Genomic DNA, 144,179 nt, shown 5'->3' with positions numbered 1-144,179 from the left:
CTGGAGGAAGAGTGCCTCATCTTCTGCCATAGGACTCTCCAACCACATGCCTTCAAGGTGGATTTCACCAGTTTCCTCATTTCCCCTCCCCCCCAACCTATCCCAGTTCCAACCTTCCAACTTTAAACACATGACCTTAGCCAAAAGGCCGAGACTTGAAAGTGGAGTCGCAGGTGGATAGGATAGTGAAGAAGGCGTTTAGTATGCTTTCCTTTATTGGTCAGATATTGAGTACAGGAGTTGGGAGGTCGTGTTGTGGCTGTACAGGAGTTGGGAGGTCATGTTGGAATATTGCATGCAATTCTGGTCTCCTTCCTATTGGAAAGATGTTGTGAAACTTGAAAGGGCTCAGAAAAGACTTACAAGGATGTTGCCAGGTTTGGACGTTTTGAGCTATAGGGAGAGGCTAAGCAGGCTGGGGCTGTTTTCCCTGGAGCGTCGGAGGCTGAGGGGTGACCTTATAGAGGTTTACAAAATTATGAGGGGCCTGGATAGGATAAATAGACAAAGTCTTTTCCCTGGGCTCAGGGAGTCCAGAACTAGAGGACATAGGTTCAGGGTGAGAGGGAAAAGATATAAAAGAGACCTAAGGGGCAACCTTTTCATGCTGATGGTGGTACGTGTATGCAATGGGCTGCCAGAGGATATGGTGGAGACTGGTACAATTGCAACATTTAAGAGGCATTTGGATGGGTATATGAATAAGAAGGGTTTGGAGGGATATGGGTCAGGTGCTGGCAGGTGGGACTAGATTGGGTTGGGATATCTGGTTGGCATGGACGGGTTGGACTGAAGGATCTGTTTCCATGCTGTACATCTCTATGACTCTATAACTTGGCACTGCCCTCCTGTCCTATCCTGTCCTGTCCATCTTCCTTCCAACCCATCTGCTCCATCCTCCTCTCTGACCTACCACCATTACCCCCACCTCCATCCACCTATCGTACTCTCAGCTACATTCCCACCCTTAGCCACACCCCCTCCCATTTATCTCACCACCCCATTGTCTCACAGCCTCATTCCTGATGAATCGCTTTTGCCCCGAAACATCAAACCTCCTGCTCCTCGAATGCTGCCTGACCTGCTGTACTTTTCCAACAACCCACTCTCAACTCCTTCACAGAAGTGCCAGGGGAATGTTGAATTGGATCAGAGAGGATCTCAGTTTAATATTTCACTTTCTAGGGAGCACCTCCAGTAGGCTGAATTACACACTCTCATTTCTAGAGTGTGACTTGTTCAATAAAATTCCGATTCATTCCGATGCACCCGCAATATTACTTAGTTGTGGTGATAATTGTTGTCTAATCTCTAGACGCTAAACTAATAATCAAAACAACTTTTATGCTGATACTGACAGCTGCTATGTATTTCTAAGTTGCTGTTACTTTCACAGTCTGTTTATCCTGTAACTATTGAAGCTTTTCCATTTGCCTTACGGTCAGAAAGTGTGCATTAATGCATTTGGCCACTGGAGGTCAATCTTCTCTGTCTCATGCTCACACTCATGATCTTGACTTAACAGCGATTCGATGTGGCCAGATGTACTTCCATCTTTAGTTAAAGGCATCACTTACTGGGCCCTATAGACTAAATGATCTCTGTTTTAGTTATAGCATTGCAGAGTCACACTGTGCAGATTTAGCTCATCAAACCTGCTCAGCACCTTTTGAAGGAACAATTCAGTTTGTCCCAGTCCCCTCCCCTTTCCCTATTGTGTTGAAGCTTTTTTGTTCTTTCCAGTACATCCCTAGTTCAAACCTCACAATGGAATCTATATTTTCATAGAATGAACTTCAGGTTTTACACCAACAGCCTGCATTTATATGCCACCTCTAAATTAGTAGAAATCTCCCAATTTAAACATGGGAGTGTTAGAGCCATTGAACCGTAGAAATAATGCAGCACAGAAGGAAACCATTTGGCCCACCTTGTCCATGCCAAAGATGTGTAGGTTCGGTGGATTGGCTATTCTAAATTGCCCGTATGTCCAGAGGTGTGTGGACTAGGTGGATTAGCCACAGGAAGCATATGGTTACATGGATAGGGTGACATGCTCTTGGGAGGGTCGGTGTGGACTCGATGGGCTGACTGGCCTGTTTCCATATTATAGGGACACCCTGGTTCTATGCGAAGCCAATGACTCCTTTTTTTAATCCCATCTTCCTGTACACGTCGTATAGCCCTGCAGCTTATGGCACTTAGATTGTAGATACAATTTTTTGAGTGTATGGTCTCTGTCTCCAGCCAACTCAGGCAATGAATTCCAGACACCCACCATCCTCTGCATAGAAATATTTTTACTCACATCCTCGTTCCCGATGATATTTTCCACTTACTTGTTTTCACATAAGAGTCACAAGAGGAAGATGACAGCTGGATGAAGGTTGGGAAGAAATGTCAAAGTCTAGGGGGAGGCAGCGAAAGACACAAACAATGGCAGCGGCCATGCAAGGTGGCACATTCGCCCATTAATGAGGGGGCAGCAGTGACTTTGGAATGAGCTGGGGTTTATGGCAAGTGCAAGGTGAGAGGTCATTGGGGCAGTTGAGTCTAGAAATGACAAAGATATGGGTGAGGCTTTCAGCAACACCCACATGAGATGACATTGAATGGAGATGGTTCATTGAAGTCAGTGACCTTGGTACTGAACAAGATACATGGTAACAGACTTAATTCATTGATTGTCCATCCCTAATTACCCCAGAGAAGGTGGTGATGAACCACCTTCTTGATCCATTACTGTCCTGGGACCGTAGGTAGAGCAAACCTCTGTTAGGTTAGGGACCAATAGTCCCAATGTGCTTCCTTCTATAAAGGACATGAGTGAACCAGATCTGCTTTTAAGACAATCAATGTATGTTAGCTGGTGGAATTTAGATTAGATTAGATTACATTACAGTGTGGAAACAGGCCCTTCGGCCCAACAAGTCCACACCGACCCGCCGAAGCGCAACGCACCCATACCCCTACATTTACCCCTTACCTAACACTACGGGCAATTTAGTATGGCCAATTCACCTGACCTGCACATCATTGGACTGTGGGAGGAAACCGGAGCACCCGGAGGAAACCCACGCAGACACGGGGAGAACGTGCAAACTCCACACAGTCAGTCACCTGAGGCAGGAATTGAACCCGGGTCTCTGGCGCTGTGAGGCAGCAGTGCTAACCACTGTGCCACCGTGCCGCCCATAAATTTAATAGGTTGGAAGCAAAGGTTGGGTGACACAATGGCTCAGTGGTTAGCGCTACAGCCTCGCAGTATCAGGAATCCAGCCTTGGGTGATTGTCTGTGTGGAGTTTGCACATTCTCCCCGTGTCTGTGTGTGTGGGTTTCCTCCTACAGTCCAAAGATGTGCAGGTTAGGTGAACTGACCATGGTAAATTGCCCATAGTGTTAGATGCATTAGTCAGAGGGAAGTAGGTCTGGGTGAATTAATCTTTGGAGGGTCGGTGTGGATTTGTTGGGCCAAACGGCCTGTCTCTACACTGTAGGGAATCTAATTAAAGGCTAGTAGGAGATATAGTAGTTGAACACTGGGCCACATTCAAAGGAAATATGCTTTTGGCCAAACAAGGTATATCCCCTCAAAAGAGAAAGATAGGACAAATAAATCCAGAGTTTCCTGGATGATGAAAGATATAGAAATTAAGTTAAAAATGAACAATCTGCTTATGGCAGGTGTTAGGTCATCAATACATTTGAGAAAAAAGTTGAATTCAGGAGGGGGATCATAAAGCAAATACAACACAAAAGAAGGATTTTGATAAAAGATGGATTGACCATGCAGTGACAATGCTGTCACTTTAACAAGATCCTTTTGTCCTTGGATTTTTTAGAAGAGAGGTTGTAAAGGCAAGGGTGCTGAAATGTGTCAGAAAGCGCCTACTTTACGTTTAAAATCTCACAACACCAGGTTGTAGTCCAACAAGTTTATTTGGAAGTATTAGCTTTCGGAGGGGTTTTACCTTTTGTCAAGGGGTGTGTTTCTGGGATGTTATGGGAATTGGAACAGCTCCTTAGTTAGGTTGCAACATCGGTTGAGTTTTCAAATAGTTAATTTATTCTAAATTCTGTTTTCTTTTGTTTATGTTTCGGCTGTCGTGTTTAAATAAATTTTGTTTTGCTTAAAGCCGAGTAGTTTAACCAGCTGCATCACACCTGGAATATCCACTTCACATCTACTTTAAAATAAGAAAAAGTTAGGGTCTGGGCTATCTTCTTGAAATATTTTGATGTAGTCTGGTCTATCACAGATTGGGGGCTCTTGGTGGGATTTATTCGATAGTTCCAATTTAGGATAAGGGTTGTTGGACTCAAAGGTGGCAATTGGTAGGTGTTAGTGTCTTTTGTTCCTGCTGTTGAATTTGGTTGGTTTAGCAATGCTTGGTGTGGTAATGGCTCTTTAAGCCATTGAGAGTTTTCTGGGGGTGGGAGAAGTAACTTTGGGGTCTTTATGAAAGGTGGTAAAGGGGTATAAGTTGTGAGAGGTTGTGTGTGTGGGAGCATATGTGTGAGCATATGAGAGAGGGTCTACGTGAGTATGTGTGTGTGTAGGTGTGTCTGTCTGTGTGTATGTATAGTGCAATGGGGTCACCTGTAGTGTGACATTAAACCCAGGGTCCCAGTTGAGGCCATCCCCATGGATACCGAACTTAGCTGTCAGCCTCTGCTCGGCCACTTTTCGTTGTTGCTTGTCTCGAAGTCTGCCTTGGAGGACAGTCACCCGAAGGTCCGAGGTTGAATGTTCCGGACCGCTGAAGTGTTCTCCGACTGGGAGGGAACACTCCTGTCTGTTGATTGGTGTGCGGTGTTCATTCAACTGTTGCCATAGCCTATGCTTGGTCTCGCCCAATGTACCATGCCCCAGGGCATCCTTGCCTGTACCGTATGAGATAGACAACGTTGGCTGAGTCACCTCAACCGGGACCTTGGGTTCATGTCACACTACAGGTGACCCCATTGCACTATACACACACAGACAGACACAGACACACGCACACAGACAGACAGGAACACGCACAAGCACACACTCCTACAGACCATAGACTCATGCAGACCCTCTCTCATATGCTCACATATACATTCCTACACACACCTTCTCACAGATTTATACCTCTTTAGACTCACACCTGCACACATACACACACTCTCTCAGACACTCATAAACCACCCCCCCCCCCCCCCCCCACCCCCCACTAAACATGCACACATATACATATACATTTTTGGGGTGAATTTGTACTTGCAGAACTACATTTTATTTTGCTCAAAAAATGCATTAATCCATGTAAGATTCTGTAAAAACAAGTTTTTAGATTAGAATCAGCTAATGCTTCCAAATAAACCTGTTGGACTATAACCTGGTGTGATTTTTAACTTTTACACCCCAGTCCACAAATCATGATTATTCTGGAGGAGTTGAAAAATTAGAACATAGAACATAGAACAATACAGCGCAGAACAGATCCTTCGGCCCTCGATGTCACGCCGACCTGTGAACTATTCTCAGCTCATCCCCCTACACTATCCCAAAATCATCCATGAGCTTATCTAAGGATTGTTTAAATCTCCCTAATGTGGCTGAGTTGACTACATTGGCAGGTAGGGCATTCCATGCCCTTACCACTCTCTGTGTAAAGAACTTGCCTCTGACATCTGTCTTAAATCTATCACCCCTCAATTTGGAGTTATGCCCTCTCGTACAAGCTGACATCATCATCCCAGGAAAACTTCTTTCTCTGTCTACTCTATCACTTCCTGAAGTAGTGACAGCTCGTGTAGAAGAGCAGAGAGTTAAAATAGCAAGATTAGCAGCTGAAATGACTGAGATCATTCATAAATCAAAGGTTGGCTTCCAAAATCAAGTTCAATCCATTAAGGATAGGAATTTGGGAAAAGAGAAGGGTAGGTCTCAGTGAAAATCATAGAGGTAGCTTACTACAGAGTAAAAAGGAACACTGTCAAGGGAAAGAGAAGTTGAAAAGTTCAGGTGTTTTCACTGCAATAAAGTGGACCACATGAAATCACAGTGTTGATAAGTTCGAAAAAGCACTGGGAAAACAGGATAAGCCAGTGAATTTTATTGAAGTGGTAAAGGAAAGCACAATGGAGGCTAAACACCTGCACCAGAATGTACAATCTGGTCGAAGGTTGGTTAAGGAGGAAGTGCCAGATCATCTTAAACCATTTACATGCGAAAGTATAGTTTACGTGTGTAGGCCAGGAGCAGCAGGCAGTTTGGAGCGATATGGGATCATCTCAATCTTTGATATTGAGAGATGAGGAGATATGTAAATCAGAAGGACTATTGGCAGAAAAAGTACTAGTACATGGAAGTTATGGTAATCCAAGAAGTGTTCAATTATGTCGAGTGAGGTTAGAGCGTCTAGTGAAGAGTGGAGAGGTGGTGGGAGGAGGACTGGAAGAACTCTCGGCTCCAGGAATGCAATTGACCTTGGTAACAATATCGCTGGATCAAAGGTAGGAGTGCTGCCTACTCTGGTTGAAAAGCCAGTGGAAAATCAGGTATTGCAGGAAGCATATCCTAGGATTTTTCCTGTTTGTGTGGTAATGAGATCACTAAATCACCGGTTGAGACAGATGGAGAAATCAAAGAATCCAGATAAGGAAGTTGAAGTAGAATTATCAGAAAGGGTGTTTTAATGAAATGGTTGAAACAAACCAGGAACAGATAGAGGACAATGTGGATACTTTTAGCTCAGAGGACTAAACTGAGTTACAACAGAAAGATGAAAAACTGAAGCAATTGTATCACAAAGCATACAAGGAAGAAGAATCGGAGTTTATCCATGAGTGCTACTATAGAACATAGAACATAGAAGAATACAGCACAGTACAGGCCCTTCGGCCCTCGATGTTGCACCGATCCAAGCCCACCTAACCTACACTAGCCCACTATCCTCCATATGCCTATCCAATGCCTGCTTAAATGCCCATAATGAGGGAGAGTCCACCACTGCTACTGGCAGGGCATTCCATGAACTCACGACTCGCTGAGTAAAGAATCTACTCCTAACATCTGTTCTATACCTACCCCCCCTTAATTTAAAGCTATGCCCCCTTGTAATAGCTGACTCCATACGTGGAAAAAGATTCTCACTGTCGACCCTATCTAAACCCCTAATCATCTTGTACACCTCTATTAAGTCACCCCTAAACCTTCTTTTCTCCAATGAAAACAACCCCAAGTGCCTCAGCCTTTCCTCTATGTTAAAAATGATGTCTTAATCAGGAAATGAAGAGCATCACATGTTCAGGCAGATGAGAAATGGGCAGAGGTTCATCAAGTCATATTACCAGAGGGTTATAGAAAGGTGGTGTTGCAGGTCGCACATGCATTTCCAGTAGGATGTCATTTAGGAGTGAGAAAAACTCAAGCTAAAATACAAAAACATTTTTACTAGCCTGGACTGCGCAAGGATGTAGTGGAATGTTTCCATACCTTTTGGGTAATTGGAAAACCGCAGGTAATAATAAAACCCCACACCTTTTCCTTCATTGCAAGAATGTATTCACTGTTTACAAGAATCTTAATTGATTGCGTAGGACTCCTTCTATAAACAAAAAGTGGGAATCAGTATTTGTTAACAATAATAGATGGACTCACCAGATTTCCAGAGGCCATTCCATTACGCAATATCACAGCTAAAAAGATTATAGAAGAGTTACTCAAATGTTTCAGTAGATACAGACTACCAAAGAGATACAATCAGATCAAGGGTCTAATATTATAACAGAATTATTCAAGGAAGTTATGGACAGCTTAGAAATAAAATGATTTAAATCTACTGCATACCATCCAGGATTGCAGGGAGTACGAGAAAAGTAACATCAGACATTAATGAGAGACAAGACTATCTAGATGATTGGGATAAAAGAATTGCGCTTGTATATTTTGCCGTTGGAGATGTGCCAAATGAATCTACCAAATTCAATCCACTTGAGTTAATTTTTGGCTATGAAGTAAGAAGACTACTAAAATTTATTAAGGAGAAATTGGTGAGTAAGAATTCAGTGACTACATATTTGGATTATGTGTTAAATTTGAGGAAATGGTAGAATAGAATGGGGAGATGGCGAGACAGCATTTAGATAAAATCGTAGCATATGATGAAATAGGAAGTAGACAAGGCATCAAAACTTGCAAATTTGCATTTAGAGACAAAATGTTATTTGCAGTCTTAGTTGAACTTTTTAAAAACAAGGTTTAGTGGACCTTATCAAGTTGACAGGAAATTGAGTGAGGTCAATTATTTGATAAGGACTCTGGACAGAAAGAAACCTCACAGAGTATGTCATGTGAATATGCTCACAAGGTATTTTAATAGGGAAGGAAAGCAAAAGGAGAACATGTTACTGGTTGCAACACAGAGTGAAGAACCAAGTTCAGAGGATCCTGAATTGGACATTCCTTAAATTAAATTGGACAATGAGGAAGTTGCCAAAAATTGGGATAGATTTATGAGTTACCATCCCAGAGGAAAATCAAAATGGCCTGAAAGAGTTATTGCTGTCGCATGGGGAAATATGTGGGAATAAGTTGGGAAATACTCATCTAATTATGCACTGTGTAGGAAACTGTCACTCCAAGTGACTTATCCCACGGCAGCACTATTAATGCTGCCGTGCTTCAAAACAGAGGAATCATTTTAAAAATTAAGTCAGAAAATTGTCTTTTGTAACCAAGTCACCAATATGGTTGGGATTAGATTAGATTCCCTACAGTGTGGAAACAGGCCCTTCAGCCCAACCAGTCCACATCAACCCTCTGAAGAGCAACTCACACAGACCAATTTCCCTTTGACTATTGCAGCTAACACTATGGGAATTTAGTATGGCCAATTCACCTGACCTGCACATCTTTGGACTGTGAGAGGAAACCGGAGCACTCAGAGGAAACCCATGCAGAGAACGTGCAAACTCCACACAGACAGTTGCCCGAGGCTGGAATCGAACCTGCGACCCTGGTGCTGTAAGGCAGCAGTGCTAGCCACCGTGCCACCTATTATTTTGCTTTCAACACAGGGCAGCCTGCTGCTGCCTTTGTAACCATTAGCAATGCTTGAAGTATGGCCTGTTGCTAGGCATCGGCCTCCAATTAAATTCCCCCCCCCCACCTTCACACCCCTCAGCCTTTGGAATCCTGAAGAATCTGGATCTGAAAAATACCGGTTAGAATAAGCCCCAGCTCCACTTGGAGGGTAGCTCTGGTTTGCTCCCAGGTTTGCTTCTAGCACTAAAATATAACAATCCTTTTACCTGCAACGCAGGGGTGATCAATGGGTGATTCTTTGACTGTGACATTCGCAGCACACATGGTGGTTGAACCCAGGCTAACACACGCCAAATGTAGCTGGAGGGGTAGCTCGAGTGCATCCTCCTCCCCTATCCTGCCTCCAGGAAAATGTGCAGAGGGCAGGAGAGAGCTCAGAAACAGGCACACACACTAGCATCACCATCTTTAGTGTGCATCTGCCTCCAGTATCCATCCACACCGAGGCCCTGAAGTCAGGGTGGAGCTCTCTGGGCCGCCTCATGCTTCTCAAAAGGGTGAATAGAGGAGTGGAGTGGGAGGGGATTTATAGTGGGGAGACATTTATCCTTGGAGATATATGTTTTCACAGCTCTCTTTTGTACCAAGTGTTAAACCAAGCTGCCCTTTCGGGTGAATCAGAAAGATGCCGGGATACATTTGGAAGAGAATTGGGTATTCTCTATGGTATCTTGGCCAGAATTTATCCCTTGGTTAAATCATGATGATTATCACATTGTCATTTGCTGTGTGCAAATTGGCTGCTATTTTAACTGCAACACCGTAGGTAGAACACTTCAGAAGTCTTTGTGGGATGTCCAGAGGTTACGAAAGTTGCAACGCCTTTTCTTCAAACATTGCTTCAACTGTAGACAGGTAAAAGACCGGAAGTGGCCCATGCTCTTGAAACAGCTAGCACATGTAACTTTATAGATTTCAGTCTTCCATCATTATACTCAATCACTGTTGCTTTCTGTCAGCCTTTACCACTTCCCATTGAGGAGTACAGCTCCTTCTTGAACTGCCCACACTTTTAGATGCATGATTTAGAATAATGAAGCAACTTGAATTTATCTTAAACCTTTCGCAACACTAGCACATGCTGAAACACTTTAAAAAACAGCGGGGTACTTTTTTACAGTCTAGTCAGATGTATAATGTGGGAAATGAGACAATCAATTTGTGCATTACAAATTCCTACAGACGGCGCTGTGATAATAATCGTCTGCTATCGGTATTGGTTAGGTAAATAAACACCCAGGCCTCTGCTGTTAACTCTTCAATAGAACTGTATGTCAAGGTCTTCAGAGTGGAGTTTAAATCCACAACATTCTGATTCAGACCAGAGGGTGCTTTCCCCCAAGCTATTTCAAATATTCACTGAAATGAGTAAAATCAGGTGTCGAGTGGTTTTCATTGCACCACCAGTAATCTACAGTAATTATCAGTTATAGTCATAGCATTTGTAATTTCTAGATTGTATCAAAAATATCCACAATAAAAAGGAACCTTGGAGATCATCACTAAAAAACCTCAAAGCAATCTCGAGATCAAAAACTGGAGACAACAGAAGAAAAAGATTATGTTTTCGGTATTTGGAGTTGTGAGTTTTGTGGACAATAATAAGGTCATGGGAGCAAGTGCTGGAGCAAAACAAAAATGAGGAAATAATAAGTGAAGCAAGTTAGCAATAATTCTTCACAATAGGTCTGAATATTTGTCTTCATTTTTTAATGTACAATTCCATGGGATTTTGAGTGTCATAGGCTATCACTTATTGCCCATTCCCCAATGCCCTTGAGAAGGTGGTTGTGAGTCAACGTGGTCGATGTGGTGAAGGTATTCTTGCAATATCATTACAGCTTTTCTGTATTTGTTGGGTGCAATTCTTTGGATTGTCAGCTCATTTCCAGGGGTAGTGAACACTCAACTGTATAACGGTGAGTTTGGAAACACGTCAGCCAGACTGGCCAGAAGAATCCTTTTTGAGTGTTTTTTTTTACCAACTTGGCTTCTAGCACTTATAACATAATGGTTCTTTTACCTGCAATGCAGGGGTGGCCAATGAGTGATTGTTCAACAGTGACTTCCACAGCACACTGGGGTTCGAACCTAGACAGTACAGACAAACCACAGTTCAGTAGCACACCTTCTCTGACTTTCCCATGCTATTAGGTTTGCAGTTGGTTTTTCATACTTTTTTTTTGTATACACCTGAAAGGGTAAAATACAAACTCTGTCCGCAGGTGGTGGCTTTCTACTGAGAGAGAAGATAGTCAGATTCTCACTACATCTCCTAATTACAACTCTCTCTCTCTCTCTCTCTCTCTCTCTCTCTCTCTCTCTCTCTCTCTCTCTCTTCCCACCCCCCTCAACCCCGTCTCTCTCCCTCCTCTCTCTCCCTCCTCTCTCCCTCCGCCCTCTTCACCTCCTCTCTCTCCCCCTCCCTCTCGCCTTCTCGCACTCTCCCACTCACCCATTCTCCCCCCTACCCCTCTTCCTCTCTCTTCCCCCTTTCTCTGCCCGCCACTCTGTCTCCCCACCACTCACTCTCCCCTCACTCTCCTCCCATTCTCTTATTCCCCCCAACCACTCTCATGTCCACTCTCTCCCCCTCCACTCCTCCGGTCTCTCCCCCCCTCCCTCTCCCCCCTCCCCTCCTCCTCTCTCTCCCTCTCTCTCTCCGTCCCCCTCTCCCCCTCCCTGTCTCTCTCTCTCCCCCTCTCCCTCTTTCTGTCTCCCTGTTTCTCCGTCTCCCTGTCTCTCTGTCTCCCTCTCTCTCTCCTTCCCTTTTTGTCTACCCCTCTCTCTGTCTCACCCTCACTCTGTTTCACCCTCCCCTTCTCTCTCCCCCCTTGTTCTCTCTCTGTCTCTGTCTCCCTCTCTTTCTTTCTAACTCCCTCTCTCTCTTTATGTCTCCCCCGTCCCTCTCCCTCTCTCTACCCTCCTCTCTCCCCTCCCACCCGCTCTCTCCCAGCCCTCCTCCCCCCACCCCCTACCACTTCTTCCCTGCCTCTCTACCCCCTCTCTCTCTACCCCGTCTCTTCCCTGTCTCTCTCTCTCTCTCTTCCCCCCCCTCCCTTCTCTCTCTCCTCCCTCCCTCTGTCCTCCCTGTCTCCGCCCCTCTCTCCCTCTCTTCCCCTCTCTCTTCACCCTGACGAATGCCATCACCCCCGTCACTCACCCCTTACTCACCCCTCTCTCACCATCCACTCCCCACCTCTCTTTTACCTCACTCCCCCTTCACTCCCTACTCTCGCTGCCCCTCTCTCCCCATCTCTTCCCATCCCTCCCCCACTCTCTCTCCCCCTACTCTCTCTCCCCCTACTCTCCCCCATTCATTTTACCCCTACATCCCTCTACCCCTTTCCACCTCTCTCCCCCTCTCTCTACCCCCTCACCTTCTCTCTCCCCACCTCTCTCTCCCCCCCTTTCCCTACCTCTCTCCACTCCGCTCTCCACCCCTCTCTCTCACCCTCTCTCTCTCATTCCCTCTCTCCCCCTCCCCTCTTTCCCTCTCTCTTTCCTTCTCTTTCCGTCTCTCTCTGTCTCCCTCCCCCTCTTTTTCCCTCTCTCTCTTTCACTCTCCCCCTCTCTCCACCCCCTCTCTCCCCCCCCACCTCTCTTTCCCTCTCCCTCTCCCCCACCTCTCTCTCACATTCTCTGTCTCTCTCTGTCCTCCCCTCTCCCTCTCTAACCAACAGCCCCCACCCCCCCAGCCCCCACCTCCCTCTCTGCCGTCAGCTTTGCAGAGGGTGCAGAAGAGGTTTACCAGGGTACTGCATTGATTAGAGGGTATGAAGTATAAGGAGAGGTGAGAAAATCGCAAGTTGTTTACCCTGGACTGACAGAGGCTGAGGGGAGACTTGATCGAAATATATAAAATTGTGAGATGCTGAGAGAAGGTTGGTGGTCACAATTTTTTTTACCAGAGTTCAAATGTCTAATGGTAGAGAGCATACATTTAAGGTGAGAGGGAGAAAGTTCCTTTTTTCTACACGGACCAGTGAAACATACTGCCAGGGGTGGTATTGGAGGCAGATACGATAGGGATCTTTAAGGGATGTTTTGATAAACACATGAATATGCAAGGAATGGAGGGGATATGGGACAAGGGCAGGCAGAAGGAATTAGGTTAATATGTTGTCATGTACAGCACAACATCATGGGCTAAAGGGCCCGTTTTTGTGTTGTACCGTTCTATGTTCCAATTAAATGCTCAGTGCATTGGAAGGTGGAAAGCATAAGTTCAGTATTAAGGAACATGGAGGAGCCCAGCGCCAATTTAGCACAGCAACTTGCAGAGCTCTCGAGGACATATTTTCCACTCTGGAACCTATGGCTGACACCCTCACTGCATTTATAAACCCAACCAGAATGTAGCTTCTGATGGCCAATGTCTTAACTATCATTGCAAGGATTCTATGAAAGGATCAACCAATCATGGCTAACTAAGAAACTTAAGGGTAGCTCTTAGTTGAAAGAAGAAACACATTGAGTCATAGAGTCAGAGAGATGTGCAGCTCAGAAACAGACCCTTCAGGCCAACCCGTCCATGCCGACCAGATATCCCAACCCAATCTAGTCCCACCTGCCAGCACCCGGCCCATATATCTCCAAATCCTTCCTATTCATATACCCATCCAAATGCCTCTTAAATATTGCAATTGTACCAGCCTCCACCCCTTCCTCTATTAGCTCATTCCATATACCCTCTGTGTGGAAAAGTTGCCCCGTAGGTCTCTTTTATATCTTTCCCCTCTCACCCTAAACCTATGCCCTCTAGTTCTGGACTCCCCTACCCCAGGGAAAAAACTTTGTCTATTTGTCCTTTCCATGCGCCTCATAATTTTGTAAACCTCTATAAGGTCACCCCTCAGCCTCCGAAGCTCCAGGGAAAACAGCCCCAGTGGAAATATATAAAACACAATGAAAGCCAAACAAAATGATGATAAAGAGGGAGAAGATAAACTTTGGCAGCTTCTTTAAAATTAATAAAAAGGAAGCAACACTGAATATAGGTTTCCTGGGAAAACAAGGCCAGGCCAATAATCATGAGGAACTCTGGATTGGCTGAAGAGTCGACAAAATATTTTCCATTAGACTTCACAGCAGAAGATATTAGTAGAGTTCCAAAATTAATAAATAATAAAGCAGCAAAAGGAAATAAGTGTAATAACAATCATTAGAGAAAAAGTAGGACTGATACTAATGGGACTAAATGTGAATTCAATAAGAACCTACGTTTTTGTTCATAATGTATTGGCATGGATAGAGGATTGGTTAACTAACAGAAGACAGACATTTGGGCTAAGAAGGGAATTTTCAGGATTGAAACCTTAGTTAGTGGAGAACCATAGTGTTGGGGTCATGATTATGAATCTCTGATCACTAAGTTTACAGATGACACAAAAATAGGGTGAAAAGACCAATGCTGAGGATGGATTTGTTCTCATTGGAATTTCGAAGAATGAGGCATGGATTTATTGAAATATATAATACTCCTAAAGGATTAGGCAGGTGGACACAGGCAGGTTGCTTCCCCTTGTGAAAGACTCCTAGAATCCATTTGGCCCACTGGGTTCACGTTGACCTTCTGAACAGCTTTGCAACCCTGCATTTTCCATTTCTAATCCAGCTAACCGCGACACCAATGGCCAACCCACTTAACCTGCACACCTTTGGATTGTGGGAGGAAACCAGAGCATCAGGGGAAACCCACACAGTCACAGGGAGAATGTGCAACCTCCACACAATGAGCTGACCTCTGAGCCGACATGGCACCTCTCCTGAAACTAGGTATAATCTCAGAATAGGAGGTCACCCATTTAAGATAGAGATGAGAATAAAGTTCTTCTCTCAGATGGTAGTGAATCTGTGGAATTTGTTATTATATGGGGCTGTAGATACTGGATAATTCATGTTGAGGTATGATGTTGACAGATTTTGTATCAGGAAGCAAATCAAGCATTATGAGGATATGGCAGCAAAGTGGCATTGAAGGTTCACACTTCAGCCATGGTCTGGTTGCTTGGCAGAGCAGATGCAATAGGCCAAATGGCCTACTTCTGCTTGGACATTTTATATGGTCTTGTGATATTATTGGGTGACATCAAATAGGGATAGGCTTCATGGACTACGGAAGACAGTCTGGGACTACCTGAGCTGCTGGTGGTGCACGAGGTAGTCTTGTAAAGCTTCATTTGAGGCTTCCACACTTCGATCCTCAAAGGTCAGGTGCTGGTGGAGCTGGGCATTTCAATGCTAAGGTTTCAGGGAGGGTAGCAGAACTTGCAAGAGAAAAGAGAGACAAGTGGTCAGGCCAATGGCGACAAATAGGGTTCAATGATTGAGAGTGATAGCAGGGTTTAACGAGTGCATTACTCATTTGGTGGAATTGATGTTTTGGCAATCTTGTAGGAGCAATGTCAGTCTTCTTGCACAAGGGCCAATATGCTTCCCAAGTAGGGATGAAGAAATTTGATGTTGGGCAATCCTCTGCTCATCAGGCCTCTCTCTGCCCTGTTATGGGCTGTCTTCTCACACAATGAGAGATAGGGATGGAATGAGGGAGACTACAGTGAGTGGCATACTCTCAATGCTGCTGTATAGTGGGAAAAGTGGAGAGTTATAGTGAAGGGCTCAGGCGGCAGAGCAGATGGCATATGACGTTAGTGATATGGGAGACTAAGGGGGGGCAGAGTAGGTGAAGAAAGATGTTATGGGCAATACTCAGAGTGGTGGGACATAGAACGTGGTAGGAAGTGTGTGGAGTGGCAGAGATCGTGAGCCTGTAAAGTAGCAGACAGACGTGTGGCACTTATCCAGGCAGAGTCCTGAAGGCCATTGACCTACTTTCTGCAATGCTGACCAGTCCTCTCTACCATATCAGTGGCACTGACCTCAGATTAGGTTGGCATCATCCAGAGTCATGGCCTCCTCTGGTGATCCTCCAACTAGAAGACTGCCCTGTTCTGCACCACCCCGTCTGCCAGCATGTCCATGTCCCTGTCAGTGATTTGTGATGCTATTTTCCCTTTCCCTGACATCTTATGGACAGATCTTTCAAAGCGCAGCGTAGCTTTAGAAAGCCTGTGCATATCCACTGCAGCATTTTGAAGTTGGTGAAGACACAATAGATGCCAGTCTTTTGGTAGATATCTGCTGAGTGGTGAGTTGTTGTGGGAAGACCACATGGTAAGTTGGGGCAAAAGGCAGACCTGAGAGACACCATTGGGAGCAGGATAAGCAATTAATGTGGCTAGTTTGGTAAAATACTGCAAGGACACTTGTCAGGTATTCTGGTGATAAATGCTCCAAAATACTTGTTGCAACTCAGACTTAGCCAAAAGAAAATCCATGAAATTCAGCCCATAATTCCCTCTCAAGGGACCTGACACTCAGAAAGACTGGTGCCACTGAAAGCTGTATCCCTCTGTGTTGATGCCTTCCCTCTGGCAACCTCTCCGCATCCCAACCCCCACAAAACTCTTTCATTCCCTTTCTGCCACCACTCGCCAGTACCTGGGACGATGCTCACTCTCAGGGTCTGGGTGGTTGCATTACTACCAGCAACGACTGTCCTCCCAGTGGTGCTACTACCTCCACTTTCTTCCTAAAGAATTGTTCATGGAATGTTTGCATGGCTGACTAGGACAGTATTTATGGTCCCTTTTCTAATTGCCCAGAGGGTAGTTAGGAGTTAACCACATTACTGTCTGTCTAAAGTCACATAGACATCAGGTCCAGTTAAGATGGCAGAATTCCTTCCCAAAAGGGCATTAGTGAATTAGGTGGATTTTTATGACAATTACCAATGACTTCATCGTTATCATTAGACTTTTATTGAATTCATTTTGTTTTCTATCTACCATAATGGGATTTGAACCTATGACCCCAGAAGATTAGCCTAGGGCTCTAAATTAACAATCCAGTAACATCACAGTACCATAGAGAACAGCTTCCTGTTGTCTTTCTGGGGTATAGCTCTTTTTGCAAAGTAAAGAGCTGTCGGGAAACCCCCATTTTCTTTCATGGTGTTGTTTGGCATTCTGTTTCTTGCCAATGTTCTCCACATAGTGATGTGACACTAGCAGCATCTTTGCATCGTTACACATGCTGCAGAAGTAAATCCCCTTACATTACAAGGACAGGCGGGGCATTGGATTTCCATTGCTCTGGATGGGATCCATGAAGTTAAGGAAAGGTGTGTCTGTGACCTGTCAAGTGCCTGATTGACACAAGATGCAGTGGCGGTGGCTGAGTGGTCACCCCTCTGCCTTGCTGTGCCAGAGAACGTGGTTCAATTCCAGCCTTGAGCAATTGTCTGCATGGATTTTACATGTGCTCCCCTACCTGTATGAGTTTCCTCCCAAGTCCAAAGCTGTGTAAATTAGATTGATTTGACATTAAACATTGCCCTGTAGTATCCACGGATGTGCAGATTAGGTGGATTAGCCATGGTAAATGTGGGGTTACGGGGATTGGGTTGTGGGCTAGGTTTGGGTGGGATGCTCTTCTGAGGGTCAATGCAGATTAGATGGGCCAAATGACCTCTTTCTGCACTGTCGGGGGTTCTATGATTCCTGAAAGGAGGCGATGCCAGGATTTTGCTTGTTATTGTGTTGGCAGCTGAAATTCCCAACATTGCCACAAGATTCCATCCTATAATATCACCATCCCTGGAAGGTTTATTGTGATCACATCCCTGGTGGTTGTAATCTAGTGCTGCAGACTAAAATTCTGGAGCCATGAGTTCAAATCCCATCAAGGCAAATGGTGAAATTTAATAAAAGAAAATCTGGAAATAAATATCTACTGACAACCATGAAACTATTGTCAATTGTTGTAAAACTCCATCTGGTTCTCTAATGTCTATTAGGGAAGGAAATCTGCCATCCTTATCTGGTCTGGCCTACATGAGACTCCAAACCCACAGCAAAATGGTTGACTTATAACAGTCCTGTGGCCAATTAGGAATGGGTTAACTTATCATTGGTGGCTCAGTTGTCTCAGAGCACCAGGGACCCAGTTTTGATTTCACCCTCAGGTTGCTGTCTGTGAGGAGTGTGCATTTTCTCCCAGTGTTTGTGTGGGTTTCGTTTGGGTGCTGCGGTTTCCTCCCATAGTCCAACGACCTGCAGGTTAGGTGGATTGGGCCACGCTAAAATGTCTCAGGGAGGTGCAGGCTGTGTGGATTAGACACGGGAAATGCTGGGCTTACAGGGATAGGATGGTTGGGGGGGGGGGGGGGGGGGGGGGGAGGGAAGTGGTGGGACTGGGTGGGATGGTCTCCCGAGGGTCAGTGCGGACTTGATGGGCTGAATAGTCTGTTTTCATGCTGTAGGAATTTTATGAATCAGTGATGTCCACATCCCATGAGTGAAGGAAAGAAAGTTGAAGTTCAATCAGTAATTTGTTTCTTTCATTTATTTATCTTGCTTTTGTACTTTATCCCTCAATTTAAAATGCAATGGATCCTAAAGGAAAAAACAGTATAAGTAGCAAACGAGACATACTCGCCCAACTTATCCTGCATAATTCAAATTATCAGCATCAGTCTATTTTCAAGTGTTACCACATTTCTTTTCCTTTATTTTTTTCCCCGGTGCAGCTGCATAAATTTCTTCACTAGAGTCATTAAAATTCTAACTGATTAAAGACTTAACAGCCGTTGAGGTTTGTTCAATACATTCGTACAAGTTGCGTGACCCTTTGATCTTTTACTTATAAATTCTGTGTCCGATATATTCTCTCTCACCAGCTGCCTGAGGAAGAAGCAGCGGTTCTGAAAGCTTCTGAAGTAAACCTATTGGACTATAACCCAGTGTCGTGTGACTTTTGACATGAAAAAAATATATAGGAGGGAGAAAATGCCAGAAGAACTTTGGCATTAAGTTAGTTTAGGAGACATCGGAGTCTTTCCCCAGGAATAAACCCACAAAGTAACTTTTGACACTTGCCACGATCCTGTGATCATGTAAAAAGTGATTGATCAGCAGCAATTTGTGCAAGATGGAGACAGGGGATTCCTCACAGCTATCATTTCAGCAGAGTCAGTAAGTGACTGAGAAAGTCCACTCGGGCTAAAACAGAAATTCATTTCAAAAGTGGCGCAATGTCATGGGTGGAGGTGGTAACAATTTTATTCACAGAAGGGAGATGTTGCTTAGTTCTGCGAACAAACAACTGACTGTAAGAATAGCAGAAATAAAAGCAGAAAATACTGAGAATGTTCCGCAGATTGAACAAGGCCCCAGGAGGGAGGGAAGGGAAATTAGTTTGGGCAGAAACTTGAACTCTTTGTGTAATACATGCTGAGGTTTGAATCAGGCAGGAGGGTGCTGGTGAGTGGTGGGCTGGGGGGGGTGGAGGGGGAGGGAGAGGGCAAGGTGACTTTTCTCACTTTCCATCTTCACTTGATCACATTTGTGGCGGGAAGGTGCCCAGTGTCTGCCAGACTTTGCCAACAGTTAAGGCTGACCACGCCCGGCCTGGCTGCTTCAGATCTCTCGGCCTGGGATTCCTGGCCTCAGCACAGACCCTTGGCCTCTCGGCCTGGTGTGGTTTTGTCTTGGCCAGGCATGGCGATCTCCCAGTCATCCAGTGTGTTGATCTTTGGGTGGTATATGGTGGTGTCTCAGCCTGGCATGGTCTCAATGTGGACCTCCAGTCTCGGGGAGGCTAGATGACAACATGCACTAGGTCAGAAGACCATTTCTCTGTCCTTTTTTTTCCTCCATTTTATGATTTATTCCTAAATCTGCAATGCTGGACACTTCTTTTATCTTCTCTATTTTTCCATGAACCGTAACTGGAAGAGCGGTATCGAGGGACTTTTGAACCTTAGATGGCGCCATAAGTGACAATTTGCACACTTTTCACAATCCTCATTTGAGTACTTGTGACAAGAAAGCTAATTGTAATTCTAATTCATACTTGATCTCACCCTCCGCAACATTATCTCAGCGGTGGGCAGAAGACACCCCAGACAGGTCGAGAAATCTCTGACAGGTTTCACGTACCATGGAGCACAGATGTCTTAATCACATTTTAATAAAGTGCTTGTCTTGTACTGCAAAGACATCCTCTTTCTAGGTAGAAAGGAGCATCAGGAAGGCAGAAGAACAGAGATGAAATTCCTGCACCATCTCCAAACTGACATCTAGCGGGGAGAAACTGCCTCTTGACATGACTAAGAGGTAGGTCTTCAGAAGGTGGCTGATAATGGAGAGTAGATAGGGTGAAGCTGATCAGAAGCCCTACTCCAGCACCCATGGATAAATGTTTGTATGTATAAAAATAATTTAATTTAATAATCAACCAACTTGCATCGACCAATGAAACTAGAAGGGATGGATTAAAAATGCTGGCCCAGCCATCGATGAATTTTTCAAAAGGCATCGAGAAAGATCGACTCTGGTCCTGTTCAATCTCCTGTAGGTACTGAGGGGTCCGTCTGTCACAACCTCTTCCTGAGGAGACTGCTCAGCAGCCACCGTGACTTGCTGCTTCTCCTGGTATATCTGTGTGGTCTCACTTTCTCCTCGACCTTAGTTGCAATAGGCCCACATTGATGCTAATCCACTGTTGTGGTTGGATCCATTGGTCATGTTTCTGATGAACCTGTGTGGGGAATATCAGAAACAAAAAAGCATTTTTGGAATGTAAGTGCTCAGTGTTCACATCATTCACAAATTATAATCCTCCTGACAGTGGACATGGAAGAGTCAGATGAGTGATCCGTGAGATGCTTGAATGTAGACCTTTTGACACAGTGTTCCTTCTTCTGATGTATGCAGCATAAGTTAAGACACACAAACGCAGTAGGAGATTGTTAACCCATTTCGGTTACTGAAACTTTACCTTCTCCGCTCCTGTGTTCACCAAGGAGGGCAATGGCCTCGTGGTATAACCGCTGGACTGTTAATCCAGAGACCTAGGTAATGTTATGGGGACCCCACCATGGCAGATGATGGAATTTGAATTCAATAAAAATTGGCAATTTAAGGTTCGAATGACAACTGTGAAATTGTTGTCGATTGTTGGAAAAACCCCATCCAGTTCGCTTAAGCCTTAATAGAAGAAAATAGCCATCCTTAACTGGTCTGTTCTGGGCTACATGTGACTCCAGATCCACAGAAATATGGTTGACTCTTAACCACCCTCTGGGCGCAATAAATGCTGGCCTGGCCACTGAGACCCTTGTTCCATGAATGAATAACAAACCCAAAGATGCACATAATAGCATGCTGTGGAATATGTGTGGTTCAAAGTGAGAGGAAATCATCTCTTTGCTCATAAACTGCTTGATGGCAATGTTCCCTCTAAATTACACAGACACACATCCACTTCAAGAATTCCTAGAAGTCCACATGCGGAACAGTCCCATTTGCCAGCAGTTGGCCCATATCCCTCTAAATCCTTCCTATTCATATACCCATCCAGATGCCTTTTAAATGTTGTAATTGTACCAGCGTCCACCACTTCCTGTGGCAGCTCATTCCATACATGCACCAGCCTCTCTGTGGAAAAATCACCCCTTAGGTCCTTTTCAAATCTTTCTCCCTGCACTCTAAACCTATGCCCTCTAGTTCTGGACTCCCCCACCCCAGGGAAAAGACTTTGTCTATTTTTCCTATCCATGCCCCTCATGATTTTATAAACTTTCATAAGGTCACCCCTCAGCCTCCGACGCTCCAGGGAAGAAAGCCCTAGCCTGTTCAACTTTTCCCTATATCTCAAATCCTCCAACCCCAGCAACATGCTTGTAAATCTTTTCTGAATCCGTTCAAGTTTCAAAATACCCTTCCGACAGGAAGGAGACCAGAATTGCACGCAATATTCCAAAAGTGGCCTAACCAATGTCCTGTGCAGCTGCAACATGACCTCCCAACTCCTGTACTCAATACTCTGACCAAAAAGGGAAAGCATACCATATGCCTTCTTCACTATCCTATCTACCTGCGACTCCACTTTCAAGGAGCTATGAACCTGCACTCCAAGTTCTCTTTGTTCAAGAGAACCCCGGATCTTACCATTAAATGTATAAGTCCTGCTAAGATTTGCTTTTCCAAAATGCAGCACCTTGCATTTATTAAATTAAACTCCATCTGCCACTCCTCAGCCCATTGGCCCATTTGATCAAGATCCTGTTGTAATCTGAGATAACCTTCTTTGATGTCCACTACACCTCCAATTTTGGTGTCACCTGCAAACTTAGTCACTACATCTCCTATGTTCACATCCAAATCATTTATATAAATGATGAAAATTAGTGGACCCAGCACTAATCCTTGTGGCACTCCACTGGTCACAGGCCTCCAGTCTGAAAAATAACCCTCTATCACCACCCTCAGTCTTCTACTTTCGAAATATTTCTGTGTCCAAATCGTTAGTTCTCCATGTATTCCGTGAAATCTAACCTTGCTAACTAGTCCCCCATGGGGAACCTTCTCAAATGCCTTACTGAAATCCATATAGATCACATTTACCATTCTGCCCTCATCAATCCTCTTTGTTACTTCTTCAAAAAACTCAATCAAATTCATGAGACATGATTTCCCACACACAAAGCCATGCTGACTATCCCTAATCAGACCTTGCCTTTCCAAATACATGTACATCCTGTCCCTTAGGATTCCCTCCAACCACTTGCCCTCCACTGACATCAGGCTCACTGGTCTATAGTGACCTGGCTTGTCCTTACCATCTTTCTTAAATAATGGCACCACGTTAGCCAACCTCTTGCAGCATCTCACCCGTGACAATTGAAGATACAAATATCTCAGTAAAAGGCCCAGTAATCACTTCTCTAGCTTCCTACAGAGTTCTAGGGGACATCTAATCAGGTCCTGGGATTTATCCACCTTTAAGCATTTCAAGATATTCAGCAGTTCCTCCTCTGTATTATGGACATTTTTCAAGGTGTCACTATCTATTTCCCTACGTTTGTATCTTCCATGTCCTTCTCCCCAGTGAACACTGATGCAAAATGCTCATGTAGTATCTCCCCCATCTCCTGCGGCTCCACACAAAGGCTGCTTTGCTGATCTTTGAGGGGCCCTATTCTCTCCCTAGTTCCCTTTTGTCCTTTAATGAATTTATAAAAACCCTTTGGATTCTCCTTAGTCCTATTTGCCAAAGCTACCTCATGTCCTGTTTTTGCTCTCATGATTTCCCCTGTTAAGTATACTCCTACTGCCTTTAGACTCTTCTAAGGATTCACTTGATCCTGGGAATCGCTTTAGGACTTGTTGCCTGCAGGTGACACTTCCACTTCTAATCACCTCTGATTACTTCAGCTTGACAGAGATGATTTATGTCAAAGCGTGTGATGCTAGAAAAACACAGCTGGTCAGGCAGCATCTGAGGAGCAGGAGAATCAGCGTTTCAAGCATAAGCATTTCATCAGGAATGAGGCTAGTAGCCTAAGAGGTCTGAGAGATGGGAGGAGTGGGTGGGGCTGGCGGGAAGGTATCTAGGAATGTGATAGGGAGGTTAGGGTGGGGGTGAAGGTGATAGGTCAGAGAAGAGGGTGGAGCAGGTAGGTGGGAAGGAAGATGGAGAGGTAGTACAGTTCAAGAGGGTGGTGCCGAGTTGGAGGATTGGATCTGTGATAAGATGGAGGGAGGGGAAATGAGGAAACTGATGAAATCTACATTGATCCCATGTGGTTGCAGGGTCCCAAGGTAGAAGATGAGGCATTCCTCCTCCAGGCATAGGGTAGTAAGGGTTTGGCAGTGAAGGAGGCCCAGGATGTGCCCAGAGTGGGAGAGGGAGTTAAAGTGTTCAACCACGGACGGTGGGATTGTTTGATACATGTGTCCCGGAGATGTTCTCTCAAACAATGAACCTGATCGGGAGCAATGGACATTGGGGAGACAGAGTGTATCTACTGTTCCCGATGTGATCTCCTGTACATCGGGGAGACAGGATGCCAACTTGTGGATCATTCGGAGAACATCTCTGGGACACCCGGATCAAACACCCTCACTGCCCCGTGGTTGAACACTTTAGCTCCCTCTCCCACTCTGCCAAGGATATGCAGGTCTTGGGCTTCCTCCATCACCAAATCTAATCACTCAAAGTCTGGAGCAAGAATACCTCATCTTCCATCTTGGGACCCTCCAACCACACGGGATCAATGTTGATTTCACCAGTTTCCCCTTCTCCCCTCCCCTCACCTTATCCCAGATCCAACTCGACACCGCTTTTTGAACAGTCTTATTGTCCATCTTCCTTCCCACTTGTCCACTCCAACCTCTTCTCCGACCTATCACCTTCACCTCTATCTTCAGCTACTTATCACATTCCCAGCTGCCTTCCTCCCAGCCCCGCACCGCTCCCCCCTCCCCCCCGCCACTTCCCATTTATCTCTCAGCCCTATTAGGCCACAAGCCTCATTCTTGATGAAGGGCTTGCTCAAAACGTCAATTCTCTTGCTCCTTGGATGCTGCCTGACCGGCTGTGCCTTTCTCGCATCACACTCTTCAACTCTGATCTCCAGCATATACAGTCCTCACTTTCTCCCAGAGATGATTTATGATCATTTTGTGACAACGATGACCTGGTGACGACTGGTTTTGTCTTGGATTTATCTTCAATATTGTGGATTAGGGAATGGAATGGACTGCCTGGGAATGTGTTGGAGGCAGGTTCAACTGAAGTATTCAAGAGGGCATTGAATGTTTTGTTTGGTGTCCAGGAATATGGGTAAAAGCAGGAGTTTGGCAGTAGTTAATAGAGCAGACACAATGGGCTGATTGGTCTCCTTATGGACCATAATAATTCTGTGATTAATGCCTGCAGATGGATCCCTCACCTCTCAAATGTCAGGTCGAATCTCAGATGGCAACTAAACAGACTACAGATGGTAGGTTTAAGACCTGGAAAAATGGTGCACTGAGAACAACCTAGTTCTCAATGCCAGTAAAACCACGGAACTCATTATTGACTTTTGGTGGGATGTTACTCATGCCCTCTACACATTAACAGCACAGAGGTGAAACAAGTGGAGAGTGTCAAGCTCCTGGGAGTGGTCATCCACAACAAGCTTTCTTGGACTCTTCATGTTGATGCACTGGTTACAAAGGCCCAACAACATCTCTTCTTCCTCGGGCAGCTGAGGAAATTTGGCATGATGGAGAATACCCTTGCGAACTTTTATAGGTGCGCCATTGAGAGCATTCTGTCTGGATGTATCTGTACCATTCAAAATCGGAGATGGTTACAAAGAGTGGTGAAGTCAGCCCAGACAATCACAAAGGCCAACCTCCCACCTATAGAGGCCATCTACCAGGCCCACTGTCAAGGAAAGACTGCCAGCATTCTCAAAGATCCATCCCACCCTGGCAATATTTTTCTACAACTTCTACTATTGGGGAGAAGGTACAGAAGCCTGAACACACACACCAGCCGGTTTCACAACAGTTTTTACCCTGCTGTTGTTAGAATAATGAATGGACTCACAAACACCTGTACCTGTGTTTTTGTTTTTGCTGCTGTTTACCTATTACTTATGATCTATGCTACTTAACTCTGATCTGTCCAAATTGCTCGCAAGACAAAGCTTTTCGCTGTGCCTTGGTACATGTGACAGTAAATTCAATTCAATTCAATTCAATTCAATGATGAGATTCTCATTCCATTCTTAAAGTATTTGGAAAATGAAATCTGGGGTCTTATTTTCTGATCTTGCCATATTTCCCCAACTAACTCATCATTACCTTCACTATTCAAGATGTCTTCAATCCTGCTGCCAATTACACTGGTTTGTGAAAAATCTTTCTTTGTGATTTCACTTATGGATTTCCAGATGGGTTTGAAAAGAAACCTGGGGCCATCCCAAGGGTAAGTTGTGCCTAATTTTCTGGTTACACTCAAACGGGAAACTCGGAACCCTTCCTTTCATCCTCATGAATTTGCAGTGTTCTTCAGGCACTTTCCTGTTCAATTGTTTTTGGCTTTTAAACTGACAAAGAGCAGTCCTGCAGAAGACTGGAACTTGAGTCATGACGTGTGGTTTCCTCTCAGCTGAACCTGTCAGCTTTACTCTACTGTTGTGTTCTTCTTCCTCTCAGGACAATGTCACAAACCACAAGACAGAAGCTCAGTTTCAGAACAGAAGAGGTTTCTTATCATTTTTGACTAAATGACAACAGTCTTGACTAAAGATTTTCTATCTCCATTTGCAATCAGGCAGCACCAGCAACAAATCAAACTAAGAGCTGAAGGTTATCAGAGGCTGTTGTCATGACAGTATAGTTATGATCCAGCAATTTTTGAAGAATCTGGTTTAAAGGCTGCTTTGTTTTTGTAAGAAAAATGTTAATATGACTGTAACAAGGCACAAGAAGTTAAAAGCATGGCTGTTGCAACTCATCTGACTGCAAATTCTCAGTGGATTAGAGAGTATAGAATCCCTACAATGTGGAAATAGGCCCTTCGGCCCAACAACTCCACACCGACCCTCCGAAGAGTAACCAATCTGGACCCATTCCCCTACCCTACATGTACCCCTGTCAAATGCACGTAACATACACATCCCTGAACACTATGGGCAATCTAGCACGGCCAATTCAGCTAATCTGCACATCTTTGGACTGTGGGAGGAAATCAGAGCATCTGGAGGAAATCCATGCAGACACGGGGAGAATGTGTAAACTCCACACAGACAGTCGCCCAATTCAAGTCCCTGGCGCTGTGAGGTAGCTGTGCCAACCACTGAGTTACCGTGCCACATGGCAAAGGTAAAGGATCATTGAGCTTCTCTCCCATTAGAGGGAAATGACTGGAGGCAGTCTAACCTGAGGGTCATTATGGCTTAGGCAACGTGTAAGGTTTAGATAGCAGGATTCTCATGATAACCTTAGCTGGTCTAGGAATTCAACATGCCATTGTTGGTATCGCTCTACATTGCAAACCAGCTGTCCAGCCAATTGAGCTAGACAGGAGCTTACAAACGAGCAGTGTCACTGTGAGAATGTGAGATTTGCAGAGAAGAGCAAAGAGCTTCAAATAGACTCCAGACAAATTTGTGAAACCCTTGATTCCCAGAAAATAATACGCCACCACTTTGAGCTTCGATCTGCATAAATGTCTAACACAACTTTAAAACAGACCTTCCTCAGAAGGCTAATGTCTTCAGCAAAGAGAGTTCTCAGTCTAAGAGAAATCTTTGCTTCAGAAATCAGCCCCAGTTCTGCCAAAAGAGTCCAGACAATCAGAAAGGGATAGAGCCACTTAACTAGTAAGGAATTGGAAACATTTTCTCTCTGTCTCTTTATTTCTACCACTCTCTCTTTAATTTTCTCTCTCTCTCTCTCTCTCTCTGTCTCGAAGCTCCTACTTCCTGAGTCTACTGTTACAAGTAAAATACCAGCTGCTCAACTGTGGAAGCTTTTGCTGCCCGTGAATCTGACTTCATGTGATAATCATTTCAATTCAACAACCAAGGACTCAAGCAATATGAATAGGAAAGGTTTAGAGGGATATGGGTTAAATGCTGGCAAACAAGTCTAAATTAATAGGTCGGCATTGACAAGTTGGACTGAAGGTTTTGTTTCTGTGCTGTATATCTCTTTGACTCTATGACTCTAAATATATACCACAAAGACATAACAGGAACCTTTACTTACAGTATTCTTTTGTCTTGATATAAATCTGAGTATTAGTTTCGTTTTAGTTTATCTCTTTACTTTCAAGGAACCTTCAACAATAACTTGCAATAAAATAACCTTGTAGAGTTGAAACTGAAATCTTGACCACTCATCTACCTTACTGGAATCATTATAACTAAAAAGTGGGCTAAACAATTTGTGTCATCTGTTAGGAACCAGGCCAGCCCCCTCAAAACATTTCAAGAAAGTAGCCAAGACCCTTACTTTGCTAGTTGTTTTAAGTAGGTGGAACACAGATTTCCCAGGCAGGATGCAATTGGTCAAACCACTTAGTTTAAACAAAACAGAATTTATTTACAAGATTACCGAATAAAACACAAACAAAAGAGAACAAAATACTGGATAACTTAACTTATCCGAAAATCCAACAGACCATCCCAAGTTAATGATGCTGTTCCAATTACTTGCAACAATCCCCATAAACTCCCCTTGGCACAAAAAGGTAAAATCAAACACAGGGTCTTACAGAAGAGAAGTCAAAGAGAGGGATCTGCATGAATCTACTTCTTTCATTTAGCTGTGTCTTGAAACAGCAGCCAGACCAAACCAAACCAGGGAAAAGCTGAGCTGGGAGAACTGACCACTCCCCTTTCGTTGTACAATTTAAAAAAATTTAAAAGCCTTTTGCCTGAGGCACTATCTGTCAGCTATCATCAAATTGGCCCTCAAACCATTTAACCTCAGATTTTTCAGAAGCTGTGCTTTTACAACCTCCTGAACAAAAGAGAACCAAAGACAACCTAACCTTGTTCAAGGAGCAGCATCACTGTACATCTATTTTCAGTTCACCGACCATGTTAATGACTAAGACAATTTTATCAACAATACAGCAGAATAAGATTGGCATGATCAGCAAGATCATTCCAAGAAATAGTAACTACCCAATTAAACTGAACTGGATCAGGTAGATAAATGCTGTGTTGCGTCTAAATAAAAGCAAGTCAAATGACAGAAATGGCGTGATGTTCATCTTTTGTTGCCGCAAAGCCTGTGCAGCAATTAAAAAGTAAGATCAGGAATGTTCCCCATTTTCCTGTGTCAGCACAAATTGCAACAATTTTCAAAAAGCTCAGAATGAGCTCAGTCAAAGCACGCAGCTTGCTTGATCCTCCATGTACCACCTCAAAAATTTACTCCTGCCACCAATGGAGCACAGTGCCTGCAGTATTGCAGCAAATGGCTCATCCACTGTCTATAACACCTTCCAAACCAACATCCTCCACCACCTGGAAGGACATGAGCAGCAGATGCATGGGAACGCCACCCCCTTGCAAGTTCCTCTCCAAGCCTCTCATCATCTTGACTTGGAAATGCATCACCATACCTTCAGCATCGCTGGGTCAGAATCCCGGACCTGCCAACGGAAGAGAACTTGTGGATATTACACCATATGGATTGCAGCAGTTCAAAGAGGCAGCTCACCTCTTGGTATAGGAGAATGGCACAGCAATTATCATGGGAGAGTTTTAAATCTACATGTCGATTGGTTGAACCAGCTCAATCAGAGTAGCCTTGAGAGTACCTCATTGAGTGTATCTGCGACTGTTTTCTTGAACTGTATATAATGGAAAAGATAAGGAAGCAAGCTATCCTAGATCTGGTCCTGTGTAATGAGACATTAATTAGAGAATAATTAATGACCTCATAGTTAGGGATTCTCTTAGAAGGAGGATCACAGTATGGTTGAATTTAGAATACAGATGGAGACTGTGAAGATAAAATCCACACCAGGGTCCTGTGCTTAAGCAAGGGAGACTACAATAGAATGAGGGAGGACTTGGCTAAAGTAGACTGGAAACAAAGATTTTATGGTGGGTCAGTTGACGAGTAGTGGAGGACTTCCAAAGCAATTTTTTAAAGTGCTCAGCAAACGTATATTCCCGTGAAAAGGAAGGACTGTAAGAAAAGGGGTAATCTGCCATGGGTATCTAAGGAAATAAGGAAGGCTATCAAACTAAAAGAAAAGACATAGAAAGTGGCCAAACACAGCTTGAAACTAGAAGATTGGGAAACCTTTAGAGGTCAACAGAAAGCCACAAAAAGAGTTATAAAGAAAAATAAGATAAAATATGAGAAAAAACTAGCCACAGCATATAAAGACAGATAGCAAAATTTCCTATAAATATATAAAACAAAAAAAAAGTGGCTAAAGTAAACATTGGTCCTTTAAAGGATGAGAAGGGGCACTTGGATATGGGATATGAGGAAATGGCCGAGGCATTGAACAGGTTTTTTTTATCGGTCCTCACAGTAAGGACACTAATAATATGCCAATAAGTGACAAAGAGATGAAGGTAGGTGTGGATCTGGAAACAATCATTATTACGGAAGAGGTAGTGTTGGGCAAGCTAATGGAGCTAAGCATTGACAAGACTCCTGGCCCTGATGGAATGCATCCCAGGATACTAAAAGAGATGGCGGGAGAAATAACAGATGCAGTGGTGGTAATTTTCCAAAATTCGCTGGACACTGGGGCAGTCCCAGTAGATTGGAAAACAGCAAATGTGATGCCACTGTTTTAAAAGGGAGGTAGACAAAAGATGGGGAATTATAGACTGATTGGCTTAACCTCTATAATGGGGAAGATGCTTGAGTCTATTATTGAGGAAAGATTGGCAAGGCATCTCGATAGAACTGTCCCGTTGGGCAGATGCAGCATGGGTTCATGAAGGGCAGGTCATGCTTAACAAATCTTTTGGAATTCTATGAAGACAATACAAGCAAGGTGGACAATGGGGACCCAGTGGATGTGGTGTACCTAGATTCCAAAAGGCCTTCGACAAGGTGCCACACATGAGGCTGCTGCATATGTTAAGGATGCATGGCATTATGGGTAAAGTATTAGCATGGATAGAGGATTGGTTGACTAACATGAAGCAGAGTGGGGATAAATGAGTACTATTCTGGCTGGCAATCAGTGACTAATGGTGTGCCTCAGGGACCACATGTAGTGTGTCAAAGTTTGCAGATGACACTAAGGTGAGTGGCAGAGCAAAGTATGCGTAGGACAATCTCATTTTGCAAAGGGATGTATATACTTTGAGTGACTGGCAAAGGCCTGGCAGATGGAATACAATGTTAAGAAGTCATCCATTTTGGTAGGAGTAACAGTAAAAAGGACTATGACATGAACAGTAAAAAGTTGCAGCATGCTGCTATGCAGAGGGACCTGGACGTCCTTGTGCATGAATCACAGAAGGTTGGTCTGCAGGTACAACAAGTAATTAAGAAGACAAATGGAATTTTGTCCTTCATTGCTGCAGGGGCTGAGTTTAAAAGCAGGGAGGTTATGTTGCAGCTGTGCTGGTGAGGCCACACCTGGAGTACTGTGTGTAGTTTTAGTCTCTTTACTTGAGAAAGGATTGTACTGGCACTGGACAGAGTGTAGAGGAAGCTCACTAGGTTGATTCCGGAATTTTGGGGTTTGGTTTATGAGGAGACACTGAGTAGGCTGGGAATAATGAGGGGGGGATCTTATGGAAACATATAAAATTATGAGGGGAATAGATAAGGTAGAAGTAGAGAGGATGTTTCCATTGGTAGGTGAAGCTTGGACAAGTCGGCATAGCCTCAAGATTAGAGGGAACAGATTGAAGACTGAAACTCAGAAGGAACTTCACCCAGACTGATGTAAATCTATGGAATTCCCTGCCCAGTGAAGCAGTTGACATTACTTCAGTACTCGCTTTTCAAACTAACATAGATTTTTTTTTAACAGTAAAGGAATTAAGGGATACAGTGAGAGCATGAGTAAGTGGATCTGAGGCCGCGAAAAGATCAGCCATGATCTGATTGAATGACGGAGCGGGCTCGAGGGGCCAGATGACCAACTCCTGATCCTAGTTCTTATGTTTGTATGTTCTTAGAAATAGCTCTTTTTGCTCGCCTTGCCAAAGTATCCCTAGAAAAATATTTTTAAAAATCAATATGATGCTCAAGCATAAACAATTATATAAAGATATAAATAAATCCTGTGAGGGAGAAAGTTTAGACTCAGTGCCAATTAAGGAATGCTAGTAAAATTCCAAGTGTTTGACATAGAATGTGACTCATTTTAATGTGGAAATATTTATATTCCCATCCATTTGCTGCATTGAATTCCTTCAGGATAAGTGAAATCTGGACGATAAGTAACTTGTTCAGTGGTCTTTGTTGTATAAACCCCGGTTTCTGGGATTACAGTAAATAGGCTTACAGGAAGTGCTGCTGATTCGAGGGTGACCTCACAGCATCAGCATGATGAATAGGGACTTCCCTTTTAAATAGAAGCTGTCGTACTGTGCTTCACATGTACACTTGGAGGCGAAGCCACTTGTACTGTCAATGAGCTCCTAACGTTTCAGGTACCTGTCTTGGAAAGGAAAGGGACAGTTCTCTCTCCGGTCCATTGTTAAAGGTGAGACTTTGATTGGCTATTTCAACTGCCACAGTGTAAATTTGCCATAGAACAAACTTGCAGCAATCATCGTTTTATTGACTTAACTTAGATTTGTATGAGTTTAATTTTTGTAGCAAATTTGGAACACTTTAATTCTTCGGAAGATTTTTTTTAACTTGAGCATCATATTGATTTTTAACTTTTTTTAACAGTATTTGATAATGTGTGAAAAAGAGTGTGAGTTTTTATTTTGTTGGACTTTCAAGGATAAAATAATAAGAAATAGAAGCATTTGGCCCTTCAGGTCTGCTCCATTGTTCAATAAGGTCGTGGGTGACCTGATTGTGGCCTCAACTTCACCTTTGCCTGTTCCCCTCTAACACTTGAATCCATGTTGTTCAAAGGGCTGATGAGCTCAGCCTTAAATATATTCAATGGTTTTAGTCTTGACTGTTCTCTGGTGTGGAGAATTCCAAAGACTAATGGGTTTCTGAGAGAAAAAAACTATTCCTCCCTCCTATATTACACCTTATTCTTACATTATTGTCCTTTCATTCTAAGTAAACAAAAAGCAATGTGTCACAACAAGTGGTCTGACCTCCTGGTGACGGTCTAGTGCCCAGCAAAGCATGGCCATCAGTAATTGAGCTTGAATTGGGAACGTAGAAGCAGAAATGTACTATTCGGCCTGTCAATGATTCACAACTCCCTGAGTAAATTATATCAATCCGAAGTGACTTCACCTTTGTTTTAAATTATGTCCCGTAGTTCTGCACTCCTCAACCCCGGGAAATATCCAAATTTACCTATTTAACTATTCTGTAAGTTTCAATATGATCATTTCTTACCCTTCAAAACTTTGGAGAATACAGATCCACTTTGCCCAATTTATCTTCACAGGACAGTCTCATCATTCTGAGAACAAACTTAGTGGAACTTACCCTCTCCATGGCAATAATACTTGTCCTAAAAGAAACCAAAGAACTATGAATGCTGGAGATCCAAAATAAACAATAACAGAAGATTCAGCAACTGGCAGCATCTGTGGAAAAAATGTTTTGAGTCCTGTAACCCTGGATGTCTTACTATTTTTGAAAAACACTTAACATCTTTTCCTCTTATTAAACTGGGAAACGTTGCATTCTTTCATGTGAAAGAATTATATTATACCCCATCTGCCATGTCCTTGCCTGTTCACCATCCAAACTCTGTTGAAGCCATTTTGCATCTTCCTCATAGCATACATTTCCACCTATTTGTTGACTTGCTTGCTGAGCTGGTGAGTTTGTTTGCAGATGTTTTGTCACCATCCTTGGTAACATCATCAATGCACTTCCGGTGAAGCATTGGTGTTCTGTCCCGCTTGCTATTTATGTGTCCGGGTCTGACGGGGTTGCTGCTGTCGTTTCCGGCTTGGTTGCTGGCTATGTTTCTTAGTGGTTGGGATATGGGGTCCAACTCTACATGTTTGTTAGTGGAGTTCCAGGTTGAGTGCCAGAATTCCAGAAATTCCTGGGGCATGTCTCTGTTTGGCTTGTCCTAGGTTGGATACCTTGTCCCAGTCAAATTAGTGTCCTTCATTGTCCGTGTGTATGGATACAAGTGATAGCTGGTCATGTCCCTTGGTGGCTAGTTGGTGTTTGTGTACCCTGGTGAGTAATTTCCTTCCTGTGTGCCCTATGTAGTGCTTTTGGCAGTCTTTACATGGTATTTCATACGTAATGTACTGTTGGTTGTGAATATGGGATCGTTAAGATTAGATTAGATTCCCTACAGTGTGGAAACAGACCCAAACAGTCCACACTTACCCTCCAAAGAGTAACCCACCCAGACCCATTTCTCTCTGACTATTGCACCTAACACTATGGGCAATTTAGCGTGACCAATTCACCTAATCAGCACATCCCACGCAGACACGGGGAGAATGTGCAAACTTCACACAGACAGTCGCCTGAGGCTGGAATCGAACCTGGGATCCTGGCGCTGTGAGGCAGCAGTGCTAACCACTGAGTCACCATGCTGCAACGTGCCATTTATACTTGTTAATAGCTGTCATGGTGAGGTAGTCGGTTTGTGGGCAACCATGATACCCAGGGTTGGAGTGTTCTGATGATCATTTCTGATATGCCCTTACTGTTTGGCAATGTGGCCAGTGTGTCCAGGAGTGTTGTGTCTTCCTGTTGTGGTCTGTCATGTGGGTATTGGCGGACTATGCTTTTTAGGTACCCTTTGTTTCTGAAGATGTTGAGTAGTTGTTTTTCTTCAGCTTTGTGCAGATCCGGGGTTCTGCAGTGTGTTATAGCTCACTTGAACAATGCTGTAATACAACTCTGCTTGTGGGTGTTGGGATGGTTGCTGTTGTAGCTGTTTGTCAGTGTGGGTGGCCTTCCTGTATACGCAAGTCTGGAGCTCCCCATTGGTGTTGTGTTCAACTATTACATCCAAGAAAGGGAGGTGGTCCTCTTCTTCCTTAGAGAATTTTATGCTGGTAAGGCTGTTGTTTATGCGTTGATGGGTTTCCTTTAGCTGAGAGCATTTGGTCATGACAAATGTGTCATCAACATAGTGAATCCATAGTTTTGGCTGGATTGTGGGCTGTGCTGTCTGTTCTAGTCTTTGCATGACAGTTTCAACTATTAGTTCTGATATCGGTGATCCCGCGGGTTTTCCATTGATTTGTCTGTGTACCTGGTGATTAAAGATGAAGTGGGTTGTGAGGAACTTATCCAGTAGTTTGATGGTGCTGCCTTTGCTGTTGCTGTTGGTGTTGTATGTTGCCTGGTCCTTTGAGTAGCGAACCTCGTGTTTCCTTGGCTAAGAGAGTGTTTATGGAGGTGAACATGCTGTCACATCAAAGGAGACCCTAATCTTGCCCTCATCTAGTTTGGTGTCCTTGATGATGGTGAGGAATTCTTGGGCGGAGTAGATGGAGTGGGTTGAGTTGTCCACGAGGTGTTTTAATCTTTGATGCAGTCCTTATCTAGTCTGTATGTCGGTTTTCCTGGGAATCAAACTATGGGTCTGATGAGGGCCCTTGGTTTGTGTACCTTTGGGAGTCCATAGAAGTGGGGTATGTTGGATCCCTATGGCTTCATTTTCTGGAAATCCATCTTGCTAATTTCTTCCATCCTGTGTAGATTTCTCAGGGCAACTGTGATGCTGTTTTGCAGTTGTGGTGTCCGGTCTGTTGTCATTTGTTGGTAAGAGTCGGTATCTGCTAGTAGTGTCTTTGCTTTTTCAATGTATTATCTTTGTTCAGTATGACAGTCATGTGCCCTTTGTCTGCTGGTTGGATTACAATGATTTTGTCCCCCTGAGTCCTTCTAGTGTTTTCCTGTCTTGTGTGTTGAGGGTGTCTTCTCTTTTTCTGCTTAACTTTGGGGCTACTGTCTGCCTAATGATCTGTTGGGTTTCCTCTCTGAGTCAGCTGTTCTTGAGAGTGGCTTCTAATGCCACTAGGAAGCCCATTTTATTGGTGTCTCTTGGTTGTAATTCAGTCTCAGTGAGCAAGTCAACAATCTCATCCACAACCTGAACCACAAATCTTCTCGAATACTCTGAATACCCACTTAGTTTTGTGTCATCTGTGAACTTGGAAAATTACAACTTTCACCAGATCAGAATCATTGATATATATTGTACTCAGAGTGCAGCAAAGTACTGATCTTTTCGGAACCTCACTAGTGACAGCTTGACAGCGTGAGAATGAACCACTCTGATGCGGCACGGTGGCACAGTGGTTAGCATTCCTGCCTCACAGTGCCAAGGACCCGGTTTGATTCCGGCCTCAGGTGACTGCCTGTGGGAAGTTTGCACATTCTCCCCCTGTGTCTGCATGGGTTTCCTCTGGTTTCCTCCCATAGTCCAAAGGTGTGCAGGCCAGGTGGATTAACCATGGGAAATGCAGGGTTACAGGGATAGGATAGGGGTTGGGAATTGATAGGTTGAATGGCTTGCTTCCACACTGTAGGGATCCTATGATTCTGTTTCCTGTCTGTTTGCTAGTCCTTAATTTATGTTATTACATGATCTCTTGGTCTGAGTGCTTTAAATGTGCTAACTAATCTCCAGTGTTTATTTTTTGTCAAAAGCTGCTTGATTTAAGGGATTTTTCTGAATTTGTCTCCTCAAGCAGTGCTCTTGTACCCTCAAGCAATATGCTATTTCTAAGGTATCGTTCGTTACACGCTAACCAACAAGTTGTACAGGTATTAGTTAGGTATGGCCATCACAGCCAGGACAGAGACTAAAACAAAAACAGAAATTGCTGGAGAAACACAGCACTTTTGACAACATCTGTGGAGAGAAAGCATAACCTAGTGACCCTTCTTTAGAACAGTTAAGACTAATCTTGTTCACCTGTCATTAATTGTTGAGAATTCAAGCCACTTCCTCCTTTCTTCCATTCTGTGTCTCTGTTGCTGCTCCAATTCAAACCCCTTTCAAAATCAGAGGGGTATTTGTCCAGCTCAGATATATGAGGGCAATGAATTTACAATGTTGATCCTAGCATTCTAAAACTATTCCAGAGATCATGAATGCACCATTTATACTTTTCCAAATGATCTGAGATTCTGGAATAGCTTGCAGCCTTTTGTCATTGAGTATCGGTAACCTGAAATATTGCTTCAATTTTACAGGTCTTTGGTTAGATCACTTGATTGCAAGGTCCAGTTTTGGTATCCATCGCTAAGAAAAGTGAGAGAGAGAAAATAGGGAATTACAGGCCAGTGAAAATACTGACATCTTGTATTGAGTACACCTTAAACAAAGGACTCAGAAAGTTAGAGTATGATCAAAGTCAGCTATTTTGTATACACCTGTGATGTATGCACATCACTGATTGGCCAGTGTTTATTGTGCAGCCACCATTGCCCTTGAGCAGGTGGTGGTGAGATGCCATGCCTTCTTGAACTGCTGCAGTCCATTTGGTCTAGGTAGACCCACAATGCTAGGGAGGGGATTGCAAAATTTTTAACTCAGTGACAGTGAAGTAATAATGAGATGTTTCCAAGTCAGAATGGGTGAATGGCTTGGAGGGGATCTTGCAGGTGGTGGTGTTCCCATGTATCTGCTGTCCTTGTCTTCCTAGTGGCCTTGGATTTGCAAGGGTTTAGATCAGAGTGGTGCTGGAAAAGCACAGCAGGTGAGGCAGCATCTGAGGAGTGGGAAAATCGACCCATGTTTGAACCAAGACTATAATGAGGTCAGAAGCTGAGTGGCCCTGGCAGAATCCAAATCGAAAGCAAGAGCTGCTAGACACCACTGTTGATGTTTTCAAGAGTAGAACGATAGGGCAATAAGTGGCTGGATTATCCTTTTTAAGAGCAACAAACAAAGGAAATTGAATTTGACAAATCTATTAAAAGATTTTTTTTTGATGGTGTAACTAATTGGGTAGTAAATAGGACCTTGGAGTTCCCAATGCATTCAATAAAATGTCACAAGAATAGGTTAGTATACAAAGCAAGGGCTTATTAATTTAAAGGATAATGCATTAATAAATGAAGATTTGATTTATGTAGCAAAAGCATGGTATAATGATAACTTGGTAGATTGTTGCTAATGAGAACCACAAAATTCAAGGTAGCATATGGAACATAGTGTGTGGGGAAATGTAAAATATTCATTTTGATGCTAAGAACAAAAATAGCAGAATATTTTGTAAGAGGTTTGAAACTTACAACTATTAACACCTGTCTGTACTCAAACAAGTAGGTTAGAATGCAGTTAAAGTAACAATTATGAAAGCAAGTAAGATTTATTACGAGGAGACTGGAGTGCAAAAATAAGCAAATATTGCTTCAATTTTACAGGTCTTTGGTTAGATCACTTGATTGCAAGGTCCAGTTTTGGTATCCATCGCTAAGGAAGGATATATTTACTTTAAAGGTGAATAAGCAAATGTTGGGTAATTTGATTCCTGAGGTGAAGAGACTATCCTATTGTGAGAGGCTAAGCAAATTAGGCCTAGATCATCTGGAATTTATGTGAGTTGATCACATTGAAACTCAGATGGTACTAAAGCTGCTGTTACCTCTGAGAGGCTGTTTTTCCTGGCTGGAGAATTCACAAGACTGGGACAGAATTTCAGGATAAGAGTTTGATCATTTAGGGCTCAGATAAGAAGAAATTATTTCGCTTCAAGGCTTATGAATTTTTGGAAATTTCTGACTACTGATGGTCCATCAGTTAGTATTCTCAAAGCTGTGAATGACAGAATTGTGGTCTGACAATTGGAGAGCAGATGGGAAAGTGGAGATGAAGTGGAAGATTAGATATGATAGCATAAACGGAGCAACTTCGAAGCAGTGCACAGTCTTGTAGGATGGAGAAGATTGTATATATAAGATAAGGTATCACCATGATAGATTCAAACATGTGGATGAGAGATTCTTATTTGAGAAATGTAATGGACTAAGGAACTGGAAACCACTGTAAAGACAATACGGTGATATATGAGCAATCAGCACTTGAAGCAAGGTGGAATATTGCAACAGTATTTTGGATGAAGTCTATCATGGGTAAAAGAATGGGAGAACAGCAGGCAGTCAAGTCTGGTAGGTTAATACATATACAATAGTACATGAAAGGATGAAATTGTCTTTCCAAGTACAGCACAGACCAGTAATATTCTTGCCTGTGTGACTCACTTTACACACAGGATGGTAAAATGACAAACCAAGGTTTTAAGTGAGTGAGTATTTGTTGGTTTCTAGAAAGCGAAGCACATCATTTTTAATGTCTGAATGAAAACAACATCTGGTAATTCCATGTGATTCATGTTGATGCTCTGAAAATGAGTACAAATGCTTTACTTTATGAAGACATCCCCTACTTTAAGATGGTTACACTCCGCATTCTATAAAATGAGGCAGAAACATTATTGTCAAGCAAGAGTTTAGCAAGGGAGAAATTCAATAAAGGATCTAGTATAATAGTTGAGGGAGGCATGGTCCTTGTCCATCCCACATATTAGTTTGATCTTTAACGTGTACATCTTTAATGTATAACTGTGCCTTATTGCTAAGAAGCTATTGCTCTGTTCTCCTGTCTTAATGCTCACACAGTACTTGATTCTGACGCAAATTATTTTTGCTCACATTTGCAAGCCAAGAATGTTTGCTGATATGTGTCTTTCTTTGAAAAGGGCTTGTGCTATAGTAATTTGCTTTGCAAAGAAATGTTGGCATCTATTGTGAAACCATGAGATCAGAAGAAATAGGAACAGGAGTAGGCCTTTTGGCCCCTCTCTCTCTCTGCAGAAACTGTTGGAAACTCCAGGTGAACTGATGTTATAACTGGAACTTTTGAAGACATCTCAAATTCTTTGATGGGGTGGCCAACAGCTGCCGTTTTGAGCTGGAATATTCTTGTACTCATGAAGTGGGGCTGAGGGAGTTTTCAAGCTGCTTTTAATTCCTGGAAGAGACAGACTCCATTTGAATCACTTCCATTTTCCATTCTGCAACACAGCAGAAATGAAACAGCTTAAAGAAGTGGCAAAAATGTGAAGCTCTGGGCCAAGGAGGAGCTGAAATGAGCAGTGTTTATTGATCTAAGGGGAAGCTGGATAATTGGAACAGAAAGGAATAGAGAGTTATAATGGTAGATTAAGATGAAGAAAATGTCAGAATATGTAAGTGGTTGGAACAACTGTTTTGTTTCTGAATTATGCATTCCATGTAATGCTCCAGGAACTCAGTATTACAGCCAACTCTGATCCTGCTGTCCATCTGCAACTCTCAGTGTTATGAATCCTGGCTGAACAAATATTTGGGCATGATTTAATGGTCATGCCCATTGGCTGCAAAGCTGATCTGAACCCCAATGCAGACCACTTTATTAGATTACTTACAGTGTGGAAACAAGCCCTTCGGCCCAACAAGTTCACACCGACCCTCCGAAGAACAACCCACCCAGACCCATTCCCTTACATTTACCCCATCACCTAACACTACGGGCAATTTAGCATGGCCAGTTCACCTAACCTGCAAACCTTTGGAGTGTGGGAGGAAACCGGAGCACCCAGAGGAAATCCACACAGACAATGTGCAAACTCCATACAGAGAGTTGCCCAAGGTGGGAATTGAACCGGGTCTCTGGCGCTGTGAGGCATCAGTGCTTACCACTGTGCCACCCCGGTGTTACTTCAAGACAAACGAGTACTCACCTGGACAGTGTTGGACCTTCCAGTGAATTCATCCCCAGGTAGAACAGAAATCGTACCCTGCACCCCCTGTCCTTGGAAACTGCAGGCCAATCAGAGGCCAGCAGCTCTCTGGTACTCACAGTGCTACTGTGATCTGTGGCCACTGCTGGTACTCCGCTCAGCCCTTCACTGGGGATATGTGATGCATCCTTGCCAAAAGGTAAATGGATCTATACTGAAGGAGACCTAGTTGGCTGGGTGGTGTGTGAGTGAGCTGCAGAGGGAAAATTGACAACAAGGATTGTCTTCCTCTGTCCTGATGAAAGGTTCCGACCTGAAACGTCAACTCCCCTTCTCCTCCGATGCTGCTTGACCTGCTGTGATTTTTCCAGCTCCACTCGTTATCCACCCTTCCTCTTTTCTTAATCCTGGGATATTTAGTTGGGGCTGTCTGCAGGGATTTCCCCCACCATCCCCCTCTACCCAATCTCCTCTGATAAGCAATAAGCACACCCAACCAGATTTTCTGAGTGAATTTCACAGATCCCATGTCCCACACCTACAGCTGGTAGAGATGTGGACCTTTAAGTGAGTCTTAAATGGTTACTTCTGGCCTCTGGGCAGGAAACTCCCTTCCTAACCTTCCCACTCTGAGCTTGAACAAAGGATACTGGTAAGAAGTGGGATCTCCTCTCTTTCCCCTCCTATCTCATTCCCCCCCCACCCCCAAACCTCACCCCCCCCCCCCGCCCCCAGTCTGGCGGGGTCGGGATATTAAATCCCATTATTGGAGTAGGTTAGAGGTTGGGGTCAGTGAGGGAGAGTTGTGAATCACTCATAGGAATGAAAATTTGGAAAGGCAACAGTGATTATTTCTTTCTGAACTGCAGTGGTGACATAAAAGGAAATAAAATCATATCCTGTGCCTGGAATCAGACTGATGAGTCACGATGAGTTAAAATACTCTATGCTCAGCGATGTTTTAATCACACTGCTTGCAGATCAGTTTTCATATCTTGCATTATAGTTCCTTAAATCATCTCATGCTCAGTGTTTAAGCTTATGCTGTTAATGGCAAATAGCATTCATATCCCTACATGATGCTGGCAGTCTTTCTGCGGCAATGAGATGTGGAAATGGAGTCCATGGTTGGGAGGTTGGCTTCCATGATGGTCTGGGCCATCCACACAACTTTCTGTAGTTTTTTACGGTCCTGGGCAAGATCCAGGCTAACAATATCTGCAACCGAGTGATTCTGGACATAACCCCAATGATACTTAATTGCCATTACTGAATCCCCATTTTCAGCAATCCCAGGGCCTGATATTGACCAGGAGCTAATCTGACTGGCTATATGAATGCTGTGACTATTAAGAGCTAGCCAGAGGCTAGGAATCCTGGTGAAAGCAACTCATCTCCCATCTCCACAAAGAAAGTCCTTCTACAAGGCACAAGTCAGGAATGTGATGGAATACTTATCCGGGTAAGGGCAAGCATCAATAAACATTCAAGAAGCTCAACACATTCCAGGCCAAAGCATCTGTTTGGTTGACACCTCATCCATCAAACTAAACATTCACTTCTCCATCATTGACACACAGTAGCAACTGAGTGTACAAGTTACAAGGTGCGCTGCAGTAACTCTGCAAGGTTTCTCAAATAAAACACCAAATAAAACCATCTGGAAGGACAAGGGCAGTAAATACATGTAAACACCAGCTAGATGTTTTTATCCAAACTGCACATCATTCTGATTTGGAAATATTGCTACCATTCCTTCACTGCCACAGAATCAAAATCCTGGAATTCCCTACCTCCCAGTACAGTGGGTGTATCTGTGTCAGAAGTACCTAAGTACTGTGAAAGGTTTTGTTTTGCAAGCAGTACAGGCTAATCATAACAAACAAGGGCATACAGATTAAAGGTGTTTAGACAGAGTGAGGCATACAAGGTTTCAACTGCACAAAAGTGCACAAAAGCTTGGCCAACATTAAATTGAAATTAGAGAGGTCCATTCTGCAATCTATTGTGTTCAAGCTTCTGAATCTTCTGCCTGATGGGAGAGGTTGGAAGAGAGTATTAGTGGGCTGGGAGGGGTCTTTCATGACGTTGGCAGCCTTGTCACAGCAACAAGAGGCGTAAATGGAGTCCATAGATGGGAGGTCGATTTTTGTGATGATCTGGGCTGTGAAGAACAGCTTCTGTAGTTTCTTACGGTCCTGGGCAGAGCAGTTGCCGTATAAAGCTGATTATATTCTATGGGGCATCTGTAAAGTTTGATGAGAGTCCTTATGGACATGACAATTTCCTTAGCCTCCTGAGCCTTCTTGACTGTCTCATCTATGTGGCAGGTCCTGGACAGTTTGTCGGTTTTTGTCACTCCTCGGAACTTGACCCTCTAGACCCTCTCCACCACAGCTCCATTGATGTAGATAAGGGTATGCTTCCCTCCTTTCCTCCTGAGATCAACAATCAGTTCTCTTGTTTTGCTGACATTGAGAGAGTGAGATCGTGATCATTGCACCATGACACCAAGCCGTCTATCTCCTGCCTGTATTCTGACTCATCATTGTTTGATATCCGGCCGACAACTGTGGTGTCATTAACAAATCTGTAGATGGTCTTCCTACAAAATTTGCCTACACGGTTGTGGGTGTACAGAGGGTATAGACAGTGGCTGGGAATGCATCCTTGCTTGGCTCCAGTGTTGAGGATCATTGTGGAGGAAGTACTGTTGTCTATTGTCACTGATTGCGGTCTGTGGGTCAGGAAGCTAAGGATCCAGTTGCAGAGGCCGCAGCTGAGACTTAGGGTCTCAGAGTTTTGAGAGTAGTCTGATGGGGATTAAGGTGTTGAAGGTGAGCCTGTAGTCAATAAGTAGGAGTCTGGTTGGAAGAGGAACTAGGGATGGATCACAGTTGCTGGACGAGCCAGTGATGCCCCACTTTCCATGGAATAATAGAACATTGGTACTTTTATAACAGTCAATCCTGGCTAACTGATGGCTTCAAAGGAAACTACATTTCAAATTACTTTAGAATAAAGGTATATCTTTTGAAGGCATCTTCACCCCCCAGAATGTTTGACAACACTGTGGCTCTAAAAGGTGCATTTTTATTTCTTTTTTTTTGATGAAATAATATTGAGACTAAAGGGACAGGTGGTCTGCTTCAAAGCCAATAAAATAATCAGTTTGTGAGGCCTTAGTTTTTTTTAAAGTTAGAACAATAGAAGCAGCATGAATGGGTGGGGTCAAGCTACCACAGTACCAGGATTTTTAGTTCTAGTTTTCAGCAGTAGCTGGGGTCTTGAAGCTGGATGTGGAAGCTCTTATTCATGTCTCTGTTACAGCTAAAAGCTGGGGTTCTCTTCCTGCTGCTAGAATCACATGTGAGACAATCTATTTTACTGAATTTGTCTTTGCTAATGGTGTGTTTATGGAATGTTATTCTATTGGAGCAGTTAATTAGTAGTTAAGATGTAGATATTGTTTTGTTAAGTATTTCAATAGAGTCATGGTTAAACTAGTTCTTTTATTTTTGTTTTGTCTGTATTTCGATTATAGTGTATGAATAAGTTCTGTGTTTGTTTCAAGCCTAACAGCGTGACCAATTGAATTGGATCCAGAGCTCAAAGGCTTACACTTATTTTTAAAGACTATCTTCTTCATATATTTTGAGAGAGTTTTGGTCTGGTCCATAACAGGTGTAAGACTGTTTGTGTGGAAGATCAGGATTTGTCAAAGGGCACTTCTTTCTTGCTTACCCCTTTTGATTTCCAGCATGTCAGTCATCCTTTGCTGATTTACTAGCAAAGCATTTCCAGTAAATCCTAACGTTATAAACTTTCGCAATCAGGGCTCATGTTCCCTTTTGTAATTGTCCTTGTTTTCTACTTTCAAACCATTTGTCATGTTAAACCGTGTCACTAGACTTGTAACCCAGAACACCATGCTAAAGTTCTTGGGTGATGGGTTCAAATCCCACTATAGCAGACTATGGAATATGAACTCATAAAAAAAAAATTCAGAATAAATTCCTAGCCTAAACCTGACCATGTAACTATTGTCAATTGTTCTAAAATCTTACCTGATTCACTAATGTACTTTAGGAAGGAAACCTGGTCTAGTCTACATGCGACTATAAATCCAACACAATGTGACTGACTTTTACCTGTGCTCTGGTCAATTGGAGATGGCAATTAAAGCTGGCCTGGCCAGTGACATCTACATCTGGTGAATGAAAGAAAGAAAGTTCTCCTAATCCACGTCAGCCTTTACGTTAATCAGAGATCCTCCTGTGTATACATTGATTCAGTTCTGTCATTGACTGCACTTCAGTTACTGTGGGGTTTTGTGAATCTGAGATGAAAAGCAAGAGGTACATTTCAATTATGTCAATTTATTTGTTCTCCGCCAATCCCCCAACAACTGAATATCTAGGTTGTTGGACGAAGGTCCCAAAGATCTCACCCATTTTTGTTATCTCAACCAAATAAACTGGTCAATAAATATCAAGTATCTGTTTATGTTGAAGAGCTTCCGTGATACACCAGGTCTTGACATGCTTGCTAACCCTCCACATATGATCTCAAGGATTGGATATTGTGATCACTGATCTCTCATTGGCCCTTAATTTCTGACTTCCATAAACTTCACAAATTTATATTCAGAAATACCCACGTGGCTTTTCGATCTCATGTGGCATTGCTACTACCATCATAATCACTCAAAGACAAGATTATGTTGTATCATTCTTTATCCACATTCCCCCTCTCTGTCCCGATATTAAATCTTTTTTGTCCATCACTGGAAATAGAAGTTTACAAAATCATGAGAGGCATGCATAGGAATAATAGTCAAGGCCTTTTCCCCAGGGTATGGGAGTCCAAAACTGAAGGTCATAGGTTTAAAGTGAGAGGGGAAAGACTTAAAAGGAGCCTAAGGGGAACCCTCTTCATGCAGAGGGTGGTGCGTGCATGGACTGAGCTGCCCAAAGAAGTGATGGAGGCTGATACAATTGCAGCATTTAAAAGACATCTGGATGGGAAAATGAATAGGAACATGGGGCAAATGCTGGCAAATGGATCTAGATTAATTTTGGATATCTGGCCAGCATGGAGGAGTTGGACTGAAGGGTCTGTATCCATGCTGTATATTTCTATGACGCTATGACTCTAAAACAACTTGCTCTCAATTCACTAACAGCTACACTTTCAAGATCCCATCTGTCTAGACATTGGCTTTCCTTTTGCCACAGCATTTTGTAGCTAACAATTGGTCACTAACACGTTACTCTGTCTCTGACACCCTAGCCATTGACTCAGTACTGCTTTCATCTTCATTCCCTTACGTCCAAGGTTGCTGACTTGATTGTACACTGCAGAAGACTATTTCAACATTAATTGTCATATCTGACTGGACCATATACATCATGCTGCAATAAGTCTGCAAACTTTCTCTACTACAAAGAATTTTCTTAAAACCCTCTCCCCATCTCCTCCACATTTATCACCAACATGTGAAGAGCTTATGAATGTCTTTGTCACTAAGAATAAGACTATCCATTCAATTGCCTCTGCTGATACCCCCTCCTGCACTCCACTTTCCTCAACCCAGGAACCATTAAGCTATTCCCTAAGTCTTGGCCCTGTACTCACATCTTATTCTCATTTTATTCTATCTCCCACCATTCTCCCAGAAGATTTACCTTCTGCTCCCTCAACTTGATCTCACTGTTCTATTGACCACTCAAATTCCTTTCCTGGGTCTCCATTTTAATTGATGTTCTTAATGGTTCCTGCTTCTCAGGTATTGTTGCCCTGTTATCCATGTCTTCCAACAGCACCACACACCTACCCCTTCTCAAAAAAATGTACCCTTGACTCTTCTGCCTTTGAAAGCTACAACCCTATGTCCAACCTCCCTTTTCTCTCCCAAATATGTGAGCTGGCTGTCACCAAACAAACTGAAGATTAATCTATTCTGGACCTTCATATTTGAATAGCCCCCAGTCAAGTTTCTGCACTGGCCACTGCATTGATAAACCTCATATCAAAAATGTTCAACATGACTGGGCCAAAAGTCCTAATTGACTTGTCTACAGCCTTTGACATGGATAATGCCACCATCCCACTTCAAGGCCACTCCAGTTTTGTCTATCTGGGCGTGACTGCTCTCAGCTGGCATTATTCTTATTTATCCAGTTAATCTCATTGTTTCACCTCCAAACATTTCTCTCTGTTCTCCTAAATGATTGCTTTTGTGTTTTCCTTAGATCACTCCCATTTGTAATCTACTGTCGCTTGACCACAGATCTGAAAACACCACATCCATTCACACATGGAAGCTGATGGTATCCAGCTCTAAGCCATCACTTACTCTCTCGATGCCTCCTCTGACATTAACTTATCACAATGTTTATTTGATATTTAGTTCTGGATGTGGCAAAATTTCTTCAAAATAGATATTGAAAAGGCCAACCTCATGATATTTGGTCTCTGCCACAAATTCCTTCCCTAACCACTGAGCCCATCCATGTCCCTGGCCACTGTCTGACTCTGAACTGGACTTATGTTGAGTCTAAGGTAAAAACAATGACTGCAGATGCTGGAAACCAGATTCTGGATTAGTGGTGCTGGAAAAGCACAGCAGTTTAGACAGCATCTGAGGAGCAGTAAAATCTGCTGTGCTTTTCCAGCACCACTAATCCAGAATTATGTTGAGTCTAAGATTAGCCTCTGGCCATATGTCTTTGTCATCACCAAAGCTGCCAATTTCTACCTCTGGACGTCATCCAACTCTGAATGTGCCTGAGTTCAACTACTGCCGAAACACACATCCCTCCCTATGTTTCCTCTCAACTTGACAATTCCAATACTGTCCTGGTTGGCTTCCCATCTTCCAGCAGGCGAAATTGGGTACTGCAGATGCTGGAAATTACAGTCAAGTTTAAAGTAGTGCTGGAAAAGGACAGCAGGTCAGGCAGCATCTGAGGAGCAGAAAAGTTGACGTTTCGGGCAAAAGCCCTTCGTCATGAGACTTGGTGTCAGATTTAATGTGATTATCATCCAGTGAAGTATTTTAGCATGTTTTACTGCATTGAAGGTGCTACGTTATGTGAAACTTGTTACTGATAACCATGAAGTCATTGTTACCCTTGTCTTCATCACCATTTACCCAATGTAATGACATTCTTGCATTAAATGTGCACCCTGAGCGCAACATATATTTCTGAAACTAAATTCCATTTCCTCTGACTCATTATCTCAATGAACACATTAAAGGAAAATGTCTGTAGCTTTTCATTAGAATGAAAAATAAATGGTTTCATTCTTGCTGCAGTGGCTAATTATGACTTACTTGAGGCTTTTACATGATCTTTTCAGTCACCCTTGCTTGTGCAGTTATAAGAAATCCATCTCATAATGAGTAAAAATTGATGTATAATATCTGTTTTGGAGTTAGATAGTGAACGTGTGTTTTCTTTTATAGTCAGTTTCCAAATCTCCTAAACTTCTGGACAAATCTATTGCGCTTCCACACTGAAAGAGATTAAAAACAGAAAGCGATAGAGAAAATTAGTAGGTGGCAGCACAGTGGCTGAATGGTTAGTACTGCTGCCTCACAGCGCCAGGGACCCGGGTTCAATTCCAGTCTTGAGCGACTGTCTGCATGGAATCTGCACGTTCTCCCCGTGTCTGCATGGGTTTCATCCGGGCGCTCCAGTTTCCTCCTACAATCCAAAGATAGCACTGCTGCCTCACAGCAACAGGGTCCCAGGTTCAATTCCTGCCACGGGTGACTGTCTGTGTAGAGTTTGCACATTCTCCCCGTGTCTGCATGGGTTTCCTCTGGGTGCTCCGGTTTCCTCCCATAGATCAAAGGTGTGTAGGTCAGGTGAATTGGCCATGCTAAATTGCCCATAGTGCTAGGTCCATTAGTCAGTAGGAAATGGGACTGGGTGGGTTACTCTTCAGAGGGTTGGTGTGGACTGGTTGGGCCGAAGGGCCTATTTCCACACTGTCGGGAATCTAATCTAATCTAATCTAATGTGCAGGTTAGGTGAATCGGCCATGCTAAATTGCTAAAAGTAGTGAGGAATTTGTAGGTTAGGTGTATTAGTCAGGGGTAAAAATAGGGTAGTAGTAGAATGGGTCAGGTGAGTTACTTTTTGGAGGGTTGATGTGGACTTGTTGGGCTGAAGGGTCTGTTTCTACACTATAGGGCTTTATTCTTCTATTGTATTCTAGGTCTGGCAACATCTGTGGAGAGAGAAACAGAGTTAATAGTTCAAGGCTGAGCTAGCCCTTTTTCAGAAGTCTTTTAAATGAAATGTACAGACAGACATAAAAACAGAGTACTGAGACACTATTCCAAAGAAAAAAAGCAGATCTATCCTTCAAACAACATCATGAAACAACTTAACTGCTGACCAATCTCATTGCTATTTGTGAAATTTTTGCCAGGCGCAAATTCTCTATCATGTTTCCCACACTCCAGTCATGACAGTACTTTAATTAATTGCTAGAAGTGCTTTGGGAAGTTCTTGGATTGTTAAAGGCATTGCATAATTGTAAGTTTTTTTTGCCTTTAAACTATGCATCGGAAAACCAATTTAAGGCTCTGGGAACATGGGTTCAAATCCCACGACAGCATTTGATGGAGTTTAAATTCGAGCGATAAATCTGAAATATAAAGCGAGTTTCAATTATGGTAAAAAGAAAACTGTCGGTGCTTCTGGTCAAGCCCATCTGGCAGCACAACGGTACACTATCAGGCGGGATTTGACTTGGGTGGCCTCATCAGGAAACCCCATGGCATCTGGTCAAAAATAGGCATGGAAACTTCCTGCTGGTTACCATGTACCATCCTCCATTAGGTGATGAATCAGTGTTCCTCCATGTTGAACAGCACTTGGGGGAAGCACTGAGGGTGGCAAGTGTACAAAATGTACTCTGGATGGCAGACCGTAATGTCCATCATCAAGAGAAGCCAAGCAGCACTGTTGATTGAGCTGGTCAGATCCTAAGAATCAAAGCTGATAGAATGGGTCTGTGGCATATGGTGAGGGAACCAACAAGAGAGAAAAACATACTGATCTCTCCCTCACTGCCGATGCATCTGTCCATGATAGTACGGCTAAGAGTGACTGTTGCACAGTCCTTGTGGAGGAGAACATGTTGATATCACCATCCATCATGTTGTGTGATGCTATCACCGTGGTAAATGGTACAGACATCGAACTCAGGCTCCAAAGATCGAGCAACGTAACCCTGGACATCTCTGTGGCTTTGAGAGCTGGCAGCAGTGATATGAACTCCAGCACAATCTGCAACCCCATGGCCCCAGCATATCCCCCATTCGATCATTACTATCAAGCCAAAGGATTAATCCTGGCTCAATGAAGAGTGCAGGGTGACATGCCAGGACGAGCATCAGGCATGTCTAAGTGAGGCATGGTGGCTCAGTGGTTTTCAGCTGCCTCACAGCTCCAGGGAGCCGGGCACGATTCCAGCCTCGGGCGACTGTCTCTATGGAGTTTGCACATTGCCCCCATTTCTGCGTGGATTTCCTCTGGGTGTTCCGGTTTCCTCCCACAGTCCAAAGATGTGCAGGTTAGGTGAATTGGCCATGCTAAATTGCCCATAGTGTTCAGGGATGTATAGGTTAGGTGCATCAGCCAGAGGCAAATATAGGGTAGGGGGAATGGGTCGGGGGAGGTTATTCTTCGCAGGGTCGGTGTGGACTTGTTGGGCCGAAGGGCCTGTTTCCACACTGCAGGGATTCTATGATTTTATGTTAACCTGATAAAACTACAAAACAGGTCTCCTTCAATGCCAAACCACATGAGCAGCAAATTGTACAAAGGGCCACTGAAAACAGATTGAATCTAACCTCTGTGATCCTGCCACACCCAGTCATGAATGGAGGGGGACACTTAACAAAGTCACTGGAGGAGTAGGCTCCACAAGTATCCACCATCCTCAATGATAGGGGAGCCCAGCACATACATGCAAAAGATAAGGCTGAAGCTTTCACAGCAATCTTCAGCCAGAAGTGCCATGTGGATGATCCATCTTGACCTTCTCTAGAGGTCGCCAGCATCACCAATACCAGACTTCAGCCAATTTCAATCACTCCACGTGATATACAGAAATGGCTGGGTGTACTGGATACTGCAAAGGTCATGGACCCTGTCAACATTCCAGCCATGGTGCTGAACACCTGTATTTTAGAACTTCTAGGAACAGTGAGACATAGGAACAAGAGTAGGCCATTCAGCCCCTTGAGCTGTTCTGTCATTCAATAAGATCACGGTTGATATGTAGCCTAACTCCATATGCCTGCATTGTGCCCATATCCCTTGATATCCTTGCTTAACAAAATATTGTCTATCTCAGATTTAAATTTAACAATTGAATTAGCATTGACCGATGTTTGAGGAAGAGAGTTCCAAACCTCCTCTACTCTTTGTGTGTAAATGTGCTTCCTAACATCTCTCCTGAATGGCCTGGCCCTAATTCTTCGACTATGGTCTATTATCTAGAATCTTGAGCCAGTGCAACTAGATCATCTTTATCTACTCCGTCTTTTCCTGTGAATGCCCTGAAGGTCTTGATTCGGTCAACACCTAACATTGTAATTTCTAGAGAATAAGGGCATAATTTATCTAATCTCTCCTCATAAATTAACCCCTGAAGTCCAAGCGTCATCCTTGTAAACTTGCTTGAACTCCCTCCAGGGCCAAAGCATCCTCCCTATGGCAAGGTGCACTGATCTGCTCACAGTACTCTAAGAGAGGTATATGTATTGTTTTGCATAACTGCAGCGTAACGTCTGCATCCTTATACTCCAGCCCTTTAGAAATGAATGACAGTACTCCATTAGCCTTATCAAATATTTTCTGCAGTTGGTCATAGCATTTTAATGAGTAATGCACTTGAACCACCCCCCACCCTTTCCCTCCCAAATCTCGTTGGGCATCCACTGTATTTAATTTTGTGCCTTCCAAAAACAAAACATGTTTTTTTTCTAAAAAAGATAACCTCACATGTGCTTAGGTTAAAATCTATTTGTCACAGTTTTGCCCATTCGCCTGATCTATCAATATTTCTGTTGCAATTTTATGCTGTTGTCAACATTGTCTACAATGCTGTGTCTTCAGCAATTGGATATGTGACTTTTTATGCCATTATCCAAGTTGTTATTGAATACTGTAAATAATTAAGGCCTGAACATGCAACCCTGTGGGACACTATTACTCACATCCCGCCAATTTGACTACTTATTCATTATTATAATTCTCTGTTTCTTTCTACTCACTTTCAATTACTTGCTTATCAATGTCGGTAATTGCTTCACTTGGCTAACAGTCTCTTGTACGGGACTTTGTCAAAGGTCTTCTGGAAGTCCTTATAAACAACATCCATTGACTTACCTCTGTTCACCGCATTTGTCACCTCTTCAAAAAAGCTCTATGGAGGTTTATCAGGCAAGACCTACCCTTCATGAATCTATACTGACTCTCCCCGATTAACTGGAGTTTTCGAGGTAATCAGTTGCCCTATCCTTGGTAATAGACTCCAACAATTCCTCCACCACAGATGTTAGGCTAACTGGTCTGTAAATCTCTGGTTTCCCTCTGCCATCCTTCTTGAAGAATGGAGTGACACGAGCAAATTTCCAATCCAGAAGTACAGCTCCTGAATCCAGGGAACTCTGAAAGATTATGGTTAGGGCATCGGCAATTGGCTCTCCTACCTCAATTGATACCTATGGTTGGAAACCATAGTGGTGATTCATTAATCTGCATTACCACTAATGTCCCCATTATTGATCATTTACTTCAGCTAATTTTATTGAGACTTTATCCCTGGTCTTCTGTTAATTTCTTTGAGACTCATAGCAGGCTATCTTCCTTTTCTGCTGTGACTATTGAAGCAAAACAATCATTCAGATTGACTGCATTTCCCCATGGCCATTGACAATATCCGCACTCCCAGCCTTTGATGGACTAATACTACTCTTAACCAACTGCTCTCATTTACATAGCTATACATTTTCTTCTTATTGTCTTTTATGTATCTTGCATGTTTCCTGTCATTATCCTTTTTAACTGCTTTTCTAAGTTGCTTTGTGGCTCTTGCCACACCCTGAGCTGTCAAAATATAGTTGATACTGTGGTGTAGATATTTATCTTTCAGTCTGCAATGAGTGTTCTAATTTTAAAAACCATCAGCTGCTCTCTTGCTCCCTTAGTCTGAGGGTTCTGGTTTCAAACTCATTACAACCATCTGAGCGCAAAGGTAAGTCTGGAGTTCCAGAGCAGTACCAAGGAAGTGCTGAAATTTCACAGGTACCGGCTCACAATTCACGGCGAGAGTATTGTGTGTGGTTCTGGAATCCATATTATGGGAGGTGTGTGATTGCACTGGAGAGAGGACGCAGAGGAGATTTACCAGGATGTTGCCTGGCCTGGAGAATTTCAGTTATGAAGAAAAATTGTTAAAAATCTCACAACATCATTTTATAGTCCAACAGGTTTATTTGGACATAAAAACATTTGGAGTACTGCTCCTTCATCGGGTAGCTCGTGGAAGAGGCTCATAGGACACAGAATTTATAGCAAAAGATCATAGTGTTATATACTGATACGATCTATTGAACAAACCTACATTGGTGTTAAGTCTTTCATCTTTTAGAATGGGTTGCAGATTTCGGTTGATTAATATGTAAATCCAATAACTTCTTTCAAGTCACAATATCGAGATAATTTAAGGCTTTATTGAAAAAAAATGTGATATGTCAGCTCAGACAATGCATTAAAGGTATGAGGTTAGATTCTGTATGTATTCCAATCTTGAGTCAGACTGATTCTATTTCCAAAGTAGGAATTTATAAAATGATTATGAAAAATATTGACTGCCTACAAATTGTGTGCTTTTTGAATAAAATATAATATATCTGCAAATACAATTCTGCAAATGCAAATTCAACCCATAGCAAATGCAAATTCAACCCATAGAACAGTTAAATGCGTGGCTACAGGGATGGTGCAGGAGGGAGGGATTCCGGTATTTGGATAACTGGGGTTCTTTCTGGGGACGGTGGGACCTCTATAAACAGGATGGTCTGCACCTGAACCTGAGGGGCACCAGTATCCTTGGGGGGAGGTTTGCTAGTGCTCTTGGGGGGGGTTTAAACTAACTCTGCAGGGGCATGGGAACCCAGACTGTAGCTTTAGGGTGCAGGACCTGGAGTGTAGGGAGGTTAGGAACATGGCATCAATTTCCAAGGAGGGTGCCTGTAAACAGGAAAGTGGCTTGAAGTGTGTATACTTCAATGCAAGAAGTATACGAAATAAGGTAGGTGAACTTGCAGCGTGGGTTGGTACCTGGGACTTCGATGTTGTGGCTATTACGGAGACATGGGTAGAACAGGGACAGGATTGGCTGTTGCAGGTCCCAGGGTTTAAATGTTTTAGTAGGGTCAGAGGTGGGGGTAAAAGAGGGGGAGATGTGGCATTGCTTGTCAAAGATAGTATTACAGCTGTGGAAAGGACGATGGATGAAGACTCGCCATCTGAGGTAGTTTGGGCTGAGGTTAGGAATAGGAAGGGTGAGCTCACCCTGTTAGGAGTTTTTTACAGGCCTCCTAATAGTCCTAGAAATGTAGAAAAAAGGATTGCGAGGATGATTCAAGAGAAGAGTGAAAGTGGTTGTTATGGGGGACTTTAACTTTCCTGATATTGATTGGGAAAGCTATAGCTCAAGTTCGTTAGATGGGTCAGTGTTTGTCCAATGTGTGCAGGAGGGTTTCCTGACACAATATGTAGATAGGCCAACAAGAGGTGAGGCCATACTGGATTTGGTTCTGGGTAACGAACCAGGCCAGGTGTTAGAATTAGAGGTAGGTGAGCACTTTGGGGACAGTGACCACAATTCGGTGACTTTTACTCTAGTGATGGAGAGGGATAAGGGTGCACTACAGGGTAAGATTTATAGCTGGGGGCAGGGAAATTATGATGCGATGAGGCATGACTTAGGATGTGTGGCTTGGAAAAGTAAGCTTCAAGGCAAGGGCGTAATTGATATGTGGAGCTTGTTCAAGGAGCAACTATTGAGTGTCCTTGATAAGTATGTACCCGTCAGGCAGGGAGGAAAGGGTCGTGTGAGGGAGCCGTGGTTTAATAAGGAATTGGAATCCCTTGTTAAATGGAAGAGGGCGGCCTATGTAAAGATGAGGCGTGAAGGTTCAATTGGGGCGATTGAGAGTTATAAGGTAGCCAGGAAGGACCTGAAGAGAGAGCTAAGAGCAGCAAGGAGGAGACATGAAAGGTCCTTAGTTGGTAGGATTAGGGAAAACCCTAAGGCTTTCTATAGGTATGTCAGGAATAAAAGAATGACTAGGGTAGGAATAAGTCCAGTCAAGGATAGTAGTGGGAAGTTGCGTGTGGAGGCTGAAGAGATTGGGGAGACACTGAATGAATACTTTTCGTCAGTATTCACTCGGGAACAGGACATTGTTGTCGATGTGAATACTGAGTCACAATTAAGTAGAATGGATGGCTTTGAGGTATGTAGGGAAGAGGTGTTGGAAATTCTGGAAAGGGTGAAAATAGATAAGTCCCCTGGGCCTGATGGCATTTATCCTAGGATTCTCTGGGAAGCAACGGAGGAGATTGCAGAGCCATTGGCCTTGATTTTTATGTCCTCGTTGTCTACAGGAGTAGTGCCAGAAGATTGGAGGCTAGCAAATGTGGTTCCCTTGTTCAAGAAGGGGAGTAGGGATAACCCTAGTAACTATAGGCCGATGAGTCTCACTTCTATTGTGGGCAAAATCTTAGAGAGAATTGTAAGGGATAGGATTTATGAACATCTGGATAGGAATAATGTGATCAAGGATAGTCAGCATGGTTTTGTGAAGGGCAGGTCGTGCCTCACAAACCTTAGTGAATTCTTTGAGAAGGTGACTAAGGAGGTGGATGAGGGGAAAGCGGTAGATGTGGTGTATATGGATTTTAGTAAGGCGTTTGATAAGGTTCCCCATGGTAGACTACTGCAAAAAATACAGAGGTATGGCATTGAGGGTGAGTTGGAGGTTTGGATTAGGAGTTGGCTGGCTGGAAGAAGACAGAGGGTAGTAGTTGATGGTAAAGGTTCATCTTGGAGTGCAGTTACTAGCGGTGTTCCGCAAGGATCTGTTTTGGGACCATTGCTGTTTGTCATTTTTATAAATGACCTGGAGGAGGGGTTAGAAGGTTGGGTGAGCAAGTTTGCGGATGATATGAAAGTCGGAGGAGTTGTAGACAGTGAGGAAGGATGTGGCAGGTTACAGCGAGATATAGATAAGCTGCAGAACTGGGCAGAAAGGTTGCAAATGGAGTTCAATGTAGCTAAGTGTGAGGTGATTCACTTTGGTAAGAGTAACAAAAAGATGGGGTACTGGGCTAATGGTCGGATACTTGGTAGTGTGGATGAGCAGAGGGATCTCGGTGTCCATGTACACAGATCTTTGAAAGTTGCCACCCAGGTAAATACTGCGGTGAAGAAGGCATATGGCGTACTGGCTTTTATTGGAAGAGGAATTGAGTTCCGGGGTCCTGAGGTCATGTTGCAGTTGTATAAGACTCTGGTGCGGCCACATCTGGAGTATTGTGTGCAGTTTTGGTCGCCATACTATAGGAAGGATGTGGAGGCACTGGGACGGGTGCAGAGGAGGTTTACCAGGATGTTGCCTGGTATGGTAGGAAGATCGTATGAGGAAAGGCTGAGGCACTTGGGGTTGTTTTCATTGGAGAAAAGAAGGTTTAGGGGTGACTTGATAGAGGTGTACAAGATGATTAGGGGTTTAAATAGGGTCGACAGTGAGAATCTTTTTCCACGTATGGAGTCAGCTATTACAAGGGGGCATAGCTTTAAATTAAGGGGGGGTAGGTATAGGACAGATGTTAGGGGTAGGTTCTTTACTCAGCGAGTCGTGAGTTCATGGAATGCCCTGCCAGTAGCAGTGGTGGACTCTCCCTCATTATGGGCATTTAAGCGGGCATTGGATAGGCATATGGAGGATAGTGGGCTAGTGTAGGTTAGGTGGGCTTGGATCGGCGCAACATCGAGGGCCGAAGGGCCTGTACTGCGCTGTATTCTTCTATGTTCTATGTTTATATGAGTGTGTGTCTGTGCAGGTAAGAGACAGAGTGACAGGATGTGTGTGTGTGTGTGTGTGTGTGAGAGAGAGACACTCTTGAAAACCTGCAACCCATATTAAAAGATGAAAGACTTAACAGTAATCTAGGTTTGTTCAATATATTGCAGCAGTGTATGACACTATGATCTTTTACTATAAATTCTGTGTCCTATGATCCTGCCCCACTACCTGCCTGATGAAGGAAAAGCACTCCAAAAACTAGTACTTCCAAGTAAACTTGTTGGACTATAACCTGATGTCATGTGATTTTTTAACTTTGTCCAAGGCATATAAGGCTATGGATAAAGTGCTGGAAAACGGGATTAGAGTCCTTAGGTAGTTGTTTTTGACTGGTACAAATGGATCAGGCTGAAAGGCTTTTCTCTGAGCTGTAGGCTTTTATGACTAAATGACATCTACACTTTCAGGTAGATGTGAATGACCACGTGAAGCAGTAAGAAGAAATGGAGGTCAGTACTGCCAGTTCTGGAAGGCATTTATTCCTCAATTCCAGTGAAACAGATCATCTGGTCATTGCCTCACATCTGCTTGACTGAGCTCACTGTGCCAATATTGGCTGCCAGACTTCTGACACTGAAACAGTGACTACGTTTCAAAAGTACTTAATTATCTGTAAGATATTGTAAATCACTTGTTGTCATGAAATGCGTTGCGTAAATGCAAGTTTCCTTTCTTAGAAAGCAATATTGGGTGCTTTCCATAATTGGTTAGGCAGCATCCGAGGAGCCTGACCTGCTGTGATTTTCCAGCACCACACTCTTGGCTCTAATCTCCAGCATCTGCTGGACTCACTTTCACCTGCTTTCCCTAATTGACAGGGAGAAAGTGAGTACTGCAGATGCTGGAGGTTAGAGTTAAGAGTGTGGTGCTGGAAAAGCACAGCAGGTCGGGAGGCATCTGTGGAGTTGGAAAATTGATGTTTCGGGCAAAAACCCTCAGTTGTCAGCACAATTAATACCTCTGTCATTGCATAATCATGAAGAATTCTGCACTAGTTATAGCTCATCTCTTACATGTTACAAGTTGAGGGCAGCTAGGATTATTTTGACATTGTCTGATGGTACTAAGTACATAAGAGGCTAAATGAATGACAGCAAATTGGTAGCTTACTTGACAGCTCATTTTCATTCCTGATGAAGAGCTTATGCCCGAAACATCTATTCTCCTGCTGCTTGGATGCTGCCTGATCTGCTGTGCTTATCCAGCACCACGCTTTCAAGCTCACTTTCAGAATTAGAACTAAAAGGTTGGAGAGGCATGAAAGGACCACTGACTGACTATCGTCCATCCTATAATATCACATACACACAAACACTACCTCACAACCTGTGTTTCTTAAATACCACACAAAGTTACCCTCAAGGGGAGTTGTTTGTTCAGCAGAGTCAACTTTGAAAACATTTTTTAATTCACCGGTATCTGCTATTTTGTTAGAACAATGTAAATGTCCATGTCACTAATATTTAACACACTGCCAATATCCAAATACTTATATTTCTGTTTGCCAGATGCTTGTGCTGTAAGTGGGAATGGTAATATTTTGAACAGATGTTGTCAAGCCAACATTGTTCCAATTTCCATTTATAATCTTCCCTATGTTGATGGTAATGTGACTGCTGCATTCATGCGTAATATAACAGAGATTGTATGTAAACGTGCACTCCTCATGTCACACTATGCCACAAAACCCATTATGCTTTGAAATTCTTGCTTCTTCGCTTGTGGGACATGGACATTGCTGGCCGTCATTAGACTCGCTTTTACTTCCAGACTTTTCATGAAATTCAAATTTCATCATCGACCATGGTTGGATTTAAAACTATATCACCAGAGCATGACCAAAACAGAAATTGCTGGAAAAGCTCAGCAGGTCTGGCAGCATCTGTGGAGAGAAATCAGAGTTAACATCCAGTGACCCTTCCTCAGAACAGTTCTGCCTCTGATTTTTCCAGCAATTTCTGGACTTGTTTCTGATTTCTAGCATCCACAAAATCTCTGGGAGTTTTTATTTCTCCAGAACATTAACCTGGGATTCTAGATTACCAGCTCAGTGATACACATCGTTCAAGGTCAATGAATTTGTGACACAAATGCCCATACTTTTCCTTAGGTGGATCTGCAGGAATTATTAGCCATAAAAACCGAAATTAACTTATTTGTGGTCTCGCAGACAAGGGTTAAGGACATGCTTTCAGAATTAACGTCTATTGTCCCAACAAAACCGATATGCCCTTGACTACTTACTTGCCAAAGAGGGTGGAGTTTGCGCCATAGTTAATGTGAGGTGACACCTTTAGGCAAGACTAATTCTAGAGCAAATTATACAATGGACGGAAGAGCCTTGGGAAAAGTTGATGGGCAGAGAGATCTGGGAGTGCAGGTCCATTGTACCCTGAAGCTTGCTGCACAGGTGGTTAAAGTGATCAAGAAGGCATATAGTATGCTTGCCATCATTGGACGGGGTATTGAGTATAAGAGCTGGCAAGTCATGTTAAAATTGTACAAGGCATTGATTCGGATGCATTTAGAATACTGCGTACAGTTCTGGTCGCTACATTATTAAAATGATGTGGATGTTTGGAGAGGGTGCAGAGAAGGTTTACGAGGATGTTGCCTGGTATGGAAGGTGCTAGCTATGAAGAGAGGCTGAGTAGGTTAGGTTTGCTTTCATTAGAAAAAAGGAGATTGAGGGGGGACCTGATTGAGGTTTACAAAATCTTGAAGGGTAAAGACAGGGTGAATAGAGACAAGCTTTTTCCCAGGGTGAAGGATTCAATAATGAGAGGTCATGCTTTCAAGGTGAGAGGTGGAAAGTCTAAGGGGAGGTACATGTGGCAATTACTTCACACAGAGGGTGGTGGGCATCAGGAACACATTGCCAGCAGAGGTGGTGGAGGCAGGCACGGTAGACTCATTAAAGATGGGCTTATGCCCAAAACGTCGATTCTCCTGTTCCCTGGATGCTGCCTGACCTGCTGCGCTGTGCCAGCAACACATTTTCAGCTCTGATCTCCAGCATCTGCAGACCTTACTTTCTCCTCACTAAAGATGCGTTTGGACAGAGGCATGAGTAGGTGAGGAGCATGACAGGTTTAGACAGTAGATTTGGATTGGCTCAGGCTTGGAGGGCTGAAGGGCCTGTTCCTGGGCTGTAAAGTTTCTTTGTTCTTTGTCCATTAAAGACAAATCCATGATGGGGGTTACTGACCTCATCAAGAATATTACCAGGCATGTAGATACCATTTGTACCTTCGTCAGTCAAATGACAGAAGGTGTGGAATGGGGGGATTGGAGTTTTGGCTCATTGTTCAACCGTTGATAAATTTGGCCATGTATAGTGGTATTGTTTTAGTTTGTTTCTTTGCTGGCATTGCTATTGTTAAATATATTATTGCTAAGCTAATAACTTCTGTTGACAACATCAGTTCCGCCAGAAAATGCTACTTCTCCATCTGAATGAAGATGAGGAGGTGTGATTGCCTACCCCTACTTCCTCCTCAGAGGAGAAGGACGTATGGTAGTGTCAAGCGGCCATTTGATTGGACTGATCTAATCTAGGCCCTCCCATCCTATGGTGTGGTCATGGAATGACCAAAAGGGGGAGATGAGGATCTGAAATCTGAATACAGACTGAAGTAACTAGTTGTTGTCAGGAACGGCCATTTAATACATAGACAGCAATAAAATGGCTTCTTATTGCAAATAACATGACAAAATGGCTTCCAGGCTGCAAATTGACAATTTTGCTTAAAGCTGCATAAAATAGCTTTTAACCCTAGTGGTTGGCACTGCTGCCTCACAGCACCAGGGTCCCAGGTTCGATTCCAGCCTCGGGCGACTGTCTATGTGGAGTTTGCACATTGTCCTCGTGTATGTGTGGGTTTCCTCTGGGTACTTTGGTTTCCTCCCACAGTCCAAAGATGTGCAGGTCAGGTGGGTTGGCCATGCTAAATTGCCCGTGCATTAGTCAAAGGGAAATGAGTCTGGGTGGGTTACATTGAGAGGGTCGGTGTGGACTGGTTGGGCCAAAGACCCTGTTTCCACACTGTAGGGAATCTAATCTAAAGCTTCATAATTTACTTAATCATAGTCTGTTTCTACAGAGAACAGCAGACAATGCTTCCTTTACAGCAAAGAAATAACTCGACTAGATAAGACACTACTGGCCACCCTAACTGATCTTCAAGTGCAGGTGTAGAGACGAGGTTCATGAAATAGAGTACTTGGATGTTGGAAAATAAAGTTGGTTCCCAGGAAATATCATTGGGCTAAGTTGCTGTCAAGAAAATCATTTCATTAAAATTGATCGATAATTGTTTGAATGTGCTTTATGATTATGGCCTGTACCTCTCTTTAAGAAAAGTATAAAAATGTCTTTGTTTTAAGCCATGTATGCAGTTTCTCCGAGGAACATGGAAGTGTTTAGCCTCTGTGTTACTGAATAACCTGCTCGGCTGAGATTGAATAAAGTGCGAAATCTTACAGAGCCAGACCGAATTGCTAGTGTTTATTGACTGATCGTGGAACCGAGAGACCCCTCCCATGGGTAAAGATCTTCACAATTGCAGTGAATATTGGAATACTCCATTTACTGAGTGTCAAAGGGGCATCAAAGGTTTAAGGGAGACCACCTGGAATATTCTGTCATTAGAAATGGTTCTGAGGGAGCCCCCTCTGACGGTCCAATCTGGGCTACATCAGCATGTGAACTTAAGGTGTTTGCCCACAATGTACTCAGCTTTCAACGCTGATTAATATAGAACAAGTTCAGGATTGCAGCCCTTCCTATAAATCTTTACACCTCCATCACTTTCAGATCTGTTCCCCTCTGCCGAAGTCCTGATCATTCCCTTATTCCTGTCCATTCCAGCCCTCTATCCAGGCACTGTTGACCCTCCTTATCACTTTCCATTCTCCTCAGTGTTGTATAAGACAGTGAGTACCTGAAAGGGTTCACTGACTCCTCAAGATAAGCTCCATCCAGCAGGCTAAGAAGGACTGTTCCTGAGAGAAACCAACCACTATTCTAAAACAGTTCTAATGTGTCTGTTGTTGTCATGCTAAACCTGCTTCTACCTCTTGCCTTCCAAGCCCCCTTCCCTCCAGCCCCACCCCTCTTCCTATTTATCTCTCCCCCACCTACCACTCCCCCCTCCCCACCAATACCAACTCCCCCCACCACATCCAACCCCACTCCGACATTCCTGATGAAGGGCTTATGCCCAAAGCGTCGACTCTCCTGCTCTTCAGATGCTGCCTGACCTGCTGTGCTTTTCCAGCGCCACACACTCTGACTCTGACTCTGACTCTCTAGCATCTGCAGTCCTCACTTTTTCCATATAGCTAATGGTAATGTGTGCATACTCTTAACCAACACACAGGAGCTCATCTCAGGTATCAAATGTATTGTAACTCGGTATTAATTGTCATGTAATAAAACAGCTGTACTGAACCTCCCTTCTACTGAAGACTTTATGTGAGCATCCTTTCCAACATGGTTCCAGAAATTTCGACCAATGTCACTAAAAAGGGATTATTGGCAGTGAATCTACTAATGGCACCTCAAGTTGTTCCAGAGAACATTATCACACATTATCATGGAATACCTGCAGTATGGAAGCAGGCCATTTGGCCCATTGAATCCACACTGATCCTCTGAAGAGCATCCTGCCCAGATCTACACCCTATCCTATCCCTGTAACCCCTCATTTCCCATGGCTAGCCCACCTTGCTTACACACTGTGGGCAATTTAGCATGGCCAATCCACCTAATCTTTGGACTGTGGGAGGAAACTGGAGCACCCAGAGGAAACCCATGCAGACATGGGGAGGGCATCCAAATTCCACATAGATAGTCACCCGAGGTCCATGGGTAAATGTGAGGGTTACACTTTAGTAAAACAAACAAGGGCAGGACCAATACAGGTATGGACCTGGTGAGTGTGATCTAGAGGTGTAGGCACACAGTTCCTTGAAGTCAAGATTAGAGTGTTGCTGGAAAAGCACAACAGGTCAGCTCCGAGGAGCAGGAAAATCGATGTTTCGGGCAAAAGACCTTCATCAGGAATTTTCCTGCTCCTTAGATGCTGCCTGACCTGCTGTGCTTTTCCAGCACCACTCTAATCTTGACTCTAATCCCCAGCATCTGCAGTACCCACTTTCACATAGTTATTTGAAGTTTATTTCACGTGTAGACAGTGTGGTTAAGAAGGCATATGGCACACTTGCCTTCATTGTTCAGACCATTGAGTATCAGAGTTGTGATGTCACGTTGAAGTTGTACATGATGTTGGTGAGGCCACTTCTGGAGTACTGTGTACACATCTGGTCGCCTCGCTATAGGAAGGGTATTTTTAAATTGGAGAGGGTGCAGATAAGATTTACCAGGATATTACGGACGGAAGGGTTTGAGTTATTAGGAAAGGCTAAACAGGCTGGCACCTTTTTAACTGAAGCATAGAAAGTTTAGAGGTTTATAAAATCATGAGGGGCATGGATAAGGTAAATAGCAAAGGTTTTTTCACGCAGGTTGGGAGAGTTCAAAACTAGAGGGCATATATTTAAGGTGAGAGGAGAACGATTTAAAGAAGACACGAGGGGCAACTTTTTTACATAGAGGGTAGTTCGTGTGGAGAATGAACCGCCAGAGAAAGTGATGGATGCAGGTATAGTTACAACATTTAAAAAACATTTTGTCAGGTACATGGATAGGAAAGGTGTAGAAGGATATGGGTCAAATGCAGGCAAATGGGACAAGTTTAGCTTGAGACACATGATGATTAAGGACAAGTTGGACCAAAGGGTCTATTTCCATGCTGTACGGCTGGATGACTCTATGACTCCAGTCCCATTTATACCATCACAATCCCAAACAATGACATAGATATCCAGATGTAAAATTCCTTGGAGGCTTTGAGGAATGACTGACCATTTAAGTCTTCACACCTTGGATGTTGGTCATCTATAATTAGCTCTGAATTTCCTGTAGATACCTTTGCTTTCCTGCCTGCTCATTTTCCTCCCTCTCGTCCTCTGCCACCCGCTCACCACAGAAAGCCTGGCTTGCTGTGTTCTTCCAGCCTCCTGCCTGTCTACCAGCTCACCTCTGACATTTCTATGCTCCACCCTCAAGTTTGGAGGGAAAGGAGTTTGATACCTTCAACAGGGAGAAAGTGAGGACTGCAGAGACTGGAGATCAGAGGTGAAAAATGTGTTGCTGGAAAAACGCAGCAGGTCAGGCAGCATCAAAGAAGCAGGAGAATCGACGTTTCGGGCATAAGCCCTTCTTCAGGAATGTTCCTGAAGAAGGGCTCATGCCCGAAACGTCAATTCTCCTGCTCCTTGGATGCTGCCTGACCTGCTGCGCTTTTCTAGCAACACATTTTCAGCTTTAAACATTACATGCAGAGTTTCATGGCTCCAGGAGACTTGATTTTATTTACAATTTGTTCTCTTGCTTTTTTGAAACTTTAAATCTCCTCAGCCTCATTTAGAAGTTGCAATCATAAATCTTTCGAGTTTAGAAATTTCCATTGAAGGGAATATCTGGGAAATAGTATTTCCCCTGGGGATTCTTGTCTTTTTCTCATCTACTTAATGAAAGAGAAAGTGAAACGAGGAGCTTTTCTGGAAAAGCTGATCTATAAATCAACACGGGAATAGATTCACAAACATTTTTTCACTGGAGTGTACGAGGTTGAGAGTTGATCTGATAGAAGTTTATAAAATAATGAAGGGTATATTGAGAGTTGATGATCGTTGTTTTTTTCCCCTAAGATGAGGAATTCCTAGGCAAGGGGACACATTTTTAAGATAAGAGGAGAGAGATTTTAAAAAGACATAAGAGGCAAATTATTTACAATAGAGGGTGGTTTGAGTGTGGAATGAACTTCCTGAGGAAGTGGTGGAAGCGAGTACAATTACAATATTTAAAAGACATTTTGATGGATACATGAATAGGAAACATTTGGAATGATATGGGCCAAGAGCAGGTAGTGGGACTAGCTTAGTTTGGGATTAGGTTCTACATGGACAGGGTTGGACCGAAGGGTCTGTTTCTGTGCTGTATGACTCTATGACTCTATACTTGCAAACAGTCAATGCCCAGGATGCTGAAGCTCACAGGTCATTTAGTTTTCAATATTTCTATGGAATGATATATCAGGAGGCTTGTGTTGTTCTTTGGACTCAGAGTGCCTCAGAACATTGTGAACTGGGAGAATCAGACCCTAATAGCAAGGTCAGAATCTGTCCCAGCACACATTATCTACTACACACTTTAGGGTGACCTTGGAAGTGTACTGATGCTGTGCGAGCTGAGCAGCGAAACACCGACAACACAGGTTCAATTTCTAATCAAGAAAGCTAATGGAATGCTGCCCTTTATAAGTAGGGAACTGGAGTATAAATTAAATTGCACCTATACGATACCCTGGTTAAATCTCATTCAGAATACTCTGAGCAGATCTGGACACCACAACATAAGAAGGATAAATTGGCCTTTGAAGAAGTACAATATAGGTTTGCAAGAACAATACCTCAATTTTAGGGGTTAGGTTATGAGAAGCAGTTATACAAATTAAGCCGCTTTTTTCTAGAATTTTGAGGTTAAGGGGTGATCTGATTAAAATCTTCAATATATTAACAGGAAAAGGCAGGGCATCAAGACCACAACAAAGTGGCTGACTCTTAATTGCTCTCTGGACAATTAGAGATGGGCAATAAATGTCCACTCGCAATATCCACTTGCAGTGTATTAAAAAAAAACAAAATCCCCAGATTTCTATATTGAAGTTTCCTAACTATACGCGGTTAATTCTATTTTACAATGAGAACTATGGTAAGTCTTTACAGTTGTTCTCCATACGAAGAAAATCATTCATTTACCTCTATTGTCGGGTTCATTGGTCAACCTGGTTAAACCTTTTAGGCTGCTCAATGGATATGCGGAAGTGAGTACTGCAGATGCTGGAGATTAGAGGCAAGATTAGAGTGATGCTGGAAAAGCACATCAGGTCAGGCAGCATCCAAGGAGCAGGAAAATCGACATTTCGGACAAAAGCCCTTCATCAGAATGATGGATAGGAGTAAGTTCAATGCATAGGATGAGTTTATTAAAGAGTCAATGGTCAATATTCTGATAGTATCTTTTCTCTCTCAATAAAAATTATTCTTGCTTCGAACTGATGAAATGCAGTGAGGTTCCTGTTAGCCACCATTTGCTTTTATGCAGCTTCTTTTCAAGATCACATTAGGAGTACGTGTGATAAAACATCTGTGGCTGGAAACTCACCCAGACCTTCAAACCTCACTATGTTCATTTCTCAAGGCTTTCATTGTCTTCTCCTGTTAATGTTGTTCAGGCCTTCTTTAATTCTGTAACTTCACAACCACCACCACCACACAAGTACACACACACACGTACGCACACATGCACACACACACACGTACACATGCACACACACATATATATCCACACACACACGTATACGCACACGCACATATGAGCACATGGACACATACACACACGCATACACACACACACGTGTATACACACACACACACCAGATCGTTATCATTGTTAGTTGCTGGATGTGACAACTATTTATAATTCTCAGATGATAACTTATGGTATCCTCATGATGGGTGGTGCCAATGGGAAAGGAGTTCAGCTTTCACAAATAAGAGCATCATAATGTTAAGATGCACCATTCAAATGTGGTACGTTATCAAGGAACAGAACCTTTACCCCTCTTGATATGTTATGAAGGTACACCACTCTTATTCCATTTATGGTCCATTATTAAAGGAGAAGAATACTTGGAGAAATAAAAACAGAAACCTCTGGAGAAACTCAGCAGGTCTAGCAGGACCCATGGAGAGAGAAACAAAGTTAGCATTTTGAGCCTGATATGACTTTTTCTAAAGATGAGTCAGATGTGTGATGGAATACTCCCCACTTGCCTGGATGTGTACAGTTCCAACAACACTCAGGAAGCTTGGTGCTATCCAGCCCACTTGATTAGTACCAAATTCGCAAGCCTCCACTCCCTCCACTACCGACACTCTGTAGCATCAGTGTTTTGTGCATTTATTTTGTGGGTTGTGGGTGTTGCCGTGTGGGCCTGCATTTGTTGTCTTTTTGCAAGATGCACTGCTGAAACTCACCAAGACTTCCTCAGACAGCACGTTTCAAACCCACAACCACATCCATCTAGAAGGACATTGGCAGCAGATACAATGGAACAGCATCACCTGCAAACTTCCCTTTAAGCAGTGGCATTGTGGGCCCACTTCCAATACATGGACTGCAGTGGATCAAGAAGGCAACTCACCAACACCTTCTCAAGGCAACTAGAAATGGGCAATAAACACTGATCCAGCCAGGGACAGCCAAACCCTATGAGTGAATAGATACTTTTTAAAAGTCAGACTCAAAATATTTACTCTGTCTCTCAGATGATACTGAGTTTCTGGAACATTTCTATTTCTGTTTTTATTTTTGTTTTCCAGTATCCACGGTATTCTGCTTTTATTTATACTTGTAAAAGCTTGGCACCACAGGCTTGCCTTTGCTAAAATTCATCTGGTCTATGGCATATAAAATATGTAGACCATCTGTTTTAGAGAGAGTGATTCCATGGCACAGAGTCAGGGTTTTCATCAGGATGTCTACAAGTCCTGTGTGATGCGCAATAGCAGTAGCATGGTACAGCTGGTATTGATCTGATTCTGGCTTATTCCTGATGCCATGAGTCAACATAGTGTACTTGGACAGGAACCAATGGAATATGATAGTCCCATTCTGAGATAAAGACAATCTCCAGCTCCAAAGCACAAATGGATAAGATCTAGAATTCACTGGCCAAGGTCATAGTGGAAGCACACTCAATCAAAACATAATTATTTGAAAAGGGAAAAATGGGAAAAGACAGACAAGTAGCCCTTGGTGTACTGCTTATTTGGAGAGCCAGTCCAGTAACTTTGGGCTCCTTCTGTGTTGTAACAGTTTTGTGATTCTGTTATAGGAACAGACTTTCTCATTGCAGAAGACTGTCATAAGATCATTGTGAACAACTAGACCAGTGATTTTCAACTTCAGTTCTGTTACAAGTTTCCTCTACTCTCGCTTTGTGGCAGCTTACTGGGTCGGCATGGTTATATTGTGGCATTCTCACATCTGAGTTAGAGCTGGGAGCCAGACTGACACTGACTGAGGTGTCATCCTTTGCATGAAAGCTTACTGCAATTGCCTCCTTGCTAGCCCTGAGTTAAAGTTTAGTAAAATGTAATCCATTATTTCAAAATTATGTTTAAAATTTTCTTTCTAATTTAGTAATACAATTTTTTGTTGTTGTTTATTTTCAGGGTGTTTCTTGATCAGCATCTGACCTTCTTTCAGAGTTGGTAGTGTTTCTGATGAAGGTTTATACACTATGGCCCCACTTGCCTGTTGCCTTGCAATCTCCTTTGTTTTCCCGGTGGTGTTAAGTAACACAGACATGCAAGTCCTAAAAAACATTTGTAAGTGTTAAACTTATACCAGTTATGCAGCTTGTTTTTATCCCATTTCCTTCTTAACACCTTCTTTTCAATCCCTCATCCATATTCCCTAACACCCTTCCTTTCCAAGGTAATACTTACGAACATCTCCAGAAAGGGATGGCATTTTTGCCCTCACTTTCCCCAGAAGGCTTAAAGGTAAGGGCGACATGTAAAATCAAGAGGGTGCTATGTCCACAACCGACACCCAGCAGAAATGGTGGAATTGCTAAATCATTACGTTTTGACTATTAGCCACCAAAAAGAGGAAGAGTGATGTCTAAATTAAGAGAGAAGAACATGAGAGAGGGCAGAGTGGAATGGTTTAGCAACACTGGAATGAATAGACAAAAAGTTTAGTAACATTAAGAGAAACAATGTCGTGATGCTCCCTGAAAAATAGAATAATTTGGCTGAGGAGATTTTCAAATCACCTCATTTGCATCCATGTTCTGCATCTCAGCTCAATGCTTGCACTCTTGAATCTCTATCAGAAGACAATAGATTCACACCCCACTACAGACACTTTGATACTTCTGTGTAATTTCAAGAGAATGCTGTCTTTTTGGACACACAATCTGTCAGTGACTGGGAAATGCTACTCTGTCAGATTGATGTAAGACACCCCTTGATACCATTGGAAGAGACAGGAAATACCCTCAGTGTTCTGACTTACACTCAGCCACATCTAAAGACAGCAAAAACCAGACTAGCTCATAATTTATGTCCTTGTGTTGAGAATAAATCTTTAATGACCCTTCAAAAATAGTCACATTGACCACAATGTCCCATGAGTGCAAAAGATGCTACTTTTCTCCAGAGATTAGTTGAATAGAGCAACATGAACTGAATTAGAAAGTAGAAAATGTGTCACACAATCTTTATAAAAAGAAGCTAGGAATGATTCTTCAAATGACAGATGTGTGATCCAATGCAATGAGGGGGCGAAGCAATTGAAAAGGGTGCTTATAAACAACAGTTAGAATAAAACAATATCTGACTAGAAAGTTTCAGTTTCAGTTTCTAAGGGCTACATTAAGTATGAGCAAATGCATTTTTCCCCAAATCAACCTGCTCAAAGATGGCATTGACACCTCCAGCATAAGTAATGCTTGAACATATACCCCCTGACTTAGAGGCAGAGACCCTACCATAGTACCACAAAAGTTCATTTTACACTTGAGTAACAATCAGAAGCTTGATGATGATTGCAGGGTCAACAATAAAGGATGACATAGTTAACATTATCTACCAGGATTGTGATTACCATTTAACATTATAGCTCATATGAATGGTACAGAATGGATATATCTTGAGAGTGTGGTGCTGGAAAAGCACAGCAGGTCAGGCAGCATCCGAGGAGCAGGAGAATCGACATTTCAGGATTGATGAAGGGCTTTGGCCCGAAACATTGATTCTCCTGCTCCTCGGATGCTACCTGACCTGCTGTGCTTTTCTAGCACCACACTCTCAACTCTGATCTCCAGCATCTGCAGTCCTCACTTTCTCTCAGAATAGGTATATGGCAAGATATGCATTTGGGCGGATGAATGACCGAAGAGAGAGGAACAAACATCGATGCTGATCAGGGTGCTGTTAGAATGGAGACCCACACAGATTAGTTGTTAAGTGCCTGCCATTTACCATTTTAACAAAGGCTTGGAGGACAGATTAGCAATGCTGGTGCTTAAGTTTGTAAGTAGGGCAATACTGGTTGTTATACATAGCCTATGCCTGTCAACTAAGGGGACCTGAACTACCAAGGTCACCAGCTAAACAAATGGTAGGTGGATCTTGACACAAACAAGTGTAGAATGATGAGATTTGGCAGATTAGTATTAGTGTACAATAGACTAGTGTGCAATTACTGTAATAGATATTAGTGTGCACTTGTCGTAACAAAGCAGGGAAGAGATTTAAGTGTTTCAGCGGACTGGTCGCTAAAACTGTTCATTTGGTGTTTATAGGTAGTCAGGAAAGTTTCTATTTTGTATCCAGGGATGTGACACCCAAGGTAAAAGTAGCAATTCAGAATTGCACCTAACTTTCAAATTATTTTTTATTCATTCATTCAACATTATCATATGTAGGGTGTACTGCCCATCTATAATTGCCCTGAGGGCAGTTAAGAGTTAATGACATTGTTATGGGTCTCGAGTCACAAATAAGCCAGATCAGGTGAGGATGGCAGTTTTCTTCCCTGAAGGGCATCAATGGACCAGATCAGATTTTCTCCTGACAATTAACAGCAGCTTCATGATCATCATGAAACTCTTAATTCCAGATTTTTATTGTATTCAAATTTCACCATCTGCCATGCTCGATTTGAATCCTGGACATTAGCTGGGTTGCTGGATTAATAGGCAAAAGTGAGGACTGCAGATGCTGGAAATCAGTGTCTAGATTAGAGTGGTGCTGGAAAAGCACAGCAGGTCAGCTGATGAATGGCTTTTTGCCCAAAATGTCGATTTTCCTGCACCTTGGATGCTGGCTGACCTGCTGTGTTTTTCCAGCACCACTGTAAATCTAGACTCTTACTGAATTAATAGTTTAGCAATGGTATTACTAAGCCATTGCTTCCCCAGTGGTTAGCATAGGAAAAGAGCTCCAGGAAAGGAATTGAAGGTATTGTAGTGAGTCAAGAAAATAGGCACAAAATTGATTCCTAAACTACTTAGGCTAAAATAAGAAATATTTTCTTCTCCAGTGTATGTTCTTGCAAAATACGGAAGGATGTAATAGATCTTCAATGGCAGAACTAATTTATGGGCGAACTGATTTCTCGCATGGAATTTGAAGCACGGTTAATGGGGTTGAAGGAAAATTGTAAATTTAGGTAACTATAATTATCACGGGAATCAAAGGTCACAGGAAGAAAGCAGCCATGATTGAATGGCAGAATAGACTCGATGGCCGAATGGCCTATTTTCTGCTCCTCTGTCTTATAGGGTTATGGCCTAACTTTTTTGTATTGAACAAGTGACACAATTGTGGATCAAACAATGAATGGATCCTTCTCAATGAGGGGGATATTTTTCCACTGTTTGCAGAATTCCAGTAAGGAGCCTGAGTTAAGGAGAAATGTCTTCATCCAAAGAGTGGTGAGCCTGTAGAATTTGTTATGACAGAAAACTGTAGAGGCCAGAGTATTGTATGATTTCAAGCAGGAGGTGGCTATAACACTTGGGGCTAAAGGATCAAAAGATATGGGGGAAAAGTGGGAACAGGCTGCTGAGTCGGATGATCAGCCGTGACCATAACCAATTGCGGAGCAGACCCGAAGGGCTGAATGGCCTACCCCTGCTCCTATTTTCTAAGTTTCTATGAAGTAAAGGTTTGAATGGGGGCTGAAATAGACTTTTCTGTTTTGTGTCATGATGAAGAATTGTGCTAAGTCTCCAGGAGGACATCTTGTTTTCATTCAGTGGCTGCTAATGTTTAACTGCAGCTAGAATGTGAACTAAACTGAACATATTTACAGCTTTCTCTTCTACTTATTTAATTTTGTTCATTTATCATTAAACAGCCGAGCTTAAGCCTCCGACCAACCTGACGATTGTGGATAGGCAGCTTGGGGAAGTGACAATTTCTTGGAATGATGGTCTCAGTGAAATCATCAAGGCTTCTACACGCGTTAAATATCCATTTGAGTACAAATACTTTGATTCTCAAACTTGGCAAGAAGTAAGAGTTTTTTCTTTTCTCTTTATCTTTAAAATTAAACCCAAATTGTTGCAATCTGAGAACTTTTGTTTACTGAAAGATTTGATGAGATTATAGCAAACCTGGTTACCCCACTTCCCTGAAAGATCCTACTTTCCCTTTAAAATAGACTGATTGTCACAATTATAAAGCTACGATAAATGATTCAATCAGGTGAACACCTGTGGCATAATGGTAGTGACCCACGCTTGGAGCTAGGCAGCTCAAGTTCAAGCCCTGCTTCCTTCTGAGCTGTGTTTTAGTATTTCTGACCAGGTAAGTTAGATACTATTTAAATGTTAGAATCAATTAAAAATGGTAACTTATTTCTCTTCCCCTCTCTATCTCTGCAACCATAATTGAACTTGATAGATGAAGGAATTCTAACTATTGGATTTATTTTCTTGGGAATAATGTCGGTTAAAGTCAGAGGCATTACGACACAAAGAAGGCCCTTTGGTCCATCAATCCTGTGCTGACATTCTGCGGAAAAATCCAGTCAATTCCACTCTCTCACTCAATCACATTTACTTTCTCCAAGGGTTTTCTTAAGTCCTGCATCCTCTCCACTTCCACCACTTTCAGGTAGAGGTTCCAAGATATGACCATTATGACTGCATAACAATGTTCTTCCTCACGTCTTGCCCATGTGTTTTGCTCAAAATCTTGAATATGATGGGAAAGAGAATGGGATTGAATGGTCCTTCACCATTTTTAAGGTTCGGATATGAGGGATGGAAAGTGCAGTTTAAGTGGAAAAGGGCTTCATTAAATAGCAAGGGTATCGATCACACAATTTTAACCTCTGTCCCACTGTGGGTTGCATGGTGTCAAGCCACTGGCACTCAAGATCCTGATGACAGGAATCACTGACTGGTGTAATAATCCTGCCTCCACACTGTCAGATTTGCTCCATTACATTTCTGCAACTCCTCCCAACCCCCAACAACCACTGTCATTCAACAGTAATAGATTTAATGGATGATTGGCCTTCCTTGTTTCATACTGCTTCTGCCTTTACCTTAAAGCCTGTCTGCCCACATCTTTCCTAAGGAAATAGACTCAACAGCTTGAGTTCCTTCATGAACCAGTTCTTGTGTTCAGTTGTGCTGGTTGTAGGGATAGAGAAGGGAAGAAGGAGTAAGTTAATTGATTGCGGCATTTAGATGATCAGCTTGGTCCAGGATATCAGTGCACACCTTGGAAGTGGTGAAATGGGCGGAGAAGTTATGAATTAAATTCAATGCAGAAAAATGTGAAGTGATTCCTTTGGAAGTTAATTTATTTGGAAGGTAGAGCATAGAGAGGTAATACAAAATAAAGGATGCAATTTGAAAGACAGTGCAGACGGAGACAATCCTTTCAAAAGACCTGTGGGCATTTGTGCATAAGTCATTAAAACTAGCCAGGCAGGTTGAGGGAGCAGTTAATAATGTATGCAGGATCCTGGACTTAATTAATAGAGTATGAGAGCAAAGAGGTTATATTGAACAAAACACTAATATTCCTCAATATATAAACAAAGAACTGCCGATGCTAAAAATCTGAAGCAACAGAAATTGCTGGAGAAACTCAGCTGAGCATTCTGTCCAGTTCTAGGTGGTACATTTCATGAAAAATCTGGAGAGAGCCCAAGAAAGATTCAGGAATGAGAAACTTCAGTTATGAAGATTCATTGGAGAAGTTGGGACTGTTTCCCTTGGGGAAAAGGAGGCTGAAAGAATATTTTGATAGAGGGTTCTGGTCAGAGCAAATAAGGAGGAACTGAATTCATTCAGTGCCCCACTGCAGTTATGAGCATTGACTTGTAATGGAGACTTGATTCCAGAACTTTGTGATTTAGGAGCAAATGTGTTACCGCAGTTAACCTACATGTTCATGCCATGATTGAGCAAAATTTAAAATGCACAAAAGACATGATAAAAATGGGGATGGTCAGAATTGACAGTAATTATTTGATTGAACTTCTACCACAGGATTCCAGGCTTCTGGAGTCAGAATATAGGAAAACATTTGAATTACACCGGGGGGTTTCCGTACGAGTTAAAACTATGGTCCAGGCTATGCGCAAAATTAAAAAAGTGGAAAGCAACTGGACTGTAATTGATATCCAACCACCACCAGGTATGGTCTTTTCTTAATAATGGTTCGAGATGGGTGACAAATGCTGATCTCACCAGCACCATTTGCTTCCTGTGAAGGAATAATTTTTTTTGAAAGGTTGTATGCATGAATAAAATTAATCAATGAGTATATGCAGACTTCTGTATCTTGTTATAGGTTGCAAATGTTCAATATATATAAAACAACTTGCATGTGGGCGGCACGATGGCACAGTGGTTAGCACTGCTGCCTCACAGCGCCAGAGATCCAGGTTCAATTCCTGCCTCAGGCGACTGACTGTGTGGAGTTTGCACATTTTCACCGTGTCTGCGTGGGTTTCCTCCAGGTGCTCTGGTTTCCTCCCACAATCCAAAAATGTGCAGGTTAGGTGAATTGGCCATGCTAAATTGCCTGTAGTGTTAGGTGAAGGGGTAAATGTAGGGGAATAGGTGTGGGTGGGTTGCGCTTCGGCAGGTCGGTGTGGACTTGTTGGGCTGAAGGGCCTGTTTCCACACTGTAAGTAATGTAATCTAATATATTAATGTTTATAAAATCAACAGCCTCCATCTTCGATGAATAGATGAACACACAAAGAGCAACACAAGCATTAACTCGTTGGGCTGAATGGCCTTTTATCTGTGTTGTGGATTTCAGAGTAAATTCAAGAAAGGCAATCATCTACAGATTAGGAGTCTTGCGTCCTCCTCCTCAGTGGGTTTGGTGGCAGAGATGTTTAACCAAGAGAGGACAATTGGCTATTTCTGCCTGTACCCCAAAATTGCTGGCAGACAGGCTATTTCTGCCCACTCACTCAATCTACCTGCCTCACTTTGCAGCCACCTGATGTCCTCTTCTCAACTTGCTTCACTGTGTATATTTGCATTGTTTGCAAATTTGGCTCCAATATCCCTTAGTTTGAGTGAAAATGAGTTGTAGATAATTGAGGCCAAAGAGCTGATCGCTGTGGCATGCCATTGGTTTCTGTTTGCTAAACTTAAAGCAACCCTTCTATCCCAATTCTCTGTTTCCTTTAAGGGAGACTTCTTTTGTATTGTTTTGTACACACAGCTATGAATTTTGGTTCAAGATAGACTGGCCAAGGAGAAGTCAAGGTCACTAACAGTCTTCACCCTTGAGTTTCTTTATAACACTCTTTATTTCAGTACACGGTCTTCAAAGATATATCTGGCCCAAATGTTCCTGCTACATTACAGAAAAGTTGATTGCATTAGGTCTATTATAGAGTCATAGAGATGTACAGCATGGAAACAGACCCTTTGGTCCAACCCATCCATGCCGACCAGATATCCCAACCCAATCTAGTCCCACCTGCAAGCACCCGGCCCATATCCCTCCAAACCCTTCCTATTCATATACCCATCCAAATGCCTCTTAAATGTTGCAATTGTACCAGCCTCCACCACTTCCTCAGGCAGCTCATTCCATACACGTACCACCCTCTGTGTGAAAAAGTTGCCCCTTAGGTCTCTTTTATATCTTCCCCCTCTCACCCTAAACCTATTCCCTCTAGTTCTGGACTCCCTCACCCCAGAGAAAAGACTTTGTCCATTTATCCTATCCATGCCACTCATAATTTTGTAAACGTCTATAAGGTCACCCCTCAGCCTCCGACACTCCAGGGAAAACAGCCCCAGCCTGTTCAACCTCTCCCTGTAGCTCAGATCCTCCAACCCTGGCAACATCCTTGTAAATCTTTTCTGAGCCCTTTCAAGTTTCACAACATCTTTCCAATAGGAAGGAGACCAGAATTGCACGCAATATTCCAACAGTGGCCTAACCAATGTCCTGTACAGCCGCAACATGACCTCCCAACTCCTGTACTCAATACTCTGACCAATAAAGGAAAGCATACCAAACGCCTTCTTCACTATCCTATCTACCTGCGACTCCACTTTCAAGGAGCTATGAACCTGCAATCCAAGGTCTCTTTGTTCAGCAACACTCCCTAGGAAATTACCATTAAGTGTATACGTCCTGCTAAGATTTGCTTTCCCAAAATGCAGCACTCTGCATTTATCTGAATTAAACTCCATCTGCCACTTCTTAGCCCATTGGCCCATCTGGTCCAGATCCTGTTGTAATCTGAGGTAACCCTCTTCGCTGTCCACTACACCTCCAATTTTGGTGTCATCTGCAAACTTACTAACTGTACCTCTTATGCTCGCATCCAAATCATTTATGTAAATGACAAGAAGTAGAGTGCCCAGCACCAATCCTTGTAGCACTCCACTGGTCACAGGCCTCCAGTCTGAAAAACAACCCTCCACCACTACCCTATTGTCTAGGTTCTAGTCGGTCTATTCTAAACGTTTCTCTGCCTGTTTTCCTCCATGTGTTCAATAGATAGACTTCTACCAACCAGCAACATTTTAACTCCTCCCATACTGTACTACTTATGTCTAGTGAGAAGCAGCTCTCTGACATTGTAGTAAGATTGCTCAAGGTCCAGAAACCCTTTCTGAACTAGTATGAATTGCTATTTGTCCAGCCAAATCGGCTCTGAAGTCTGAACTTCCTTTATAACCCTCTCCACCTTGCTCTCTCTTTTTGGCTATGTGGTAATGTCTCCTTTGTTGGATCAGTGTCTCATACCTAGTAATTATGTTAAGAAGTACCCAGGGAAGTTTTGTTCTGTTAACAGCCTGATATAAATGGAAGGGTTGTTCTTTCACATGTTTTGGTTTGAAACAGCACATTGCAGAGAGGGAATTACTCACCTGTACAGAGCTCCTTATTGTGATTGTTGGAATTTACTGACATGCTGCTCTCTTGGGGAGGTGAGGGCCCAGTAGTATGAATGCTGAACTGTTCATCTACAGGTCCAGGTAATGTTCTGAGGACCTGCGTTTAAATCCCACCATGACAGATGGTAGAATTTGAATTAAAAAAAAAAGTCTAGAATGAAGAGTCCACTGATGCCCAGGAAGATACAAAGGCTCAGAAACAAGTGCCAACCTGTTTATGAATAGCTTCTTCCCTGCTCTTATCAAACTTATGAATGGACCTCTCAGATGTTAGAGTTGATCTTTCTCTGCATCTTCTCTATAGCTGTACCTGCGCATTCTGTTCTGTTACCCTGATGTACAAATTACAGAAAGCTGCAGATTTTAAAAAGCTCTGCAGACCACATACCTAACTTTGAAGGGATGATGTTCCAGACATTCTTATTGCATATTTTGTTGTTGATGCCTTCTTGAGACTAACTGCAGTGTTTTTAGAAGAAGGTTTATCACTGAAGTCACAAAAGCAACTGGGGTTGTAATAAATATTTTGTGGCTGGGGTGCTGGGAGAGGGGAAGGGAAAGGGGGTTAGCTTTCAAAGGGCACTTGCTAGGCCCCTACCAGAGTTGGGACACTGGAGACCGTCTCCCCCCATAATTTGGTAGGAGGGTTACTACGGTTTCCCAGTTGGGAAATGACCCACCTTTCCCATTCATCAGTGAGGTAGGTGATCAGGTGAAAAATTGAGCCTCCCGCCTGGCTATTTAGTCATGGTGTATAGCATGGAAACAGATCCCTTGGTCCAATTCATCCATGCCGACCAGATATCCGAAAATACATTTTTAAACCTATTTACCAGCATTTGGCCAGTATTCCTCTAAACTGTTCCTATTCATATACCCATCCAGATTTCTTTTAAATGTTGTAATTGTACCAGCCTCGACCACTTCCTCTGGCAACGCATTCCATACATGCACCACCCTCTGTGGGGAAAACGTTGGCCCTAAGGTCTCTTTTAAATATATCCCCTTTCACCTTAAATTATGTCTTTTAGTTTTAAACTCACCTACTCTCGGAAAAAAGACCTATCACCCTGTCCATGCCCCTCTTGATTTTATAAATGTCTATAACATCACCCCTCAGCCTCCAATGCTCCAGGGAAAACAACCCCAGTCTATTCAGCCTCTCCCAATAGCTCAAACCCTCCAACCCTGACAACATCTTTATAAATCTTTTCTGAACCATTTCAAATTTCACAACATCTTTCCTCTAGCAGGGAGACCAGAATTGCAAGCAATATTCCAACAGTGGCCAAACCAATGTCCAGTATAGTCCCAACATGACCTTCCAACATTTGACCACTTTAGTTGCTGGTAATGTGCAGTTTCAAATCAAAACATGTGAAAGAACAACCCTTCCATTTATATCGGGCTGTTAATAGAACAAAACTGCCCTGGGTACTTCTTAAGGTAATTACTAGGTACGAGACAAAGTTGCCCATGGACGTCCTCACTCACATTCCCCCTAATTTTGTTTTATTCTGTACAGTCCTCTGAGAAGTGTACTCAGCAGTGATGTCCGGAAGCAGAAGTCAAAGCTGGGAATGGTGTTAGCACACCAATCAGCCTAGAGGCTACATTGCTTCTTCCTGAAAATCAAGCAAAGAGTTGCAGATGTTGGAGATCTGAAACACAAGTCAAAATTGCTGGAGAAACTCAGCAGGTCTGGTGGCATCTATGGAGTGAAAGCTGAGTTAACACCAGTTAACAAATCTGGTGGTTCTTCATCAGAGCTACTTCTTGCCTGATGCTTAGCACAAAAGTGGTGAGATGCATGTATTTCTCTCCAGCGTAAATTTGCACAATTATTTCTCCAGCTCGCCACCTCCAGAGAGGGGAAATGATCCCTTATGTAAATGAAGTTTATAATTGTCCTTCTGATCTTCTTCGGAGGTTGCATAATGCTTTCCATTATGTATTGCAGCTACATGCATTAAGACTAATTTTTACAAAAGAAAACATAGTTTTGTGCTATTACATGTTTTTCAAAGCTCCTGTTTAATAAAAATATGCTTAATGAATATCTTTTAATTAAAACCCTTTTTATTATTGCAGGTGACCATGAAACCTTGGCTTCTAATGTCTCATGTATTGTCTATAATAATTCACTGATGAATTGTACGTGGAATCAGGGCAGCAAAGCGCCACATGATACCCGATATGAAATGTATTACAGGTAGGTATCAAATGACGATATATAATACAATTTACTGTTAATTTGTTTTATATTGATTGCAAATATTTTCCCTTTAAGACAGGGTGGGAACATCAGTCAATGTACCTCCTATTTTTTGGATGAAGATGGCAGACAGGGCTGCCACGTTTCTCAAATCGAAGTTAATGCTGAGAACGTTATAATCTGTGTCAATGGATCGAGTAATTCTACACTGATTCAGGCATATTATACAGACTTTAGTCCATGGGAATATGGTATGAGATACTCCCTTTCCTAATATTTTGGGTTGAGGTGGTTTTCATCGCTTAAATGTTCAGCTGATTGTGAATGCTTTTTTACATCTTAATTTTCAGAGATGTTCAACGCACCAATAAATCTTAAGGTTTTACTAAATCTGTCTGTGACATGGGAAATGCTTCATTGTTGTAGATGTTTTCAATTTCAATTGCAAGTTACAAATTTGGATCAAGGTCATCATGAGGTAAATATGCATATTCCTTCCTTTACTGTCTTGAGTTTCAAGCAATTAACATTTTTTAAAAAAAATTATTGTGTTTAATAATGAATTTCAAATCTCATGGTAGGTTTAAATATAACATATCCCAACCACAACCATGAATATTAAACTTAAGCAAAGCCAATTGCTTGGAGGTTTGAGGGGTAAACTGGCTAATATTGATTTTGTAAAAAGACTCAAAGATTTGGTGACAAATAGCAGTAGAAAATTTTTACAGAAGTTATTGAAAATATTCAACAAAAATGCATTGCATTGGAAAACATAGTGTCAGTGAGAAAAATCCATCCACGAAGGAATACGTAGGAAGTTAATGTGTGCGTTAGTTAAAGAAATATCTGAGGTTCCAAAGAGTTGGAGCATGTCTGAGAACTGGGATGTTTTAGAAACCAACAAATAGTTACCCATATGTTGATGATAAATGGAAAGTTATAATATATCAAATCCAGAAATATAAAAAACAACTATAGTTGCTTTTATAGATATGCAGAAAAGAAAAGAGTAGCTGAAGTGACACTTCACATTTTGAAATTATGGAAATTGGAGAAATAATCCTGAAAAAATTGTGTTTGTCTTTTAAATCTGCTAATACAGGTCGTTCTGCTATAACGTGCATTTCACTAAATCAAGTTTGCTATGATGAATTGGGGACACTGTTTCTAAAGTGTGTATTGGATTATAATGTAGTTCCGGCCCCATTCATTTAAATGGTGATGCTATTACGTGACTTTCTCATAACACAGGATTGCACGAGAATGGAAATACCATGTGATAGCTGAACTGACTGTAGTAGACACGAGTTGAATACCAGTCAGAGTGGGTAGCCCGTATGTTATAAGAGATTGGAGATTATGGAAATTGATGTCAGCAGGAAAAAAGAAGCTGGATAAAAATAAATGTATTAAGTTCTGACAAGTCTCTGGCTGTTGGTGGCTAACATCCTAGAGATCTAAAAAGAATTGAATGTACTGACTGTGATTTTCCAGAGGTCTATAGATTTCGCAAGGGTATGAGAAGATTGGGATATAGTAAATGCAACATCCATGTTTAATCTTAGTTCACAACATGAATGATAAATATTACCCATCTGGTGGAAAAAAAGATCACAGTCGTGAAACAAAACCAGGAATTGCTGAAAATTTCAGCAGATCTGACAGCATCTGTGGAGAGAAATTAGAGTTGATGTTTCAGATCTGTGACCCTTCTTCACTTAGTAGTGAATTGGATTCAAATAAGTCAAACATATGTGCTGTGTTGCACTAGTTTTAATATTTGGGCCATTCATCTTGCTGTACTGTTCTGTCTGTGTTTCTCCAATCGATGCTAATAAAGAGCAATCTTCACAAATTCCCTTAAATTTAAATCATATTGAAATTTATAGCATTGGGAACAGGCCATTCTGCTCTCTAGGTCCATGGTCGTCTTCATGCTCCACGTGAGCATTTTCCCATCATTCTTCACTTCACTCCACCAGCCAGCACAGAAAGAGGCAAATCAGCCAATCGTGCATGGCTGACTCTTTGTTTTGAAGGTCTGATTGCTGATGATCCCGTTTGCCTGCTCTTTCTCCATCTCTATAAGACACTTTTGGTTCTCAGGAATGTGATACCATTGTCTTGAGAAAGTTACAGTTGAATTTTCTTCCAGTTGTTTCAGGCAGTGAATGCCAGATCATTATAGCTCACTGCAAAAGAAACAGAAAATGGTTGTCCTTTATTTTCTGGTTTCTTTATAGAACCTGAGATCTGCATGATTAATTGTTTTGCTTTTAGTTTTTCATTGTTGAGGAAGAAACAAAATATAGCCTTCAAAGTATCAACCTCACAGAACGTTACTCGGTGAAAGTAAGAGTAAAGTCAAAATCAACTTGCGGGGAGAATAAGTATTGGAGTGAATGGAGCAATGAGGTTTTTATTGGTAAGAATTCTGGTTTTCTGCTTTTCCTGAACCTTTTCTAACTGTTCTGTGCACTGCGGATTTCCTATGTTTTCCGTTTTACAGCACGGATTGAACATTTGTGAGATATGAGAGCTTTTGGTATCAGTCAGGTTGAGGACTGTTTTGTTTAAAGGTTTCTCTGTCATTGTTCAGCTTGAATGGGGTCACAATGAGATAAAAATTAACGGAAGTGAATTCACCACCCAGTTTCCCTCCTCCATTCCATTCTTGAAGACTGCCTGAAATGATTTGCGAGCAGACCTGAATGTAACCAGTGCCGTTCCTGCAGAAAACAATCAGGTGCCTTATTGCTGAACACTAACCATCTCCTACAACATAATGCCTCTTTCTCTCTCTCTTTTGATCCTTCTACACCTGCACGGTCAAAACAGCTGAGTCTTTTTGTTTTAATCAGGAGAACGTGCCATGCTGAAGAAAGCAACAATGCATGACTGAAGAGTCAATCACAGAACCATACCACAAGAAGGAGAGGCCATTTGGCCCATTGCATCTCTGCTAGCTCCACGGAAGAGCAATCCAGTTTGTCCTGTGACTGCTGCACCTTGTCCTAATTGCGCTTAAAGACAGACTGCTTTAACTCTAGTTTATCCAAGAAACATGGATACTTTTTTTGCATTGTTATAAAACAAGATGGATAACAAAGAAAGTGTGATAATGAGTATATGCTCAATTTTATAATCATGGTTATTCATGAATCACTAATTGCATCTTTAGATTAGATTACTTACATTAGATTACTTACAGTGTGGAAACAGGCCGTTCGGCCCAACAAGTCCACACTGATCCGCCGAAGCACAATCCACCCATTCCCCTACATTTACCCCTTCATCTAAGACTACGGGCAATTTAGCATGGCCGATTCACCTGACCTGCACATCTTTGGACTGTGAGAGGAAACCGGAGCACACCCATGTAGACATGGAGAGAATGTGCAAACTCCACACAGTCAGTCGCCTGAGTTGGGAATTGAACCCGGGTCTCTGGCGCTGTGAGGCAGCAGTGCTAACCACTGTGCCACCGTGCCGCCTCTTGATATGTGTCAGATTATGATTACTTTTAAAAATGCTCATTTTTAAAAATCCCATTGACAATACTCTTTTGTAAAGAGATGCCATTTCTTTATTACATCAATCAATCCAGTCCTCTGTTATCGAATCAATAGAATCATAAGTTGGGGAGCTGCCCTTCAGCCCATTGAGTCTCTATCACCAAAAATGCTCGACCGTCTAACTTAGTCCCACTTTCCAGCACTAGGCCCATGGCCTTGAATGTTATGAAACTAAAGATGCTCCTCAAAATACTTTTTACAGGTTGTGAGGTTTCCCCAACTCAGTTACCCTCCCAGGCAGTGCATTCCAGAGCTCCACCACTGTCTGAGTGGAATAAACTTTCCTCAAAGCCCCTCTGAGCCTCTTGCCTTTCACTTTAAAATTATGTCCCTTTGTTGTTGACTCTTCAACTAAGGGGAATAGTGGCTTTCTATTCATCCTGTCTTATGCCCCTCATTATTTAATAGCTCCATCAGGTATCTCCTCAATCTTTTCTGCTCCACATAAAACAGCCTGAGCTTATTCAGTTTCTCTTCAGAGCTAAGGTTCTCTATTCCAGACAACATCCTGGTGAATCTCCTCTGCACCCCCCTCCACATCCTCCCTACAACACAGGGACTAGGTGGCATGGTGGCTCAGTGGTTAACACTACTGCCTCACAGCACCAGGGACCCAGGTTCGATTCCAGCCTCAAGTGACTGTCTGTATGGAGTTTGCACATTCCCCTTGTGTCAGTGTGGGCTTCCTCCCACAGTCCAAAGGTATGCAGGTTAGGTGAATTGGCGATGCTAAATTGCCCATAGAATTTAGGGATGTGTAGGTTAGTGGAACAGGTGTGGGTCGGATGCTCTTCGGAGGGTCTGTGTGGACGTGTTGGGCTTAATGGCCTGTTTCCACACTGTAGGGAATTCTATGATCTAGAACTGCACACTGTATTCTAGCTGTGGTTCTGGATCAGTGGTGCTGGAAGAGCACAGCAGTTCAGGCAGCATCCAACGAGCAGCAAAATCGACATTTCGGGCAAAAGCCCGGCCTATCTGACGTTCTGTACAGCTCCAGCTTAACATCCCTGTGCTTGTTATCAATGACTGATTAAAGCATGCATCCTGTATGGCGTTTTAACTTCCATATGAACATTCCCTGCCAAGTTCAGGATTCTGTAGACAAGCATCCCAGATCTGTCTGTTCCTTTGAGCTTCCCAGAATCCTGCCATTCTTTGAGTATTCCCTTACCCCTTCCAAAGTGCATCACCTCTCACTTATCAGGGTTAAAATCCATCTGTCACTGCTCTGCCCATCTGACCAATCCATCTATATTCACTTGTAACATAAGACCTTCCTCCTTGTTGTCAACCACCTGGCCAATCATTGTGTCATCTGCAAACGTATTTATCATGCACCTCACGATCTCACCTATATCATGTATGAATATCACTAACAATAAGGGACCCAGTACTGTTTCCTGTGGTATGCTATTATGCACCAGGTTTCAATTACACAACAGCCTTTTGCCACCAGCCTCTGTCTTCTACCATTAAGCCATTTTTTGGATCCGATTTGCCACGTTGCCTTGGTTCCCACATGCTTTTGCCTTCTTTATCAGTTTCCCATGTGAGACCTTGTCCTTGGGATCTTGCTGAAATCAATGTAAACTGTATCAATTGATCTACCCTCATCTACAAAATTGGTCAACTTCTTAAAAAAAAATTCAACCTGATTTGTTCGGCCTGCCCTCTCTCTGACAAAGACATGGTGACTATCCCTGATCAAACCTTGCCTCTTGGAATGGGGATTAATCTTCAGTAGTTGCTCCTTCAGTATTTTCTCCAATAGTTTCTCAACCCTGGGTGTGAGGTTCACCAGTCCACCGTGCCCTGGTCTATCTCTACTACCGTTCTTATCAATTGGAACCACATTCTGAAACAATGGACCACAGGAAATAAGGAGAATGCTCTGAGTCAGGCAACATCGCTGCCTTCTCTGAGTCAGGAAGTCCCATTCCAGAGACATGAGCTCAACAGCTAGGCTGGAGCTTCCACTGAGGGAGTGCTGCATTGCCAGAGGTGTCATCACCTTTAATGAGACTTGTGTGTTCTCTCTTGTGGATATTAATGATCCCACAGCAGTATTTCAAAAAAGGAGCAACAGAGTTAGCTCTCGGTGTAGACTTATTCCTCAACTAACATGATAAACACAGACTCCATGGTCATCTTCACGTTACCAGTTGGGTGGCAACTTCCTGAACATAACCTAACCTGCTCATTTTATTGTGATGAGCACCTGAAGATTTGATTACACAGAGTAAAGGTGGATTCCTGGTTCTACAAAGCATTGTACATGCCTAATAAGAATGCAATCCACTTTCTAAGGCTCATATTCTCTGTGTATTTTGTACTAATCTGTTATTTATTGTGTCTCATTGCATTGCAACTTCCTTTTAAGAAACTTTCACATCACTTGAATAAATAAACATTATTTCGGACCTATAATAACTGCCTTGTTTATTTACAGAACGCACTCTGTCACTTAATATGCATTGGTTCGTGCATATGTCGGTCGTACTTGTAACTATGGTGGGACTGCTTCTAATATTTGCATTCGGAAGGTAAGTGTACATCCAAAGTTTCCTTGTGATCTATAAAATCTGCCTTCTTTATTTATGGAACCTGGCTAGCTTTTTAACCTTTATCAGATGCTGGCTATAATGGCCATATTTGCGATGATAGGAATGATTCGAATATTTACACTGAGAAATTAATTCTCCAAAGAAAGGTTCATTGAGTTGTACCTCGTGGAACTCACTGGCCTGGGGTTTAGGTTCAAAATAGCTTCAGTTGTCCTATGCCCTGCTAAAGGTCAAGGATCCTGAAGGTCAGCAGTGGTATGTTCAGACTCTTGCCAGTGTACCATGTGTGACCAGCAGAACCCGCTGAAAGGTATCTTCACTAGTTACACATACCATTCACTGGGAATGGGGAAGAATCATAGAGTCACAGTGTTGTATAGCGTGGAAACAGACTCTTTGGTCCAACTTAGCCATGGTGACCAGATATCCTGAGTTAATCTTGTCATTTGCCAGCATTTGGCCCATATCCCTCTAAACACTTCCTAGTTATATATCCATGTTGTAATTGTACCAACTACCACCACTTCCTCTGGCAGCTCATTCCATACACACACTACCCTCCACTTGAAATATTTGCCCCTTAGGTCCCTCTTATATAATTCCCCTGTCATCTTAATCCTATGCCCTGTAGGTTTGGACTCCCTTACCTGGGGAAAAGACGTTGGCTATTCACCCTATCCAAGTCCCTCATGATTTTATAAACCACTATAAGGTCACCTCTCAGCCTCCAACACTCCAAGGAAAATAGTCCCAGCCTGTTCAGTCTCTCCCAGTAGCTCAAACCCTCCAACCCCAGCAACATCCTTGTAAATCTTTTCTGCACCCTTTCAAGTTTCACGACATCTTTTCTATAGCAGGGAGACCAGAATCGAATGCAGTATTGCAAAAGTGGCCAACCCAATCTCCTGTGCAGCCATCCCAACTCATATACTCAATGCAGTGACCAAGTGTACCAAACATGTTCTTCACTACCCTGTCCACCAGTGACTTCACTTTCAAGGAACTGTGAACCTGCACCCCAAGATCTCTTTGTTCGGCAACATTTCCCATTGAGTGCTATCAATCTCATGGTGAATCACAGCGGGAAATAAGATTGCGCTGGCATTTCCCAGGAGTTGAAGCCAACGTTCAGCTCACTGTGGTGAACAATCCAGAGTGAGAATAGCCCTTCACTTGACTTGTTTTTTAAGATGTGGTGCTGGAAAAACACAGCAGGCCAGACAGCATCCGAGGAGCAGGAGAATCGGCGTTTCAGGCATAAGCCCTTCTTCAGGAATGGGGCGTGTGCCAGGCGGGCTGAGATAAAAGGTAGGGAGGAGGGAATTTGGGGGAGGGCCCAACTAGATTACACCTCCTCCCACCCTGTCCCCTGTAAAAACGCCATCCCATATTCCCAATTCCTTTGCCTCCGCCGCAACTGCTCCCAGGAGGACCAATTCCAATACCGAACAACCCAGATGGCCTCCTTCTTCAAAGACCGCAATTTCCCCTCCGACGTGGTCGATGATGTTCTCCACTGCATCTCCTCCACTTCCCGCTCCTCCGCCCTTGATCCCCGCCCCCTCCAATCGCCACCAGGACAGAACCCCACTGGTCCTCACCTTCCACCCCACCAACCTCCGGATACATCGTATCATCCTCCGTCATTTCCGCCACCTTCAAACAGACCCCACCACCAGGGATATATTTCCCTCCCCACCCCTATCAGCATTCCGGAGAGACCACTCCCTCCGCGACTCCCTCGTCAGGTCCACACCCCACACCAACCCAACCTCCACTCCAGGCACCTTCCCCTGCAACCGCAAGAAGTGCAAAATTTGCGCCTGCACCTCCCCTCTCACCTCCCTCCAGGGCCCCAATGGATCCTTCCATATCCATCGCAAATTCACCTGCACCTCCACACACATCATTTACTGTATCCGTTGCACCCGATGTGGTCTCCTCTACATTGGGGAGACAGGCCGCCTACTTGCGGAACGTTTCAGGGAACACCTCTGGGACACCTGCACCAACCAACCCAACCGTCCTGTGGCTGAACACTTTAACTTCCCCTCCCACTCCGCCAAGGACATGCAGGTCCTTGGGCTCCTCCATCGCCAGACCCTGACCACACGACGCCTGGAGGAAGAGCGCCTCATCTTCCACCTAGGAACCCTCTAACCATACGGGATGAATGTAGATTTCTCCAGCTTCCTCATTTCCCCTCCCCCCACCTTTTCTCAGTCCCAACCTCTGGATTCAGCACCACCCTCTTGACCCGCAATCTTCTTCCCGACCTCTCCTCCCCCACCCCCTCTCCGGCCTATCACCCTCACCCTCACCTCCTTCCACCTATCGCATTCCAGCGCCCCTCCCCAAAATTCCCTCCCCCCCTACCTTTTATCTCAGCCCGCCTGGCACATCAGCCTCATTCCTGAAGAAGGGCTTATGCCCGAAACGTCGATTCTCCTGCTCCTCAGATGCTGCCTGGCCTGCTGTGTTTTTCCAGCGCCACATTTTTCAACTCTGGTCTCCAGCATCTGCAGTCCCCACTTTCTCCTTGTTTTTTAAGATGTCAGATATAGGGTTAAAAAAGAGGCTCGAATCAAAGGAAAGACTGTGGATTGCAGGAAGTCGGAATTAAAACAGGAAGTGCTGTGAAAACACAACAATTGTGGAGAGAGAGATAGAAAAAAAGCGCAGTCTCATATTGAAACCAATGACTCGTGTGAAAACAGAAGCTGTTTACTGACAGCTGATTATCAACTAACTGGGGAACAAGGAGTGCATATGCATTCAGGCTTGATTGATCAGATTAATTTGTCTGGTTTGATTTTATTCAATTAACTGACACAGTTAACAGCTTCTGCTGGCATGCCTCTGGCTATGCAGTGGCAGTGACCCAAGCCCTGTAACATCAGGCCTAGGTTCAGGTCTCACCTGCTCCAGAGGTGTATAGTAACATTTCTGCGCAGGTTGGTCAGGAAAAATAGGTTAATTAAAAAAACATTTTCAGCTGCATCTCTGTGCCAACCATTGTCCAACCAATCACCCCTGCTTTTCCAGGCTTTGTGAATTCTTGTTCCCTATTTGATTTTCTCATGTTTCAATTCTAATGAAAAGCTTTGACTTCATGTATTTTTTTCTCAGTCATGTTTAGTCATTGGATTGGTTGCAAAGTACATTTTGACTCTTTGGGGTCATGAAAAATGCTATATAAATGCAAACACTCTATCTCTCTCTCCCTCCCCCTTTTCCCTCTCTTTCCTTATTTCTTTCTTCCCTTCATTTTCTTTCCATCTCTCTTTTTCATCCATTCTTTTTACGCTGCTTGCTTTTTAAAAGATAGTCCAAGTCTGTTTGAGGTGATTTCACTTTTCTCTTTCGTGTGAACACTAAGAACAATAATTGAGAGTCCTCCACTAAATCCACTAAATAATATACAAACTTCAGTTGTTATGTTTGGACCTCATTGACCCTGTGAAACGGTGGTATCTTCTCAGTTGTGACTTTTGGGCATCTTCCAGTTGCAACCATATTTCTATGACACTAATGCAGTCGTCATTTTCCAGTGCTGAATATGCTGAATTGTCAATTGTTACGCTGTGATCTGATTGTGGAACGTTGACCCTAAGCATTTTTAAAGGAATTAGCAGAGAAAATCCCTTACCACTTTTGAAAGTTAAGGACAAGGTGGGAGAACTGAAATGTCAGAGGCATATAATTATTATCCTCAAAATAGATATTTGCATATCATATCCCTGCAGTGTGGAAGCAAGTCACCCAACATCTGAAAAGCATCCTATCCAGACTCATTCCCTCTACCCTTGCATTTCTCACATCTAAGCTATCTAGCCTGCACATCCCTGGACACCTTACTATGGCCGATCCACCTAAGCTGCACATTTTTGGACTGTTGGAGGAAACAGACTCAGGGGAGTGTGCAAACTCCACACGGTCAGCCAAGGCTGGAATTGAACTGGGTCCCTGGCACTGTGATGTATTAGTGCTAGCCACGAAGCCACCATGCCATGACATAAGCATCCAGGTCTCTCTCCTTCTGCACACGCTTTTATTGTATACTGTCTTTCAATGTTCTTTTTACCAAAATGTATCACTTCGTACCTGTCCTCATTGAACTTCATCTGCCCTCTAACTGCCCACTTCACCAACTTGATGATGTCCTTTGAAGTTCTACACTGTCTCTCCTTGCAGTCATAGAGTCATAGAGATATACAGCATGGGAACAGACCCTTCAGTTCAACTTGTCCATGCTGACCAGATATCCCAACCCAATCTAGTCCCACCTGCCAGCACCCGACCCATATCCCTCCAAACCCTTCCTATTCAAATATCCATCCAGAAGCATTTTAATTGTTGAAATCGTACCAGCCTCCACCACTTCCTCTGGCAGCTCATTCCATACATGTACCACCCTCTGCGTGAAAAGGTTGCCCCCTAGGTCTGTTTTATATCTTTCCCCTCTCACCCAAAAACTATGCCCTCTCGTTCGGGACTCCCCCATCCCAGGGAAAAGACTTTGTCTATTTATCCTATCTATGCCCCTCATGATTTTATAAACTTCTATAAGGTCACCCCTCAGCCTCCGATGCTCCAGGGAAAACAGCCCCAGCCTATTCACCTCTCCCTATAGCTCAAATCCTTCAACCCTGGCAACATCCTTGTAAATCTTTTCTGAATATTTCAAGTTTCAAAACATCCTTCCAAAAGGAAGGAGACCAGAATTGCACGCAATATTCCAAAAGTGACCTAACCCAGGTCCTGTACAGCCACAACATGTCCTCCTATCTCCTGTACTCAATACTCCTTCCAATAAAAGAAAGCATACCAAACACCTTCTTCACTATCCTATCTGTGACTCCATTTTCAAGGAGCTATGAACCTGCACTCCAAGATCTCTTCGTTCAGCAACACTTCCTAGCTCCTTACCATTAAGTGTGTAAGTCCTGCTAAGATTTGCTTTCCCAAAATGCAGCACCTTGCATTTATTTAAATTAAACTCCATCTGCCACTTCTCAGCCCATTGGCTCATCTGATCAAGATCCCATTGTAATCTGAGGTAACCTTCTTTGCTGTCCACTACACCTCCAATTTTGGTGTCATCTGCAAACTTACTAATTATGCTTCTGATGCTCACATCCAAATCATTTATATAAATGATGAAAAGTAGTGGACCCAGCACTGATCCTTGTGACACTCCACTGGTCACAGGCCTCCAGTCTGAAAACCAACCCTCCACCACCACCCTCTGTCTTCTACCTTTGAGCCAGTTCTGTATCTGAATGGCTAGTTGTCCCTGTATTCCATGAGATCTAGCCTTGCTAATCAGTCTCCCATGGGGAACCTTGTCGAACGCCTTACTGAAGAGCTTAAAATGTTTTCAACAGTTGTGTTGCCCGCAAATTCGGAAATTAGCCCCTGCACTTTAAAACCTAAGTCATGATATGAATTATCAGAGGCAAGGGTCCCACAGTGACCCTTCATGGGGAATTCTGCTGCAGGCATTGATCCAGTTTGAAAGATATGGATGCACTATTTTCCCGGCTCACTAGGGTAGCACATTGGAAGTCAAGCTCCATTATTTCTGGCATTGTCATGGGAGTTAATGATTTTAACAAAGTGCACAAAATTCCCATATTGACCTGTGATTTAGATGCAGCCTAATAGAAAACATGGACCAGGTTTCTATACTTAACCAGAACTCCTATGTATTACAAATAACTAGATTCTAGTGACATGTAAACAGCTCTGAACCACTGCTGTATAACACTTTCAGTGAAAAATCTCATCCCACCTTTAAGACTCCCCTGACACACTCATTCAGGCAAACAAAAAATATTGGTGTTATGGGTGGATGGAAAAACTGGGAAATCAGCTCAATGGTCCCTGTCGACATGGTTGACCGAGCTGATCCTCTTGACTTTGCCAGGACTTGCTGCTCCCCAATCCCTGTCCTTACTTTTCACTTATTGGGCTTAAGATATATCTATATATATATATCTCAGGCTGGTCAGATGGGCTGAACTGGAGCAAATAGAATTTAACCTTGAAAACTCCACAGCAATGCTTTTTTGGAGGACTCTGAAGGCAAGGAAGTACATGCTGCATGGTAGGTCCCTTGGAAGTGCAAATGGACCTTGGTTCCATAGATTATTGGAGGCAGCAAGATGGCTGCATTAGGTGGTTAAGAAGGCATATGAGATACTCACCTTTATTGGCGGCACGGTGGCACAGTGGGGCGGCACGGTGGCACAGTGGGGCGGCACGGTGGCACAGTGGGGCGGCACGGTGGCACAGTGGTTAGCACTGCTGCCTCACAGTGCCAGAGACCCGGGTTCAATTCCCGCCTCAGGAGACTGACTGTGTGGAGTTTGCACATTCTCCCCGTGTCTGCGTGGGTTTCCTCCGGGTGCTCCGGTTTCCTCCCACAGTCCAAAGATGTGCAGGTCAGGTGAATTGGCCATGCTAAATTGCCCATAGTGTTAGGTAAGGGATAAATGTAGGGGTATGGGTGGGTTGCGCTTCGGCGGGGCGGTGTGGACTTGTTGGGCCGAAGGGCCTGTTTCCACACTGTAAGTAATCTAATCTAATCTAAAAAAAAAATTAGTCAAGGCACTGAATACAAGGGCAATGAGGTTATGATGGAACTGTATACACCATTAGTTATGTCACAGCTGGAGTACTGTGTGCATTTTGGTCAAAACACTACAAGAACCATGTAATTGCACTGGAGAAGATTCAAAGGAGATCCATCAGGATGTTGCCTGAGTTGGAGAAATTCAGTTGTAAAATGAGACTAGACACACTGGGTCTGTTTTCATTAGAGCAGAGAAGACTGAAGGGAATCTGATTGAGGTATACAAAGTTCTGAGGAGCACAGACCAGGTAGATAGGGAGAAACCTTTCCCCTTATTAGACTGGTCAATAACCAAGTGGTATAGTCGGAAGCAGGAGGTTTGTTAGGGATTTCAGGAATACTTTTCACCCAGAAGCCCGACGTTGCCAATTTTTACTCTGAACCCCCCCCCTTTCTGAATGTGCTCACTTGGTCTTGGCTCCAGTCTCCTCTGCTGCCTCAGCTAAGTTATAATGAACAAGATGGTGGGTTGTTGCAAATTGCTAAACTGAAGCATCATACTTGAGTTCTTTTTACATTTTGCATGTGTAACGTATAAAAGGGATATGTATCTGGCTGTCATTTGTGACAGTCTTGGCTATTATTCCATTTCATAAACCAGGGTCGCTGTGATATCTGATTGGATAATAACCTGAACTAAACCCCCAACTCAGAAAACACTGCACTTAGAGAAATAAAGGAAGTAGGGGAAGGAGAGGCAGTTGCACTGTGGTAATGTCACTGATCCAATATTCTGGACATAGGTTTAAATCCTGTCATGGAAGATAGTGAAATTCGAGTTTAGGAAATAACTAGCCACATGGTGGCCATACTATAAGCACATCTGGTTTACTAATGTCCATTAGAGAAGGAAATCTGTCATCCTTTCACAGTCTGGCCTACATGTGACTCCAAACCCAGCAGAAATATGATTGACACTCAACAGCCTTCTGGACAATTAATGGTGGACAATAATTGCTGCCCCAGTCAATGTCACCCTCATCCTGTGAACTAATTACAACAAGGAGCAGTAATAGGCTATTTGACTGTCAACAATGAGGAAGTGAGGACCGCAGATGCTGGAGATCAGGGTCGAGAGTGTGGTGCTGGAAAAGCACAGCAGGTCAGGCAGCATCCAAGGAGCAGGAAAATCAATGTTTTGGTCATAAGCCCTTCATCAGGAATAATTTAGAAATAATTCTCTGTCAGCATGCATTATGAATTGCCAATCTTTTACAAGTAGTAGCTTTCAATTTTGAGTGGAAAGTGCAAGCTGCTCCAAGTTTTCGCTACAAGCTGCTACAAGCTTGCGCCCAAAACATTGATTCGCCTGCTCCTAGGCTGCTGCCTGACCTGCTGTGCTTTTCCAGCACCACACTCTCAACTATTTGACTACCAAACCTGCTTTCCCACTTAATATACGAATGGCTGGTCCTCTATCTCAACAGCAGATTCTAACTCAATACTTTTGTGTCTCGAAACATCTTCCTTCCTCTCTTTCTCCCTTCCTTCTGTCCTTCCTTTCTTCCTTTCTACCTTTGTTTCTTTTTTTCTTTCTTTCTCTCTCTCGTTCTTTAAATAATTTACAATGGCGAAACTAATGCAAAGTCTTCTCTTATTGGAGCAATGTATAAATCCTATCACTTTAACTTGCATTTTGAATTTGTGTTCATGAACGAAAGGTCCATCTTGACTTTCTGAGATAGCAAAAATGAGTGTATGTCAATTGGCAGCTCATTTCACATCCTTCCCATTGACTTCAATGAAAATAGTAAAGGAGAGAGATCAGAAATGGGCTGCCAACCTGATAGCACATATTTTCTCTGTTATCGTACAAAGTTGTGATCTACCACAAAACTCAAGTGTATTTAAATGCAAAATAATGTGAAGCTAATGTGGATTAATCTAATATATTGAACATGCTTAGGTACAGAGTACTGGAAGTTGCATTCAAACCAATTCCCAATCCTCAAAAGAAGTTCAAAGCATTGTTTGAAGAATACAATGGAGATTTCCAGGTAGGTGGTGCTAATGTGACGCTATATGCCTCATGGCCAAATTTTCCAAGATTAGTTGCTTGAGTATTTTGAGGTAATGTTGCACTTTGTGTTTTGCCTTCAAGTGAAATATCTTTAGTTTTAGAAATAATTATCTTCAGGCATGCATTATAAATTGTCAATCTTTTACAAGTAGTAGCTTTCAATTTTGAGTGAAAGTACAAGCTGCTACAAGTTATCACTCTGTGTTTCAACTGGGAATTAATATTGAGACTATCTGGAATGTCAGAAATCCCCAGGGTTCAAACAGTTTGCTACCCAACAAAACAGAAATAACACGATTGGAGGTGGAGTGTTTAGGGGTCAAATGTTTATTTTTGCTGTATGGGTGGCAATCTGTCACCCACGAGATAGAGATCTTGCAAAAATTACACAGAGACTAGAGGCAGGAGTAGGCCACTTGACGATTGAAGCCTGCTGTGCCATTCAACATGATAAAGCGGTGAAGCAGAAAATGAAACATTGTTCCTTGAGCTTGCATAGTGCTTCATTGGAACATTGCCCAGGATAGAAATGTCAGCATGGTAGCAATGCCTAGCCACTGGGAGGTCAGGGTCATTCCTGCAGACAGACTGGAGGTGTTCTATAAAGCAGCCACCTTGTCTGCATTTGGTCTCGTCAATACAAAAGAAACCCCATTGTAATCAATGAATGCAGTAGACTAGATTGTAAGAAGTATAAGTGAAACGTTGCTTCACCTGGTTGATCTGTAAGGAGAGAATGAGGAAATGAACAGTCAAGTCTTACGCTTTGTACGATTACATGAGGGAGTGATTGGAGTGATGGAGGAGTGAAACAGAAGGTAACAGAATGAATGGTCCCTGTGGAATGCAGGGGCTGGGGAGGTGAGGATGTCTTTGATGATGGCATCCCACTGGAGGCTGTGGGATACAAAGGATGATCCTCTGAATGTGGAGGCTAGTGGGGTAAAAAGTAAGGATAAGCAGAAAACCCTTTCATTATTCTGGGCAGGAGGGGAAGAGTTGAGGGCAGAAGTGTGGGAGACGGGTCAAACATGGCTGAGGGCCCTGTCAACCACAATTGGAGAGGGGGGAGTGTGGAGTATCTTGATTGAGAAAAAGAGAAGCCATGTTTGAGCCAGACTGGTGGAAGGTGTCGTCATCAGACCTGATACGATGGAGATGGAGAGACTGGGAAAAGCGAATGGAATCCTTGCAGGAAGAGGGAGTGAGGAGGTGTAATCAAAGTAACTGTGGAGTCAGTGGGCTTGTGATGGATACTGGTCAACAGCCTATCCTCAGAAACGAAAACAGTGAAGTCAAGGAAGGGAAGGCCCGAGTCAGTGATGGACCACGCGATGGTGAGAGAAGGTTCGAAATGGGAAGCAAAACTGATGAAGTTTTCCAATTCCAAATGGTGAGGCAGGAAACAGCCCAGAAGAAATTATCAATGTATGGGAAAAAGTGTTCTAGGTGGGGAGTAGGAGTAGAACAAGGAATGTTTGAAGTGGCAGAGTGGCTATGGCACTGAAGCAGAAATTCCGAGGACTCAAGCGAATGCTATGTAACACGATTTGGACTCACCATGGCAGGTAGTAAAATTTGAATTCAATAAAAATGTGAATTAAAAAGATAAGCTACTGGTGACCATGCAACCAACTGTCGATTGTTGGAAAACCCATCGATTTAAAAATGCCCCTTTGAGAGAAAATCTGCCATCTTTCCTTAGCTACATGTGACTTCTGAATCTCAGCTCTGTGGTTGAATCTAAACTGTCCACTGAAATGGCTGAGAGCAAAACATTCAGTTCAAAGTTAGTTAGGGATGAGCAATAATTGCCAGCCTTACCAGTGTCACCCACATCTCATGAACATATTTATTTAAACATTAGTGATGGCCTACAAATGCTTACATCCCATAAGAGAATATTTTTTAAAAAGGTAAATGTAATTCAAAATATTTGCAATGAAAAAGAAGTGCATAACTGAGATACTGCCTTAGATCCCAGATAAAGCAGTGTGCTCAGTTTTGGGCTCCACACTTTGAGAAAAATATTAAGGCAAAAACAGAGAAGGAACCTACCTGAAAGGCAGCAAACATGAAGAAACTGCAATGATGTAGAAAGACTGGAGAAGCTTTGATTGCTGTACTAAGGTTTGGATTTTATTGTCACATGTACTCAAGTGTGGAAGTCCAGGAGTACAGTGAAAAGTGTATAATGTCTCCACACATAGCACCATCTTAGGTACAATGGCACCTAGGTTCAACAAACCCAGATACAATGTACAAAAGAAACAAAGTAGAGACATAAAGAAATAAAGTAATAGCTAACATTAAAATCCTTCTGAATATAAACAAGAAAAATAAAGGAATAGAGTTAAAAGTTTTGATGAATCCTCTGCTTAGCTTGATCTCTGGGAGATCTCAGTTGCCTGTTCTCCCCATCACTGCCACAAATACCCACCAGAGCAGAAAAGTTTAAGAACTGATTTAATCCAGATGTTTAAAATCATAGAAGGATTTTAATAAAGCAAATAAGGAGAAACTGTTTCTATTGGCAGAAGGCATGGTAAGCAGAGAATACAGATTTAAAGTATTAATAGAGTTATAGAGGTGTACAGCACGGAAACAGACCCTTCGGTCCAGCTCATCCATGCCGACCAGATATCCCAACCCAATCTAGTCTCATGTGCCAGCACCCGGTTCATATCCCTCCAAACCCTTCCTGTTCATAAACCCATCCAGCTGCCTTTTAAATGTTGCAATTGTACCAGCCTCCACCACTTCCTGTGGCAGTTCATTCCACACACGCACCACCCTCTGCATTAAAAAGTTGCACCTTCAGTCTCAATTATATCTTACGCCTCTCATCCTAAACTATGCCCTCTAGCTCTGGATTCCCCCACCATAGGGAAAATACCTTGTCTATTTACCCTATCCATGCCCCTCATGATTTTATAAACCTCTATAAGGTCACTCCTCAGCCTCCAACACTTCAGGAAAAACAGCCCTAGCCTGTTAAATCTCTCCCAATAGCTCAAATCCTCCAGCCCTGGCAACATCCTTGTAAATCTTTTATGAACCATTTCAAGTTTCACAACATCCTTTCGATAGGAAGGAGACAAGATTTGCGTGCAATATTCCAACAGTGGCCTAATCAATGTCCTGTACAGCTGCAACATGACCTATGCAAATCTTGTACTCAATGCTCTGACCAATACAGGAAAGCATATCAACTGCCTTCTTCATTATCATATTTACCTGTGTCTCTACTTTCAAGGAGCTATGTACCTGCACTCCAAGGTCTCTTTGTTCAGCAACACTCCCTAGGACCTTATCATTAAGTATATAAGTCCTGCACTCTGCATTTATCTAAATTAAACTCCATCTGCCACTTCTGAACCCATAGGTCCATCTGATCAAGATCCCATAGTAATCCGACATAATCTTCTTTGCTGTTCACTACACCAAGTTTGGTAAAAGAACCAGAGCAAACAGCCACAAGTATTTTAACCTGGTTGTGTAACCTGAAGAGAGCCTAAAAATCCATTCTGTACTAACATTCAGAACAGCCTTAGCTAAATACTTGAAGGAAAACAATTACAGAGCTAAAAAAAAAGGTTACTGGAAAATTGAGAAACTTGATCAGTCAGTTTGACTTCAATGGTGGGGAACTTTCTAGAAATGATGATTCAGGGCAAACGAAATTGCCTCTTGGGAGAACATAGGTGAATTTAAGGATACCCAGCATGGATTGGTTAAGGGTAAATGATGCTTAACAAAATTTCTTGAGTTTTTTGAAGAGGTAACAGAAAGGGTAGGTGAGGGTTAATATACATAGAGATCCGAAAGGCATTTGATAAGGTTCCAGAGAAGTGACGTGTGAGTCAAGTTAGAGTTCATGCAATGAAAGGGACATTAGCAAAACAGATAAAATATTTAATGAATGATAGCAGTTACTGGTTGTTTTTCAGTTACTGGAGGAACATTCAAAGCGGGATTTCACATGGATTGGTGTTAGAAACTTTATCAAATAATTAATAATGTCTTTGAGCGTAATGTTCAAGGCACCATTTCAAAATTTGCAGACCATAAAAAACTTTGAAGCATTGCAAAATCCAAGGAAGATAATGTTCAACTTTAGAGTTTCATAGAAAGATTGTTGGACTTGGCAGGCATGTGGCTGATGTAATTTAACACAATGGTGCGCAGGCAGGCAACATAAAGTTTCTAAAAGGGCTACGGGAGCACAGGGACCCAGGTGTATGCATGCATAAATCACTGATGGTATGAGGACAGGTTGAGAGAGCTGTTAACAGATGCACAGAGAGTACAAAGCAAGGAAGTAATGTTAGGCCTGGATTAAACAAGGGAAGGGGATTGGTTCGCTCAGTTAGTTTTACAGTTTGTTTGCATGGGTTCAGTTCCTGCATTGGCTGAGATTTCCATGAAAGGCTTAGCGTCTCTCCTTGCCTGAAGCATGATGGCCTATCACCAGTTATCTCTCTCAAATGAGACAGTCTCCCTGTGGATCAATGGTTCAACTTCAGCTGGAGTATTGGTCCAGATATGGACATCCAAAAGGCATTTGGTAAAGTTCCAAAGATCTGACATATGAGTAAAGTTAGAGTTCATGCAATGAAAGGGACTTTCAGAAGACTGTGAGGGGCATTAGAGAGAGGGGGAATTGAAGATTCATGAGAATAGTTCCAGAGATGACAAACTTCGTTGGTATATAGATAAGGTAGATCTTTCTTGAAGAAGGGAATGTTGGGAGGGGATTAGAGTGATGTATTAAAAACCATAAAGACTATTCAATTAATATAATTTAATAAGTAATTAGGAAATCTCATAGAATGTTATCATTATTTTCAGGAGAACTGATGACAAATGTGAGATTGTCCTTCAGTTATGAAGGGCATTGGTGAGATCATGCATGGAGTATGCTGTACGGTATTGGTCACCTTAACTACTAAAGGGTGCAACTGCTTTGGAAACAGTTTTCAGAGAGGTTCATTAGACTAATACCTGAAATGGGGTTGTTTTATGAATAAAATTTAAACAAGTTATGATTGTATCCATCAGAGATCAGAAGAGTAAAAGGCTACATAATCGAAACATTTAAGATCCTGACTAGCCTTGATGAGGCCAATCTGGAAAAGATATTTCCTTTGGACAAGTGTCAGCATCTTTGTGTCACTGATTAAAAATAACATTTCATCCATTTAAGGCAAAGATGGGGAGAATTCTTGTTCTCAGAGTCGCAAGTCTTTGAGACTTTTTTCTCAAAAGGTGGTGAAAGCGGAATCACCAAGTATCTTACAGGTAGAATCATACAGTGTGGAAGTAGGCCATTCAGCTCAGCGGACCCATACCAACCCTCTGAAGAACATCCCCTCCAAACCCATACCCCTACCCTATCCCTGAATTTCTCATGGCCAATCCACCTGACCTGCATATCTTTGGACTGTGAGAAGAAACCCGAGCACCTGAAGGAAACTCATGAGACACGGGGAGAATGTGCAAACTCTATACAGTCGCCCGAGGCTGGAATCAAACCAATGTCCGTGGTGCTGTGAGGCAGTAATGTTAACCACTGAGCCACCATGTAGAGGTAGTTGATTCCTGATAAAGAAGAAAGGGGTAAAACGTTATTGGAGGTAGATGGGGATGTGGGGTAATCAGATTTTAATTGAAAAATAGTGCAGGGTTGAGGAACTGAGTCGCATACTTATGCTCCTAATTTGAAAGTTTGTTTGGACAGGGTAGATGGGGAGAAACTACTCACGTTCAGTTAGCTCAGATTTACATAGCGAGTGGCTCGGATTTAGAATGCAATACCTCACAGATTCTGTTGAGGGGACAAGAGGGAGTTAGACTATCATCTGAGAAGGAAAAATGTGCTGGGCTTGATTTCTCCACTTCCTGATGCTGCCTAACTTGCTGCGTATTTCCAGCCTCCTGCCTGTCTACCTTGGGCTACAGGGAGAAGGCAGGGAATATTATTTTGAATGTTACAGAGAGACAGCACAGACACAGTGGGCCAAACTGTGACCTTCTGAACTATCACCATGACATGACTCAAAAGGCCAGAACAGACATGATAGATGGCATGACCTACTTTTGTAGAATGTCAGTGTACGATGCTATGAAAACTAACACAAAAGCAAAAACCTTTCATACTAAAGTCAGCCTTTTGTTTTCCTTAACAGAATTGGATGAACTGTCAGGTACCAGTCTCAGAACTTGATGAATGCCATCCAGTTGTCATTGAAGAAGGTCCCCACATTGAAGCATAAAATAAGAAACTTTCACCACCATAACTCCATACATCTGGCAAACTGACATAATCATATGTGTATTAATGCTTAATTTCTCCCTTCACGTATCTATTACGTGTAAACTGTGAATTATTGTCATTCAAGATTCAAGGACTCATATTAGTTCAAGACCAATGCCATTGAGCAGAAATATTGCATTGAATTTACTTGGCACCATGGTAGTGGATAATGGTGATTGGGCTGGAAAAATAGCGAGGAGCTATGGGATGATGAAGTTTTGGGGAAAGCCAAAGAAATCTTTTGGTTGCTGGCCCTCTGGAGATGAAAAGCCAATTCACATCTTTCCAGGCTGCAGGCTGGGGTGATTTCAATGAATACATCAATTCAAAGTTTGTGCGAAGATTTGTAGCTCGGGTGCTCGTTGTTGTGGTTCTGTTCGCCGAGCTGGAAATTTTTGTTGCAAACGTTTCGTCCCCTGGCTAGGCGACATCATCAGTGCTTGGGAGCCTCCTGCGAAGCGCTTCTTTGATGTTTCCTCCGGTGTTTATAGTGGTCTGTCCCTGCCGCTTCCGGTTGTCAGTTTCAGCTGTCCGCTGTAGTGGTTGGTATATTGGATCCAGGTCGATGTGTTTGTTGATGGAGTTTGTGGATGAATGCCATGCCTCTAGGAATTGATCAATATTTTGTCAGAGCAGCCCAGCAACAACCCCATCTACCCTAAAAGAAAAAAAACACAAATAAACTGCAGGTGCTGAAAATCTGAAACTAAAACTGCAATTGTTGGAGAAACTGTGCAGATCTGGCAGCGTCTGTGGAGAGAAAACAGAGTCAAGATTTGAGGTCCATTATGAAGAAAGGTCATTGAATCAGAAAACATTGACTGTTCTCCTTCCATAGATGGTGCCAGGCCTGTTGAGTTTCTCAGCAATTTCTGCTTTTGGCCCCATCTACCCTGTTCAGTTGAAGCTCAGTTGAGACCTGTAGGTCTATCAATGAGCTAAAGGTGATTTGAGATTTTGGCAGCGAATGTCGTAATCAAGGCCTGATTTAACTGAGGAGTTTCCCTTCTATGGTGATATATACTGTGACGATCCAATGGCTTTAAGAGATGTATTTTGTCCTTTTGTTTATGAAGAGAGATTGAGATAGATATGGAGAGCTATCTCTTCCAAACCAGTAAAGTGAGCAGCTTGTGAGGCCCTGGTTATTTTTTAATGTGAGAAGCAGCCTGAATGGGTGGTGGAGTCAGGCTCCCAAAGCACCAGGGTTTTAAGCAGTTGTTGGGGTTGGACGTTGGCTGTGGAAGCTGCTATATGTTTTTCTGCCACAACAATAAGCTGGCATTCTCTCTCTCTGCCAGAATTTTCTCCTGATGTTCTTTTCTCCTAGACTAGAGAAACCTTGCATGCAAATCAATCCATTTTACTGAAGATGCCAAGGCTGTGTTTGTGGAATGTGACTATAGTGGGACAGTTGCTGTTTAATGGTCAAGTCATCTATTATTCTATTATGTTTTCCAATAGGGTTAATGTTATCCCAGTTCTTTTTTCTTTTGTTTGTATTTTAATTAGGGATAAAAATAAAGTGTGTTTTGCCTGAACCTGAGTAGCGTGATCAATTGAATTACATCTGGAACACCGCACCTTACACTTTCCTTGAAATAAGACAATGAAGGGAGTTGGGACTGGTCTACAACAAATGGAGGGCTCTTATCAGGATCAAATTCTCTGTGTCCAGGTTGGGTTTAAGATTATTGGACTCAAAGTGAGTGTTGGTGTTTTTTTGTTTTCATTCAGTTGGTTTAAACAGAGGGTGACTTGTGTAGTATTGGCTTTTTAGTCTCTTGATTCCTGCGGGTGGAAGATGTCACTTTGGGAAGTTTACAGGAAGTGAGCAAAGCAAAACTTTTACAACTGCCCAAGCAAGCTGCAGTTGGAGTTGACTGTATCCATGAGGAAAGGGGAGATAATTGCAGCAATACTCAACATTTACAATTGCCAGGAATGCATTCAGAATCATTGGAAATAGCTAAAGTTTAATTGCAAATGAGGCAGCTTGAAGTTGAGGCAACAGTGAGGGAAAAGGGAGAGAAAAGGTGTGTTTATGGGCTGTGACTATATTGGGATTGTTGTTGTTTAGTAGTTAATTAACTATTATTCTGTTAAGTTTTTCAATAGGTTAAAGTTATACCAATTCTTCTTTCCTTTGATTTGCATTTTAACTGGAAGGGAAAATAAAGTTGGTTTTGCCTAAAACTGACCAGTGTGACCAATTGAATTATAACTGGAACACTGCACTTTACACTTGCCTTTAAATAAGATAAAAGTTACTGTCTAGGCTATCTCCTTGATATATTTAAAGGGATTTGGTCTGGTCCATACCAATACCTATTTACACAGATGGTGACTTTTCCATATATCATGTGCAGGCCATTGAGATCATATCCATGCTGACTCACACTCACAGTCACCAAGCTGCACTGGCAATGTCTGCCTATCCTGGCAAGGATCTGCTGAGGGTATGCAGCTACCACAATAGGCCAACGGTATCAAAATCCCAATCAATAAATTTGATGGGATGACAAACCTGGTGGCAAACAGTTAGAGGGCTGCTTTTTAGAATAGTGTTGAGCAGATCTAACTCTCGGTAAGTGTAGACCCTGCATCCCCTCAATACCAGGTTCACAAAGGTAGAAGAAATCTCTGTCCATTCACTCTGCTTCTTCCTTCCTGCAGGCTTGCTAAGTATTTCCAGATGCTCAGTTTAATTATAACTTATTCAGTTATGTGTTAAAATTGAAGCCATTTCTAGCAATGCATGTGCATTTTGTAAACATATAGCTTTGTCTATTCAACTATGGTTTTGATAATTACTTAATTCTGCCATCTCTCTGACAGATTTTGCTTGCTTAGATCAGAGTGGTGCTGGAAAAGCACAGCAGGTCAGGCAGCATCCGAGGACAGTGCTGATCTGTCCAACCTGCCAATCTCCCTTCCCACCTATCCACTCCACCCTCCCCTCTGACCTATCACCTCCATCCCCACCCCCATTCACCTATTGTACTCTTTGCTACCTTCTCCCCAGCCTCCCCTCCCCCCCTCCCCCCCGCCACCATTTATCTCTCCACCTTGGAAGTTTCCTACTTCTATTCCTGATGAAGGACTTTTGCCCAAAACGTCGATTTTCCTGCTCCTCGGATGCTGCCTGACCTACTGTGCTTTTCCAGCACCACTCTGATCTAAACTCTGGTTTCCAGCATCTGCAGTTCTCACTTTTGCCTAGATTTTGCTTTCTGGTCTGTCAATAGGTAAATGGTGATTGAAATGTTGCAAAACCCTAACAATGGGAAAATCATGCTAACAGTTTTTAAATTGTATTTTGCTGACAATTTGTATTTTCTTTTAAGCTGTGCGACTGTAAATTATCTGAGATGCATTGTGCATTGACAAGTCCCAGGAACAGGTGATTTCCACCTCAAGTTATCAATGGGTGTGGATGAGGCTGTTGTAGCCAGTATGAATGGAATAGGGATAAGTTTGCTCTAAGACTGGTTTATAGGGTCATGCTAACTGAGTTCAGTTCCCATACCGGCTGAGATTACCATGAAATTCCTGCATTTCTGCCTTCACCTTTTGCCCGAGGTATGGCAACCCTGAGATTAAATCTATCGTCAGTTGTCTTTTTCTAATGAGACAGTAGGACTGTGGCTGCTGCTTCTATCGCAGACAATCCAACTTGAACCAATACTTTAAATTGGAAACAACATGCGAACGCACCATTCATATTAGTGAGAGCTGGAAGTTTGACACTAGTGTCAAGAATTTGCTATATTCCACAGTGATGATTGAGTGGATTAATATCTTAGGAGAGAATTGCATCTTTGAAATGACAGACCGTGCTTGATAAACATAATTAAATCTTTTGAGTCTAAAGATGTGCAGGTTAGGTGGATTGGCCATGCTAAATTAGAAGATAGAATGTTACAGTGCAGTATAGGCCCCTCAGCCCTCGATGTTGTGCTGCCCTGTGAAACCAATCTGAAGCCAATCTAATCTACACAATTCCATTCTCGTCCATATGCCTATCCAATGACCATATAAATGCCCATAAAGTTGGCGAGTCTACAACTTTTAGATTACTTACAGTGTGGAAACAGGCCCTTCAGCCCAACAAGTCCACACCAACTCACCGAAGCGCAACCCACCCAGACCCATTCCCCTACATTTACCCCTTTACCTAAAACTACGGACAATTTACCATGGCCAATTTATCTAACCAGCACATTTTTGGATTGTGAGAGGAAACCGGGGAATCCAGAGGAAACCCACGCAGAACATAGAACATTACAGCGCAGTACAGGCCCTTCGGCCCTCGATGTTGCGCCAACCTGTCATACCAATTTGAAGCCCATCTAACCTACACTATTCTATGTACGTCCATATGCTTGTCCAATGACGACTTAAATGTACTTAAAGTTGGTGAATCTACTACTATTGCAGGCAAAGCATTCTGTAGCCTTACTACTCTCTGAGTAAAGAAACTATCTCTGACATCTGTCCTATATCTATCACCCCTCAATTTAAAGCTATGCCCCCTTGCACTCGCCTTCACCATACTTGGAAAAAGACTCTCCCTGTCCACCCTATCTAACCCTCTGATTATCTTATATGTCTCTATTAAGTCACCTCTTAACCGTCTTCTCTCCAACAAAAACAGCCTCAAATCCCTCAGCCTTTCCTCGTAAGACCTTCCTTCTATACCAGGCAACATCCTAGTAAATCTCCTCTGCATCCTTTCCAAAGCTTCCACATCCTTCTTATGATGCGGTGACCAGAACTGTACACAATACTCCAAGTGTGGCCGTATCAGAGTTTTGGACAGCTGTAGCATAACCTCATGGTTCCGGAATTTGATCCCTCTATTAATGAAGGCTAAAACACTGTATGCCTTCTTTACAACCCTGTCAACCTGGATGGCAACTTTCAAGGATCTGTGTACCTGGAACCGAGATCTCTCTGATCATCTACACTACCAAGAATCTTACCATTAGCCCAGTACTTTGCATTCCGGTTACTCTGACCAAAGTGAATCACCTCACACTTGTCCGCATTAAACTCCATTTGCCACCTCTCAGCTCAGCTCTGCAGCTTATCTATGTCTCTCTGTAACCTACAACATCCTTTGTCACTATCCACAACTCCACCGACTTTAGTGTCACCTGCAAATTTACTAACCCACCCTTCTACGCCCTCATCCAGGTCGTTTATAAAAATGACAAACAGCAGTGGACCCAGCACTGACCCTTGCGGTACACCACTAGGAACTGGACTCCAGGATGAACATTTCCCATCAACCACCACCCTCTGTCTTCTTTCAGCAAGCCAATTACTGATCCAAACTGCTATATCGCCCATAATCCCATTCCTCCACATTTTGTACAATCACCTACTGTGGGGAAATGTATTGAATGCCTTGCTGAAATCCACACACACCACATCAACCGGTTTACTCTCATCTACCCGCAGACACAGGGAGAATGTACAAACTCCACACAGAGAGTCGCCTGAAGCGGGAATTGAACCCAGGTCTCTGGCGCTGTGAGGCAGCAGTGCTAACCACTGTACCACTGTGTCACCCTACAACTGTTGCAGGCAGTGCATTCCATACCCCTAGTACCCTCTGAGTAAAGAACCTACCTTTGACATCCGTCCTATATCTATCAACTCTCAATTTAAAGCTATGTCCCCTCGTGCTAGCTATCACCAACCTAGGAAAAAGGCTCTCACTTCCACCCGATCTAACCCTCTGATTATCATATATGTTTCAATTAAGTCACCTCTCAACCTTCTTCTCTCTAATGAAAACAGCCTCAAGTCCCTCAACCTTTACTCATAAGACCTTCCCTCCATACCAGGCAACATCCTTGTAAATCTCCTCTGACACCTTTCCAAAGCTTCCACATCCTTCCAAAATGCAATGACCAGAACTATACGCAATACTCCAAGTGTGGTCGCAGCAGAGTTTTGTACAGCTGCAGCATGATCTCATGGCTCTGAAACTCAATCCCTCTTCCAATAAAAGCTAACATGCCATAATTGCCCATAGTTTTTAAGCATGTGCAGGCTGGACGGGTTAGCCATGGGAAATGTAGAGTTACAGGGATAGAGTTGGGAGGGTGGGATTGGGTGGTATGCTCTTTGGATGGTCAGTGTAGACTGGATGGGCTGAATGGCCTGCTTCCACACTATAGAGATTCTATGATTCCAGGTAACAACATCATTGATGTTGCTTATACAGATTTATGAAAGCCATTTGATAAAGTCTGTCATTAAAGACATTGATCTAAAGTTGAAGCTCATGGAACTTACCGAAAACAGTAGACCTGGCTCAGAGATTGATGAATGACAAGAGATAAAATTGGGTAATGGTCAGGGACTCTAATGAGCAGAACATGACTAGTGGCAACATGCAAGTGTCTGTGTTGGGATATCAGCAATTGACTGCATTAATGAACTGAGATGATAGAATAGAGACTACACAGCCAGTTTTCCCAAATACACAGGGAAAGGAGCTTTGTAAACAGTGTTGATGAGGGTCATAAAATTGCAAAAATATATTGAGTGAATAGGCAAAGGATAGCAGCTGGTTTTCAGTGTAAGCAGGTGTAAGGTGATCTACTTTAGACTTTAAAGGACAGAACAGTGTACACATTACATGATATGAAGCTTAAGGATACATATGCATGCACCTAGATTATTAAAATGCATTGGATAGGAGCAACATATAATCAGAAAAACTGTAAGAATGCTGGTCTTAATGTATCAAGGAAGAGAAGACAAGAAGTTGAAAGCAAATGTTCAACTCATGGGTTTGACTGGAGTACTGTAAGTCATTTTGAAACAAAATAGTCTAAGAAGCCGAGCCACCATTACACTAAAAGCAAGGATCACTCAAATTGTCTAACAGAGCTTGTTCACTACAGAACAGCCAATAAATAATGATATGCAGCTAAATAACTATGTACACCTGAATATGCAGACCTGGGATTATTTCTAACTATCAATAGGCAAGGAGAAAGAGAAAAATATGAATAATCAAAAATTTAGTGAATTAATAATTTTTAATATAAGATTGATAACTTTCTGGTAACTGAATGTATGAAGTGATAGGGGGCGAAGATCAGTCTATATCACGGTTCCTTCAACTATGCTAGATCAAAATCCTGCAGCTCCCTCCTGAATGGCATTATGGGTCTACTTATTGCACATAGACTGCGGCAGTTCAAGAAGGGAAATCACTACCACCTTCTCAAGGGTCGGGCAATACCTGCTAGTCCGGTCAATAACGCCCATATCCCTGAGAAACGTTTTTGATAAAAAGGAATGGGATTGAGTCACATATCAGCCAGCATCTCACTGAATTTAAGGGAATAAATGATCATCTTTTGATTATCCAATGAGAATGACCAGTGTCAATGCTCAGTCATGCATTTTCCAATTTGATTGTCAATCTACAAATGGCACAGTAGAGAAAGAGAATATTCAACCTCATTGTGCCTATGTTGGACGTGATTGAAAAATCGCAACTGTGTCTTCATGATACAGTAGGATATTGAAAATGTTCCTCAGTGATTGAGGGTTCTGAGCAAATTTAAACTCATTGATAAAAGAATCGCCATTCCCTTACAGTTGCAAAGAACCTTTGTGAAATGATTTTGAGGATATGCAGAAAAACAATATTCAGAAAGAGTACACGATGGAAATGTCTCATGCATTTGAGTAAGGTTGTTTCACTGCACTGTATATTGGGCTGTGATATTGGGTCTCTTATTTTACCTCTACCCTTCAACTTAGGGAATGAATAAAACAAAGACTTCCAGATGCTGGAAATCTGAAACACAAAAAAACTGCAATTGTTGGAGAAACTCAGCAGGTCTGATAGTGTCTGTACAGAGAAAGCAGAGTTGACATTTCGGGACCAATGACCATTCTTCAGAGAGGTCCTCTTCCATTTAAGTGCTCCTCAGCACAGTTGGCTGGATGGCTGATTCAGAGTGATGATAATAATATAGGTTCAATCCCCACACTGGTTACCATGAAGGACTCTCCTTCCCTACCTCTTCCCTCACTTGAGGTGTGATGAGCCTTTAGTTAAACTGCCAGGAGTTATCTCTCTCTAATGGGAGAGTGGGAGCATGGCAGACTCTATCATTTCTAAAGAGGCTGCAGTTGATATTAACGGTGGGATACTGGACTGGAATATAAACAGAAATGTCTGGAGAATCTCCGTATATCTGGCAACATTTGTGGAGAGAGAAATCAAGTTTCAAGGTCAATGGGACTCTTTGGTCAGTTCTGACTAAATGTGATATCAGACTGTTTTTCTTTCCAAAAAAAGTGCCAAAACTGCTGAACTTCCCCAGATCTTCCTGTTTTTATGTCAGACTTGAACGTTACTCTTCCTTACCCGCTAGCACTATTTTAATTGAAGTCTAACATTTAATTGGATTCCTGCAATTGCTGAAATACAGGACAAACTAACCTCAATTAGATACTTATTTAAAAGGATAATAATGGTTAACAATGCAATCAGTGATTTCTACAGCTGCATTGTTGCAGCTAACTTGGACTTTCTGCAGGTTTTTCACATCTTGTAGGAAAATATTTACCAAAAACCGCTTCCATGTGAAGCTTTCCAACAGTTTTGTAAATTTGTTAGGTGTGCACATCACTATTACAGCAACAGCAACATACAACGTGGAACTAAATATGCTGACAGCCATCAACTATTCTTATTACCAGTGTTTTTAAAGCAGCTTTGCAACTTTTGTGTGGAGAAATGTGGCAATTATTCAGGACTATGTATTGCCTTAACAATTATTGTTTATTGTGAGTGAAAAGGTCAATGTGTTAAATTAATTTTTAACAACAACTAAAATGCCCTGTGTGTGTCTAAGTTTAATTTGTAAGCAAGTGCTAGCTTTCAATCATATTGTCTCAACGTGATTTACTAGTACAATGTTAAGTGATTCCAGATATTTGTTATGATTCAAGTTCACCTGGATTATTTTCTGATTTTATGCTTCTTATTCCTCAGCTGAGATACCCCATGAGGAAAACTATTGTATGTTTCAGTAAAACAACTGGTGACTTGGGTTTAAGGTAGTTTCCAGTCATATATCCTTTTCCCTACCCTTTTAAAACTTTAATTAGTTTAGACAGCCCCTGGTGGGGCATTGGAACAAAATCACAACCAAATAGTCAGTAGAAATGCAATAAAACTGAACAGAACCGTTGGAGAATTGTCCAATTACAAATCGAGGCCACATGATATCACATGATATTGTGAGGAAGAGAAACTGACTGGACTGACACAAAATGGACACTTTGCACAGTTAAGTCAAAGATTCTCTCCCCTGAGCTTCAGATACAGACAGTTCTTATCAGGTTACAGTAGTGAAATGTTAACTACAAGACAATGCAGTTTCAATTACCGTTACAGAGTCATAGAGTCAGAGAGATGTAAGCATGGAAACAGCCCCTTCAGTTCTACTCATCCATGCTGACCAGATATCCCAAACCAATCTAATCCAGCCTGCCAGCACCTGGCCCATATCCCTCCAAACCCTTCCTATTCATATACCCATCCAGATGCCTCTTAAATGTTGCAATCAAATTAGCCTCCACCACTTCCTGTGGCAGCTCATTCCATACACGTACCACCTTCTGCATGAAAACGTTGCCCCTATCACCCTAAAACAATTGCTTATCCGGGAACATCCATCAGTTAATAATTATAACAAGAGGTTTAGCTAATCTGCAGAAATGGGTGCTAATGGCTAGCATCCTGGCTTCAATACATCCCTAGGATAGTTTTCATTCATGTCAGGTATCTTGGTGTCACCTGGTCTGTGTGGGCTTTGTGGGGATTGAGTACCTGGGGAGACAGGGAATGCCCTCGGGGCTTCAGGAGCGGTGATACTATTGTGAGGTAGGAAAACCAGTTAGCAGATTATCTAGGTAGTGTATTCCTACAGTCAGGAAAACTGCTTATGGTAATGTCTTGTTTCACTGTTAGTTCCTGAGCTGAGTATAGTCAAGTCAAGGTGCCAGTGGCATTATGGGTAGGCTCTGTTTGGCTAAGAACAGACATGGTTTCTGTGAGTCTGTGGTGGGTAGGCAGAGTGGTCTGTTTTTCTCCCACAAGAACAATCCTCCTTTCTGTGCAGAGTCTAAGGGCCTATCTAATTAGCATGTAATGCAGGTTCATAATATTATTATTTGGAATCTTGAGTTCTGAAGTTGACAGATTTGATTTGTGTTTTTAATATTGTGTTTGTGAATGAAGGAGGAGACTTAATTTTGGGATTTCAAGGAGTTTTATAAATTCTTGAGCTGAATAGGTCACTGTAATAGGTTAGCAGTGAAAATATTGTTCTGAAGGAGGGTAACTGGACTCAAAATATTGACTCTGTTTTCTCTCTACAGATACTGGCAGACCTGTTAGTTTCTCCATCAATTTATGCTTTTGTTTCAGATTTCCAGCATCTGCAGCTCTAGGTTTTATGTTTTTAGGCAGTGAAAATGGGTTGACTTTATTGCCTAGTTACAAGAGGTACTGTGATGACCTGAATTCTTTTTGGGCCACACTTTGTATAGCTTATCCTGTGACATTGGAGTGTTTACATCTTATAAAGAGGATAGGTTCTGTTATTCTCCCATGATAAAAATGTCTATTTCCTCTCAAGATTTCTATGAGTCCTCCTAGTTTCTGATTCTGGCACAATTTGAATAGTTTTAGAGTCATAGAGTCATACTACATGAATACAGACCTTCAGTCCAACTCATCCATGCCAACCAGAACTAAGAGAACAAAGAACAAAACAGGACAGGAACAAAGCCCTTTGACCTTCCAAGCCTGCACAAGCACATTTTGACCAGGTATCCTGAATTGATCTTGTCTCGGTTGCTAGCATTTCGTCCATATTCCTCTAAACCCTTCCTATTCAGATACCCTTTAAATGTTGTTATTGTACCAGCCTCCGCCACTTCCTCTCACAGCTCATTCTACACGTCACCCTCTACGTGAAAAGTTGCCCCTTAGATCACTTTTAAATCTTTCCCCTCTCTCGAAAGTCAAATCCTTTTTGTACTATAATCAATCTCAAAAAGACTTAGTTAATTACAGCAGTAATTCTGTCTTTTGTGAATTCTGCTTTCAAAACACCATGGTCCTGGTTCTCCATTAACCTGTAAAGATCATTAGTAACACTATCCACAGTTTACTCTGGATGGTGAACTGTTCTGTTAAACATTCACACTTCAAGGACTTTATTTGTTCTCTGATTAAAACTACAATAGCAAACTCAGTTGGCAAATTTTCAAAAAATCTTTGCCTTGGCATTTCATAACATCGTCTGTTGATGGATATGTTGAATACAATAGCATAGCTTCAGATTTGGTATTTAATTTGGAAACAATTCTGTATCTTAAGACGTATTTCCTCAAAGTTGTCAAATCCTGTGTTATATTTGGCCTCTCTCTGACATTAAACCATATATGCAGCATTAATTTTCTTTCCACTTTGCTTTCATGTGGTTTTAATGATTTTTCATCTAAATATGGTTAAAATCGTTAGCCGCTCAATGCTGTTTTGTTCTGTGAACCTCAAGGATATAACAATTCTGTAACATTTAATGCTGCTAGCTTTAAAGGGTTTGCTCTTGTCTATAACATCATGTGCACATAGACAACAATTCATTCGGCTTGGAAGCAGAATAGGGATTATGGCACTAGCTGGAGAAAAATAAAGATGGAGGAAGCTTGTACAGAGCTTGAAAACTAGTATGGAGTGGCTGGGCTGAAAGCCAGCTGTATAACCAACATAGGTCCTGAAGAAGGGCTTATGCCCGAAACGTCAATTCTCCTGTTCCCTGGATGCTGCCTGACCTGCTGCGCTTTTCCAGCAACACATTTCCAGTATAACCAACATAATCTTGCTATGTAACCAACATAATCTTATGCAATCCTTTTTCCATTAATAGCTCATGGAAGTTCAGCTTTACGAAGTGGGTCAGCACTTATTGCTCATCCTTACTTGTTCTTGAGAAGGAAGTGGTGAGCTGCCTTTCTTGAACCACAGCAGTCCATGTGGTGCATATTTTTTCCCATGGTTTTGTTAGGGAGGGAGGGAGGAAAAATAATTCCTATGCTGGCCAATGCCTATCTGCATGTCTCTGTCTCCCAAATGAAAGTAAGGCAGATGTTTGCAAATATATGATCATATAAACATTAGATTAGATTCCCTACAATGTGGAAACAGGCCCTTCAGCCGACACTGATCCTCTGAAGAGTAACCCACCCAGACCCATTTCCCTCTGACTAATGCACCTAACACTATGGGCAATTTAGCATGGCCAATTCACCTGACCTGCACATCTTTGGACTGTGGGAGGAAACCGGAGTACAGACACGAGGAGAATGTGCAAACTCCACACAGACAGTCACCCAAGGCTGAAATTGAACCTGGGACCCTGATGCTGTGAGGCAGCAGTGCTAACCACTGAGACACCGTGCCACCCCATATTAAGAACAATATATGAAATATTAACGTTAGGGGAGGAGTTGGTTGAGTGGCATTTTTGCTGGATCATTAATCAAGAGAATCTGGAGATCTGTGTTCAAATTCTGCCATGGCAGATGGTGGAATTTGAATTCAATTAAAAAATCTGGAATTAAGAGTCTAATGATGACCCTGAATCCATCGTTAATTGCTGGAAAAATCCATCTGGTTCACTAATGTCCTTTATTTGATTGACAAAATACAGTGAAAACAATCACCACTGCTCAGCATCATCTTAAAACGCAGAAAAATAAACCAAGACAGAGAATATAAAGGCAGTAGAATAAAGAAATAAAGGAAAGTGTGCAACTTTGCAATCTATCTTGTTAAATGTTTCGTCATGTGCATGATGGCCAGGCCAGAATCCATTCGCTGTGCCATAGCTGCTGGAACAGAAGTTGCCAGTCTTCGGTGCCAATTCTTCTCCACCCAACACCACTGTCTCTTTGAGTCATTGCGGGAGTTCACCAGTGTAGATGCCACCGGTATTGCATTGGCCCAAACTCGACTCGGCTGTCGCCAGGAGTCCATCTCAGGTCCACCTCGCTGATGCAGCCGTCGGGTCTTGTACTGAACCCAAACCCACCTCTCACCACAGTGCCCATGGATCCACACCAGACGCAAACACTGTGGGGAGACCAAAATCTGCTCCACCACAGCAGCATTAGGACCGCCTCCTCAATGCAGAAGCCACCAGGGACCTAAACCCTCGCCGATGCTGTGAATGGCCCCGTCCTTACCTGGTCCGGTCTACGTGCAAATCCAGACCCACAGCAATGTGGTTGACTCTTAACTGCCCTCTCGGATGGGCAATACATGCTGGCCTGGGCCAGTGGAGTGTTCATCTGCTTGAATGAATAAAATCATTGAAATCAAAATTACAGATTAGGAGTACAAGTTAGCCACTCAGCCCATTGTGTCAATTCTGCCATTTAATAGAAACAAGGCTGACCCAGTTGTGGCCTCCACTACACTCTCCTATCAACCCACAAGACCCTTTGACTCCGTGGTGAGTGAAAAATCTGTCTACGTCTGTCTTAAAAATATTCAATACACCAGTCTCCATTGCTTTCTGTGGAAGAAAGTTCCATAGTTTCATGACTTTATGCAAGAAAAACATTCACTTGGTCCATTTCTTAAATGGGGGATCTTTTATTTTTAAAATGTGACCTGATTTCTGACCTCGCTCAGACAAAGCCTGCTTTTTGCATCAACGCTACCAAGTCCCCTCAGGATCTTATATCTTTCAGTAAGCTCACTTTTCAAAGTTAATCTTATAAACCTCCTTCAACTGCTTCTAATATTGTTGTGTCCTTTCTTAAGTAAAGAGACCAAAACTGTATATGAAATAACTTTAAAATTAAACCTATGAAACAAATATTCAAGCCCACAATTGGCCTGCATTATTCATCTTAATGAAATTTTCCATAAAAGCAAAGCTTTTCTTGTATCTATTGCAAAACTTATCTGAGAAAACTGGGAAAAGGCTTACATTTGAAGGATCTAGAGTTTTTCACAACCTCAGGAATCTTGAAGTGTTTTACAAGCTTTGGGAAAATCTGACAATAAAATGAATAACATTGTTCAAATCCACTCCAAATTGTCAAACTATTTTGTTGTGCCACTATACATTGGGAAGTGGATGATTGCATATTTTGAAGGTTATTGTGACTAATGTACCACAAAATTTGTTAATCTCCAAGCCAAAATTAATTTTTTATCTCAAAAACATGTTGCACAATTTCACTACTGTCATTGAAATAATCTTGCATCATCTTAACTCAGAACCTCAAAGTCTAGCCACTAAATATGATTACAACTGCTGCTGGTGTCATGGACTTCACAAACTTCATTCAATTCCACACATTCACAGGAAGTTCCCTAAATATGTTAAAAGGCAGCCAAGACGTGAATATAAACACTGCTCCCTTAGCTCCATCTGCTGGACGCTGTTGGGAGTTCGTACAGACAATATGTACCCAACTCAACACATGGAGATCAGTTTTGTACGTTCAACTCATATTGCAGTCCCAGCAGCACATTGCAGGCTCACAGTTCCTCTTGTAGCACTTAGAACCAAGGATAACAGCACTTTTCAGTAACACTAGAGAGTTGGAGGCAGGATTTTGGAAACAACAGATGAGGAAAGGTAGCAGTTATCTCTTAAAGTTCTGCTGCAACCGAATACTGGAAAAACAAAGATACAAAGTGACAAAGGATAAGCAGTATGACGCAAATTCTGAGCATACCAAAGATAGCATTTAGCCAATTGTGACATCAACAAATTCAGGTGCAAGGGTGGCTCAGTGGTTAGCACAGCACCAAGACCCTGGGTTTGATTCCACCCATGGGTGACTCTGTGGGGTTTGCACATGTCCCCCCTGTGTCTGCATGGGTTTCCTCCCACAAACCAAAGATGTACAGGCTAGTTGGATTGGCTGTGCTAAATTGCCCAAAGTGTGCAGGTTAGATGAAAAATACAGGGATGGGGTGGGTCAGGATGGAATTCGCTTCAGAGGGTTTGTGGGACTTGATGGGCTGAATAGCCTGCTTCTACACTATGTTTCTAACTAACTTCAATGAAGATGAGCTGAGTTATGGATACAGACACTTTCCTTTTTATAATCTATTGTCCAAGATTCTTGTTTCACCCAATCAGACATCAGTCAGTCACAATTCTGGCCGTGCAGCTTTTAATCCCTTGGGGTTTGGAGGCCCAGACGTCACATTACTGCATTAGAGCAGTGGAAATTGTCATGCGAATTAGATTCAATCAGTTGTACCGTGCACAACTGTCATCTTTAGATTTTAGACTTTTTGTAGACTAGGAATCAATGTATCTTTATTAGAGAAGTTACAGAAGTTATGAAACTTTCTATAAAGCATCACCATTTCAGCTATCCCTGCCATAGTTCAGCTAGTCAGGAGGGATACAATGAGGAAAAAAGGGAAATAGATAGTGGTACATTCAGACTCGATGGGCTGAAGGTCTGTTCTGTGCTGTATGATTCTATGATGCTTTTAGAGTGAAATCTCTCCATAATTTTTTTAATTCACCACAGGCTATGGGTGTCACTTGCTTGACCAGCAATTATTGCCCATCTACAATTTCCCAGTGGGCAACCACATCGCTATGGGTCAGAAGTCACATGTACATCAGACCAGCAGTTCCTTCATCAAAGGATATTATGGAACCGGTTGGGTTTATCCAGTTAATCAACAGCAGTTTCATAGTCACATTAGTTACTTAATTGCAGATTATTACTGAATTCAAATTCCACCTTGACAGAACTTGTACCCAAGTCCCCAGATCATTACTTGGAACTGTAAATTAATATTTTAGTGATAACACCTATAGGGCATCATGTCTCCTTATGGAATCATAGCTGCCAGCAGCAGTTTGATTTAGGTTGTGGTTATTAAAACCAAACATCTCAGCCCCAGAACATGACTCAAGGACTAGAGCATAACCTCAATTATTTTCATCAATGAATTTGCTTCCCGAAAATCAGGAGTGAGACTGACTGAAGATGGTACAGTATTCAGCTCTATTTGCAATTTTGCAGATAATGAAGAAGTCTGGGTCCACTGACCAACCCAATATTCAGGTTGGAGTTTTTAAGTGGCAGGTGTACCGCATAGTGACTCAGTGGTTAGCACTGCTGCCTCACAGCACCAGGGACCTGGGCTTAATTCCAGAGTGTCTGTGTGGAGTTTGCACATTCTCCCTGTGTTTGTGCAGGTTTCCTCTGGGTTCCCCAGTTTCCTTCCACAGTCCAAAGATTGCAGGTTAGTTGGATTGGCCATACTGAATTGCCCCTAAGTGTACAGGCTAGGTGGGTTAGCCATGGGGAATACTGGGTTATAGGGATAGCATAATGGAGGTGATTCTGGGTGGGATGGTCTTCAGTCGGTTGGTGTGGACTCGATGGGTCAAATGGCCTGCTTCTACACTATGAAGTTAATATTTTTACCAAAGTGTTAGGTAAAAAAAAATCTTAAAACAAAAGAGACCCCAGAGCATCCATTTATGTTAAATGTCTCTGAAATGCTAAATATTTTTTGTATAATGTTTTGAATTCTATTTCTCTTGGAACACACTCCTTTTCATCGTTGTAAATGTTTCTTCCTGGATCTCTTTGTGTTGGTGCCTACCGGGTATTAAATGAAAACTATAATCTGAGATATTTTGGGTAGATTTATAATCACCAATGCTTGTTGTTTATATTAAACTAGACCATTGGGAAAGGATGCCTACATAACATCATCATCAGAAGAAGACAGCTTCAATCTTCTTGAACTATAAATAAATTTATCAAATATTACTTAATAGCTCGGTCCATTAAGTCCAAGGTCCATAATTGTCTCTTACGACCTATCAGGTTTATGTTTAGGGTAAGTACACATTACTACGTTAGCTACATGCTGGTAACACGAAGAGCAACAACTAAGATCCTCCCAGGAATAGGTATTTTATAATCAACACTTTCGGATAGATTTTATGAGACACTTTTGGAGCAGGCCAGACTTGAAGCCAGGCCACCTGGCTCAGACGTATGTACACTACCACTGTATTACAAAAGTCCCTTCAAATTTCACTGTATCCCATGGTGGGATTCATACCACATCACCAGAATATTCACCTGGAATTCTGGATTACTGGCCCAGTGACATTCCCAGTGTCCCACTGCTAGATGTTATCAGTTCTTTTTATCCCAACTGGCAATCACATCAGTAAAGCCTTTCAGATCCTATCTCTCTTATACAACATATCTGAATTATTTCCTAGCAATGCCTTTTCTTTTTATTCTGTTGTGAGATGGGAGCATATCTAGCTGGGCCAGTATTTATTGTGCATCCCTAATTGCCCGGTTGAAGATGGTGGATGAGCTGCCTTCTTGAACCTGGGAGAGCATCTGGTGTAGGTATATTCATAATGCTAGGTGAAGGTGAGTACTGCAGATGTTGGAGATCAGAGTTAAAATTAGAATGGTGCTAGAAAAACATAGCAGGTCAGGCAGCATTGGAGGAGCAGGAAAATTGACGTTTCGGGCAAAAGCCCTTTATCAAGATTCATCAGGGCTTTGACCCGGAGGAAGGAACATTGATGTAGTTCCAAGCCAGGCTGATGTGTGGCTTCAAGGGGAGCTTACAAATGGTAGTGTTATCATATTGCTCTTGCCGTATGAGGCACTAAAGATTGCAAGTTTTCAAAGTACTATTGAGTTGCTGCAGTACTTCTTGGATAGCACAACGTGCCAGTAGTGGAGGAACAGAGTTTTGAAGGTGATGCATAGCGTTGGTAAGAAATTAATGGGAAGTTTGAGTTTCAAATGTTTCAAAAATGTTCAAATACCACAGTCATATCCCAATTGAATCAGTTGATTCAATGAAAAACAGACTCTCAGCCAAAAAGGCAAGAGTTTTGGACGTGGACAGAAATCATTGTTGGATTGCGACAAAGTAACCCAATATCAACTAGAAGAATAAATGCAGCTCTAAAAATAATTTGGATTTCTGTACTGAGTGATTTACCTCCTGTCTCCCCAAAGTCTGTCCACCACCAATATGGCAAATATCAGGAGTGTCATGTAATTTTCTCCACTGCACTGAACGAGTGCTGCTGTAGCTACACTCACTCAAGCCAAAGTGACCTGTCCGGTAGTTAAACATCCACTACCACCACCATTAGTCGATGGTAGCAACATGTACAAGAGGCACTGTTGAAACCGAGCAAGCCTTCTTCCTCAGCACCATCCAAACCCCATAACCTTTCCCACTGAGAAGGACAAGCGCAGCACACACATGCACGTCCCACTGCCTGCAAGTTGCCCTCCAAGCCACAGACCCTTCTGAACTGGAATTAAATGACTGCACCTTTACTGTTGCTGGGTTAAAAGTCTGGAACTCCCTTCCTTACAGCACTGTAGCTCAAATAGAGGGAATAAACCTTTGGATTAAGCTTTTGGGGAGTCCGTTGGGCCGAGGTTGGTTAAAGTCATCAGAAAGAATGCCTGCAGGAGAAGTAAAGACAGAAAGGTCCAGAACCTGGAAGAGATTGTGGAGAGAGAAACATCAGAATATGGTCGTTGTCACACCTTGAGTCCAATGCAAGTGTTATTATCATCAGTATTAAAAACATGTTTATGCTATTCTCTTGTTATGAGCATGTATATCCAGAATGCCACACTACACGTGGCTGACTTACTGTCAGGTGCTGCCAAATAATATTGTTCGTCCAAAGCATGTGGTGAAATCTCTGAAATATAATCAGAGAAAGTTTCAGCAATTTGGAAGTGTCATTATCTCAATGTCTGGTTTCTCCTGAGATACCGACAGCATGGATCAGACTGCAGCCTGCCTCTTGCACCTGGGGTGTCTTGGAAAAAAATTCATCCTCTTCTTCAGACGTTAAAGCTGTCAAGACTGCAGATTCCTCCGTGTCCATCTCAGACTCTCAAACCCATGGCAGAACTCATGGGTTCTGATAGCCTTTATGGCTGTTCTGAAGGGCCGGGTGTGTTTGTCACCTGCCCTGTTTGTGAGGTTGCAGTTTTTAGCTTCATCTGGTTCACGTGTTTGTTCAGGACTGCCTCTCTCTCCTACCTGAACTTTATACGTTGCTGGACCTGACCTCACATTGACCATGCATCTAACCCATGCACGGCCATTCCTGTGGCTCCTAAACCAATTTTCGTCCCCTGAAGTAAACTGTCTCTCTTGCTTAAAAGAGTCTCATGTCCAGCATTGGCATTCCTGATGCTGGTTCACCCTCCCGGCGCTCCTGTCCAGGGAGATCCAATTTAACCTGGCGCGGAGACTTCTCCCCATTAACAACACAGCAAGGTTATAGCTGTAGGGTACATGGGGTGAGGGGTGTGGTCTAATAATCAAATAGCAACCGAGATAGTTTGGTATCGAGTGAAGCTATACGCTAGTTTTTTTTAGCCTACCTTCAGAGGTAGGACTGCACTTTCCATTGGATGGTATGGAGCTGCCCTGTTTTGCTGATTGCCATTTGCCATTAGGAAATGCTCAAATTCACTTGTGAATGATGGCCTGTTGTCTGTCACCAATACTTCCAAGAGCCTGTATATTACAAAAGATGCCCGCAGCTTTACTCTCATCACCCTGTGTTTGAGGAATGAACTCTAAGCAAATCAAACCACTTTCAGTGGGTGTCTACAATGACTAAGAAGGCTGAGCCCATGAAAGGACTGGTATGTACACTGTGTAACCGAGTCCAGACTTTACATGAATATGGAAGAGCTGCTGGTGGCAACTTTTGTCTTTGTTGGCACTCTGGACACTGCCCCACCAATGCAGCTATGACTGCACCCAATCCTGACGACCAGACAAAACATCTCGCCGACATCTTCATTATGGAAACTCCTGGCTGACCCTGGCAGAGTTCAGCCAGTATCTGGCGGCGACCTTTGCTCGGGACAATCACTATTGCTCCCCATACTAATACGCCATCCTCTACGGCGATCTGGCCTTGCTGGGACCAGAAAGATTTCAGTTCTGGTTGTGATGGCCTGTTTGTTTCCCCCAATCACCACCGACTGTTTTAGTTTTGCCAGGACCAGGATCTTTTTGTGTCCACATTCTGATATGGTCAGCGATAAATGGAAAGGTGTCCGGAAAGTTTAAAACCAGAACAGACTTTTCCAGCACCACCGGGGTGGAGTATCTGCTAGAGAGAGGCAGCCCCTCAAAACACCTGCATTTGCTACTTGGCCTCCTGGATTCTGTTCCAATTTGTGATTGAATGAGAGAGCTGACACAACTGAAAAAAGGAGTACGGCCCTTGACAGTTCAAAGGTGCATCTGAGTAAGGAGCAAGAAATCTCTAATACAGGCCAAGACCTCAGCAGACTTTGTGAAAACAAAGTTGGAAAAGGAGAACATTCCAGGGGGAAAGAAAAGAGCCCCTTTAAGATTTTGATCACAGGCTTATACACAGAGAACACCACTAATGGCAGGAAAACGTACCTTGGAAGACCTCTATATCTCATCACAAACTGGCAATTGATGAAGAGTGAAGATATAGATTGGTGCACCGCGGTCATAAGAGTTCAGTCAAGAGCTATAGCCTATATGGATGGCAGCTCTTATAGCAATCTTACCATAACCTCAACTATTTGACAAAATGGCAGGCCCACAATGAGACTAGTAGTGGGAGCTCTGACAATGGCCATTTGAACTAGCTTTAAAGAATAAATACAGCAAGTCAGCATGTTTTTATATGCTGTAGGTCCAATAGCAGATGATATTCTAGTAAGACAAACTGTGTAAGACTGCACTACAGAGCATGATGCATTGCTTAAGGCATTTAATGCCTACTTTAGGCACTAAAGACAATTCACTGAAAGAATAGGCATGATCTAAGCAGTAATCTCAACATTTAGGACAAATAATGGAAGACCTTTTAATGACTTTATATTAGACAGCAGGCTATTGCAGGTATAGAGCTTTCAAGGGAATTAGTGACCACACAAGAGTTGGGGTGTGGAATACAAACCTAATGCCGAAAGAGCAGAAATTAGCATAATCAACAATATTAGGCTGTCAGAGCTGTGGCTCAAAACAGAGTCACTATGTGGTACATGTTCAGCAAGAGGTGCAGAGTGCTACATGTGTGGCCAGTTGGGACACTTCAGAAATATTGCAAATTACAGTACCTTCATCACCTCAAAAAGAAATAAGGAACATTTTCAATGAACTTGAAATTGAAATTGATATTGTGCAACAAGGAAAATGTTCAAGAAAATACTGAAGAAAATGGTGAAGACAGCATTCTTCAAGGAGGTCAACAAGAGGTGAACCAGATTTAAAACAAATAAGCTGAAGGTACAAGGGTATGAAACAGAAAGTAAACTCAACTGCTTCAATATCTGGCAGCTATCTTGCTTTGGCTCAAGTCCTCAAGAGGCAAATCATAAGATTCTTAAAGGGCTCGGAAGGGTCAATGTTAAGTGGATGTTTTCTCTCATGGGAGAAGTCTCAGACCAGAGGGCACAGTCTCAAAATAAAGAGGTGCCAATTTAAGACTGAGATAAGGAGTAATTTCTTCTCTTCGAGGGTTGAGTCTTTAGAACTCGTTGCCACAGAGTGCTGTGGGAACAGAGTCTCTGCGTATTTTTAAGGCTGAGATAGGTAGATTCAATGGGGAAATGAAGGGGTACAGGGAAAAAGAAGTGAAATAACTCCACAGAGGCTGGTATCCCATCACCCAGTCAACCTTTATTTACGGTGGAGAGTCCTTGACACCGATCTAGATCCCTCAGAGGCAGCTCTCAGAGTGAACAGAACCTCGAACATCTGCTGTTTCATTTTCATTTTTGTACAAAGCTAAGTTTACTTCACATTGACACAAATGGCACATCTTCACAAACATGGAAGGCATAAAAATACATTAAGAAACTTACTTAGCAGATTACATCGTCTTCTCGATATCAGTATACTGAAAATTGTTCAACTCAGACTGCAGCTGATAACACTGCTGTTTCTATATGTCAGCCAGTGCTCCGTGATTGGACCAGATTAATAGCTCCAATCAGCAAACTCACATTCTATGATGTCTACCTGCCTGACCATGTTATAATCACTATAAGCATAAAAGTGGATGCAAGGGATGTTGGATCAGCCACAGTCCTACTGAATGGTGGAATTGGCTCGAGGGACCGAATGGCCTACTGTTCTTAATTGTTATGGTCTTATAGTCTCACTGCTGAAAATCTGAGATAAAACTGTAAAGTGCTGGAGTAACTGAGTACGTTTGCCAACACCTGGAGAGAGAAAAGAAATAACCCTTCCAAATCTAAGTTCTGAAGAATCATTAGACTCTAAACTATTATTCCATTTTTCTCTCTCCACAGATGTTACCAGACCTGAGTTTCTCCAGTAGTTTCTGGTTTTAAACTCCTGGTGGAACAGGAATGAATGTATTTGTTTCGGATTCTTAGAGAGGGAGTGGATACATTGCTTCAGAATGGAGAAGGGGCAACATTGGCATGAATCTCTAATGCTATCCAAAGGTTTACTTAAAGTGCGGCATTATTCTGTAACAATATGCTAATTCCATCTTCCTGTACCTTCTCAGGAAAATTGCTCTGCCTGTGATGAGAGAAGAAAATTTGAGTTTGACAGTGTAAATGACATCAGGGTTATAGTGACAGAACTGAGATAGTGGAGCTAGTTTAAAAGTCACACAACACCAGGTTATAGTCCAACAGGCTTATTTGGAAGCATTAGCTTTCGAAGTGCTGCTCCTTCATCAGGTGGTTTTGGAGTATAAGATCATAAAACCTTAGTGTCTTACAATTTTATACTTCACAACTACTTGATGAAGGAGCAGCACTCCAAAAGCTAGTGCTGCCAATTAAACCTGTAGGACTATCACCTAGTGTGTTGTGATTTTTAACTTTGTACACCCCAGTCCAACACCAGCATCTCCAAATCATTACAGTGGAACTAGTAATTGATCCCAATCCAATGGTGAAGCAAGTTTGTTTCTGGATTTCACTCAGTTAAACAAAGGAGTTTGGAGTAAGATTCATCAGTGTAAAGTAGTTTGATAAAATTGTCAACGACCAAATTTTTCACAAAACCACTTATAAACAGTTGTTTCTGAGCTATTGACTCAGACTAAGAGACAAAACCACTGACTGCCCTTATTACACTATTCATCTGGTATTGTATCAACAGACTACTTCTTATGACCTTCACAATGCCAGAGATGTCCCATATGTCAATGTCTAGAATCCTGGAATGGAAGCTTGAAAACATTTGCAATAGAAAAGACATCCTTGCATATGGAAAAAGGAATAAATGGATCACAGGGCTAGGGAAATGTTAAAAGCAGTACAGAACATAGACCTTATATTCAATGAGAAATGTCAATTGTCTAGAATGATGGTACAGTATTCAGCAACAGGACATTTCTTAAAAAATGCACAAATGGAATGTGGATGTCATTGGCCTAGCCAACATTTATTGTCCATCCCTAATTACCCAGAGGACAGTCTGAGAGTCAATCACTTGGATCCACAGTGATATGAATATCAGACAGTTTCCTTCCCTAAAGGAGATATTGGAAATAGGTGGGCTTTTCCCCAATAATTGGCAACAATGATTATCATTTTATGTTTGATTCCAGATTTTTATTAAATTCAAATTTCACCATCGGCCATGCAGGGGGATTAAAACCCTGATCCCCAGAACACTAACTGGGTCTCTGGACGAATGGTCAAGTAATAACACCTCTTGTCCTCCAGAGGACCACAGTGGATCTAAGGAAGACAAGAGACAGTGGAAATTGTTTGCTGCAGAAGTGTGTAAATGATGTATGGTGTTCCTCAGACATGGGGAATCAAGTGGGAAAATTTATCCCCAACCTAATTAGTATTAGTCAGCCCATAGTGAGTTTGTAGGAAGAGCAATAACGCTAACGGATATAGATTTCCTGCATTAGATCTTCGAAAATGTACCACCTCGCATTTGTCCACAGTAAATTCCATCTGTCTTATCTCTACCCAAGTCTCCAGCCTACCTATATCCTGCTCTATCCTCTGGCAATCCTCCTCACTCTCTGCATTTTCTCCAACATTTGAGATAATCACAAACTTACTACTATATTCTCCCCCAAATCGTTTATATATATTCCAAACCACAGGGCTCCCTGCACAGATCCCTGCAGAACACCACTGCTCACACAGATCTCCTGCCAGAAAAACACTCTTCCAAGACTCACCATCCACCATGCCCCTCTCCTTCGTGAATACTGATGCAATGTATTTATTAAAGACCTCACCCACTTCCTCTGATTCCATTTATAAATTCACCCCCATTGTCCTTGAGTGGACCTAAACTCTCCCAGCTACCTTCTTGCTCCTTATTTATAAAACACATTGGGATTTTCCTTAACCCTGTTTGCCAAAGACATTTCATGGGCCCTTTCAGCCCTCCTAATTCCTTGTTTGAGTTCTTCCCTGCTAGCATTATATTCTTCGAGGGCTCTCTCTGTTGTCAGTTTCCTAAACCCTTCTTATTGCTCTTTTATCTTTTTGACAAAGAGGTATGTGGCTTGGGCGAGCTTTGTACAATGTGAAGACACTGTGAGGCATTTTACAGTGCTTTGAAATGATAATAGCATTATAAATTCAAGTCTAGTTATAATGCAGGAATTGATACAGGAATTATTTACACTCTCAGCAGTGTCCATAGTCTTGGTTTCAGAGGTGGAGGGATTGACACCTGATGTCTCTGATGCCCTTCAGATTGACTTGTAGTTTTCGTTCAGATAATCGTGCTTGTGCCAGTTACTGGATAACTATGCTTGAGTCTGTGTAATCAAGGATTAACTCTGGATAGTTTCGACAGAAAATAATCAGGAAAGCTAATGGAATGCTGACGTCTAAATCTCGAGGACTGGCGTAGAAGATTGCAGACGTTAAGCTGCAGTTATACAAAATCATGATTAGCTCTCACTTGGCGTACTGTGAGCAGATCTAGGCACCACACCTTAGGATGAATATGTTGACCTTGGAGGGAATACAACACAGTGTTACAAGAATGATACCAGGATTTCAACACAAATTAGGCCTGTTTTCTCTGGAATTTAGAATGTTAAGGCTTATCTCATTGAAGTCTTCAAGGTATTAACATGAGAAGACAGGGTTGGTAAGGATAAACTAGTTGAGGATTCTCAAAGTAGGCATCATAGTCTGAGAATTCGGGCCGGACCATTCAGGAGAAATGCTAGAAAGCACTTCTTCACGCTGGTAGATGTTTTGAACTCTCTCCCACAGATGGCAGTGGATGCTGCATCAATTATTGTTTAAATCTGAAATAGATATAAGTTTTTTGTTTAGCAAAGGTGTTAAGGGATCCGAGCCAAAGACATGTACACAGAGTTAGGCCACAGACCAGCCATGATCACATTGAATAGGCCAAAGTTGTTCCTTTGTTGAAGAAGGGCAACAGGGATAATCTGGGAAATTACAGGGTGGTGAGCCTGAAGTCAATAGTAGAGAAATTGTTGGAGAAGATCCTTAGGGATAGGATTTACTCATATTTGAAAAAAATAAGGATTTAAGAATGATTTGATGGACTGAATAGCCTACTCCTGTTCCTATGTTCCTATAATTTTGTGCATTTCTGTACGATGTTGTGGCTGATGGGGAACTCTTTGCATTTATAGCCCTCTGCCCAAGCAGGAATTTCCTTTGCTATATTTGACTTCCTGTTGTTTTTGGCACTGAGAGCTTCTGCCTCTGTCAGATTACCACCCCCTGAGTGTCAATTATAACTTAGTAATTCTTTATTTACGCATTGAATGCTGCTTTCAGATCCATTTTTAACACTTTCAGTTCCCTTCTATTTTCCATTCGTTCTTTTGCGCAGATGTCCGTCATTATAGCTGATCAATTACTTGTGCGTCTCTGCATTAACACTCTTTCATTAGCCAAATGAAGCTAACTTCCTGTTTCCCTGGATTCTTGCAAATGAGGTCCTGACTCTTCCAGGACATTATTTCACCCCTTTGTCCCTGTCACAGATTTGGCTGACCTATTTTGATTTCTGGTATCACAATGCTATTAAAATTCTCATCTTTGCAGGTAGGGCCTTCTAACCCTTTCTTATCGCTGTGATTTCCTCCAGCTGTACCAGCTTCTGTGATCTCTGCATGCCATCAAATGCAACCTATTGCACTCTTTCATTTTTTGGTCAATTTGGCACTGGCACCTGTAAGACCCAACTTTTAGGAGTTCTCTCACTAAAATCTTCTTTTTAATGTGATAGCGCTGGTTGTCATTTCATTGTAATCATTGGCTCAATTCACCACTGCCTTATCTCATGTCTTCCTTTGAGATGTTTCTCTAAACCCATGCCTTGAACTACAGTTTGGTCATTTTTCCTGTTCTGGCTCAGGATCTTGTTGACTTTTGATATGGAGGATCTCAGGATATGTTATTGCATTATGTTGGTGCATGGGCAGCACAGTGGCTCAGTAGTGAGCAGTGCTGCCTCACAGCATCAAGGACCTGGGTTCAATTCTAACCTTGGCGACTGTTTGTGTGGAGTTAGCACATTCTTCCCGTGTCTGAGCGACTAGGACCTGAGGGCACCAACTTAGAGCAAAGTGAAGACCTTTTAGAATGGAGATAAGGAGAAATTCCTACAGCCAGAGAGTGGTGGAGCTGTGGAATTCATTGTCACAGAGGGCTGCGGAGGCCAGGTCATTGAGTATATTTAAGACTGAGATGGATAGGTTCTTGACTATAAAGAGTATCAAGAGAATGGGAAGAAAGCTGGAGAATGAGGTTGAGAAATTTATCAGCCATGATTGAATGGTGGAACAGACTCTATGGGTTGAATGGCCTAATTTCTGCTCTATGGTCTTATGGCCTGTGTGGGTTTCCTTTATGTGTTCCAGTTTCCTCCCACAGTTCAAAGATGTGCAGGTTAGATGCATTAGCCATGGGAAATTGCCCATGGTTTCCAAGAATGAGCACGCTCAGTGGATTAGCCTTGGGAAATGCAGGGTTATGGGGATGGGGTAGGTCTGGTTGGGATGCTGTTCAGCAACTGAAAATGTGTTGCTGGAAAAGCGCAGCAGGTCAGGCAGCATCCAAGGAACAGGAGAATCGACGTTTCAGGCATAAGCCCTTCTTCAGGAATGAGGAAAGTGTGTCCAGCAGGCTAAAATAAAAGGTAGGGAGGAGGGACCTGGGGAAGGGGCTTTGGAAATGCGATAGGTGGAGGGAGATCAAGGTGAGGGTGATAGGCCGGAGTGGGGTGGTGGCGGAGAGGTCAGGAAGATGATTGCAGGTTAGGAAGGCAGTGCTGAGTTCGAGGGGTTTGACTGAGACAAGATGGGGGGAGGGGAAATGAGGAAACTGGAGAAATCTGAGTTCATCCCTTGTGGTTGGAGGGTTCCCAGACAGAAGATGAGGCCCTCTTCCTCCAACCGTCGTGTTGCCATGGTCTGGCGATGGAGGAGTCCAAGGACCTGCATGTCCTTGGTGGAGTGGGAGGGGGAGTTAAAGTGTTGGGCTACGGGGTGGTTGAGTTGGTTGGTCCGGGTGTCCCAGAGGTGCTCTCTGAAACGTTCCGCAAGTAGGCGGCCTGTCTCCCCAATATCGAGGAGGCCACATCGGGTGCAAAGGATGCAATAGATGATGTGTGTGGAGGTGCAGGTGAATTTGTGGTGGATATGGAAGTGCTGTTCAGCAAGTCAGTGTGGACTTGATGGGGTGAATGGCCTGCTTCCACACTGGAGATATGCACTATATATATTCCACACTATGATAGGCACTATATATAAGAAGTTTCATGTAAATAACAGGAGACACACAGAAAGATATCAACTCAGTATTAAGTGACAAGAACGGGGAGGCCAGAGGGTCACTATTAATTGATTGAAAAGGTAGTGAGCCAGCATAAGGAAGCAGAGTGGTGATGAACAAAGAGCAGCAATACAAATGTGACATGTTTATGGGGCTGGGGCTGATGGAGATGATCTGTTTGAATGAGTGGGATGTGAAAGTTCAATAGGTTCATGGGAAAAAAGACTGAGCTTGAATTCATGATGCATAAACATAAAACACCAGAATGAAATGGGGGTTGTAGCCAAAACAGGGAAATAGTTTAAGAAATTGCCACTTTGGGAGTATAACAAGCATTATAGATCTGTACTCATTATAGAAAATACAGTTTTAATTTGCATTGCAAATACTGAATCCAAAACTGCATTATCAACATACAAACACATCCTAATGAAATAAATAATGAAATAAATATCGCTGAACAGATAGGATGCTGAAGCTTCATCTTTCCTGTGTTTGTCTTGGGGAGTGATAGATGATAAGCTTTGGCAGCAATTCCCTTTTCCACTATTTTCCCTATTGATCCCATTAATATCTTGTGCACTCAGTGAATCATCCACCAACAACCACCATCCAGTGCACTGTATTGCTCCTGTTGTTCTGAGTAGATTCCAGCTGCTTTGGCTTCGGACCCCAGTGTTATGCCTCCTGTATCTTTTGTCCATCTTCCCTTCCATATGGCTCTGAATATTATGAACTACTTTTGAAACTGAAATTTTACCATTTGCTCTGTCCCTTAATTCTGGTCCCTTTGTTACTTACATTTGTGTTAAACAATTTACTGTAGAGAAATACAACATTTGACTCATCTGATCTATTCACTGCTTCTTCCACATGATGTTTCTCCAACATGATCAATATATCCCTTTATTCCTTTCTTCCTCATGTACTGTTCTATCTTCTTTAATGCATTTGTCACGTACACTCTTTGTCACATCCATTCTTTGTCAAAATTACCCTTAGATTCCTTTCACTGTGAGTTTCTCCCAAATTTCCAATTGAGTTTATTATTGACTCTGTCACCCTTTAATTCCAAGAAACAGAAACATCTTCATTATGTTCACCGTACTACGACCTTCCATTATTCTGGAGATCTAAAGTATTAGGTTAACCCTGTGATATCTCATTCCCGATAGGTTTATCCTCTGTGAATGACCCCTTCAGGACTCTATGCCTTAGGCCTGGATCTTTCTTGTGTTCTCTGGTTTTGTGAAAGACTCATGACTTTGGTGTCTTCTTTGACATATTTCTGAAATGAACCAGTGATTACAATGAAATGGCAATCAGTACTATCACGTTAAAGAGAACATTTTTAATAATTTCACATAGTTAGACAGACAATTTCCAATTTAAATTATGTGATAGCTATACCTCTCAGGCTTATTTTCAATGTTTAACCCCTTGTCCTCCATTTTGCTTCCAAGACAAAGAGATAACTTGGTTTGTTGCCTGATTTGTAATGATCTATTAGCTTGACTTGCAATCAGTAAGCATTATTTTGATAGAAGTAAATCATTGTGGGGTTTTCAATGATGGGGGCAATGGTGTTACCAGGCATTTGCTCATCCTTTGATTGAGATCAAACCCCTGAGTGATATCTAGGCTCCTAAAAGATGTTCATGCTTGGACCTTGCATTGAAGAAAAAAGAAAAGAATTGCAAGTAAAAATTGCAATTGCGTTCCTTTTAACAAAAAAACATGGCAGGGTAACAGATTCCTGTTACATTCTCCACAGCATCATCTTCACCAACGATGAAGCCAAGATCATCATCATTGCAAGCACCACAATGAACTACCTCTTTCAAAGTAATGCTCACCGATTGTGAGTCAAACTGATAGATCATTACAAATCAGGCATCAAGCATCTTGGGGATTTCTAAGCGACAGCCCACTGTCTTGCAATGCTGGCTCGAAACAATTCAGTCTTGCGTTCCCCAGCTTAAGAAACATGTCTAACATTCAGGGAGAGATTGAGACTGATTGTAATAACAATGAAACCAAAATATTTCATAAATCTTGCTTCTGGCACAGAGTGGCTATGACCTTTGCTGCAGCTGCTTCCCCAGTGGTGAGGCACTGCTTTGAATATTCCATCTTCTGAATAAGCTCCTACACTCCTTGGAAATAAATAACGACTGGGAAGGAAAATCTGGCCCCTGAGGCAAGTTTAAAAATGCGAGTATGGCCAATTTCTTTATCCCTTTCGGCTATCTTATGTTGTGGATACGACAGTTATGGCTTGAAAGTATAATAAGCAAACAAACAGCAACATATTGTCAGAAGCTTATCTGTTGGAATTTTCAAGTTGACATCAATTTAATCTGTCTCCACTCCTGTTGAAAATATATAAGAGTTGAATGAATGTATTAACCTAGAAGAATGGGACTTTGGTACAATTTCCATTTGACATTGCCTCTGTCCAGTGCTTCCTAGATGTCCCCACAGGCCCAGGAAGGGAATCACTACTGGACATCCTACTTCAGGTCTTGAGCACAAAAATCAAAGTTGACAACCCAGTGCAGTACTGAAGGAGTGTGGCACTGTTGGAGTTACTGTCTTTTGAATGAGGTTGTAAACCGAGCCCTTGTCTGTCCTCTCAGGTGGATGCAAATTATCCCATAACACTATTTTAAAGTAAATCATGGACCTTACAGGGTCTGGTCATCTGCTTTCCATGGAAGCTAGATGCTGAGATAGGGCATATCAAGACTTTCCTGCATAATACTAAAACATAGGAGCACAAGTTAGGCCATTCAGCCCATCGAGTCTGCTCTACCATTCAATCATGGTTGATAAGTTTCTCAACCCCTGTCTCCCACCTTCTCCCAGTAACTCTTGATCCCCTTAACCCTTGATAATAGTTAACCTGATTGTAATATCACTGCTGATCATTGCAAAAACTCATAAAAGGACCTTTCTTCACCACTTCCGGCACAGACAGTGCCCAGTGTACCTTAGAGTGCCCGAGAAGAGAGCAGAACCTTGAAAATTTGAACACTGGGTGAAGCTAACTGCCTTACCCTGCTACTTTGCAATAAACTCATGAGTGGTTTTCTCTACAAACAGGATTCTGCTGTCAAGCCAAAAAAAGAATATTTTGCCTACCACATAAACGAATAATGTGGAACATGCGTTTCAGTGCTAGTGTTTCAGTACTCCAGGTATATCAGCTGTAGATCCCAAAAAGTAGTAAGTCATATCAAACGACATAGAGTCATAGAGTCACAGAGACGTACAGCATGGAAACCGACCCTTCGGTCCAACCCGTCCGTGCCGATCAGATATCCCAACCCAATCTAGTCCCACCTGCCAGTACCTGGTCCATATGGCTCCAAACCCTTCCTATTCATATACCCATCCAAATGCCTCTTAAATGTTGCAATTGTATCAGCCTCCACCACTTCCTCTGGCAGCTCATCCTATATATGTACCACCCTCTGCGTGTAAAAGTTGCCCCTTAGGTCTCTTTTATATCTTTCCCCTCCCACACTAAACCTATGCCCTCTAGTTCTGGACTTCCTGACCCCAGGAAAAGACTTTGTCTATTTATCCTATCCATGCCCCTCATCATTTTGTAAACCTCTATAAGGTCACCCCTCAGCCTCCGAAGCTCCAGGGAAAACAGACCCAGCCTCAAACCCTGGCAACATCCTTATAAATCTTTTCTGAACCCTTTCAGGTTTCACAACATCTTTCCAATAGGAAGGAGACCAGAATTGCATGCAATATTCCAACAATGGCCTAACCAATGTCCTGTACAGCCGCAACATGACCTCCCAACTCCTGTACTCAATACTCTGACCAATAATGGAATGCATACTAAATGCCTTCTTCACTAACCTATCTACCTGCGACTCCACTTTCAAGGAGCTATGAATCTGCACTTCAAGGTCTCTTTGTTCAGCAACACTCCCTAGGTCCTTACCATTAAGTATATAAGTCCTGCTAAGATTTGCTTTCCCAAAATGCAGCACCTCGCATTTATTGAATTAAACTTCACCTGCCACTTCTCAACCCATTGGCCCATCTGGTCCAGATCCTGTTGTAATTTAAGGTAACCCTCTTCGCTGTCCACTACACCTCCAACTTTGGTGTCATCTGCAAATTTACTAACTTCACCTCTTATGCTCGCATCCAAATCATTTATGTAAATAACAAAAAAATAGAGGGCCCAGCACCAATCCTTGTGGCATGCCACTGGTCAAAGGCCTCCAGTCTGAAAAACAACCCTCCACCACCACCCTCTGTCTTCTACCTTTGAGCCAGTTCTGTATCCAAATGGCTAGTTCTCCCTGTATTCCATAAGATCTAAGCTTGCTAATCAGTGTCCCATAGGGAACCTTGTCGAATGCCTTACTGAAGTCCATATAGATCACACCTACTGCTCTGCCTTCACCAATCTTCTTTGTTACTTCTTCAAAAAACTCAATCAAGTTTGTGAGACATGATTTCCCACGCACAAAGCCATGTTGACTATCCCGAATCAGTCCTTGCCTTTCCAAATACATGTACATTCTGTCCCTCAGGATTCCCTCCAAAAACCTGCCCACCACCGAGATCAGGCTCACCGGTCTATAGTTCCCTGGCTTGTCTTTACCGCCCTTCTTAAACAGTGGCACCACGTTTGCCAACCTCCAGTCATGACCCATTGACCATTCACAGCATGTGATAGGGCTGCTACTATTTCCTTTGGCCACTTGCTCTTCTATGGTTGGGACATATCTATCAGGAAAAAATATGGCAAATCTTGGAATCAAAGAATCCCAACAATGTGGAAAAAGGCCATTTGACCCATTGAATATGCACCTCCAAAAATCATCCCGCCCAGACCCAGACCCCTGTAACTCCACATTTCCCATGGCTAATCGACCCAACCTGCACATGCCTGAACATTAGGAGGCAATCTATCATGGCCAATCCTCCTAACCTACACATCTAGTAGAGGTCTTTAAAATGACACTGTTGCATACAAGCATATATGACAGGAGCTGAAGTAGACCACTTGGCCTCTTAGTCCTTGCCAAACCACACGATAAGATCACGGCTCAACTATTTCTTTCTTGAATTCCACATTCCCATCTCCCCCCATTAACTCTTGAATGCCCTGCCTAATAAGAATCTAGCTACACATGTTTTGAAAATAATCAATGATCCAACTTACAACTTTTTATGAGGCAGAGAACTTCAGAGTCACAAAATCCTCAAGGGGAAAAGAAATTCCTCATCTTTTTAAAACAGTGCCTCTGAGTTCTTGACTGACCTACAAGAATGAAATATTATTTACACACCTACTTTTACAACACCATTCAAGATCTGATAAAGAAGCAATAATCACTTTTCTTAACTCCAGTGGAATCAAATCTAGCCTGTCCAACCTATCCTCATAAACAACCTACCCTCATAAACAACCTACTCATTCCAAGACAATCCTTGAACTGTCTCCAATATATTTATATTAAACAAGGAGACCAAAATTGCATACAGTAGTTGAGATGTGGTCTTGCCAATGCTGTGTATAACTGGAGCATAGCATCCTTACTTTTATGTTCAATATCTCTCATTTATGAGATATCATTCCAATAGCCTTCTGATTGTACTTGCATTGTAACTTTCTGTGATTCATGCACCAGAATACCTAAATCCTGGATTTCTGCAGCAATTCTGTGTTTGAGTGATGCCCTACTCTTTCATTCGTCTTTTCAAAGTGAAAACATTCACATTTTTCCACATTATGCTTCATTTGCCAGAATTTTACCCCACAACTCAACCCTTCGATATATGACTGCAATCGCCTAATGTCTTTTTCATGATATACTTTCCTACCTTACTTTGAGTTGCCCAAAGATTTAGCTACAATGCCTTTGCTCCCTTCACTTACACCATTATTATCAATGATTAAAATTAAGGCCCATACATAGATCCCTGCAGGACCCCAAACTTCAAAGCTAGCCAATCAAACAAAGACACATCTATACATGCTCTCTGTTTTCTGCCAGCCAGACAATCTTCGATGTGTACAATATGTAATCCCTACACCAGGAGTTTTTTATTTCCTGCAACATCCTTTAACGTGGCATCTCATAAAATGCCTTGTGGCAATCTAAATATAATATGTCCAGTGACTTGACTTCATTCACAGCATACAGGCAGAAGCAGAAAACCTTATGAGATTTCAAAAGTAATTAGATGGGAAGGTAAAAATAGGCCAAGAGCTGGAAAATGGAATTAGAGTAGTTTGGAGGTTGCTTTTGACCAGGATGGGCATGATGGGCCAAAGGGCCTTTGCCATGGTGTAGATTTATATGACTCTATGATTCTACATGCTACTACTCAACAGGGGTGGTACCAGGGGACTGGAGAGTGGCGAATGTTGTGCCCCTGTTCAAAAAAGGGAATAGGGATAACCCCGGGAATTACAGGCCAGTTAATCTTACTTCAGTGGTGGGCAAAGTAATGGAAAGGGTACTGAGGGATAGGATTTATGAGTATCTGGAAAGACACTGCTTGATTAGGGACAGCCAGCACGAATTTGTGAGGGGTAGGTCTTGCCTTCCAAGTCTTATTGAATTCTTTGAGGAGGTGACCAAGCATGTGGATGAGGGTAGAGCAGTGGATGTAGTGTACATGGATTTTAGTAAGGCATTTGATCCCCATGGTAGGCTTATGTGGAAAGTCAGGAGGCATGGAATAGAGGGAAATTTGGCCAGTTGGATAGAAAACTGGCTAACCGGTCAAAGTCAGAGAGTGGTGGTAGATGGTAAATATTCAGCCTGGAGCTCAGTTACAAGTGGAGTTCCGTAGGGATAAGTTCTGGGTCCTCTGCTGTTTGTAATTTTTATTAATGACTTGGAAGAGGGAGTCGAAGGGTGGGTCAGTAAATTTGCAGATGATACGAAGATTGGTGGAGTTGTGGATAGTGAGGAGGGCTGTTGTTGACTGCAAAGGGACTTAGATATGATGCAGAGCTGGGCTGAGAAGTGGCAGATGGAGTTCACCCCTGTCAAGTGTGAGGTTGTCCATTTTGGAAGGACAAATAAGAATGCGGAATACGGGGTTAACAGTAGGGTTCTTAGTAAGGTGGAGGAGCAGAGGGATCTTGGGGTCTATGAACATAGATCTTTGAAAGTTGCCACTCAGGTGGATAGAGCTTGTAAGAAGGCCTATGGTGTATTAGCGTTCATTAGCAGAGGGATTGAATCCAAGAGTCGTGAAGTGATGATGCAGCTGTACAGGACCTTGGTTAGGCCACATTTGGAGTACTGTGTGCAGTTCTGGTCGCCTCTCTTTAGGAAAGATGTGGAAGCTTTGGAGAGGGTGCAGAGAAGATTTACCAGGATGTTGCCTGGAATGGAGAATAGGTCGTACGAGGAAAGGTTGAGAGTGCTAGGCCTTTTCTCATTGGAACGGCGAAGGATGAGGGGTGACTTGATAGAGGTTTATAAGATGATCAGAGGAATAGATAGAGTAGACAGTCAGAAACTTTTCCCCCGGGTACGACAGAGTGTTACAAGGGGACATAAATTTAAGGTGAAAGGTGGAAGGTATAGGGGGGATGTCAGGGTAGGTTCTTTACCCAGAGAGTGGTGGGGGCATGGAATGCGCTGCCTGTGGGAGTGGCAGAGTCAGAATCATAGGTGACCTTTAAGCGGCAATTGGATAGGTACACGGATGGGTGCTTAAGCTAGGACTAATGTTCGGTACAACATCGTGGGCCAAAGGGCCTGTTCTGTGCTGTATTGTTCTATGTTCTATGTTCTATGTACTTCAAAGAAGCATAACATGTTAGTTAAAAATGACTTCCCTTTCATGAAATCTTCCTGATTACCTTGACTTGTTCAATGTGTACAGCTATAAACGTCTCACCAAGTGCCCTTTGGTTTCGTATTTTCTGCCTCCCTCCCCTCTGCTACTTTCCTGTCCGGTGGAACAGTTCTTGTATCTGGGGAGTTTCGGAAATTTAGCACTCACATCCATTGCCTCATTAGCCAGCTCCTTTAAGACTGGAGGGCGAAGTTTGTCTAGACCCAGAGTGTTGTCAGTCCATCGTTCCATCAGTTTGCCAAGTAGCACTTTCTTTCTGATTGTATTTTCACTCTGCTCCTCCCTTCCATCAACTCCTAATTTGCAGCTATTACTAGAACATCTATTGTTACATTCATGGTGAAAACAGGAACAAAATATCTTTTTGTTACATCCACCATTTCCTGTTACCTACGATTATTACATCCCCACCCTGAGTTCTCATGCTCACTCACTACAGGATTAACAGTCACTTCAGTCACACGTTTCCTATTTAGGTGTCTACAGAAGCTCTTGCCATCTGTTTTTATACTTATATGTAGTTTCTTCCCATATTATAATTGTATTTGTCCTGATTAATCTTCTGGCAATGTCTGCCATCCTTTATATGCTTTGACCTTGTCACTCACTGCAGTGATTGTAACGGGGTCAGCAAGGTGGACATCATAGAATATGAGTTCCCTGATTGAGGCTGTCCAATCAGGGAGCCCTGGCTGACAGATATAAACAGGATTGTCAGAGGTTCTGTTCACTCTGAGAGCTGGCTCTGAGGACGCCAAGCCAATGTCAAGGACTCTTCATGCATAAATAAAGGGTGACTTGATGACGGAGATATTAGCCTCACTCACCTTAACACAGTTGCATGCTTTCTCCTCAAGTTTGATATTTTTGATAACTTCTTTAGCTAGCCATGGATGGTGGGTCCCCTCTTCAAAATGTTTCTTGACAACAGGAATATACTTGTTCTGGGATTCTAAAAAAATCCTTTTAAATGTCTGTCGATTTGTTTCTTATTGATCTGCCCCTGGATTTTCTATCATTTCACATCAACTATCTTTGCTTTTATGAGCAAAAACACAGAGTATAATATTGACATGCTTCTCAGGACAGAGGTATAAGATGGCCACTGATAAATGCCCTGCCATTATTAGACTGATGAATGGATTCTTTAGCTTCAAATAATGCTGATCTTGTTAATGTTGATCTTGCCTTACGTACGTCCTGTGTGGTGTAACCTGTGTGCTTTACTCTGTCCATTTTTTTTCACTCATAATCAGTATATCCTTGCTTACTGTCATACTGCTCACAAACAAAGCTTTTCTCTGTACTTCGGTACACGTGGCAGTAAATCAAATCAAATCAAATCCAATATTGAACTGATGAAAAAGATCCAGGCATTTGAATGGATTTCAGAGGTCTCTACGGAATGGAATATTTGAGGCGAACAGCCTACAGGCAGAACACATTTCACAGAACCACATAGTCAGAGTAATACAGCACAGAAAGAGGCCATTCGGCCCATTGTGTCTGCACCAACTTAATCATGGCTTAATGCCCTTTCTCCGCCTTTCCCTCACATCCTTGCACATTGTTTCTATCCAATATTCTTTAGAATTCTTCAACTGAACCTGTCTTCCAGGAAGTACATTCCAGATCTGAACAACTTGTTGTGTGAAAACATTTTTTTCTCACACCACACCACATTTGCCTCTTTCGAAAATCGCGAGCAATCTGCGTCATCTGGTTCTTGCTCCTTTAAGGTGGGGGATCAATTCTTCCTTATCTACCGTGTCCAGCTCTGTCGTGAATTTAACATTTTTATCAGCTCTCTTTTTAGGCTGTCTCTCTCCCAGGGGAGTAGTCCCAAAGTCTACAATCTAACCTTATAATTGTTATTTCTCATTACCGGAGCTATTCTTGTAAGAAGAAGCTAGTTCAACATGAGAGAAAACAAATAGAAAGAGATATTGATCGGGTTGGAGTCCAGTCAAGTGGAACAGAATACAGGTACAGCCGAGATCAGCTGATTGAAATGGTATGTTTCATTTCAGTAACTTTTAATTTTAAATAAGTAACAAAGGGCCAGAAATGGACATGTCAAGTTATAAACAGTACATTTCTATTGCTTTGTCCACATCAATTGGTAAAATTTCAGTTTTGGACTTAGTTCATAATATTTAAGGCAAGGTCAATAGGAGAAAGTTGACAAAGGATACCGGAGATTTAATACTGGGGTCTAAAGCCATTGTAATCTGCTCAGGTCAACAGGAGCAACCCAATGGACTAGATGGTGACAGAATAACTCAGGAACCACCTAATATCCTAGATTCTCTGTAATGTGGAAATAGTCCATTTGGCCCATGAAGTCTATGCCAACCCTCGAAAGAGCATCCCCACCCCACCCGATCCCTGTACTCTGCATTCCCCATGGCTAATCCATCCCTGGATACAATGGGCACATCCCTGGATACAATGGGCAATTTAGCATGGCCAGTCCACCTATAATGCACATCTTTGGACTGTGGGAAGAAACCCAAGCAGACATAGTGAAAACATGCAAACCCCACATAGACAGTCACCTAGGCTTGGAATTAAACCCACATCCTTGACACTGTGAGGCAGCAGTGCTAATTACTGAGCCACCATGCCAATAGAGTATACAGGTTATTATTAAGATGAATGGGAAAAATAGTAGGAAAAGGGCAATGGTGCTACAGCTTTTAATCTTGCACTCGCCAGGACAAACAAGAATAATGGTGAGCACAAGACCAGCAATTTGCCCTTCTTTTTGGTGATATTCATAGTCTGTTTTATCAGGACATGTTTGTACATTGGTAAGGCAGCTTTGAGTTCAGCATTTCCAGTGGCAATTCAATTGTACTTTCCATTAAAAGTACAGATCGACAATGCTGGCTTCACACGTTATTGGCAAGCTGTAAAATTACTCCACTGTTCTGGTCAGTCCACCCATCTAATACCATGTTCTTATGTTTATCTGTCATCAATCCAGACTCACAGTCTTTTCCCTCAAACTTACTGAAGTTTCTGAATTCTACCTATGCCAACAGATCACCTCCACCACTGCTCACAGACACTTCAAGTTCTTGCTGCTCCATCATTGACATCCTTGATCATACTGGTTCATGACCTTCCACACTTCCAAACAAATAACACTGACCCTCGACCCTCCTCACTCTCTATCAGATAATTTTGACGCTTTCCCATTCTCACTGACTATCTGTTAATACTGATCTCAACCCTCTGCACTCTCTATTCAAACTGGCACATTATTCTCCTCACTTCTTACCAATTAACAATGAATGCAGGTGGTGTCATATGCATTGTCTCACATACACTGCACTGCATTCAATACAATACAATTCAACACAGCACAGGGACAAGCCCTTCACTCCATCAAACCTTCGCTGATTCTAATCCTTACTTAGAGCGCCTACTTATTGCCCATGTGTGGTTCCTAACCCTCTGTTTGTCTTCTGTTCATGTAACTATCAAGATATACTTTAAATGTTTCTAATCTGTTTGCTTCCAACACCTCCCCTGGCTGAACTCTTCAGGCACCCACAACCTTCTGTGTGAAATGCTTTCCCTGTGCTTTTCCCCCAAACATCCCTCTCTCATCTTGAACCTGTGCCCTCTCGTAGTTGATCTTTCTACCCTGGGAAAAAGCTTCTGACTATCCATTCCATCTACACCTCTCATAATTTTGTAGACTTCTAACAGATCACTCCCTCCAACTCTCTCCTGTGAAATCAATCCAAGTTTATCCAGCCTCTCCTCATGACTGAAACCTTCCAGTCCGGGCAAACATCCTGGTAAATCTTCTCTGCACCCTTTCCAAAGCAGCCACATCCTTCTGGTAATGTGGTGACTAGAATTGCATGAAGTATTCCAAATGTGGCCTAAAGATTTGTACAGCTTTAACATAACTTGCTGACTTTCATGTCCGATGCCCTGGCTGATGAAGGCAAGCATGCTGTATGCCTCTTGACCATCTTATCCACCTATGTTGCCACCTTCAGGGATCTGTGGACCTGTTGTAAGAATATTACAAGAAAACTGAATATCAGGCCTGTCGTAAAGTAAGGGACAAACACAATCCCTTCTGTTGTGTTGCCTTGTTCATTTTGATTTTCACCCCTCATGCTTCCTGATAGTTACAGTAACTTGCATTTGTTTAGCACCTTTCTTAAATTAAACTGTTTCAAGGCTCTACACTGAGGCATGGCAATACAAATTTGACACCAAACCACCTTTGGAAAAAATGACCCAAATGTTTGTCAAAGGGATAATTTGGAGGAGTACTTGAAATGAGGAAAATGAAACAGTGAACTGGAGATGTTTTGAGACATAATTTACAAAACCTTGGTCCCAGAGGCAGCTAAAGGCAAAAATGCTGGTTTGGGCAATATTGGTAAAGAGCAAGGTTTAGAATTGGAGGAATGCTGGAATGTCACAGCTATTCATGGTTTAAGGAGGTACACTGTGAATGTGAACTGTAGCAACAGATGTTCTGAAAATAATGGTAAGAACTTTGAATCATGCAGACCAGAAACCATTGTAGGTCAGCAAGCAAAAGGTAGAAAATGGGTGAGTGAGGAATCTCTGAGCTGAAAAAATGTCATGGAAGAATCAAGAGGTCACTTGCAAGAATTTGGAAACAGCAAATTAACTTGACTTTGCCAATAAGGCAATGCTTCTGCAGAGAGTCAAAGCTTTTCACTGTGCCTCAGCACACATGACGATAAATTCAATTCAATTTAAAAATCATACGACAGCAAGTTACAGTCCAGCTTTTCGAACCCCACTCCTTCCTCAGGCACCTAGCTATCACCCAGCATCATGTGAATTTTTTTTTTACTTTGTCTACCCGCGTCCAACACCGGCACCTCCACATCATTTCTACACAAAATCACAAGCAATCAAGAAATGACAATGACTGACATCGACACAGATCAACAAACTGAGATTAGGGGAGAACCGAAAGTGTAAAAAATAGATTTGAAACATATTTAGCATGTAAGTAAACCACTTTCTCAGAATTGCTAAATTACGATGGGTATTTGTAGTAATAGGAGTCAAATCTGATAGTATCTGATATGCTAATGAGGTGCAGTATACACCGTTACAAAAAGCGAAGCAATGTCACATAATCTTTCTCTCTCTGTCTCTATTGAAGCCTGGTAGCAAGATTAAATGACAGTCAGACATTTCCTAAATAAAGCAAATGTTTCCTCTTACTACATTAGAAGTCACATGACACCACATAATAGTCCAAAAAGTTAATCACAAGCTTTCAGAACGTGGTTCCTTTGCCAAGTAATGCAATGCTCTGAAATCTTGTGGTTTAAAGAAAAACCTGTTGAACTATAACCTAATGTCAAGCAATTTCTGACTTTGCCCACTCCAGACCAACACCAGCATTTCCACATCCTCTTACGACAGCCAAATCTCAATGTTCTTTCGCAGTATAATGCCACCAATAACATTCTATGATGGCTACAAGCAAAGAAAGAATTTGGAAAAGTCTCTGCTATTACTGAAAACCTTGACCAGGTTCCACATCCCAGTGAGGCAACATTTGTGCCAAGGATTTACAAGAGATTTGCATTTCATTTGGCTGCACTGTGAAGCTAAATGTGAGCGGCTCACTTTGTCATTGTATGCAACGAGTGGCTAAGTAGACAATACCTAGACAGGTGTTGGTTGAAAGAAGAAAAGGCTATACAGTATATACAGCTAAAAATGCACTTGATGCCAACTTCAACTTGTGAGCAATATACCTTTGTTGAGAAGGCTAAATTTATTATTCGATAATAGAAAAGTATTGTTTTATTTTAATCAGTGACCGATTAATATGTAGTGTACTGAGAATGGCAGCTTAACAGAAAATGAATGGGGAAGTAAATTACCTCAGGGGCTTGGATGAAGGTTTGTCTAAATACTTGAAGTTGAGGGATGACTTAGCATCAAGAAAGATAATTCAACTGAGTGACGAACTGAGATCAGGAAGTAATGTTGATTGATGTTTTTGAGTATTGGGGAGAGCCACATCTCAAAAATGGCCCACCTGTTTTGTTTAATCACTCAAGGGATGTGGGCTTCGCTGCCCGACCATCAGTTATTGCCCATCCCTAGTTGGCACTGACAAGGTGGTGGTGAGCTGCCTTCTTCAATGCTTCAGTCCATGGTCAATAGGTAGGCCCACAATGCCCTTAGGGAGGGAATTCCCAGGATTTTGATCCACCAACAATAAAGGAAGAACAATATATTTCCAAGTCAGGATGGTTAGTGGTCAGAGGAATCCTACAAGTGGTGCCTCCCACAAAGGCTGCTGCCCTTGTCCTTCTTGTTGGAAAGCATCGTAGGTTTGGAAGGTGCTGTCTGAGGATCTGTGGTGAATGTCTTCAGTGCATCTTGTAGATAGTACACACTGCTGCTACTGAGTGTTGGTGTTGGAGGAAGTGGATGCTTGTGGAAATATTGCAAATCAAACAGGTTACTCCATCATGAATGACAGAGTATCAACTTCTTGAGGGTTGTTGGAGCTGCACCCATTCAAGCAACTGGGAAGAATACTGTCACATCCCTGACTTGTCGACGTGGTGTCACTCAAATGGGCTGCTTTGTTCTAGATGATGTGAAGCTTCTTGAGGGTAGTTGGAGCTGAACTCACACAGGCAAGTGGGGAATATTTCATCATACCCCTGACATGTGTCTTGTAGATGGTGGACAGGCTTTGGGATGTCAGGGAGTTACTCAATGCAGTATTCCTGATCTCTGACCTACTCTTGTAGCCACAGTGTTATGAGGTGAGTCCAAGTGAATTTTTGGTCAATGGTCACCCACAGGAAGTTGATAATGGAGGATTCAGTGACAGTAATGCCATTGAATATCAATGCATGGTGATTAGATTGTCTGTTATTGGAGATGGTCATTGTCTGGCATTTATATGTCATGAATGTAACTTGCCACTTGTCAACCCAAGCCTGGATATTGTCCAAACCTGATTGAATTTGAATATGAACTGCTTCACAATCTGAGGAATCCCGAGTGGTGCTGAACATTGTGTGATCATTAGCGAACATTCGCAGTCCTGACTTCATGTTGGAGGGAAGGTCATTGATGACTCAGTAACTATGTTAAGTTTCAAATCAGAGTATATTTGTCTATTCACAGAGTGATGCAGGAAGACTGTGTATCAACCTCTCCAGCTATTATCAATGTGGTGGTAAAAAAAATGTGGGAAAGTTATCTCACCAATTAAGCTTCCCACCAAAGACACTGATGCTAATGTTGGGAAAAGAAGGGTCACTTCCAATCGTGGAAAGAATATCATGGAATAAACCAATAGAGAAACCCTGAAATGATGGCAACGTTGAAGTACAATGTGCAGATATCTTTTCTTGATAAGAGGAAACAAGGTACTGGAGTGCTAATGACTCAGTGGAGGGAAAGAAGGCATGCTTTGGGCTGGACACAGATGCACCATTTTAGTTCTTTCTGGTCGTGAACCATGGTGTAAAGAAGCTCTTTTCAATTATCATATATAAAGCTACATGGATCAGAAGGTATGGAACTCAAGGTCAAAGGACCTCAAGGTCAAATATTCAATATATAGAGAGAAAAATCACTGAAAACATGCATGATCCAGAAGTAGAGTTGTTCATTCTGAGGTAATAAAACTTGTACTCACTCACATCTGGTTTTTACAGTCACAGAACTGGAAAGCTGAGAAAAGAGCTTTAAATACTTTAAAGCTGAACTGCAGCAGCAGTCTGCAGGAAGTGGAGCACTGAAAACAGCAAATCACATCACTCTAAATCCTGAAATGAAACCTGTGTGTCTAGTTACGTCCCCAGAAATGTTACGTCTCACTGTTGCCAAAGGTAAGGGTGGAAGTTAACTTGATATTGAAGAAAGGGATTATATTAGCTGTGACAGAAATTCAGTATGGGCCCCAGTATAAAAACCCGACTGATTTTGTATAACTATAATGCAGTTGAATATGGAGTTCATCTTACGTTGTCTGTTGATGAGATTCAAGTAAAACTAGGAACGAGTCACAACTTCACAAAGCTAGTCTCAAGTATTGGTTTTGACAACCAGCCCTTGATGAAGAGTTGATGTTGTTCACAAACTTCACAAAACTTCACAAAACAACCTGGAAGATTTTATTTCAACAGATTGTCCTCCACCTCACATCAATACCAGAAAAATTACAGAGGACAATGTCAGAATCCTAGGGTTGGATGGACTCCTACATCACATGGATCTACTCAGATAGAATTCTAAGGAGTTAGTGTTATGGACCAGACCAGACCCCCTAAAAATATTTTAAGAACATAGCCTAGACACTAATATTTTCTTATTTTAAAGGCAGATGTGAAGTGGATATTCCAGATGTGATGCAACTGGTCAAACCACTCAATGTTAAGCAAAACACAATTTATTCAAACATTATAGTTAAAATACAATAAAAGAATG

At 42.5% G+C, this 144,179-nt stretch overlaps 1 protein-coding gene across 3 annotated transcripts; it reads left to right on the top strand.

Moving 5' to 3' along the window:
* The first annotated feature begins 32,066 nt into the window (after positions 1-32,066).
* On the top strand, positions 32,067-101,461 carry LOC122550912 (interleukin-5 receptor subunit alpha-like). Of its 3 annotated transcripts, none has more exons than XM_043692342.2 (11): positions 32,067-32,135; positions 67,844-67,999; positions 71,544-71,701; positions 73,696-73,843; positions 78,679-78,799; positions 78,878-79,053; positions 79,153-79,280; positions 81,086-81,230; positions 84,833-84,926; positions 93,491-93,581; positions 99,793-101,461. In XM_043692342.2, the coding sequence occupies exons 2-11, from the start codon at positions 67,912-67,914 to the stop codon at positions 99,877-99,879; spliced, it is 1,236 nt and encodes a 411-aa protein (XP_043548277.1). In that variant the 5' UTR covers positions 32,067-32,135; positions 67,844-67,911; the 3' UTR covers positions 99,880-101,461. The 3 variants fall into 3 exon arrangements, with proteins under 3 accessions (XP_043548277.1, XP_087844506.1, XP_087844505.1); XM_087988380.1 differs by lacking the exon at positions 32,067-32,135 and adding an exon at positions 33,749-33,769; XM_087988379.1 differs by lacking the exon at positions 32,067-32,135 and adding an exon at positions 65,481-65,562.
* Positions 101,462-144,179: the final 42,718 nt, after the last annotated feature.

Source organism: Chiloscyllium plagiosum, unplaced genomic scaffold (assembly GCF_037043375.1).
Source record: "Chiloscyllium plagiosum isolate Xiang-an unplaced genomic scaffold, Cpla_swu_hap1 HiC_scaffold_6, whole genome shotgun sequence".
NCBI classification, from domain to species: Eukaryota; Metazoa; Chordata; class Chondrichthyes; order Orectolobiformes; family Hemiscylliidae; genus Chiloscyllium; species Chiloscyllium plagiosum.
The sequence above is the reverse complement of the archived record's forward strand: the minus strand, read 5'-3'. Positions and strand labels throughout refer to the sequence as shown.

What these genes read in the sequence shown, in the direction of transcription:
- LOC122550912 (XM_043692342.2), top strand. Translation starts at nt 67,912, where the DNA reads ATGGCCCCACTTGCCTGTTGCCTTGCAATCTCCTTTGTTTTCCCGGTG. An exon ending in GCAAGTCCTAAAAAACATTT is followed by an intron (nt 68,000 to 71,543) that starts GTAAGTGTTAAA and finishes ATCATTAAACAG; the next exon opens with CCGAGCTTAAGCCTCCGACC. An exon ending in AATACAATGGAGATTTCCAG is followed by an intron (nt 93,582 to 99,792) that starts GTAGGTGGTGCT and finishes TTTCCTTAACAG; the next exon opens with AATTGGATGAACTGTCAGGT.